A 144,179-nucleotide genomic window follows, 5' to 3' on the forward strand; every position below is an offset into this window, starting at 1 on the left:
TTGCCGCTAGCGCACTGCCTGTAACCATGGTAACGGTGGAAAAGGGACAATATGAGGCTGCAAGACACACACGCAGAGAGAGAGACACACACACAGGTATTGTAGGTAGTGGCACTAGTATCCTCTTGGGGATAAAGCCATAGGGATTGAGAGGGTTGGGGACCTGAGATTGATTGAGTGAGGGGAAAAAAATAGGATATGTTAAAGGAATAATATGTGGTAGAAAACAGATGAAAAGGAGAGAAAGCAAGTAGTTCTCACAATCGATCCTAGAGGTGTGTCATTCCAACACTCACACAATGGTGTCAGGTTATCCAGGGGTGAAAGTCGATTTAAAAAAAAAATCCCGTTACGGTACCTTTTTTTAAATGGGCCTAATTGTAAAGACATGACATTTAACTGTAAAAATGTATGACCTTTTAGTGTGGCATGAACACAACCAGTCCTGATGTTTTCAAACAAATCACTTCAAAAAGTAGGCTACCTGCACCCGTTCATCCACTCTAAAGTAACTCCAGCGTCTGAAACAGTGCACTGTGCACCTGCCATTTGATGAATGGAAAGAGACGTCTATTAAAACACCAACAAGTATTATGTCATAGGGTGATTGTCATTAGGCACATTCGTAGCCTCACTTGATTGACGGGTCCACTGCTGTCTGTCTTGGCCGCAGCCAATCATCTCTGCTTTGGCAAAAATGTTGTACATCGATCCACACCGCAGTTTGGAACGTAGCCTATACCATCGGTTTTCAAGTCCATTTGCAAATGTTTTCATGCTGCTGACAGGCAGTAATGATAAATGATGGTGTAATAGCCTAAATCTTTGCCATCTTTGTTTTAATTATTGTGAGATGCTCATGTTCTACCTGCGTACCTCCACTATTTCTTTCTGACTGTACTCCGCAGCCAACCGTACCCGCATTCTTTCATCCCCGAGTTAGGTCATTTACCTTACCAATTCAACATAACTATGCAAGGCTTGAAATGAAAACTGGTGCTCCAAAATAATCACCGTCCTACATCTGCATTATAAAATATATGACTTTTTCTTAGCTACTAACTAATCTTCCATAAATCTTAAACTAATCCCTGCCCCCCACGCACACACACACACACACAGTCTCCCTTGGTATCTCCATGGAGTCGGCTTAAGGACGCCAGCTGTTTAATGAAACCATGAGCACCGTGCAATCAAGCCACGCATTGTGGGTAGGAGGCACCCCGAGTGTGGGGCATTAACGTCAGGAGGTGCAGCGCGACAAAGAGCCATCTTCAATCTCATTTTGTCAGGATTGGAAGGATTTATTTGAGCCCCGAAGGATGTGCCAGTGCAATTTCAAAATAAATCAAGACAATGCACTACAGATGACAAATCAAGATAATACACTCCAAAACAAGGACATGGAAAAAGGGAGAGAAGGCATGCGGTAGGTAGTGCTGGATTGAGTCCGAGTGGAGTTGGGCCCAGTTGGATTAGTTTAGACAGAAAATGGAGGGTGATTTAAAGTGATGGGGGAAGATGGATGTGCTGCTCTCCTTCTCCTCCCCTGCGTCTTCCTTCTCTTCTTTGGTTTCTTGTTCTTTCTCAACCGTGGTTTATCAGCAGGGTCTGTGGACAAGGCACAGCAAGTGACCGTCAGTCATTCAGTCTATAGACATGGGCAAAGACACAAATGCAAAAATCACAAAGACGTTATCATACTCACAATCTCACAATGTACTTACACGCTCATTCAAACTGTAAGAAATTGTAGTCCTCCCCTCCTCCCTTACACACTCCCTCAAAACAGGAGGATTCTACATTGGTGTTCCGCCAAGACTCCAAAAGAAAACAAAAGCTCTCTAGCTCACCACACAGACTGTGAGTAATGACTACGTCCACACACACACACTACAACCCATAGCCATAAAATACAGGTGGATAAATGCTGATCGCTGTTCACGGTGAGTAAAGTAACACTCCCTATACTTTGAACGCATTTTTATGCGAAAGGTAGGTAAACGTTTGCGCAAAATAATAAAAACGGCATTTACCCTCCACTCCACCATTGCATATGAGCTACTGTATACTCACCCTATCCACAATAAACCCCTAAGACCCTACCCCCATGTACTTCTGAAAGAAATATTGTAAGCAATATGGTGAAAATGACGATTCCACCTTGCCCATCAAAGGTGGGAGTTATAGCCTTATTGCTAGTACCTATCCAATTCTTTTTTAGACTTATCTGATAATAGGTACAGTCACAGGCTGATAGGCAATAGCGCACGCAGTCACACACACACACACTTCACTGACTCACTGGCTTTTCTCTCGGAAAAACTAAAATAATAGAAAGGAAAATCAATATCTGTCTTCTCTCGTCTGCACTAACAACAGATTCTCTCAGAATCAGTCAGTCACCAGCAAGCCATCCAGCCAGTCATCTACAATGGGCTCCAAAATATCTGCCACCCCTGACTGGCAATGCATATACAATACTTAAAAAAATATAAAACAATATAATTGTAGAGAAACTCAAAATACCAACATGTGAGAAATACTGTATTTTATTGTTTCAATGGAACCAACCAAAATCATACAATTATTTAATACCAAATAAATTTCACCAAAATCAAGGTTTCATAATTATTTGTGCAACCGCATCTTGCAAGGATAACAGCATGGTCTTTTCCTGTAATGTTTGACAAGGTTAAGGAACACATTTGGAGGGATTTTGGACCATTCCTCTATGCAGATCCTTTCAAGATCCTTCACATTCTTGGGTTTGCACTTATCAACTGCCCTCTTCAACTCAGCCCACAGGTTTTCGATTGGATTGAGGTCCGGCGACTGAGATAGCCATGGCAGAACATTGATTTTGATGTCACAGAACCATTTCTGTGTGGATTTTGAGGTATGTTTTGGGTCATTGTCTTGTTGGAAAGTACACCTACGGCCAAGTCCCAGCCTTCTGGCAGAGGCAACCAGACTGTCAGCCAAAATTGCCTGATACTTGGTGGAATTCATTATGCCATCAATCTCAACCAGTGCCTCTGGAGTTAAAACAGCCCCAAAACATAATTGACCCGCCACCATATTTCACTGTGGGTATGAGGTGCCTCTCCTTGTATGCATCTCTGTTTCGACGCCAAACATGCCGATGTTGTATCTAACCAAAACATTCAATTTTGGTCTAATCTGACCAGAGCACCTTCTTCCAGTCATATTTTAAATTACGTTTGGCAAACTCTGTGTCTTGGGGTCATTAAGAGCTTTCTTCTGGCAACCCTTCCAAAGAGCCTGTGGTTGTAGCAGTGGCGTCTGATGGTGCTTTAAACCTGGTGACCCCAAGACGACACCAAGGCCTGCAATTCTTTCACAGTGATTCTGTTGCTTCTCTCACCATCCTCCCTATCCTGGGGGGCAAAATGCATTTGCGTCCTCTACCCGTGAGGTTAACAACTGTTCCATAACTTTTAATTTGTTTACAATCGCCCTGACAGTGCTCAGTGGTATATTCAAATAGTTTGTGGATCTTCTTGTAGCCATTACCAGATTTATGAAGGTCTACGACCATCTGTCCCTTTTGAACTGCCAGTTCTTTTCTTCATGGTGTTGGATGACAAAGGGATATTGCATGCGTGTTACCTAATTTTTATACCCTAGTGAAACAGGAAGTGATGTAATGGCTCAATATAGTTCCTTAAATAACTGGAATTTAATTCCTTGTATAATTTTGGTAGATGTTATCTGCATTTAAGGGTGTCATCTAAGGGTGCCATTCATTGTGATACCTTGATTTGGAGGACATTGATTTGGAATTACATCAATAAATTATTTTGGTGGGTTCCATTGAAACATTAACAAAGTACAGTATTTCTCACATGTTGGTATTTTGAGTTTCTTTTTATAATTATATTGTTTATATATTTTTAAAGTATTGTTTGTGCATTGCCAGTCAGAGGTGTCAGTAATTTGAGCCCACTGTATTGATTCAGTCAGTCAATTAGCCAATCTGCCAGATAGTCAGTCAGTCAGTCAGTCAGTCAGTCAGTCAGTCAGTCAGTCAGTCAGTCAGTCAGTCACATAGTCATTCAGGAAATAGTCAGTAATTTAGTGAATCAGATAGTAAGTCCATTATACACTTGTAATCAGTTAGTTAACCATATAGCAAGTCCATTATACACTTGTAATCAGTTAGTTAACCATATAGCAAGTCCATTATACACTTGTAATCAGTTAGTTAACCATATAGCAAGTCCATTATACACTTGTAATCAGTTAGTTAACCATATAGCAAGTCCATTATACACTTGTATTCAGTTCGTGAATCAGATACTGACTGAATATGTAACTTGTGTAGTAAGTCATCAATTAAATCCAAATGGTAGAAGTTACCAGTCCTGAATAACATTTTAAGATAAAAACATTCGCAGTGCTTTGAACCACAACAGTTGGTTACAGTACTGTGGGAAGAGAGAGAGAGACGATCAGGCCGTTCACACAAGTAAAGGTGACCTTGGCTGCAGTCAAAATGACTGGAGACAGTGATGATGATGACAGATGAAAAGGAGACACCAGACATGCCAATGGCTGAAGCATGTGTGTGTAAAAGACAATTTACTCTTGATCTGAAAACGTGGTCGGAGGCACCGTATGGAGGGTGTGACGCAATTGCGGTGCCTCTAGAGGCATGAGGGGCCAAAGAGCTCCTTACCGCATCGCCGTGCGCCTCCCAAATTTGGTAACAATGCGGAGGGCTTGGCATAGCTCCGCATTGACATGATTGGTTGACGGTAGGTGGGGGTGCGAGGTCCAGTATAAATACAGATTCACTTCCTTGACAACAGCTCTGCTCAGTGAAGCGCAAGAAGTATAAATCGCCTGACTTCTGCAGTGGCCGTATCGCAGTAAATGCTCTACAGCCACTGCAGACGTAACATTAACCATGCATAGGGTTGTTGTGGTGACTGTTTTTCCGCCACACCGGTGGTCACGAGTCAAGAAGGCAGTCAAATTCCATGTGACCATTTAGTCACGGTAATTAGGCTTCTCCAAACTCTGATGCTGCTGATGGTCATTAGTAGCCTACCAAACTTGCTAACTGCCTGGTACTCTGCACTCTATTGTCCCTCTAATCACTCTGACATCAACGCAAATGTCATCGAAAATCTAATCAAACACTCCATGAGAGCCCATGAGCTCAAGTTGCACAACATTTCTATAGGCTGTGCAATTGCGCGAGAAAACAGAGTGATGGCCTCTATTAAAAAAGAGGATTCCATCACTTTCTATACGCTAGGCCTACTATATTTATTGTAAACTTTCATAATATTTTTTTTATTTCACCTTTATTTAACCAGGTAGGCCAGTTGAGAACAAGTTCTCATTTACAACTGCGATCTGGCCAAGATAAAGCACAGCAGTGCAACAAAAACAACGCAGAGTTATACATGGGAATAAACAAACGTACAGTCAATAACACAATAGAAAATCTGTATACAGTGTGTGCAAATGAAGTAAGGAGGTAAGGCAATAAATAGGCCATAGTGGCAAAGTAATGACATCGCCGAAGTCAAGGATTGGCAGGATAGTCAGTTTTACGAGGGTATGTTTGTCAGCATGAGTGAAGTAGGCTATGTTGTGAAATAGGAAGCCAATTCTAGAATTAATTTTGGATTGGAGATGCTTAATGTGAGTCTGGAAGGAGAGTTTACAGTCTAACAGACACCTAGGTATTTGTAGTTGTCCACATAACCGTCCAGAGTAGTGAAGCTAGGCGGGCAGCGATCGGTTGAAGAGCATGCATTTAGTTTTACTAGCGTTTAAGAGCAGTTGGAGGCCACAGAAGGAGTGTTGTATGGCATTGAAGCTTGTTTGTAGGTTTGTAACAGTGTCCAAAGAAGGGCCAGATGTATACAGAATGGTATCGTCTGCGTAGAGGTGGATCAAAGAATCAACCGCAGCAAGAGCGACATAATTTATATATACAGAGAAAAGAGTCGGCCCGAGAATTTAACCCTGTGGCACCCCCATTGAGACTGCCAGAGGTCCGGACAACAGGCCCTCCGATTTGACACACTGAACTCTATCTGAGAAGTAGTTAGTGAACCAGGCGAGGCAGTCATTAGAGAAACCAAGGCTGTTGAGTCTGCCGATAAGAATTCGGTGATTGACAGAGTCAAAAGCCTTGGCCAGGTCAATGAAGATGGCTGCACAGTACTGTTTTTTATCGATGGTGGTTATGATATCGTTTAGGACCTTGAGCGTGGCTGAGGTGTGCCCGTGACCAGCGCGGAAACCGGATTGCATAGCGGAGAAGGTACGGTGGGATTCGAGATGGTCGGTGATCTGTTTGTTCACTCGGCTTTCGAAGACTTTAGAAAGGCAGGGCAGGATGGATATAGGTCTGTAACAGTTTGGGTCTAGTGTCTCCCCCTTTGAAGAGGGGGGATGACCGCGGCCGCTTCCCAATCTTTAGGAATCTCAGACTATACGTAATGAACATACTAGTAATATTTTAAGCAAATATTCAAATAAAATCCAACTTTATTTGTCACCTTCGCCGAATACAACATGTGTAGACCTTACCGTTAAATGCTTAATTACAAGCCCTTAACCAACAGTGCAGTTCAAGAAAGAGTTAAGAAAATATTTACCAAATAAACTAATGTAAAAATTATAAAAAGTTACACATTACGGTACCGAGTCAATGTGCGTGGGTACAGGTTAGTCGAGGTAATTTGTACATGTAGGTAGGGGTAAAGTGACTATGCATAGATAATAAACAGTGAGTAGCTAGGGGTCAATGTAATAGTCCGGTGGCCATTTGATTAATTGTTCAGCAGTCTTATGGCTTGGGGGTACAAGCTGTTGAGGAGCCAATTGGACCTAAACTTGGCGCTGCGGTACTGCTTGCCGTGCGGTAGCAGAGAAAACAGTCTATGACTTGGGTGACTGGAGTCTCTGACAATTTTATGGGCTTTCCTCTGACACCGCCTATTATATAGGTCCTGGATGGCAGGAAGCTTGGCCCCAGTGATGTGATGTTGCTTATCTTTACAACAGGAGTATAGCCTACCTGGTTGGCATGAAAATGAACCACAGGAAGAGCATCCTCCATTTGATGTTTAAGTGCAGAGATGACATGTATTTTTTCCCAAGCCCGTTTTGAGACAGGTGCATGAGAATGGTCCATAATTATAAAGCGCTTATAATGTTAATAAATAGCCTAACAGTTTTTAAACATTTTAATCTAAACGTTCTGTTGCATCAGCCTCATTGTGTAAAAATGTTTTTGTTATTGATGCTAGTGGTTGTATTAATTTGTGATCTATCGCATCCCACAACTATCCCAGACTATGTTTGGAATATTTATTTCTCGCACAGAATAGGTCAACTTTTGTACTATGGGGATAGTAGATTGACATAGGCTAGTGCTTTTGCTGTTCGTTAGGCCCAATCATCTTGGCTGACGAAATGTAAATGTGGACAGTTCTTCCAACATCTTCAATATGCACCTCGAAATTGAATAAGGACGAGCGCAGTTGCATCCCCGATGTAGCCTGTGAGAAAGACCCGATCACGTGATGGAGAGCTGTGTGAGTGAGATGAGGTGCACTCTCTTTAAGAGTGTGCTCCTAATCTCAGCTCGTTACCTGTATAAAAGACACCTGGGAGCCAGAAATCTTTCTGATTGAGAGGGGGTCAAAAACGTATTTCCCTCATTAAAATGCAAATCAATTTATAACATTTTTAACAAGCGTTTTTCTGGATTTTTGTTGTTTTTATTCTCTCACTGTTCAAATAAACCTACCATTAAAATTATAGACTGATAATTTCTTTGTCAGTGGGCAAACTTACAAAATCAGCAGGGGATCAAATACTTTTTCCCCTCACTGTATATGCTTAATTTAGAGTTATTAATATAACTTTAGTTGTTCTACAAACGTTGGGCTGTATGTTTTGATTTTCAATACATTGTAAGGCTGCATGATGCGACTAATTATGATTTGAAAAAAGTAAGACACCTGTCCACAGAAGCAATCAATCAATCAGATTCCAAACTCTCCACCATGACCAAGACCAAAGAGCTCTCCAAGGATGTCAGGGAGAAGATTGTAGACCTACACAAGGCTGGAATGGGCTACAAGACCATCGCCAAGCAGCTTGGTGAGAAGGTGACAACAGTTGGTGTGATTATTCGCAAATGGAAGAAACACAAAAGAACTGTCAATATCCCTCGGCCTGGGGCTCCATGCAAGATCTCACCTCGTGGAGTTGCAATGATCATGAGAACGGTGAGGAATCAGCCCAGAACTACACGGGAGGATCTTGTCAATGATCTCAAGGCAGCTGGGACCATAGTGATTAAGAAAACAATTGGTATCACACTACGCCGTGATGGACTGAAATCCTGCAGCGCCCGCAAGGTCCCCCTGCTCAAGAAAGTACATATACATGCCCGTCTGAAGTTTGCCAATGAACATCTGAATGATTCAGAGGACAACTGGGTGAAAGTGTTGTGGTCAGATGAGACCAAAATGGAGCTCTTTGGCATCAACTCGCCGTGTTTGGAGGAGGAGGAATGCTGCCTATGACCCCAAGAACACCATCCCCACCGTCAAACATGGAGGTGGAAACATTATGCTTTGGGGGTGTTTTTCTGCTAAGGGGACAGGACAACTTCACCGCATCAAAGGGACGATGGACGGGGCCATGTACCGTAAAATCTTGGGTGAGAACCACCTTCCCTCAGCCAGGGCATTGAAAATGGGTCGTGGATGGGTATTCCAGCATGACAATGACCCAAAACACACGGCCAAGGCAACAAAGGAGTGGCTCAAGAAGAAGCACATTAAGGTCCTGGAGTGGCCTAGCCAGTCTCCAGACCTTAATCCCATAGAAAATCTGTGGAGGGAGCTGAAGGTTCGAGTTGCCAAACGTCAGCCTTGAAACCTTAATGACTTGGAGAAGATCTGCAAAGAGGAGTGGGACAAAACCCCTCCTGAGATGTGTGCAAACCTGGTGGCCAACTACAAGAAACGTCAGACCTCTGTGATTGCCAACAAGGGTTTTGCCACCAAGTACTAAGTCATGTTTTGCAGAGGGGTCAAATACTTATTTCCCTCATTAAAATGCAAATCAATTTATAACATTTTTGACATGTGTTTTTCTGAATTTGTTTGTTGTTATTCTGTCTCTCACTGTTCAAATAAACCTACCATTAAAATTATAGACTGATCATTTCTTTGTCAGTGGGCAAACGTACAAAATCAGCAGGGGATCAAATACTTTTTTCCCTCACTGTAGGAGTACCTATTTCTTTGTTAACCGCTCCTCACAGAATAGCCGCATGTGGGCACTCTCTCAAATCGTTTGAAGCAAATATCCTTTCTATTTTATTCAGCTTTGTTCAATTGTATTCTTATTATAAAATAATACCACAGAATTCTAAGCAAATCTTGTCTGCTAAATGAGCTAGTGTAGCCTACACCCATACGGCATAGCCAGATCAGGACAACTCAGAGTATGCTATTCTGTTCTTCTGAAATATACTACATTTTCTTCATATCATGTTTCTTTAGACTCGTCTCAAATAAATAATGGATTTATTGTGAAGGTGTATGCTATATTACATGGATTTATTAGACTTTCTAAAATGTAGATGTTCCAAAAGGTCTGCATCGGTGGCTTGTAGGCTGTGTGTAGAATCCAGAAGATGCTAAATGTATTAATGTTCATTTACGGTCAATTACCGTGAGACCGAAAGTTATTTGCTTGACAATCAACCAACTGACGAAATTTCGTGACCACCACAGGCCTAACCATGCAGAGCCTTTTAGCGTTTGTGTGTCTGTGTGTGAGTGCATGCATGCGCTTCATCACCATCCTACAGTCACACAGATCATCACCACCCATCTAAATGAATGGACCTGATCACATGACATGCAATTACCCGACTGAGAATCATACATTAAGGAGATGGCTGTTCATAGGTTTCAGTATGGATTGCATACTGTCGTGGTGTGACTGATAGAGTGCGTGTGTGTATTGGCTTGAGTGTTCTACTGTGCTCCTTGTCCTGAACGGGGAAGAATTTATCATATGAGTGGCGGCAGACAGACAGGCTCTCTTTTCCCCTCCTCTCCGTCTTTTCCCATCCGCTCTCTCTCTTTCCCCTCCTCTCTCTCTCTTTCCTCTCTCTCTCTCTCTCTTTCCCCTCCCCTCTCTCTCTCTCTCTTTCCCCTCCCCTCTCTCTCTTTCCCCTCCCCTCTCTCTCTTTCCCCTCCCCTCTCTCTCTTTCCCCTCCCCTCTCTCTCTTTCCCCTCCTCTCTCTCTCTTTCCCCTCCTCTCTCTCTCTTTCCCCTCCCCTCTCTCTCTTTCCCCTCCCCCTCTCTCTCTTTCCCCTCCCCTCTCTCTCTTTCCCCTCCCCTCTCTCTCTTTCCCCTCCCCTCTCTCTCTTTCCCCTCCCCTCTCTCTCTTTCCCCTCCCCTCTCTCTCTTTCCCCTCCCCTCTCTCTCTTTCCCCTCCCCTCTCTCTCTTTCCCCTCCCCGCTCTCTCTTTCCCCTCCCCGCTCTCTCTTTCCCCTCCTCGCTCTCTCTTTCCCCTCCTCTCTCTCTTTCCCCTCCTCTCTCTCTCTTTCCCCTCCTCTCTCTCTCTTTCCCCTCCTCTCTCTCTCTTTCCCCTCCTCTCTCTCTCTTTCCCCTCCTCTCTCTCTCTTTCCCCTCCTCTCTCTCTCTCTTTCCCCTCCTCTCTCTCTCTTTCCCCTCCTCTCTCTCTCTCTTTCCCCTCCTCTCTCTCTCTTTCCCTCCTCTCTCTCTTTCCCCTCCTCTCTCTCTTTCCCCTCCCCTCCCTCTCTCTTTCCCCTCCTCTCCCTCTCTCTTTCCCCTCCTCTCTCTCTCTCTTTCCCCTCCTCTCTCTCTCTTTCCCCTCCTCTCTCTCTCTTTCCCCTCTCTCTCTCTCTCTTTCCCCCTCTCTCTCTCTCTCTTTCCCCTCTCTCTCTCTCTCTCTTTCCCCTCTCTCTCTCTCTCTCTTTCCCCTCTCTCTCTCTCTTTCCCCTCCTCTCTCTCTCTTTCCCCTCCTCTCTCTCTCTTTCCCCTCCTCTCTCTCTCTTTCCCCTCCTCTCTCTCTCTTTCCCCTCCTCTCTCTCTCTTTCCCCTCCTCTCTCTCTCTTTCCCCTCCTCTCTCTCTCTTTCCCCTCCTCTCTCTCTCTTTCCCCTCCTCTCTCTCTCTTTCCCCTCCTCTCTCTCTCTTTCCCCTCTCTCTCTCTTTCCCCTCCTCTCTCTCTCTTTCCCCTCCTCTCTCTCTCTTTCCCCTCCTCTCTCTCTCTTTCCCCTCCTCTCTCTCTCTTTTCCCTCCTCCGTCTTTTCCCTCTGTCATTGTGCTGTATAAATACCATCTGAAACCCATGAGAGACAAACAGTAACAGCAAACCTAGTCCACTTACATATAAAGGGGATTGATGAAAGGGGGCACTGTCTGCAATCTGTTGGCCATTTGTATCCTGTAGTGTTCATACACACATGCACATGCATGGATGCACTCATGCCCAGAGTGTGCAAAGCTGTCATCAAGGCAAAGGGTGGCTACTTCGAAGAATCTAAAATATATTTTGATTTGTTTAACACTTTCTTGTCGACTACATGATTCCATATGTGTTATTTCATAGTTTTGATGCCTTCACTGTTATTCTACAATGTAGAAAATAGTAAAAAATAAATAAATTAGTAGGTGTGTCCAAACCTTTGACTGGTACTGTACACTCACCCTTGAATAACCTCAAAGTGAACACCACCATAAAGCTATTTCGGAAATCCACAGAATCTTAAGGTCTCTTCTCGCCACTCTCTTTTTATTTAACATCTATTAAAAAATCCAGCTCTCTCTCCTCCCCCCGTCACTTACTTTAATCTTTCTATTTCATTTTATCAGCCGAGGGCAGAGGTTTCTAAATGGGTGAGTTGGGAGCCACTGGTGAGTTGTGTACAAATATTATTGGGTCACGGCTAAAGTCTGGCCCTATTCAATCAGACCGGCTATTCAGGTTACCTGAATGAGGCAAAAATGGTGGGTCGCAACGCAAACACACAGAGACGCGTGTGTGCACACCTGCAAGAGTGTTCATATCCCCATAACTGTGACGTCTACACCATCCCCACCCCTGAATAGTGGCAATTATTCTACATGCTAGTTCCAACGTCCCACTTACCCACCTAATCACAATAGATACTGAGTGGCAATGGGAAACCCACTTACCCACCCCTAATGACAGTAGATACTGAGTGGCACTGGGAAACCCACTTACCCACCTAATGACAGTAGACACTGAGTGGCACTGGGAAACCCACCTAATGACAGTAGATACTGAGTGGCACTGGGAAACCCACCTAATGACAGTAGATACTGAGTGGAACTGGGAAACCCACTTAATGACAGTAGATACTGAGTGGCACTGGGAAACCCACTTAATGACAGTAGATACTGAGTGGCACTGGGAAACCCACTTACCCACCCCTAATGACAGTAGATACTGAGTGGCACTGGGAAACCCACTTATCCACCTAATGACAGTAGATACTGAGTGGCACTGGGAAACCCACTTACCCACCTCTAATGACAGTAGATACTGAGTGGCACTGGGAAACCCACTTATCCACCTAATGACAGTAGATACTGAGTGGCACTGGGAAACCCAATTACCCACCTCTAATGACAGTAGATACTGAGTGGCACTGGGAAACCCACTTACCCACCTAATGACAGTAGATACTGAGTGGAACTGGGAAACCCACCTAATGACAGTAGATACTGAGTGGCACTGGGAAACCCACTTAATGACAGTAGATACTGAGTGGAACTGGGAAACCCACTTAATGACAGTAGATACTGAGTGGAACTGGGAAACCCACTTACCCACCTAATGACAGTAGATACTGAGTGGCACTGGGAAACCCACTTACCCACCCCTAATGACAGTAGATACTGAGTGGCACTGGGAAACCCACTTACCCACCCCTAATGACAGTAGATACTGAGTGGCACTGGGAAACCCACTTACCCACCCCTAATGACAGTTGATACTGAGTGGCACTGGGAAACCCACTTACCCACCCCTAATGACAGTAGATACTGAGTGGCACTGGGAAACCCACTTACCCACCCCTAATGAGAGTAGATACTGAGTGGCACTGGGAAACCCACTTACCCGCCTAATGACAGTAGATACCGAGTGGAACTGGGAAACCCACGTACCCACATAATGACAGTAGATACTGAGTGAAACTGGGAAACCCACTTAATGACAGTAGATACTGAGTGGCACTGGGAAACCCACGAACCCACCCCTAATGACATTAGATACTGAGTGGCACTGGGAAACCCACTTAATGACAGTAGATACTGAGTGGCACTGGGAAACCCACTTACCCACCCCTAATGAGAGTAGATACTGAGTGGCACTGGGAAACCCACTTACCCACCCCTAATGACAGTAGATACTGAGTGGCACTGGGAAACCCACTTACCCACCCCTAATGACAGTAGATACTGAGTGGCACTGGGAAACCCACTTACCTACCCCTAATGACAGTAGACACTGAGTGGCACTGGGAAACCCACTTACCCACCCCTAATGACAGTAGATACTGAGTGGCACTGGGAAACCCACTTACCCACCCCTAATGACAGTAGATACTGAGTGGCACTGGGAAACCCACTTACCCACCCCTAATGACAGTAGATACTGAGTGGCACTGGGAAACCCACTTACCCACCTAATGACAGTAGACACTGAGTGGCACTGGGAAACCCACCTAATGATAGTAGATACTGAGTGGAACTGGGAAACCCACTTAATGACAGTAGATACTGAGTGGCACTGGGAAACCCACTTACCCACCCCTAATGACAGTAGATACTGAGTGGCACTGGGAAACCCACTTACCCACCCCTAATGACAGTAGATACTGAGTGGCACTGGGAAACCCACTTACCTACCCCTAATGACAGTAGATACTGAGTGGCACTGGGAAACCCACTTACCTACCCCTAATGACAGTAGATACTGAGTGGCACTGGGAAACCCACTTATCCACCCAATGACAGTAGATACTGAGTGGAACTGGGAAACCCACCTAATGACAGTAGATACTGAGTGGAACTGGGAAACCCACCTAATGACAGTAGATACTGAGTGGAACTGGGAAACCCACTTACCCACCTAATGACAGTAGATACTGAGTGGAACTGGGAAACCCACTTACCCACCTAATGACAGTAGATACTGAGTGGCACTGGGAAACCCACTTACCCACCTAATGACAGTAGATACTGAGTGGAACTGGGAAACCCACGTACCCACCTAATGACAGTAGATACTGAGTGAAACTGGGAAACCCACTTAATGACAGTAGATACTGAGTGGCACTGGGAAACCCACTTACCCACCCCTAATGACAGTAGATACTGAGTGGCACTGGGAAACCCACTTACCCACCCCTAATGACAGTAGATACTGAGTGGCACTGGGAAACCCACTTACCCACCCCTAATGACAGTAGATACTGAGTGGCACTGGGAAACCCACTTACCCACCCCTAATGACAGTAGATACTGAGTGGCACTGGGAAACCCACTTACCCACCCCTAATGACAGTAGATACTGAGTGGCACTGGGAAACCCACTTACCTACCCCTAATGACAGTAGATACTGAGTGGCACTGGGAAACCCACTTACCCACCCCTAATGACAGTAGATACTGAGTGGCACTGGGAAACCCACTTACCCACCTAATAACAGTAGATACTGAGTGGCACTGGGAAACCCACTTAATGACAGTAGATACTGAGTGGAACTGGGAAACCCACTTATCCACCTAATGACAGTAGATACTGAGTGGCACTGGGAAACCCACTTACCCACCCCTAATGACAGTAGATACTGAGTGGCACTGGGAAACCTACTTACCCACCCCTAATGACAGTAGACACTGAGTGGCACTGGGAAACCCACTTACCCACCCCTAATGACAGTAGATACTGGGTGGCACTGGGAAACCTACTTACCCACCCCTAATGACAGTAGATACTGAGTGGCACTGGGAAACCCACTTACCCACCTAATGACAGTAGATACTGAGTGGCACTGAGAAACCCACTTACCCACCTAATGACAGTAGATACTGAGTGGCACTGGGAAACCCACTTAATGACAGTAGATACTGAGTGGAACTGGGAAACCCACTTATCCACCTAATGACAGTAGATACTGAGTGGCACTGGGAAACCCACTTACCCACCTAATGACAGTAGATACTGAGTGGCACTGGGAAACCCACTTACCCAGCTCCATACTACAGAGACACTCACATTCGGTAAACGGTGTTGAAACACTGTATTCAGGAGAGAGGTGAAGGGGTAAGTGTGTGAAATAGACTGAGACGGTGCCACCTGCAGCTGATGGGGTTTCAAAGGCCTCACCGTTAGCATTAGCATGCTTCATAAGTGTTGTTTATGCTAGCCTTTGACTATGGAGGAGTTCCACACGCCTCTTGCTAAAGTGACGATTTTAAAAAGGACATTCTTGAATACGAGTTTTACTTTGCTGAGGTTGAGGCACGCGCACAAGTATACACAAACGCACGCACATTAACACACACCTGCCACACCCATCCGTGGGGAAGGTAAAAACCAATACAGAGAAGAAAAACTGCACCTCTCCCACTGACACATGAAATAAGAACATAAAAGACGCCGTCTCCCCCAGCTTTCAGAAAAGCGACGAGGAGACAAAAAAAACATGGCCGCTCTAGGGTTCATGTGAGGAAGAAACGATAAGCCACCGCCTTGGTCCACTGACATTTCCCTGTGACCCACACCATGAGAAGGTCTCATATGCATGACAATAACCGACCGATGGGAAGGTGACAGGAGGTAAGACGGGAAACACTTGAAATGGTGGGCACATGAAGGGTTGTCACGGGATTGCCCTCTCTATCTTTTGTGGATGGAACAGAGAGAGGAGGGGACGGAGGAGGAAAGGGGGACAAGGCCCTCATCATCACAGGTCTGTCAATGACATAAAAGAGCACAGTGACAGGAAATGGGATGAACAGAGAGATGGAGATAATGATAAGCAAAGAGAAAGGCATAAATACACAATTTGAGATAGTTAGACATCGGACAGGCAAGCAGAAGCAGACAGATAGTCCAGACCTTCAGAACGAACTCAAAAAGGTCCACAGAACGGAGGAAACATCAATCAGACAAAGAGATGAAAAAGAAGCGTTTATTTTGTAGTAAGCCTCCTTTCAACATGCCTGAGTAGTGAAGAAAGAGGCCACTTTAAAATATCCTCACAAACACTCCAAAGAAAAATTATCAAAAGAGCTCCAAAGTTATATGGCAAAGTTTTCAATGCTGAGAGAGCTTGGGTGTCGAGCGACACATTTTTGCCCACCACAAAAGCAGAAGATTGCTGTGTCCAACGTTGCCGTTTCTCTTTAGTTGGATGCATATAGCTGAAAAGAGTGCGATATTTTTACTTTTTCTAGCACTTCAGCAAAAAAAATATATACAAAAATTATACGTCTACTGTTTTGTCTACAACTGATGTTATATTATGAAATTGGACCGAAGGCAATGGTATTTGTAGCTCACGATCTGCATCACTCTGTGGGGATGAGTCACCACCAAAATGGCTGCCGCGCTTTGTAGACACCAACTGGGTGACGCAGCTTGGCAGCCATTTTGTGAGAGAATGCTCACCGCATATTGAGTTGGACAGGTGAGAAGTTTTTGGAACCCATTTCCAGTTATGGGATGGTTAGATGGCATGGTTTAAATGAGAGGGCTCAGATTAAGTATTTGGCTGGGACAATTCATTTAACATCCCAAGTCTTTCCAACATAATAATTGCTGCAGGTACATTAAGTGGCTGAAGAGAGCTTGGACATCAATACAAGTTCTGTTCGGTAACAGAGCACCATTTGCACCACAGTGTCCCCATCACAAAAACTGATGAATGGAAAATTGAATTGGGAGAGAACATTGACCCTTACCCACCTACACCAGCAAACTATTAAGCCTCAGTGTTCATTTGGATAGCCTTCTAGGAGGGGTTTGTATGCTTAAACTATCAACAGACCAGTGGCTTTGCTGAGTATTTAGCTTATCACCATCCACCTGGAGGTGGAATACCGTTGACAAAAAAATATGAGCGTCATTGCAAATAATGCCAGCGGACTGAACCCTGAGAAACACATTGTCCAACTTGCTTGAGGTAATTGTGCACTTGTTGGCCTGGTAACTGCCGAAGAAAGGCAGAGTGGAAGATTGTCACTATCTTAGCTGACAACTTTGTTGCATGTGCTGTCATCATTTGATAGGCAGTCTGTGCATAGTCAGTTCAGCATATATATCTTCTGTAGAGGACTACAAATACATGAAAATTAACTAGGCAAGTCAGTTAAGAACAAATTCTTATTTACAATGACGGCCTACTCTGGCCAAACCCGGACGACGCTGGGCCAATTGTGTGCCACCATATGGGACTCCCAATCACGGCCTGATGTGATACAGCCTGGATTCGAACCAGGTACTATAGTGACGCCTCTTGCACTGAGATGCAGTGCCTTAGACTGCTGTAACCATAACTACAGCAGTTCTCCACTTGAACCCCCATTCAAGCACTAACCATGCCAGGCAGCCCAGAATGTGCCAGCAGTGTTTATTTCGTCAACAAAAATAGTGACTAAAATATTACCTATTATAAATATTACACCTATTTTTCAGTGGCAATTGACAAGACTAACTGACTTAATAGACCCAGAAAAAAACTACAACTAAACAAAACATATTTTTAATTTCAGTTGGACTAAAACGAAATGAGACAAAATTATCTCTGTGCAACATATCTATGTAGGCTGAATTAGGAATTTACATGGACAGATAATTGTTATAGATTAATATATTATTATTATTACATAGGTTTGTCATATTTATGCTGTTGGGAAGATATGATATCATGCAGAAAAATGTGTTGGTCGGACAAGGCTATGTATGTTGTGGACATGGAAGTCAATGATTGTATCTGCTATAGGTTAATTAAGTGATAATGCCCGAGAAGCCAGTGTTTGGAGGATATATTATCACGGGTGTTGTTCGGCCCGAGACAAAGTCCAATATATCCTCCAAACACCGGCTTTGAGGGCATTACCAACATATTAAATTCATATTAAATAACATATTTTTTATTAAAAACATTATTTTGATGAATTTATTCATACTATTTCATCCTGACACAAGATATAGTCCCAACAAATCTAGGGTTGCTACCCAAGCCGGCAGGTCGTTCGTTCTATCGGTTCGGGTGCTAGAGACGCGACCCAATCATTCAGTCTTTTTGTTCTGTATCTATGGACACGACCCAGTCGTTCGTTCTAAATGTTCCATTGATATACTGGCTGGCAACGTTCTTATCCCTCGCTTGCTAGCTAGCCAACTACAGCTAACAGTCGCGTCAGACAGAATAACAGCAAAGTAGCAGCATTTGCATTTGTTTAAGCTGTCTTCTAGAGACATTTATTTGGATAACAATGAGCTAATGAGGCGCGATTTTGCCTGGCATAGAAAAGGGGCTCCTTCGTCAGGACACTATTGTTCAGAGGATCTAGCCAATAACACAGTAACACAATCACTTCAAACTGAAGCCTGGAAAGACTGCAAACTAGCTGCACTTCGTTTTGTTTTACATTTTTCAATTGACATTTCTTTGTATATATCCATAAAATGATGCCAGCTGATTCAACGCTGCCTGTCTGTCTTGTCCCGACACGTTCATTACCATGGGACAGCTGGAGACTGAATTTAAATATTGAAACAATGTTGCAAATGTCAGAGACAGACATCAAGGTTTATACAAATCTCCGCTGTTGAAAACTAAAATGTTATCTAAAAGAAATGTGAGAATGTCTAGATGCTTTTTATAGTGGAGATCAAGTGTATAAATTGCCTGGCTGAGCTGATGAGACAGTGGATTGTGCAGTCGGATGAAACAGAGTAAATAGGCATTTTAACATCATAGATTTAGCCGGTGGTAACTTGTGAAATAGACACCGGCTGGAATGTGGTTTTAACCAATCAGCATTCAAGATTAGACCAACCTGTTGTATAATGAGGCAATACAAATGTGATTTGACTAAAATGTGACTAAAATGAACAGGCATTTAGTTGACTAAAATGGCCCACTTTTTGACAATAACTAGACTAAATCATAATTCAAATGACAAAAAATTATATTTTAGTCAAAATGACTAAGACGAGACAAAAAAAAGAGTTCCAAAATGAATACTGTGTGTCAGGGGGGCCTTTCGACTGCCCCCAATAATCATTGTTTCCTCCACTCAATCACTTACTATCCTCTCCCAAAAATGGATGAGAACGCAAGGGAGCTACTGTACCACCGGCAATGAAGATGGCCCAACTCAAGCATGACGCCATGTTGAAAATGGGGACAACTGGGTCGAAAGCTGAATGGCAGCTTGGTTACCCCAGGGGCCTGAGAGCCAGCACCTTAGCTCAGCTAACACGTTAGCTTTAGCTAACGTACGCTGCTGAACCATTCAAATGACTGAGAACAGGAGACAGACTTGCGAACCTAGCCTAGCCTAGCCAAGGCCTAATGGGAATGTCTTGGTGGGTGGTGCAGCGAATCGAAGCTAATGGCACTCACTAATGTGACAAAGTGTGGCGGGATGGACAGCGGAAAAGGGTTTTTTTATCAGGAGGGAGGGATAGAGGGAGGGAAGTGGAGGAGAAGAGATTGATGAAAAGTGACAGAGGCAAGGAGGTCCAAGAAATGGTGGATCAGAGCTGGAGGACAAATTGGGAAGGTGAGAAAGAGAGGAAATGGAGAAAGAGAGAGAGGAGGGAGAGCGAGAGAGAGATGATATGCAATGCTACAGTACATTGCTCTGAACTATTCAAACCTTGTATAAAGCCACACACTTTGACAACACGTAATCTGGCTTCCAACTTGCCTTGTCCTTCAACAGGTCACTACAGTAGCAGCATTCTGCTGTGCAGTTCAGTTGAGAATATCAACATAGAAGATAATAGTGATTTCTATCTTCTCCCTAACCAAGGCATACATCCCCATAACATCTGGGCTTACTCCACTGTCCACGGTGACAACCGCATCCGTCTCCCATTACGATGTGGTGAGTCAGTGAGTGAGTGGTCGGGATGAGAATCGCTACTTTTTCCTCCCGCAAGGGTCGTGTGGGCGCCAAGCCAATTCCTATTGGCTAACAGCCAGATAGGACTGCAGCAGCCAAGCTTTCAGTGCCAATACTCCTCCGCTCCCTCATTCCCTCATTCCATGAGGTGAGACAGAGTCAGAGACAGAGATTTCATCTTTGATTAGGGTTGAGGCCTCTCCCCCGGTCTTAATTTCCCTCACTCTCTCTCTTTCACTTTCTTTCCTCTCTGGTTCAATGTTATGCCATACTGAATCGGAATTAAACTAGCGGCTTGTGTTAAACATGCTTCTACTCCTTCAAAACACTCAATAACACAAAAACATACACAGCCACACACACAGCCTTTTCAAAAATACAACTACTCTCATCTCAATATCCAGAACGGGTCTTTTGATACAAGCTAAAAATGACTGATTGCCTTTTTTTGTGTGCTTTCCTTTGCTTTATTGTCAGTTTAAACCGTCAAATGCAGTCATTGTTGTTTGGTTTCTTTTATCTTTTCCTGGAAGTAAATCAGTGTTTTTCAGTCCCAATAACAATGTGCAAATTGGTTGATTCATTATTTGGTTTTGATGGAAAGAAGTGGAGATATGAGCACTTTGAGGAGGAACGCGATGTTGTTGAAATGCTTTCTGAATAGAATTGGCTGAGAAAAGAATGCATTTCAAAAGCACAGAGTGCCAAAATGGATTTTACCATGCTAATAAAGTGTCATTTCACTATCAAATTGTTCCAAAACACAGCGCACAGTTGGAGACTTCGACACAGCACATAAAAAAATTGCTCAAATGATGCAAATGTATTTACAGTAAACGATAAAGCGGCTTATTCGTCTGTGAAGTTAATCGATTTGGTAAAATTTTGTTTTGATAATGCCTGTACCACATAGTTCATTGTACTGACATGCTCTGTATTGACGATGCATCTCCTAAGCTTTAACAACACTCCAGTATTCAAAGGTGTAACACAACATTGGAAAACGCAACTAAAGAAACACTTCTTGGATTTTTAGGAAAAGGCACACACTATGAATGCATGATTCTATAATTGTTTGAGGGAAACATACATGGATAGAAACTAGTTAACAGACACCCCTCCAGTGCATGCATACGCACAGCTGAATAGCACACCCCGCCACACACACAGAAACACCTCCCACATCCCCGACCCACACACTGTTGCGTACCTTCTTGGCGGCTTGGATGCAGTCCATGTACTCCTTGGCCACGGTGGAGCAGTGGAGAGTCTGCTGCTGGTTCTCTCTGTAGCAGTGTAACACCTGGGCCTGCAGCTCAGGACAGATAGACACCGCAGGTCTGGGCCTGCATGGGAAGACACAGGGACAGGGAGGAAGTGTAAGTGCCCTGTGTGGCTCAGTTGGTAAGAGTGTGGTACTAGCAATGGCAGGGTTTCGGGTTCGATTCCTGCTGCGGTCACATACACTGAGTCTACAAACCATTAGGAACATCTTCCTAATATTGAGTTGCACCCCCTGGTGCCCTCAGAAACAGCTTCAATTCGTCGGGGCATGGACTCTACAAGTTGACGCCAATGCTTCCCACAGTTGTGTCAAGTTGGCTGGATGTCCTTTGGGTGGTGGACCATTCTTGATACACACGGGAAACTGTTGCGTGTCAAAAACCCAGCAGCGCTGCAGTTCTTGACACATTCAAACCGGTGCGCCTGGCACCTACTACCATAACCCCGTTCAAAGGCACTTCAATCTTGTGTCTCACCCATTCACCCTCTGAATGGCACACATACACAGTCCATTCTTCAATTGTCTCAAGGCTTAAAAATCCTTCTTTAACCTGTCTCCTCCCCTTCATCTACACTGATTGAAGTGGATTTAACAAGTGACATCAATAAGGGATCGTAGCTTTCACCTGGATTCACCTGGTCGGTCGATGTCATGAAAAGAGCAGGTGTTCCTAATGTTTTGTACACTCAGTGTATACTAAAATGCAGGCTTTGGATGCTTTGGATAAAAGCGTCCGAGTGGTATTATCATGATGACACACACACACACACACACACACACACACACACACACACACACACACACACACAGGGGGAAAAGGTATACTGTCGCTACCTCGTTTTCCAACCAAGATGCACGAATAAAGCAAACAACTTGTGACAGTTACTGTCCTTTGCAACTCTTGGAGGACAATGGAAGACGAGAAGAAAGAAAAAGAGTTCTAGCACCATGATTCAATCCGATGCGTTTCAGTGTGTACCGTAGCCTTCATCAAACGACATTGACATTCAAACGATCGGCATTGTCCTGACACACAGAATACGGCGGTGCCAAAGGCAAAGCAGCACAACTACGGTGGGGGGGATGTGTTTTAGAGGGCAGTTGCCGCATGTGGAACTCTATATGACATTTTGCAAGGCTTTCGAGGCACAATGCGTACGAACTGAAGAAAATGCTAAAACAGGGGAAAGCCGCTTATAGCTGAACGCCAGCCTCTCGCTCACTCTCCACACACACATACACACACACACACACACACTTACCCACGCTTAAACACACAATTACACACACAAAGGTGTGGTAATCCTACATGAGGGTAATCCTTGAGTGCTCTGTTGCTCATGGTGGTTCACCCGCTGTTGTGACAGAGCCCGCACTAGTAGTACACCAAGGTGAGGACAGAGATACACACGGGCTCACTCACTCACGTGGAATATATAATCAACAATGTACAGTAAACATTACACTTACAAAAGAATAAAAGACATTTCAAATGTCATATTAATGTATATATGCAGTGTTGTAATGACGGGCAAATAGTTAAAGTACAAAAAGGGAAAATAAATATAGGTTGCATTTACAATGGTGTTTGTTCTTCACTGGCTGCTGTGATGGCACACTGTGGTATTTCACCCAATCGATACGGGAGTTTCTTTGCGGGTGTGTTGTAATCGAAAGGGAAATATGTCTCTCTAATATGGTCATACATTTGGCAGGAGTTTAGGAAGTGCAGCTCAGTTTCCACCTCATTTTGTGGGCAGTGTGCGCATCGCTTGTCTTCTCTTGAAAGACAGGTCTGCCTTCGGCGGCCTTTCTCTATAGCAAGTCTATACATAGTCAAAGATTTCCTTCATTTTGGGTCAGTCACAGTGGTCAGATATTCTGCCAGTGTGTACTCTGTGTTTAGGTCTAAATAGCATTCTAGTTCGTTCTGTTTTTTGGTCAATTCTTTCCAATGTGTCAGGAAATTATCTTTTTGTTTTCTCATGATTTGGTTGGGTCTAATTGTGTTGCTGTCCTGGGGCTCTGTTTGTGAACAGAGCCTCAGTATATTGTTTTCACTGAGGAAATGTAGGAGTCTGCTCTTAATGATAAGGCAGAGGATTTTCCAAAGGTTGCTGTTGACGCATTTTCCACGGTAGTTTTTGGGGTCAAATTTGTCTCCACTTTTGTGGATTGGGGTGATCAGTCCTTGGTTCCAAATATTGGGGAATATGCACGAGCTGAGGATGATGTTAAAGAGTTTAAGTATAGCCAATTGGAATTTGTGGTCTGTATATTTGATCATTTCATTTAGGATACCATCAACCCCACAGGCCTTTTTGGGTTGGAGGGTTTGTATTTTGTCCTGTAGTTCATTCAATGTAATTGGAGAATCCAGTGGGTTCTGGTAGTCTTTAATAGTTGATTCTAAGATTTGTATTTGATCATGTATGTTTTTGCTGTTTGTTCTTTGTTATAGAGCCAAAAAGAATAGAGAAGTGGTTCATACATACATCTCAGTTTTGGATAGATAACTCTTCGTGTTGTTGTTTGTTTAGACTTTTCCCAAAAGTGGTTAAATTCTATGGATTCTTCAATTACATTGAGCTGATTTCTGACGTGCTGTTCCTCCTTTTTCCGTAGTGTATTTCTGTATTGTTTTAATGATTCACCATAGTGAAGCCGTAGGCTCAGGTTTTCTGGGTCTCCATGTTTTTGGTTGGATAGTTCTCAATTTCTTAGGTTTTTGCATTCTCATCAAGCCATTTGTCATTGTTGTTAATTTTCTTAGGTTGTCTGCTTGAAATTTTTAGATTTGATAGGGAAGCTGAGAGGTCAAATATACTGTTTAGGTTTTCTACTTGCCAAGTTTACACCTTCACTATTACAGTGAAACATTTTGTCCAGGAAATTGTCTAGAATGGATTGAATTTGTTGCCTAATTGTTTTTTGTTAGAGTTCCACACTACTTTCCTTCCATCTATAACATGTCTTAATATTATTCCGCTCCATTTGGCTTTGATGCCTCATGACAGAGCAAAGCTCTGTTCAAGTAGAGTGTGATTCTGCTGTGATCTGATAGGGGTGTCAGTGGACTGACTGAACACTCAGACTCTGGGTTGAGGTCAGTGATAAAGTAGTCTACAGTACTACTGCCAAGAGATGAGCTATTTGTGTACCTACCATAGGACTCCCCTCAAAGCCTACCATTGACTATGTACATACCCAGCGTCCGACAGAGCTGCAGGAGTTGTGATCCGTTTTTTTGTTGGTTATGTTGTGTCTAGGGGGGAATATGGGGGATGGAATGCTGTCACGTCCAGGTAGGTGTTTGTCCCCCTGTGTGCTGAGGGTGTCAGGTTCTTGTCCAGTTCTGGCATTCAGGTCGCCACAGACTAGTACATGTCCCTGGGCCTGGAAATGGTTGATCTCCCCCTCTAGGATGGAGAAGCTGTCATCGTTAAAGTATGGGGATTCTAGTGGGGGGGATATAGGTAGCACACGTGAGGATATTTCTCTCTGTTGATCATTTGCTTATTCATTTCTAGCTAGGTGTAAAATGTTACTGTTTTGACTAATTTAATAGAGTGGGTTAGGTCTGCTCTATACCAAATTAGCATACCCCCTGAGTCTCTTCCCTGTTTCACACCTGGTAGTTCGGTGGATGGGACTACCAGCTCTCTGTAACCAAGACGTCAACCAATGGGTCCATCTTCTTTATACCATGTTTCTTGTAGGATGACAATGTCTGTACTTCCAATTTCTTTGATGAAGTCTGGGTTCCTGCTCTTTAGGGCAAAGGCAGATTACCTTGTATATTCCAGGATGAGATAGTAAAAGCCTTGTGTTCCATCGTGTCTAGTGTTGTGTTTGTGTGGTTAAAGGCCCGGACCATCACACTAGGTGTAAGCAGAGCATGTTGAGCATCTGATACACATACCTCTGAGGTCGCAGGATGCGGCTTGGGCTGGGGGTAATAGTGGGGGTTGGGCCTGTTGCTCTGCTCACGGCCTGGGCATATGTCCTGCTGTCATGTTAAGGTGGGCAGAAGGGGCATAGGTCTGATATGGGGTGTGGCCAGGGTTTGCTTGGGGTGGTCTTAGCTGGTTGGAGTGTGGCTGGTGATGCTGTGGTCTGGGTGTAGGTCCTCTTGGCATGGGTTCTCTCGGTGCAGGTCCATCAGGAGGGAGTCTTGCAGGTCTGAGAGGGTGTCTCACTGGTCTGGGCGGGGCGTCCGTTGCTCCTGCCTGAGGTGCTGGGGCTACGGTTGAGGGTGACGTCCTTTTCAGGGTCCTGGCAAAAGTTGGGATTGCTGCCTTGTAGAGGTGGACATGGTCGTAAAGGCTGTTCAAGTCCAGGGTGGAGTGGTGGGCCAGGTAGACGTTAGGTTTTGAGGCACAGTCCAGGGAAATGCTTGCATTCACCCGCTGTATGGTGGCAGGGTGGAAGTCTTTTTGTGGTCGCAGGCTGGAGATAACCTCTTGTGCGTTGGGGAAAGTGGGAGAAGCTTTTTCAAATCACTCCCTTGAGTGCTGTGGCCACCTTTTCCTGCTGGGCCCTCAGGTCATTTGTGCCTGTGTGAATTATGATGTGGCTGGGGGACCCTAGTTTGTCCTCTGACAACAGCTCCAGGGCATGTCTATTGTTTGGGCACCAGAGCTTAGCCACTTTGTGTTTGGGAAAGTGTCTCTCACCCTCTCTCTCGCTCTACATTTGAAAGTGGACATTTTCACACTTTCGAAGCCTTTTTAAACCTTGAACATACAAAAATGGTAATTTCCTGTTGTGCAGGACAATTCTCTGTGACAACAGTCATCAAATTAAGATAGCACACGTTTGCTGTATTTCACAGTCATATTTACCTGGTGTTGACTTAAAAATGACATAAATGAGGTAAATAATTTAATATCAGAAAGTAACCGTCAGTATCTTGGTAAATACCAGGCGAATGCCACCCGCAATAGATCTATATGAACATTTTCATTATTCCATATATGCTGCAGGCTTGTTCATAGCGTGTCTAATTTAATGAGTGGGCCAACCAACCGGTGTTCTATTTGACGAGGAGACGCATGACTTCATTTGACATGACTGCACATTCTGGGGAACTCTGACCGGTTGACATGCACACACTCACACACATCCCCACGAACGCTGCCCTCCCGCCACCCTAACACTGCAATTACAGAACTATGCATATTCCACATATGAATGAGCTTGGAAGTCCCTGACCACACTGACAGATAGACGGTGTGTGTGTGTGTGTGTGGTGGAGGATAGCAAGACAGGTTTGAATAAAATCACTGAGAATATTCTTGAACAGAGAAGTGAAAACATCCAGAAAGGGAGAAAGAGAGGGAGCGGGGGAAAAAAAAGAAAAAGAGACAAAAGAGAGACCGTGATGATGTATGGAACGATGACAAATAACCCTCAAAGCCCACACGAACAAAATGGTAACCCTGGCAACCATTCAGCGGACTCTTTTTTTTTTTTACTCTCCGCACCCCAGGACACACACGTGACACACGTCCATAGCGAAGACACCTGGTGTGAATATTAGCCATGACGCCTTTTGACATGCACCAACAGTCATTCGGTGTAACGAGCTGGGAGTAGTCCCATGACAAGGTGTTATCGAGGTCATGATTCAGACATCATTATTGATAGACTGCACCAGCTAATGGAGTTTAGATTAGAGAGCTGGTTTGTCTCCTCTGAAATAGCCCCTGGCATTATTGCTGGCTACACACATGTTGATTCATGACCATATGAATCATACAGTATATGCTCATATAATGCTCATATATCACTTGAGTTGTTTATGGCTAGCAGCTTCAACTGGGGCACAAGCAATGTGTTGGATTTGTGCAGGGCTGAATTGCTTTCACTCAGTGCAAACAGGCAATATATTACTGTTTATGGCAACATTGAAAGTGCTATTTGATTGTATTTGGCCATCTATAAAAAAAAAGTATATAGTCACATTACATACGGTGCATTCGGAAAAGTATTCAGACCCCTGGACTTTTTCCACATTTTGTTACATTACAGCCTTATTCTAAAATTGATTTAAAAAAAATGAAATTCTCATCAATCTACACAGAATACCACATAATGACGAAGCAAAAACAATTTTTTTGACATTTTTGCAAAACACTGAAATATCACATTTACATAACAATTCAGACCCTTTACTCAGTACTTTGTTGAAGCACCTTTGGCAGCAATTACAGCCTTGTGTCTTCTTGGGTAGGACGTTACAAGCTTGGCACACCTGTATTTGGGGAGTTTCTCCCATTCCTCTCTTCAGATCCTCTCAAGCTCTGCCAGGTTGGATGAGGAGCGTTGCTGCACAGCTATTTTGAGGTCTCTCCATTGATGTTCGATCGGGTTCAAGTCCGGGCTTTGGCTGGGCCACTCAAGGACCTTCAGAGACTTGTCCCGAAGCCACTCCTGCGTTGTCTTGGCTGTGTGATTAGGGTCGTTGTCCTGTTGGAAGGTAAACCTTTGTCCCAGTCTGTGGTCCTGAGCACTCTGGAGCAGGTTTTCATCAAGGATCTCTCTGTACTTTGCTCCAATCATCTTTGCCTCAATCCTGACTAGTCTCCCAGTCCCTGCCGCTGAAAAACATCCCCACAGGAGGATGCTGCCACCACCAAGCTTCACTGTAGGGATGCTGCCAGGTTTCCTCCAGACGTGACGCTTGGTATTCAGGCCAAAGAGTTCAATCTTGGTTTCATCAGACCAAAACATCTTGTTCCTCATGGTCTGAGAGTCTTTAGGTGCCTTTTGGCAAACTCCAAGCGGGCTGTCATGTATGTGTCCTTTACTGAAGAGCGGTTTCCGTCTGGCCACTACCATAAAGGCCTGATTGGTGGAGTGCTGCAGAGATGGTTGTCCTTCTGGAAGGTTCTCCCATCTCCACAGAGGAACTCCAGAGTTCTGTCAAACTGACCATCGGGTTCTTCTCCCCCGATTGCTCAGTTTTGCCAGGCAGCTCTAGGAAGGGTCTTCGTGGTTCCAAACTTCTTCAATTTAAGAATGATGGAGGCCACAGTGGTCTTAGGGACCTTCAATGCTGGAGAATGTTTTAGTACCCTTCCCCAGATCTGTGCCTCGACACAATCATTTCTCGGAGCTCTACGGACAATTCCTTCGACCTCATGGCACTGTGGAACCTTATATAGACAAGTGTGAGCCTTTCCAAATCATGTCCAATCAATTTAATTTACCACAGGTGAACTCCAATCAAGTTGTAGAAACATGTTGCCTACACAGACCCAAATCAAACCAATCACTCTATATCTCCGGTTTTGCACAGCTACAGGTGGCGGCCATTTGTTCCAGTCAACCCTCAGGATAAGGTCAAAATGTAGCCACAGGCTAACACCACAGAGATAAGAAACTCTTGGTTTTTCTTTAGGAATTCACTGCATTGGCTGCAAAGGACAGCTTAATAACAGGACGGTCGTGTTAATAAAGGAATCTGAAGCAGAAAATTGCCTTTTCTAATCTGCTGCAACTGCCTTGTTTGAGTGAAATTAAAGGTGAGGTCTTATTAGAAAAACATTAGCCGTGCTACTTTGTTAGCCAGGTTTTTGAGGGAAAAACACATTCCAATTGCTCTTGCCCGTCATGGTTTGCATCTGTAAGCATATCGCGGAGAGAGAATTACGCTCTAATCATTAAAGCTTCCCATTATTTTCAGCCTCTTTTTCTCCGAATCGGGGGTTTATGAAGAAAGCATGACTTGCGAGCCGTTGCCGAGACTATGTGGGGAACAAAGTAATATAAAGAAAGAGAAGAAAGTAATAAGAAGGGAGGGGATGATAATGGTGTAGCATTTGTTATTCTCTGCGCATGAGAGGAGAGAGCAAAGTTATTAATGTGTGCTGTCATGGATTTAAGGTCTTCAAAAACAGCACAGTGAGTTTTCTGAAGAGTGAAAGTAGAGCCGAATTCGCAGTGGCCTAGACTACAGCTTGGAGCCGAGGGGTTGTGGCTAAGTTGAGATCTACACAGCTGTGCGTGAGCGCATTGCTTTCTAGATCTCTCCGACGCACTCGCTTGCCGTGTCTCTCTTTGTTTGAATTGCTCTTCCTTTTTCTTTTCTGGCCTTTTAGTTTTTCACTGAACTCCGTTCGGACATTTGGTTACAATTAGGCTGGGAAATGTTAGCGAAGTCGAGGTGAGTGCTCACGATCATCAGTTTAGCAATTTAAAGCAATGCAAATCTTATCTACACAAACAATTATGCCTATATAGCCATACCTGATGTTTTCCTGAACTTTCCAAAACTTCTCTGATGCATTTCAGTCACTTAGCCTACTGATGCCAATACACACATTTTTACACCTCTCCCATAGGCTATTCAAGTAATTAGACATCGTTTCTTAACAGAACATAGAAACTGTGCTACAATGGTTAAAAAGGTCATAAAGCCTACATAGTTTCTACAACAATATATCTACATTATTCTCTTGTAATTGTAGGCTACTTGCTGATAGATTATCTAACCTCATATGGGGTTACTGACCACAACCCACTGAATTAATAATAAGTAGTGTTGATTATTTGGCCTTGGGGAGAGCACAGTGCATGGAAGAAAATAGTCTCGGGACGGGGTACTGGAAGTGATGTAGATCAAGTGAAATACATTTGCAAAATGAAATAATTACTCCTGTCTGTACAGAAATACATGAAATCATTTAAAACGACTACATCAGAGAGCATTATTGAGCCCCACAGAGGATCAATAGCTTCTTTTAATAAATTGCGGTGGATTGCGTTTTAGCACATCACAAGCGCATATAGGCCCACAGCCGGGCAGCCCGCACGTCAAGTATCAAACAGCTGATTGTTGAGTTGTTGCTGAACAATGTGGCTCTGGTGAAGCTCCTGCTCTATGCTGTCAACTATGGCTGATGTTAAACCACGTTCCCACAGTCTTAGTTTCTATCACACAGTGCGCCATTTTGAAAACCATATCACACCAGCACACTATCAAATGACTTATGACCGCAATTTTACTTTAACTTAATCAACCAAAGAAATGTTTGAAAACTCAAATGTAGTGACATGTCGTTTGAAATACAAAACAGCAACAAAAAATATACAAAAATAGACTAAATCAACTACGAGCAATTTGACAAACCACGGCAGGGACATGCCAAGTGAAATGAGTCGGCTCAAAACGAGGCTCCATTTTGGAATGGCAACTAATTCAACATTTACTAATTGCACACACATGAAATTACAGGCCAATCCTCTAGAGAGGATTCTATTCCAGGAACTGAAATGGCTCATCGGAGATAAATATATTGGAAATAAATATATTTACAAAAATTTTATATTTAACACAGCAGGAAAATATAAATGAAGAAAAAGATGACCATCCTCCTAGGCTATTACCTCACATAGAAATGTGTCGCTGAGGAGAGTCGTCATTTTGCGGGAAGACTAAGTTTGGGAGGAGTAGGTGAATGTGGGTGGCAAGATGGGTGAGGGGCTGAGACATAGGTTTTGGAAATGGAACTTATAAAAAGAAAGATTAAGACTTAAAAAAGCCTGAAGAAATCACAGAGGAGAGAAGCAAGCCGAAGGAATTATGCAGCTTTCGGCAGATTTGCGAGAATCAGCACTCCTAGCCAGAAACGAAAAGAAAAGCATTCTGGTTATTCCGATTCCCTCTCTCTCTTTTCAAGGAAAATAATGACTGGTGCTGCATAGACTGGTAGTATCTACATACTGACAGTGCCAGCGTGGTGGCAATCACTGGCAGAATAAAAATGTCCTGTTTTTTTAACAGGTGGCGGTTTCTAAAAAGCACTGTCCAAAGCACAACTGTTCCTTCAAATCCCCATCACTCTCCCTTTTCTAAGTAAATATTTCAGCCATTCTTCACTTTACATTGGGAAATAAAATATAGTGACCGTCTACCAATAAATTGTCCACCAATGGTCTTGAACAAAGATCATTAGTAGCCTTTAAAAAAAAGAAAAAAAATGGATGGCAAAATTTCACATACCTGAGGTGAAATAAGAATGACATGCGTATATGTTGCTATGGTAATACATTATGAACAGCAGGAATTAGCCCACTTAGCATTCTCTAAACGTCGCTAGTATCGCTCCGTGGCTGCAATAGCATGGCATATTCATTTGTTGAGCCCATTCTCCTTGTGGTGTGACTGATTGACAGTAATAAACAAACCGACTACACAGTGAAAGTATCGGATGGTTAGCTAATGGATGTTTTGCTGACACCCATTCAGTCAGTTCTCAAAATAAGCTACTTACTTGATATGGGCCTCGGCCTTGTCGGCTGCCTCGTTGTACTGCTCAGACGTCTGCTGGTAGTAGTCGAGATTCTGGGACAAAACACAAAAAATAGAGATGACAGAGTAGTTGAGTTACACCAATTATCCGGTAACATCTGTACAAGTACCTTTCTTGGGTTACGACTGCTCTATTGATTTGCGAGCTCTGATAAGCCCGCTAAGCTAAACACATCTTAAAATGTCAAACTCATTAAAATGGGGGAACTTTCGACCGAACAGTGTCACTAACAAATCTGATCATTGATGTTCTGGTGGATCTCCGTAAAGTTTGAATTAATGTGTGCAGAGGTGGCATTTAAACAGCAATTACATCATAAAGAGAGACTTGTACTTAGAGGGCATGTGCTAGGCTCTCTATTCTGCTCTAATCACTGACCGCAATGTCGGGTTTACTGCAGTCCTGTAAAAACGCGGCGCGACGTGAAGAACTCGCTTCGATTGACAGTCGAACTGGGCTTTGTCATAACTCTTCGAGTCCAAACCCTTTCGCCATCGAGGTGAACGTTCAGTGTAGTTGTTTAACGTACTGCGTACGCCAGTGACGGTACAATAAAATAAGTGCACCACTCAAACCTCATCCATCCCCCCCCACACACACGACACACGCTCACCACACGTACCCCATAGACTTCCACTTCATTGTTCCATGCAGTAATCACTATTTAAACCCAATAACCATGGTCCCGACTCCCTAGTCATTTCCCTTAATTATCCCCGATATTCCCAGTGGGTAGAGAGATAGGGAAGAGGATAATTGAAGTCAGTAAGCAGGAAAAGAGATGGGATCAAACGTGAACCTCCTCTACAATCCCACCCACCTATTCCCACAGTCATTTCCACATTATTCCACACACTCTAATAATGGATTGGATTTATATGGAGCTTTTATGGGGGGGGGGGGGGAACTCATCTTATCCTCTTCTTATCCACTACCAATGGATGGGTTACTCTGATCCCTATTCCTTATAGTCAGGATAACGTGTCGTCTAGAAAGTAATCCCTCCTAATACCAGCCGCTAAGATCTAAAAAATGTCTCTCTCTCTCCCCCCTCCATCTCACTCTCCTTCCCGTTTGACAGAGTTGAACCTCAAGATCTCTAAGATGAGATTCTCTCTAAACACATTTGCACAAGTTAACAAAGTCCTTCTATACCGTTGTAGAGACAAAGACAATGGTAGGTGGTTGTCAGCTGAAATAGAGCACACCGTCATCTGTCCAGCAGGAGTTCATCCCTAAATCCGAAGTCTATAATCCATTTGACTTCACTCCAGTGTCCTCCTGCTTTGCTACCTTGGTTAAGTGTGAAGAATATCACATCTCCCAGGGTGGATGAATGACGCGATGGTACTGTCCCAAATGGCACCCTATCCCCTACGTAGTGCGCTACTTTTGACCAGGGCACATTGGGTTTGTCCGTAGTGCACTATGGAAGAGGGTTCCAGTTGGGTAGCAACCCAAGTATTACTGCCAGCGATCAGGTTGAGGAGCTGCACTGTATAGGATTAACCATGGAGGATTTGGCCACTGTCGTCTCTAAATCTCCCCATTGACGGTGCATCTGGACTGGGCTGAAATGTCACTTCTCCAGGGGGGGGCCTCCGGGAGCTCCAGGAACTAAGACGAGGGGAGAGTTAGCGACGTGCTAACACTCAGATTCAACGGACATGAACGAGGGAGCGTTAGCCTCCATACAGACACTAGCGACTTAGAGCTAGTTAGTGCCAAGAGCTCAACGGGAATGCTCGGTGGATGACATTAAAGGGAAAGTAGCCAGGCTTGTGAACTTAACGACATGAAAGGAGACCCACTGGGGCTGGTGCTTTGTCCCAAGAGGTGCAGAAGACAGAGGCTATATGAGGTGGAGAGAAAAGGGCGACCAGTGTGTGTGTGTGTGTGTGCATGTGTGTGTTGGCATAGATGGGAAGGTGAACGGGTTTACCGACTGCCAACTTCTAATCCCACATCTGGCTCATAGACCAGCCTCCACACACACACACACACACACACACACACACACACACACACACAGACACAGACAGACAGAACTCCACCAGCTTCGATCCACAGGGCTGGATGAATGGAGAGTTAAAGGATAAAGTGATGGAGACATTGGAGGAAAGTATGATGAGGTGTTCCAGAAACCGACACCTCTCTCTGGTCAGATGATGTTCACACCACAGTCCCTACTGACGGAGGGAGAAGAGCTGGAGGAAGGAGAGGCGAGGAGAGGTGTAATGGGAACTGAGAGAATGGGAGTGTGTGTGTGTGTGTGGTTATACACAACAGTAATGTGGCTCAGTTGGTAGAATATGGATGATGGCGAAGATACTACACTGTCTAAAGCACGATCCAAGCTCTTGGCAGCCATTTTCAACAAAAGGAAGGAAGGAGAAAGATTACTCTTAATGGTAGGAATGAGCAACGGAGAAAGCGAGGAATGGAGAAAAAGCGGGGGGCCTTGTTTAGGGATTATCGCACAGCATGTGTACAGTGTATACCTGTGTGACTGTAAGCATGTTTATGTGCATGTTTGTATGCGTTCGTGTGTGTGTGTTGGCGCATGCGTGCACACGCATGTGCATGGCGATGAGCTGATGTCAGGATTGGGGGGGTTTCACGCTTTAAGTTTGAACGGCGGAGGGATTATTTTCAGTGGTGGAATTCGAAAGGATTAAAAAAAAGTTGCATTTTAAAAGATTACTTGTTTACAGATATATATTTTCACACAGCGACAACTTCTCAAAGATACATGGAAACTGAGGACCGATTAGTAAGCATAGGTGCAGAGAGAGAGGAGAGAGAAACAGAGAGAGTGAGTGTGTCCCACTAACGGGGATTCAACACACACACACACACACACACACACACACACACACACACACCTCTTATCAAACGATCAGAAGGCCCCGAGTTAAGCTAGAGTCAAATATTGATTCAGGAAGATCAGACAGCAATTAGCTGTAGGATTTCTCCACTAATCTGTGTGTGTGGCTCGGCCTTGTCACTGGAGAGAGACTGACTTGATCAAGACATCAAGCCTGTGCAGGTGTATGCGTGAGTGTGCGTCTGTGGCAAGTGCTGTCTGATTGTTGTTGTTTGAATGCATGTGGAAATCAATGGAAAGCTATGAGGGAGAGAATGGCTGTTGGGTTCCTCTAAGGTTAACGCATCGCCTGTCATTCCCACGTGGACAAAAGGTTTGGTTAGCTACAGCTCTTTGAGATGTGCTAGAAGCCTTGCTGGAACAAGCTATACGCTATGCAGTGTCTTTGACTGAGCTGATTGAGAGACTCGCGTTGGAAATGCTACTGACTGTGAGAAAACGGTGCCTTGTTTCTGAGTCAAGTGACTCGCTTATGAAAGCAGCAAGCATTCAGAACCAGGAACTATATATTCTTCTCATCTTACTGGTAAGCAATTTCCACCAGGCAGGTACAATATAATAGAATGCAAGTAGGGAGATAAAGAAAGAGGGGCATATGACGGAGGGAGGGAAGAAAGAATGAAAACAAAGGAAATAAAAGAGGAGGAGAAAATGAAGCAGCGGGAGTTGCTGGGGAAAGACGTGTGAACACTGGCGCAAAATAATGAACAGTATTCTCTCCCTTTCTCCTCCTCATCCACAGGCATGTCAGTGCATGGCGTCATGAGCCTCCCGAGTGGCGCAGCGGTCGAAGGCACAGCGTCACAGTGCTGAGGCACCACTACAGCCTGGGGTTCAATCCCAAGCTGTGTCAAAGCCGTCCGTGACCGGGAGCCCCGTAGGGCGGCGCACAACTGACCCAGCTCCGTCCGGGTTAGGGAAGGCCCGGGGGCTTTCCTTGGTCTCATTACAGCAACTCCTTGTGGCGGGCCGGGCGCCAGCAAGCTGACTTCCGGTCGTCAGTCGAACGGCGTTTCCTCAGACACATTGGTGCAGCTGGCTTCTGGTGAACAGTGTGTTGAGAACCTCGCGGCTCGGCGGGTCGCGTTTCGGAAGGACGCACGTCTCGACTTTCGCCTCTCCCGAGCCCGTTGGGGAGTTGCAGCGATGAGACGAGATCGTAACTAGCAATTGGGGAGAACGATGGGGTAAAATTACAACAGCAATAAATAAATACAAATAAAAGCATGGCAGCTCGTGCAGTGTGGTGCGCAGGTCATTTACATTCTACTCAGACGCTGAAGGAGGGCGAGTGATGGCCACGATAAGACCCGCAGCTTATGGTCCTTCAGCCAAGGCAAAGAAGACGGCTGGGGGGTGGTGGCGGAATGAGAACGGCTAGAAAGATGGTTAATATTGCAGGCGTGCGTGTGTATGATTGTGTGTACGTGCGTGTGTATGATTGTGTTTGTACGCCAAGCGGTTACAAGGATATGAAGGTGTGTGCATGCGAGTGTTTGTACCGTGAATATACTGCATGTATATGTGCCCTTAGACATGCATTTCATCTTCCATCTTAATCCAAGTGTTGTCAGGGATAATAAAGAGATGGCCTCTTGGCCAGAGGGACCCGCAGAGGGTGGCTGGGAGGGTGTGGGTTCTATGTTGAGGCTCACCTCTGGACAATTCGGACTGGTCTTTGGGCTCAAAGTGACAGTCACACATAGTCACACTCGTAGTCAGACTGATAGTAGTCGAATTTGACTCCTTTTCAAAGTCACATTGGCACACCTCTCTGGACTCTTGTGACTGGTCATCTGACCTCAGTCAAAGTCAGACATAGCCGTAGCCAGCCGAGTCGGACTTTTCCTCATCAGACAGTCGGAGTAGCCAAAGTCATAGTGACGTGACATTTTGGCGATCGAAAGATATCCAAGGTGTCTCAAAACGATGCATCTTCACAGCAGGTGGGATTGCTCATGAGGAGAATCTTGGCTCGGTCTCTAGAATGCGATTGATGGTTTACGTAGACAACCATGCTGATTTCCTTGTTATTAACTACATCCATGCAGGTGACGTCATAATGGTGTTTGTGAGACCAGGGAGATGGTGTTCGTGAGACCAGGGAGATGGTGTTCGTGAGACCAGGGAGATGGTGTTCGTGAGACCAGGGAGATGGTGTTCGTGAGACCAGGGAGATGGTGTTCGTGAGACCAAGGAAAGATGGTGTTCGTGAGACCAAGGAAAGATGGTGTTCGTGAGACCAAGGAAAGATGGAGATCCAAACAACTTCAAATTCATACAACAAAACAGTACAGGCAAAAGCACATGATATACACAAGCGTGTGCGTCCTAAAAATCGGTTGTAAAACAGCTCTACATGTAAAACTCTTAATTTGCAGTTTCCTATGTGAAAACTCACATGGAATTCCAGATGGGAGCGGCCATTTGCATTGTTGTTATTTTACAGAAAAAATGTACAGTACCAGTCAAAACGTTGGACCCACCTACTCATTCGAAGGTTTTTCTTTATTTTTACTATGTTCTACAGTGCCAAGACTGAGCAAAGCTGTCATCAAGGCAAAGGGTGGCTACTTTGAAGAATCTCAAATCTCAAATATATTTTTGATTTGTTTAATACTTTTTTGGTTACTACATGATTCCATATGTGTCATTTCATAGTTTTGATATCTTCACTATTATTCTACAATGTAGGAAACAGTAAAAATAAAGAAAAACCCTTGAATGAGTGTCTAAACTTTTGACTGGTACTGTGTATATATATACAGTACCAGTCAAAAGTTTAGACACTCATTCAAGGGTTTTTCTTTATTTTTACTGTTTCCTACATTGTAGGATAATAGTGAAGATATCAAAACTATGAAATGACACATATGGAATCATGTAGTAACCAAAAAAGTATTAATATATATATATATATATATATATATATATATATATATATATATATATATATATATACATACACACAATAACAGTCAAAAGTTTAGACACTAATATATATATATATATATATATATATATATATATATATATATATATATATATATATACAAAATTTAAAAAAGATAAACATAAAATATTCCATGTGAAAGTGATATTTTCAGATGAAAATGTTTCACATATAAAACTGCAAATCTGATTTTTACTTTATTGTTTTTGACACTTGAACTTGCAAGTCCACAAAAAAAAGTTTGGAGTAAATGTTTAATTCAATGTTTGTAAACAAAGTCAACGGAAACAAACACTGTATAGCCTAAAAACATGGTTAAAACTATCATTGTGATATCATGGATGGTCAGCCCCATCCCTCAGCTTTTTACTGAAACCATGGCAGGTTTCTATTAAAGATTGCTGCTTTAAACACTTTCAATCGAGTAATATTGTTATTATATGGTGTAATCCTCTAGTTAGTGAGTTACTTTTGTCTCATTAATATCAAGCAAAACTTCTGAAGTCGAGAACAAAATTCTTATTATTGGAATTCAAAACTAATGATATTGAAAGCAATACATAAACCATAGCGGTGTTCAAAAACCATGTGTTCTTTCATATATAGATTTTATTTTTAAGGGTGCGTGTGTTTGTTTAGCAAGTAGTTCAGCCTTGGGCAAATGTTTTATCAGGTCAGGTCAGTTATTGGTGCTGAAGAGTGAAGGGCTATTCAATATTAACATAGTGCGTGTATGTTTTGTTCAGGGATTTTGTACAGTTTCACCAGTGCGGTTTTGATATTAAACTACCACCTCGTTTCACTCTAAGCCATGTAAGAGCAGGCAACGTTTAAGAAGACACTTCAAAAGTAGCTTTTACGTTACGGGTACATTAGTGCCGTGGGGAGAAAAAAACGGGAGCAGGAACAGAGGTCCTTATTTCTTAAAAGCACAAAAACACTTATGTTGCGTTTTGTGAAACCTGTTTTATAAAGGGCTGCAGAGAAACCAAAGTCGGGTCAATTTGATTAGCCGCTAAGTCCTCTTTCAGAGACCACGCTTGTTGAGAACGTTTTTGAAGTGCTACTCTACCGTATTTCTGAACATGTAGAAAAACATTCAGTTCATTTACAACTGACTTCTGTGCACTCCGTGAGCAATTATTGGACATCAGTGTGCCAAAGAAATGCCAGGCATGAAATAAAACCAGCAGGTTCTCAGGCCCCCAAAGGACAGGAGATGCTCATCCCTGTCCTATACGGCTGGCCTGGTTCATTAAGTGCCAAAATCAATATGTTTGCAATATGTTAGATGGACCTATAAAAATCCACAATTTTGTCATGTTAGACATCATTTGTGCTTTAAAAAAATTAAATAATGTATTGTTCTCGTTTGTTGTGTTGTTTCTACTGTAAATGTGTTGCGATTTTAAAGAGAGTTTGATTGTATTTGTTTTCATTAGCACACATTTCTAAAACTTCCCTCCACTCCTATATACTTCGTAGTGTCGTCCTTACCTTCTTCTCTAAGATATGTAGCTGTTCCTTGTAGAAGGCCGCCAGGTGTTGCAGTTCAGCCTCTTTCTTTTCCAGCTGCTTGGCCTGAAAAGGACAGAGAGACGGGAGGGTTAAACACGGTGGACGGACTTCAGTAGAAGGTGGCTCCTCTAAAACAGCTGAGGAGTTTCTGGCAGATTCGACAGAATTTGCAAAGACCTTGGTTTTATTTCGAACAGAACTTGAAGCGGTCACTGAAAAGTGCTTAAGACATCTCAAGCGTCACTGTTATCAATGGCACTAATGGAATGTATCGCAACGGGAAGACGTAGGAGGTTGTATTATTATTCTACAGGTGGTTGGGGGGGTAGGGCTAGGAATGGGTTTAGGTCTAGGATAAGGTTAGTGAATAGTTCGTTTAATAGTTTGTTGAACACAATATAAACCATCTATGGGGAACTATCCAAATAAAGTGTTAGCCTATACTACTACTACTTTTGAGAGTAGGTCTGATCTCCTCTGCACTTACAAGACCACACTGGAGTGGCTGTGTGTGTGTGTGACTGCGACTGCCTGTCTGCGTTGACCCTGCTTCCTGATACATCGCGACATCAAGGCAGCGGCGGCAGCAGCAGAGGAAAGCAGGCAGCGGGTTATGAGGTGTGGGCCCTCAAGCTTTAGAGCCCACTGTGGCAAAGCTGTAGCTGAAACTGAGGCGGAGACCACAGCCTGGCAATGGCTTGGCAGCATGCAAAATAACAAGAAGAAATGTCAAAGCTCGTAGCACTTCACTTAAACATACACCATCTCCCCCCCCCCCCCCCCCGGCATACACTCTACAGCTGGCATAACATGTTCTAAAGACTGACATAAGGTCAGTCCCAGGAAGTCATAGCTACCAGCGTTACATTTACACAATATCCTTTCCTGATGCACAGTGTCGGACATAGGCTAATAAGCAGTCCACTATCCAACTGCGTGCCTTTTTTTTTAATTGTTATTCCAAATAGTAGCTACATCAGTTGACACTGCTATCAATTGCCGTTTGGCGAGTTCAGCTGTTGAATTTCATTGCTGAACTCGACTCGGCGTCAAGAGAGCTTTAAGTGAAGTGGTACCGTTTAGTCAAGACAAACAGGCAAGCCCACGAGGCGATGGAAAGACGGAGCAGAGCTGCGGAGAGAGAGAAGAAATGGTCAATGAACATGAGTCAAAGGCCTTTACGAAGCATTATAAGGCTTTATAAGCACAGCATAGGCAGAATGGCGGCTATATGAAGACGTCATTATAGCTTTCTACGAGCCATCTGTTTAATGCATCTGCCTTGTCTCTTATAAGTAGCCATGAGTGTTATTAATCCTTATCGCAAGTCTTATATAGCCTTATAAAGGTGATGAAAGGCAGTATACACTCATTGAGTATCCCATTACGAACATAGAAAGTGTCCTTTACAAGCCGTCAGTCTCTAAATCATGGCTTGCCTAAGTACACAAAGGCTGGGCATACATACAATACGAACAGGACTTAGTCCAGGATCCATATTCCAGACTAGGAGTAAGGACAAAACAACAACATAGCACGGCATGCCCTTCTTCTGCCAAATCATGCTGAGAAGAAGGGAATTATTCTCATTCAAAATGACAATAGAAGTGGAGGGCGGATTGGACTGGGCTGGATTTCCAGAGTCGACACAAGACCATAGAGTTCAGATTGAGGCACTCCTGGTGGTGGGCAAGAAACACAAGAGGAAGTTGCTCATTCAACTGTCCAAGGGGATACAGGTTGTGCGTGTGCAGTCTGCACATTTTCATGTAATGACATAAAATGTTGACTGATGTTGGTTGCTGTATGTGCAATATGGTGCGATGACATTTACCTTTCGGAGATCGATGAAGTACTCTTGTTTTATGGCGTCTTATCTTTACAAGTGCAGAACAGCCGCGCACAAACACGCACACACACATCCCACCCCCTTACATACACACCTACATTACATCCAATGTAATCACCCCCCCCCTCCACCAACACACAACCTCCACCCCTCCTCTCTTTCTCGCTCTTCTACTCCAGCTGCTGTCTGTTGTGAGTGAGGCTGGCGGTGGTGGTGGTGGTGGTGGAGGGGGGGAGAGAATCACCTCAGCCCAGCAGCAGCAGATGATGTGCAATTTTCTAGCTGAATACCTCCCAAAGTGTTGTTGGTGACGAGGCGGCGGCGGGTGGGACGGGGCGAGGGAGGAGGCATGCTCAGAGCCTTGCTTTAATGCACAATGAAAACATGACATTTGAATGGAGGGAAAGAGGAAAGTAAGATTAACAGCGAGCAGCCGCTCCTGCTTACCCAAGCATCCACTTCTGCTGTCTGGGAGAGAGAGAGCGCGGAAGAGAGAGGGAGGGCAGGGGGATGAGAGAAAGAGAGCGGGGGGGGCGAAGGGGAGTTGAGAGAGAGAAAACAGGAAGAGAGGAGTAGGGTGAGACGGCGGATACAGTGAAAGAGAGCAGGTAGCGAGATCGGAGAGAGAAAGAGAAACGGAAAGAAGGGGGGGGGGGGGGAGAAAAGCAGAACACACAAGGTTAGTGCAGTGATTAATCGAGTCAGGCTGCTATAGCAGACAACGCTGGGAGCTGCACTCGGCTAGCTGGCGTTCGCCTGCCATGAAACCAAACAGGGTTAAAACACGAGCGCCGTGCCATAGCTCATGATTAAGGAGACAGTACAGAGATGAGAGGAGGACAGAGGGATAAGAAGGGGGGGGGGTTAAAAAATAGAAAGAACATTGTGTAATCTCACAAAGACCATTCTTCACCGGACAGAGCCCACGTGAGGCTAATTATTAAGTCTCGATGTACAGAATGAGCGCCGAGCGAGACACACGGATGATGAACTGAGATTAAAGAGGTGAGGTTCGCACAGAAGAGGAACTGGAAAGGTCAGGGGAGGGGAGGAAGTGAAAGTGTTTACATTCGTGATGTAGTAGAGGAAGGGGTTGTAAGGTTAGGAGATACAGTAGTCTGGCTTAGTTACAATATCTGTTGGGGTACAACAACCACACCACTCCCCACCAGCTCTTTAAGAACATGCATCGGAAACATCTAGCTAGGGCTATTTTGTATCTGACCTTCAGTCTGTACCTTGGCGAGTTGTATCAGGTGTTTTGCGGCTGGGCTGGAACAAAACGCCTTCACTTCTAGTAGCTCTCCGGAAACATTATTGGCATGGAGACCCTTGCTCTAAAATGTAACATGCTGGTTACACCATATACATACTTCTACGGCCTTTTTGACCACTTTAAATACAAGTTGAACATTGTCATCCACGTTTATTACGACCGACCGCTCCTGCTCCGTAACCGCACCCGATAGTGACGCAGAACATTTCTCTCTCGGACCAGCGCTGACAAAGCTGATCCAACTTATCAACTAATGTCCGGGCTCTTCATTCGTTGGGTCAGGTCAGACCAGTGCCCGACTGGAACAATAAAAAGCACCGTCCTGGGAGTCCTATAGAAGAAGCAATTGGTAAACACTGAATAGCACTCCACCACTGGACCCAGGGTCATAGATGTAAATGAAGTAGAATAGCAGGATGGCCTTATACTGGACCCAGGGTCACAGAAGTAAATGAAGTAGAATAGCAGGATGGCCTTATACTGGACCCAGGATCAAGGAAGTAAATAAAGTAGAATAGCAGGATGGCCTTATACTGGACCCAGGATCAAGGAAGTAAATGAAGTAGAATAGCAGGATGGCCTTATACTGGACCCAGGGTCATAGAAGTAAATGAAGTAGAATGGCAGAGTAGGCTAATATAATATGGCCACGGCCCATAAAAAGTCCCATTGAGCTAAATGAGGTGAGCTCACAGAGGCGTGCGGTGTGAAGCGGTTACAGCCCATACCATCTGTTACTATTTGAACCTCCCCTCTCTTTAGAACACTCAGAGTCTTGGTCCCAACTGGCACCATATTCCCTATATAGTGCACAGAGCTCTGGTCAAAAGTAGTGCATTATATGGGGAATAGTGCGCCATTTGGGATGCGGCCAGAGTGTTAGTGGGTTAAGGGGTTAGCTGAGACACACGCACATAGACCAACTTAAGGGTTTGAATTTACACTCCATCAAGCTCCACAAATGGTCTGTAAATTGTCTGATGGCCATTCAGCAAATCAATTATTTTGTCCATTGGTTACCCGAGCCCAGGGTTCCCCGAGGGACAAGCAGTCAACTCAAACCTTACATCTTACCCGTGCAAGTTCTACCACTTCTTCTCAACATATGCTCGAAGACAAATGCTCCCAAGCATAATCATTGTTGAGTTACATACACAAATGAGTGTGTGTGTCTCTGTGTGTGTGTGTGTGTGTGTGTGTGTGTGTGTGTGTGTGTGTGTGTGTGTGTGTTTGTGCGGGTGCATTGTTTCCTAAAATCATTTTGACCAAACACACACAGACCTCATTATAGTTCAACTCAGGCTAACCGTCTGGGCACAACACAGCCACACCCGTGTCCATCAGATAGGCTAGATGTGGTGTTTTTCCATTGGGCTAGAGTGGCTGTTCACAGCCTGCTGCCACCCCTGGTAGATAACACAACCCCACCCCCTGCCAAACCGAGAGAGTTTCAACCGTAATCTAAGCGTGGCACAAACCGTTGCCAACCTGGTGCATCTGGTGACCTAAGAGGCAGTACCATAGCAAACAGATATGCTAGTTAGCTCGAATTCAATATCCCAAATCTAATGGGAACTGAGAGAATGGGAGTGTGTTGGTGTGTGTGTGTGTGTGTGACTGAGCGGACGAGACCTTTGGGTCTCACAAACACACACCGACTCGCATGGAGAGAAGCGCTTCCTAGGAAATCAATTATGCAAATGAGGAATTATGCAAATAGAACATTTGAATAAAATCTGTGTGTTTGGGGAGGAGGGTTTTGGCGTCGTTTGGTAGTCTGTGTTGGTGTCCAAACTGGAGAGAGAGAAGGAGAGATATACAGATACAGAGAGAGGAGATATATACACAGAGAGAGAAAGTGAGAGAGAGGAGATACACAGAGAGAGAAAGTGAGAGAGAGGAGATATATACAGATAGAGAGAGAAAGAGAGAGGGGAAGAGATGAACAGAGAAAGTGACAGCGGTAGGGATAAAAGGAGAAAAGAGAGCAAGGGGAAGGAAAGAGATACAATACAATCCCAGTAATACCGGGTAAACTGGTTGTGCCAGTTTGTGTGCATGTTTTGCGCTGTTATTTTCAGAAGTTAATCAAATGTAAATGTTGAAGAATAGGTCAAATTCAGGTTATGGGAATGTCTAAGGGCTGAAAGTAAAATGTGTATAAAAGAGGTTTCTGGGTTTAAATTGTTTCTGAGTGGTTACCCCCATCTGAAAGTAACAGGTACGAGCTCCAGGTACACACAGATACAGTAAGCCAAAAATAAATCTTACTTACAGAAACACATGCGGTAAACCCTTTTCTCAGTCTTCTCCTTTTCAGCCTCAAACACACTCATACACCTTCTCTAAATGGACCAGGTACTGTCCTGATCTGTGCTCCCACGCACGCACGCGCGCACAGAGTGGAATTACAGGCGTAAATTAGTTAGTCTATCTGTATGCTCATTAAATGTGTGTACTCCTCACATAGCTCAGGGATGCTAAATGAATTAGCACTTTATCAGCCTGCTTATTCTAAGTACAGACTGGTGGAATAATATGGCGCGCGAGAGGGAGGGAGGTGTATAAACTCCAGCACACAGCCATGCAATCTCCATAGACAAACATTGGCAGTAGAATGGCCTTACTGAAGAGCTCAGTAACTTTCAACGTCGCACCGTCATAGGATGCCACCTTTCCAACAAGTCAGTTCATAAAATGTCTGCCCTGCTAGAGCTGCCTCGGTCAACTGTAAGTGCTGTTATTGTGAAGTGGAAATGTCCAGGAGCAACAACGGCTCAGCCGCGAAGTGGTAGCCCACACAAGCTCACAGAACGGGACTGCCGAGTGCTGAAGCCCGTGGCATGTAAAAATCTACTGTCCTCGGTGGCAACCTCACTACAGAGTTCCAAACTGCCCCTGGAAGCAACATCAGCACAATAACTGTTCGTCGGGAGCTTCATGAAATGGGTTTCCGTGGCTGAGCAGCCGCACACAAGCCTAAGATCACCATGTGCAGTGCCAATCATCGGCTGGATGATGTAAAGCTTGCCGCCATTGGACTCTGGAGCAGTGGAAATGCTTTCTCTGGAGTGATGAATCACGCTTCACCATCTGGCACAAATCGGGGTTTGGCTGATGCCAGGAAAACGCTACCTGCCCGAATGCATATTGCCAACTGTAAAGTTTGATGGAGAAGGAATAATGATCTGGGGCTGTTTTCATTGGTTCGGGCTAGGCCCCTTAGTTCCAGTGAAGAGAGATCTTAACACTACAGCATACAATGACATTCTAGACCATTCTGTGCTTCCAACTTTGTGGCAAAGGTTTGGGAAAGGCCCTTTCCTGTTTCAGCATGACAATGCCCCCGTGCACAAAGCGAGATTCATACAGAAATGGTTTGTCGATATCGGTGTGGAAGAACTTGACTGGCCTGCACAGAGCCCTGACCTCAACTCCATCAAACACCTTTGGGATTGGAACGCAGACTGCAAGCCAGACATAATCACCCAACATCAGTGCCCGACCTCACTAATGCTCATGGCTGAATGGAAGCAAATCCCCGCAGCAATGTTGCAACATCTAGTGGAAAGCCTTCCCAGAAGAGTGGAGGCTGTTATAGCAGCAAAGGGGGGGACCAACTCCATATTAATACCCATGATTTTGGAATGAGACGAGCAGGTGTCCACATACTTTTGGTTATGTTGTGTATATCAGAATCCAGTTTTGACCCAATTGGGACCTAATACTGCTGTATTAAGAGTTGGCCAACCCTTCTCCTGGTGTGCAGGATTTTGTTCCATCCCTGCTCTGAATCAGCAATCAAGCTCCTGATGAGTAGAATCAAGTGCATTTACAACAGGGCTGGAACAAAAGCAGGCACCGTCATGAACAGGAGCAAATACACTGAACCCCATTTTGATTTGGACAATTCAAAAACCTTGTCGTCATCACACACTCTGTCCCCATGAACACTATAACCATTATCTCAGAACCTAAATCCACTGGAAAACACAGGGGTTGACAATCAAACGAGACCATTCAAAACGCTCCTCTTCCCACTGCCTCATTACATCTGGCAATCATTTTGATCTGAGCTCACATTATTCCGATCCACACCTACTCACTTGCCCTTTGCGCCGCCAGGATTACAGCCAGACGTCCCGCTTGCGAGCCACGGCGGGGATAAAAATCTCCTCAGCCCGTGCGGTCGACTCGTCAGCAATTGCCTGAGGCTGGCATCGGTAGGGAAGGTTGGGGGGGGTGTGGAGGGGGAGAGCTGAGAGAATGGCGCTTAACGGCTTTAACATGCACAAAAGATGTCAAGTCTGGTGATTACATAGACTGATAAGGGCCGGGTGGATCTGGAGCCTAACGTTGCTTTTCTCTTCTCTTCTCCTCGCAGTGTAGGTTCCCCTTGGAGAGGAGAGCTTACAGGGGGGGTTTGACGGTGTGTGTGTGAGTGTGTGGGTCAGGAACTCAAATCATGGGACTGCACCCAATAGGTTAATCACCCAATTCCAAATCAAACCCTAGCCCCAGACCTGTAAAGGATTTCACAGGTAATAGGTCAACACACCGAGCTCTCTCTCCTCCACTCTCTCTTTTTTTTTTTTTTTTCACATCTCTCTCTCTCTTTCAGTCTCTCCCATTCCCACTGACGAGCTGCCTTTCTATCCCGCTCAAGCACGGAGCCGTTGCTTGCTAGCGGTATTCCAAAGACGCAGCTAACGGCCGACGACCATAGCCGCGGGAAGTAGGGGTGCTGAGGGTGATGCAGCACCCCCTGAATTTAAAAATTTAAATTAAAAATTAAATACATATACAGTACCAGTCAAAACTTGACACACCTACTCATTTAAAAAAAAATTTTTTTTACTAAACTCAGCAATAAAAAGAAACGTCCTCACTGTCAACTGCGTTTATTTTCAGCAAACTTAACATGTGTAAATATTTGTATGAACATAAGATTCAACAACTGAGACATAAACTGAACAAGTTCCACAGACATGTGACTAACAGAAATTGAATAATGTGTCCCTGAACAAAGGAGGGGTCAAAATCAAAAGTAATGTCAGTAGCTGGTGTGGCCATCAGCTGCATTAAGTACTGTGGTGCATCTCCTCCTCATGGACTGCACCAGATTTGCCAGTTCTTGCTGTGAGATGTTACCCCACTCTTCCACCAAGGCACCTGCAAGTTCCCGGATATTTCTGGGGGGAATGGCCCTAGCCCTCACCTCCGATCCAACAGGTCCCAGATGTGCTCAATGGGATTGAGATCTGGGCCCTTCGCTGGCCATGGCAGAACACTGACATTTTTGTCTTGCAGGAAATCACGCACAGAACGAGCAGTATGGCTGGTGGCATTGTCATGCTGGAGGGTCATGTCAGGATGAGCCTGCAGGAAGGGTACCACATGAGGGAAGAGGATGTCTTCCCTGTAACGCACACAGTGTTGAGATTGCCTGCAATGACGACAAGCTCAGTCCGATGATGCTGTGACACACCGCCCCAGACCATGACGGACCCTCCACCTCCAAATCGATCCCGCTCCAGAGTACAGGCCTTGGTGTAACGCTCATTCGTTTGACGATAAACACGAATCCGACTATCACCCCTGGTGAGACAAATCCGCGACTTGTCAGTGAAGAGCACTTTTTGCCATTCCCGTCTGGTCCAGCGACGGTGGGTTTGTGCTCATAGGTGACGTTGTTGCCGGTGATGTCTGGTGAGGACCTGCCTTACAACAGGCCTACAAGCCCTCAGTCCAGCCTCTCTTAGCCTATTGCGGACAGTCTGAGCACCGATGGAGGGATTGTGCGTTCCTGGTGTAACTCGGGCAGTTGTTGTTGCCATCCTGTACCTGTCTCACAGGTGTGATGTTCGGATGTACCGATCTTGTGCAGGTGTTGTTACACGTGGTCTGCTACTGCGAGGTCAATCCGCTGGCCGTCCTGTCTCGCTGTCTTAGGCGTCTCATAGTTCGGACATTGCAATTTATTGCTCTGACCACATCTGCAGTCCTCATGCCTCCTTGCAGCATGCCTAAGGCACGTTCACACAGATGAGCAGGGACCCTGGGCATCTTTCCTTTGGTGTTTTTCAGAGTCAGTAGAAAGGCCTCTTTAGTGTCCTAAGTTTTCATAACTGTGACCTTAATTGCCTACTGTCTGTAAGCTGTTAGTGTCTTAACGACCGTTCCACAGGTGCATGTTCATTAATTGTTTATGGTTCATTGAACAAGCATGGGAAACAGTGTTTAAACCCTTTACAAGGAAGATCTGTGAAATTTGGATTTTTATGAATTATTTTTGAAAGAGGGTCCTGAAAAAGGGACGTTTCTTTTTTTGCTGAGTTTATTTTCTACATTGTAGAATAATAGTGAAGACATCAAAACTATGAAATAACACGTATGGAATCATGTAGTTAAACTTTTTTTTAACAAATGAAAATATATTTTTATTTTAAATTCTTCAAAGTAGCCACCCTATGCCTTGATGACATCTTTGCACACGCTTGGCATTCTCTCAACCAGCTTCATGAGGTAGTCACCTGGAATGCATTTCAATTAACAGGTGTGCCTCGTCAAAAGTTAATTTGTGGAATTTCCTTCCTTCTTAATGCGTGTGAGCCAATCAGTTGTGTTGTGACAAGAAACGACAAGGTCAGTCAATCCAGAAAATGTCAAGAACGTTGAAAGTTTCTTCAAGTGCAGTTGCAAAAACCATCAAGCGCTATGATGAAACTGGCTCTCATGAGGACCTCCACAGGAAAGGAAGACCCAGAATTACTGGGATAAGTTCATTAGAGTTAACAGCCTCAGAAATTGCTGCCCAAATAAATGCCTCAGAGTTCATGTAACAGACACATCTCTACATCAACTGTTCAGAGGAGACTGCGTGAATCCGGCTTCATGGTCGAATTGCTGCACTACTACTAAAGGACTACTAAAGGACACTAATAATAATAATAATAATAATAATAATAATAAGAGATTTGCTTGGGCCAAGAAACACAAGGAATGGACATTAGACCGGTGGAAATCTGGTCTGATGAGGCCAAATTTGAGATTTTTGGTTTCAACCACCGTGTGAGAACTCCTTCAAGACTGTTGGAAAAGCATTCCAGGTGAAGCTGGTTGAGAGAATGCCACGAGTTTGAAAAGCTGTCATCAAGGCAAAGGGTGGCTACTTTGAAGAATCTCAAATATAAAATACATTTTGATTTGTTTAACACTTTTTTGGTTACTACATGATTCCATATGTGTTATTTCATCGTTTTTATGTTTCACTATTATTGTACAATGTAGAAAATAGTGGCTGTAATGGGGATGGGAAGGTGTAGACTGGAGTGAGGACGTAGTCATAACCGGTCCGTTCCCCAGCCTGCAGCAGCAGGGTGTCTGTGTTAACATGCAGAGCGTGAGCTGCTGATAGATGCCAGCTAGGATGTGTGTCCGTGTGTGTTTTTCCCAGCCTTGACTTTAATGAATGTTGGGCCTTTCATCATCGTTCTTTTGGACAGTGTCAAAAGCACTGCAGTGGCTCATCTTTCCCAGTCCTTTTCGCGTGCGCACACACACACACACACACACACACACACACACACACTCACACAGGAGAGAGGTGGGGGGAATAAAAAATTAAGTCTGGTTAGAGTACAGCACATGTTGCTGTGCTGGGCACGGATCAATTCTGGTTCATATCCTAGATATGGGAAATAAGCTCTACTACTGCCATCTAGTGGTGAAGATAGGAACGTTTCTGCTTTTTATGAGTCTGAACATCGGAAGACTTGCTTAAAAAAGGTAGACGTTGCCACGAGCAGCACCGCAGATATTGAGATTAGCAAGATGCAAGACTTCGCTCTCACACAGATGCTGGCCTTCTAGGCAGAGTTGCAAAGAAAAAGCCATATCTCTGTCCAGTGTCTGTGTTCTTTTGCCCATTTTAATATTTTATTTTTATTGGCCAGTCTGAGATATGGCTTTGTCATTGCAACTCTGCCTAGAAGGCCAGCATCCCGGAGTCACCTCTTCATTGTTGACGTTGAGACTGGAGTTTTGCGGGTACTATTTAATGAAGCTGCCAGTTGAGGACTTGTGAGACGTCTGTTTCTCAAACTAGACACTCTAATGTACTTGTCCTCTTGCTCAGTTGTGCACCGGGGCCTCCCACTCCTCTTTCTATTCTGGTTAGAGACAGTTTGCGCTGTTCTGTGAAGGGAGTAGTACACAGCGTTGCACGAGATCTTCAGTTTCTTGGCAATTTCTCGCATGGAATAGCCTTCGTTTCTCAGAACAAGAATAGACTGACGAGTTTCAGATGAAAGTTATTTGCTTCTAGTCATTTTGAGCCTGTAATCGAACCCACAAATGCTGATGCTCCAGATACTCAACTAGTCTAAAGAAGGCCAGTTTTATTGCTTCTTTAATCAGCACAATAGTTTTCAGCTGTGCTAACATAATTGTAAAAGGGTTTTCTAATGATCAATTAGCCTTTTAAAATTATAAACCTGGATTAGCTAACACAACATGCCATTGGAACACAGGAGTGACGGTTGCTGATAATGGGTCTCTGTACGCCTATGTAGATATTCCATTTTTTTTATCTGCCGTTTCAAGCTACAATAGTTATTTACAGCATTAACAAAGTCTACACTGTATTTCTGATAAATGTTATTTTAATGGACACAAAAAAGTTGCTTTTCTTTCAAAAACAAGGACATTTCTAAGTGACCCAAAACCTTTGAACGGTAGTGAATACTTTCATTAGGATTCTGGATGGTTGTGTACAGGAATGATGTGACTTGCACCTCCAAACACACACACACACACACACACACACACACACACACACAGAGAGAGAGATAAACAGACAGAGACAAACATACAGACACCTATAACACAGTTATAGAAAACCTGTCACCACCAACTAGCTTTTCAAACACTTCATGACTCCAAACTCAATCAACATGTCTTTGAAGCAGATGGTTATTCCTGTATGTGTGAGCTCGGAATGTATTCCCCCATTCTGGGGGGTGTGTGTGTGTGTAGTGTCTGCTAAAGAAGAAGAGTATATTTGCAGAGAGGGGTGATGGGAACGAAAGCAGGTGCTAATGAAAGAAAAGAGCGGTGGAGGAAACAACGTTTTATGCTAATGTGCTTTGTCGTCTATTCTAAAAGTGCACTCCAGAGGTTAGTCTAGTTAAAATGACGGGAGACCTGCTATGCCTCCTCTTCCCTCAGTCTCTTCCTTTCTCTCCCTCTCAGAAGTGCACTCCAGAAGTTAGTCTAGTTACAACGAAAGGAGACCTGCATTCGAACATAGGAGGATGTTGCTAGTGTAGAATCATACACTAAGGCGATCAGATGAGACTGAAACTTTGAGATACAAAACACGGAATACAACTTTATTGTCCATATGTTCGAACGGACAATGGAAATATGTCCTCTGCTCGGTTCTCAACCTCCCCCAGAAAGAACACATCCGACATACAGTTGAGGTGGGCACAGGGTCAAACTGCGCCCCTGGATGGAAAGCAACTTGTGGCAAGAGAGCAATGAGCAGAGGCATACAGTAAAAACGAATATGGAATATAGATCGCTTTCTCACACACACACTCTCGCCCTCACACACACAAACGCACTCTCTCTCACCCACCCTCTCTCTCTCTCTCACCCACACACACAAACGCACACTCTCACCCACCCTCTCTCTCTCTCTCTCTCTCTCACCCACACACACTCCCTCTCACCCACCCTCTCTCTCTCTCTCACCCACACACACACACACTCCCTCCCTCTCACCCACCCTCTCTCTCTCTCTCACCCACCCACACACACACACACCCGCTCTCTCTCTCTCACCCACACACACACACACACACTCCCTCTCACCCACCCTCTCTCTCTCACCCTCACACACACACTCCAACTCCACACACAATCCAAACCAACAACTTGTAAACACAGCGCAGTTGCGATAGGTGAGGAAAAGGTCAGAGAAGGATCGGATGTAACACTGTTCCGAAATACTCCACGGAGCAAGAGGCACGCTGTCAAAATCACTCCCCATTACCCATTTAGTCCTATGTGTGTGTGTGTGTGTGTGTGTGTGTGTGTGTGTGTGTGTGTGTGTGTGTGTGTGTGTGTGTGTGTGTGTGTGTTGGGTCTGTGTCTGAGAGGAAGCAGGCATGTGAGAATACAGAGAGACAACGAGAAAGGAGAGAGGGACAGCAAAACAGGAGGAGGAACAGCAGTTATGTCAACACTACTATCTCCAGGGCATGATCTCTCTCACCACTGATCAAACTCTGAACACAGCAGTGGCTAAAACAACACCTGGCGTGTCAAACTAAGCATGCACATACAGACTCACACACACACCGAAATACCGCAGTTGTGATCTGTCTGACAGCGGGTTCACACCTGTCAAAAGAGCCCAATGGTCAAAAGAAACTTGCTAAAAGTGATTTTCTATTCTATCACGTCGGTGGTTGAAAACAATGCAATGGTTGGTGTTTATCCTCTCCAAACGCACATGGACAAACGGTACCAATTTGTCATTAAAACAAGAAAATTACAAAAACAAGGCAATCACGGAGACTCAGGTGACTCATTATAATAGAACATCATTAAGCTTGGTGGCCAAAGCAATGAAAACCCAACCAGATAAATACATTTCAATATTCATTAAAGCCAACTCTGTTTAAAAAAAAAAGCAACTGGGAGAGTGGGGAGTAAAACAGACGACCAGAGTGAGTCAGTGCACTCGAACTGTAGTGTGCGCTGCAATTAGCTGCTTCTTAAGACTTGACTGAGCAATCAAACCCGCATGCGTTTGTGCACGTGCTTGCACGAAGGCACGCACAAATATCAATTTCCTTCACCTTCATACAATAGTGTTTTATCAGTAATGTGCTTAGTTGGGGTGGAAAATGAATGTCAACTAAGTAGGACTAGTTTACCAGATGAGCTAAATGTGAGCCTTCCAGACGAGCTAAATGCCTTCAACGCTCACTTTGAGACAAGCAACACTGAACCATGCATGAGAGCACCAGCTGTTCCAGACAACTGTAGGATCACGCTCTCCATAGCCGATGTGAGTAAGACCTTTAAACAGGTCTTTTCAACCTCTCCCTGAACCAGTCTGTAAAACCTACTAAGTTCCTCGGTTTCCACATCACTAATGATCTATCATTGTCCACACACACCAACGTGAAGAGTGCAAGACAATGCCCCTTCTCCTTCAGGAGGCTGAAAGGATTTGGCACGGGTCATCAGATACTCAAAAAGTTATACAGTTGCACCACTGACAGCATCTTGACTGGCTGCATCACCGCTTGGTATGGCAACTGCTTGGCATCCGACCACAAGGCGCTACAGAGGTTGGTGCAGGACAGCTTCTACCCCCACCCCATAAGACTTCTAAATAGTTACTTTGCAAAAAGTCTGGGTAGATATTTTGTTCAAACTTTTTTGCTACTGTTTATTATCTATCCTGTTGCCTAGTCACTTTATTCCTAGTTATATGTACCCATCTACCTCAATTACCTCGTACCCCCGGCACATCGACTCGGTACTGGAACTCTGTGTATATAGCAAAGTTATCGTTACTCCTTGTGTATTTATTATTACATGTAATTAATTTGATTATTTCTCAATTTTCTTTCTCTCTACATTGTTTGGAAGGGCCGTAAGTAAGCACTTCACTGTAAGTCGAGACCTGTTGTTTACAAAGCATTTGAAGAATAACATTTAATTGGAGTCTATTGTGGTCAAGGTACAGTAGCTCACAAAGGCCACGCCGTTTCATTTTCTAACCAGCAGAGGGCACTGTACACTAACAGAAAATGTTTATCTCAAAGAGGGCTATTGCTCATCAAATACCAGCCTAAAACTGGCTCTTTTTGACCTCGATTTGCTAATACTCATTATGATGTATTTGTGCCATTTCCCTTGATATGAAAGGTGACATACTCAGGTATTAGACACCATTATAGCATTTCTAGTACAGCAAAGGGCACTAACTCCGATATTACTATGGTCCTCACACATATTATTATTAGGACATACTGATGACATTCATTTCTATGATAACTGAGTGCTAACTATGTGGAAGTGAGTTAGGGAAGAGCTTTAGTTCAATACCAAATAGACCCCGAAGTCCTACACCAGGGGTGTCAAACTCATTTCATGGAGGGCCAAGTGACCGCAGGTTTTTTTTCTTCATTTTCTTTCAATTAAGACAACCAGGTGAGGGGAGTTCCTGACTAATTTGTGAACTTACTTCATCAATCAAGTACAAGGGAGGAACGAAAACCCGCAGAAACTCGGCACTCCATGGAATGAGTTTGACACGTGCTCTACTGTAGAGGTCTTCACGGGTTCAAAAAGTTGGACCTGTTCCGAAACGGACCTGGGGCTTTCCCACCCAGACCCGATATACATAAATACTTTTTCTAAATATAGAGACCCATTCTCAACGGACCCGAGGACAACTACACCCGTTCCATATAGACCTGTTCAGATCTAGACCCGGTCTGATTCGATACGATTGAGGGAAGCAGCAGAAAAGTCATTTTATAAGCTACTTTATTAACAGGAGCTGATAAAGCACAAGAGGGAGAGAGATGCCGCTCTAGCAGGCTGGAGGGAACGAGAGACAGCAACCAACCAAGCGCCCGCTCTCGTAGACTAATAGCTGCCATAGCTAGGCTATTTATCATCAAACATGATTACGTAGGACCTGTCTTGACTGCATCAAACCAGGAGAAGCTAGATAAGTTAGCTAACATTAGCTAGCTAGGCTAACTGAGGCTGCAGTGCTTTCTTAACCTAGTTACAAATAACAACAACTCCACTCAGAATATTAAGTAGCAGCCTGGCTACTTGTTGGCTCTTGGTCGTTGTAGCCTATCCCTCTCCTTTAACTTTTAATTCCGTCATTTTAATTCCATCATCCATTGATCAGATAGCTCCTAACTTTTGCCACACACGGAGCGAGGCTATATGGCTGTAGCCTATTGCCGCTTTGATGAGTCATGATTGGCCAACAACAAGATACACGCGCCACTCTCGTAAAAAGCAAGAGCAGCAGCATAAATTATAAATTATACACTCTCTCTCTCTCCTGCAGCAGTCGCATTCAGGCCCTTCCGGACAATTCAGTTAAAATTACACATACTCGAGACCCGTGACATTATTTGGAATTGTGTATCCGGACTCGCTCGGGTCCCGGATCGAGTCTCGGGTATTCGGGTACAGGTGGATCCGTGAAGACCTCTACCATTCACTATACGCACTTGGAGATCTAAGAGAAATGGATTTGTATAATATTATGAAATGTCCACCTTGCCTATCAAAGGGCAAGGTGGAGCTATTACCATTTTGCTTATACCAATCAAATCCTCTTACACCTCGACAAGTGCATTGACTTCCATTTGGGATTGGGCCCTAGAGGGCAGCAGAGAGGAGCCCACTGACTCACCAGTTGTTTGGCCTTCATCAGCTCCTCGTGGGTCTTGCCCTTCTCTCGGAGCACGGCAGGGTTCAGGCCGTCGTGGGCCTCTCCTTTCCTCCCTGCTGTGGCTGCTGCTGCTTCTCTTTCCCTCTGGGCCAGTCGAAACAGTTGCTCCTGCACTTGGGCCTGCTCCCTCTCAAACCTACACACGGGACATACGATGAACATGAGAGACACACTGAACCTGTAATGTAGGGGTGGCCAACCCTCTGCGTGGGGAGATACTGTGTATGCAGGCTTTCGCTCCAGCCCAGCTCTAATACACCTGGCAACTAATCGGCGGCTCATCGGGATCTTGATTAGCTGAATCAGGCAGGATAGAGTAGGGCTGGAGCAAAAACCTGCATACCTAAATCAGCCACCCCTGGTTGGCCACCCTTGCTATAGGAAAACACATGGACTGCAGTTTCATCTAGGCCTTGGCAACAGGCCCATGGCGTCACAAAGGTGGCTAATGAGAAGTCGAAACTATACTGAGACGCTAGTTAGCCTAGCATATAGCATGACACAGACATGAGCCGTTAGCATTCCAACCACATAGTGAGCCATGCTGTTGACATGGCCTACTGCCCCCCTGCTGGCGGTAAATAAGATCAACATGCGGTGTCGATAGCTCCCTTAGTCTACGAATTACATGTCTGGCTAGTGTCTAGTCCCATACACGATATCGCTTGAAAGGTCGTACGATCAACCTAAGGATATCACAGAGTAAATTCGATTAGTCATCCCCCGGGGTGCCACAGGAATGGTCCTCCAGGAATCGATTGAGTGACACTGCACTAAGGTGTCAAATCCTAACTTTAGATAAGACTACACATGCAACAGTCGTATTGATTTATGCAAAGGTTTGAGTAACATACATTGTTGTAATCAGGTGTGTTACTAGACTGGAAGAAAATCCTCCACACCCAAGGAATGGAGATGGTTCTCAGGTGTAAAGTGTATACTAGTGGCAGTTGAACTCACTTTCTCCGCAGCTCCTCCTGTGCCTCAGCAGCAGTGGGGCCAGGTCTTGGACCTGCAATACATTTAATAATTGTCTTTATAAAACGGTGCATCATATCCATTTCCCAAATCCATGATAATCACTTTCGTAAGACAGTCAGCTAACATCACAATACAATTAACTATTACTGTCGTCCATGATAAAATCTCCAAAACTGTTACAAGCATTTATTTCCCTGGGACCAAATGGCCTACATTATCTCCAAAGTCTACAGTTGAGTTGAGCATTTAGGTTGTTGCGCTCTTCCATACCTGGTGCAGGTTTGTGGCTGCCAGGCTGGGATGGCGGTGGATTGACGCTGTCTGTCCCCTGCGAATCTCGCATCCGCTGGAGAAGGTCCCCTGAGAGCTGTGAATTGCGTAATAATAGGTTACGTTGTGCAAAACCGGTCAGACGGACATTCAAAGCAATGGGTGCTTACAGAAAGACCTTAGTGTCAAATAATATACACTACTAGCCAAATTATTTTTCAAAGTTGAACACTTTCCAGTGTATGTATTGGATTGTAAATACACCTGAATAGTATATTAGGCCAATAACTATTGTAACAGTACTACTGTTAGACTGCACTTACAACAGTCGACTAACCCTTACCCTAACTAATGTATAGCAATGAGTAGACAAAACCTCATGTAATACAACTGTATTACAGAGATAATTATTCAGTAATAAGAGCACCATAAGTGTGACCCAATTCATTGAAACAAGTTGATTTGGGCACACGTATTATAGAATGTAAGAAGATGGTGTCAAAGTGGGGTTGACAATAACTTGCTGCCCTAGACCAAATCAAATTTGTTTTTCATAACTTTATGTAGGGCAACTTTTTAAAAAAAATGCCAATGACTTCCTTTATAAATTACAGTTGTAACATCGACATATCGCGACAGTCTCTCGTTACAATGCATCCAAACGTATCGGCCTACATTGACGGTCCATCTTTTTGCTCAAAGCTACACCTGCATTATTATAAGCCATAGCCTAAAATATTTGCGATATAAATTGTGTGTGTCAAAAATATGTGGTCCGTTGATATTGTAGCAGCCTAGAACGAGTCCATTACGGTTAAATATTATCTGTAGCCTACATATAGCCGCTACAGTGTACCGTCAAGTTCAGACAACGACGCATAGCGGTCTGGGGGGGAACCGTGACCGAATTCATTTGAGGACACCGGAATACATTACATTAGAATGCTGGTCTGTTACTTGCATTTGCTTAAAAATACACAACCATTTCCGTTCTATACTGCCTGCTATATTTACTAGAGCTACGGTAATGCAACCAAAAGTCACGGATCCACTAAATATAGCCTATTAGATCTATGTTGCATTTCATTTCTCTGTCGCCATGTCAAATTATTTGTACTTGGCAATGACAAGTCGCCGTTTTCTAATCAGTCGCTTAACGTTACTTACCTTAACTCCATGAATTACTGTGACCTTCTCTTCTTCATCCAGGCCGAATGACACTTTTCTCCTCGTACTTTCACTGCCTCCCATGGTCAATGGTCGGCTTGTATTAACTAACCTGTATTTTTAAAAACACGCTGCCCTACACTAGGATATTTTACAAGTCTACGACAATGTGAAAGCAACAGTAGCCGCCACAGCGCGTCGCGGTCAAAATACTCCCCAAGAAAAGGTCACTTTCCAGGATGGCCAGTAATCTCAACGCGTATAGGTGGATAACATAATCGGACTCCAATTACATTTTATCTTGTATCATAGGCGACCATAAGGGAGCTGGGAACTGTAGTTCTGTAGTCATCCCCTGTCAACCCAAAAATCAAGTTATCCAAACGTCGTGTAGGACTATGTTTGTACAATAAATATTATGGTTAGGCAAAACATGTAATGCCATACATTCCACGTCTTGGCCAATACAAATCACATGAAGCCCTGCATCCCCCAAAAATTGGGACTAGACGAAACGTTTCAATTTGCAGTACCACAAGAAACCACCAAGAGGAGACATGCATGTATAGGAATGAAAAGGAAGCAGGTTTAATCGTCTCATGTAATCCTCAACACAACATATGGGTTGAATATTCTACAATGATACATTATTAAATACAATTACAAGTTATTCACAGCTTGCTGGCACTGAGTACCCTTACTCTTTTTCAAAGTCCTTTCAATTAAATATTGTATTCAATCTCACGTAGCCTGCCAACACTTGCATTTGAAACCCACACCCCACTAACACCTTATAAATATTATACTCCATTTTTCATCAATTATGCTGACCCTCAAATGCAACCTTACAACATTTCTCTAGAAATAGATGCCTGTGTGAGAGCAAGTTACAGGGTTTCCTTTGTTGATGCAGGTCAAGTGTTGGGACGCGCAAGGCAGAAGACTGATAAAATACTACTATGGCAATATAAAACACTTGCTTTGTGGTGGCTTACATTTATGAAAAAAATAAACGTGTCCTTATATGACATACTGATGCTATATGTCACACGACGAACTCCACTCACAAGACAATGTCTTACCACGCCAAATGTACACCATTCCAAGGGGCAATTCTGGTTCAGGGTGGGAGAATGAATAAAAGTGACAAAATCAAAAGGAAGCATAAACAATGGAATTGGTTTCACAGAAAACCATGTGTTGTGGGCTACTAAGTTCACAGCAGACAAAGTAGGATTACAGCAAGGGAGTAGTGTTTCATGCAAATTGGTCCAGTTCGCATTGAGCATTATGAGAAAACAGATTTACTGTGTTTAAAGTTGCTCTTTCTTTGTGATGAAAATCAGGGCTTGATTATAAAAGAGCACACGAGCAACGCAAGGTGGCCAAATTCAATAATTTCATATCTTGAAAATGACATTTCAATATTAGTTATTTGGGTCATAAAAATAAATTACCTTTGTTTTTCTCCGTTTCTTTTCAGTTGAATCCAATGCATCTAGGGATGAATATTTCTTGAAAAAAAACAAAAAGGTCCGCAAAATACATAGCCTAACCACAAGTGCTATTCCTGCCTTCTCTCTCCCTCATTTGACGGTTGGTTTGTAAATGTTGCTTTAGTCATTAGAAACATTTCTTATACCAGGATTGATCCGTTGATGGAACTACCTATCCACATAAAACCGAGCGTCACTAAAATAAATAAAACAGACAGTAAATAATAACATAAAATAGATAGAGATGACGAGTGCGACAGCCTCCATTTTGATTCTCCCTGTGCCCCAGCAGCAAATCACATGGATACCAGATGCACTACTAATGGTCTTTGACACGGCATACCAAGCTCCTGCAGACTCAAGCCCGAGTTCCTCAATTAATACAATGAGGGTACATGACATTACACATCAAACATCAAAGACTGGGGGGAAAAAAGCACTGATTTCAAACATAAAACATTACGAATGATGCAATTTAGAGAAGGGTCCTAGCGTGATAAAGACAGGTCTGGTCTATAGGGAGCAAGGCACTGTGAATTGGTGATTCAATACGACCTGGTTACCAAGTAGTCACAAATCTAACACAAAGCCACAGTTAGTGGACTTTACCTCACTGAGCTGTAACCCTTCGATGGGAATGTAACGGACATTACCTTTACACTTAACAAAGAACATTTGCTTCTTAGCTTTGTTGTCCACGCACTCAATTACTGGGGGGATAATACTTGACTGAAGTTGTGGAAAAATCCCAGGCAGGTATTGGGAAGAATGTAATGTTTGAGCCAGAATGGAGCAGGTAGCAAGAGCCAAAATGAAGGATATGGAGGACAAACAGGAGCTGAAATGGGGGAGCAGTTTCCTCAATGAGGGCCCTCCTCACAGTTTCTCCAGAGGGAGAGAGAGCCATAGCAAACTCCAACTCCCACCTCACTACTCTCCACTTAACCAGTCCTACTAGCACTCTCCTACTAGCTTAGCATACATCCCCTAACCTCCCTGTTCCTCAGGCGTTGATGGACCTCCAGCGGTCGCTGTCGATGCTGTTGATGCTGCCCGCCCCGAAAGGACCAGAGGCCACGTCGTCCAGGTAGGCAGCCATGCCGGTGGCAGTCAGGCCGTCTATCTGAGTGCTGGAGTAGAAGGAGCCTTGCTCCAGCTGCTCCTTGCGGCCCAGACCAGAGGTCGAGGTGGGGGGCAGGTGGACGTCTGCCTGGTCGTCCGGCTCGTCCACCTGGCACTTGTAGGAGAAGAGGATCTTGGGCTCCGAGCTAGAGGGAGGGAGGAGGAAGGGAGTTGGGAAAAAGAGGGACAAGGAGAGAAAAAGGAGGGACAGGAAGAAAAGGAGGACGAAAAGACATGTTGCATTTTACTTCTGCCTGATGATACCCAAACATGAATCATGCATTGGGGAACCCTGCCTGTGTCTTCTGTCCTCATTTCCTCAATTAACCTGAAAGAGCATTGGAGGACAGGATCCAAGGTCCCTCTTGGACCTCTTCCTCCAATGAGCCTTGAGAGGAATTAAGGGGAAAAAAGGACAGGAAGCAAGGATTTGACATTTAGTAATATTTTCAGACAGCCATAGTTTTCAGCCATTGACCTACGTACCCAAAGAAGCCTTTGAGGAAGGTGACGTAGATGAGCGGGGCGAACACGGAGAAGTAGAGGAAGGTGGTGACGTCCACGCAGCTGTTACAAATCACACAGATACACATAAACCACAGACTAACAGGGAGCTCACTGACCCAGATAAACATCATCAGGCATCAGCAGTGACTGAAAGAGCTCTATAGCCTAGCACCAGAATGACACTAGGCTTCAATTAGGCTACACAGAAAACACCAGAACATGGACACTAAAACACAAGCTGCTCTACTTTGAGGGAAAAGTACATCTTTTAAAATGGTGCAATGCAGCCATTCTTATCTGAATATCAAATCATTTCTGCATAACAATAGCTCATTCATCCCTCTTCCTCTCCCCTGTAACTATTCCCCATGTCGTTGATGTAAATGAGAATGTGTTCAGTCAACTTACCTGGTTAAATAAATAAATAAATAAATAAATAAATAGTACCTTACTGTGATTGTTTTCAATTAAAATGGTCAAAAAGGACACAAAAATAGCTTCTTAGCAAAGATCAATTTCTCAAGCAAGAATTTTGCTAGGACTGTCTGGGAGTGGGAAACTGAAAACAAACTCTTATTGGCAGAAAGGTTTAGAACTCTTATTGTCTATTAACCAATTTACCGCCTGGTGATGTCAGGCGTTTTTTTTTTCAAACAGCTCTTACACTAAAAGGGAATTATCATAATTTCTACAGTATTATTCCAACCTGTGGAAATATATACACAACACAGGAAATCACATTTTTGACTGCACTGGGTCTTTAAGATACAGTATGTCAGAAGGAATAAAAAAAATACATATATTAGATTGGGGGGGGGGAAATTACTTGTCCCTCAGCTAGAAAATGGACTTGGACCCTCAGCTATAAGGTCTATGTAACACTGTCATTATAAAAAAAAGTCAACCTTGAAAATACAGATAAAACCTAGATAAATCCATTGCTTTGCAGTTAGGCCACAGTTGATAAATTAAACACAGATGTCAAATGAAAAGTACGCGCTGCCATCAATGCGCAAGTGTGATTGAAAAGACAATATTTTTTAACCCTTTTTCTTCATTAGGATAAATCATAGATCAGAGTGTGATGATTTACTTGAATCTCTGAACAGTTACTTGAATGTCCATCACTTGTTTTTCCACAGTACAGACACTCACCAGAGCCCCTCTATGATGCCGGCACACAGCAGGGCGCTGCCCAGGCCCTGGACCAGGTTGAGCAGGGACAGGACGGCAGCGTACACATAGAAACTCTTCTTAGCTGTGGAGGTAGGAGGCCCAAGAAGGGGTGTGAGTCAACTTTGCTGCTAACACAAGGCCACTCTCCAGCTAATCATAAAACATCAGGGAGAATAAAAAAAAAAAAAAAACAGCACTGTGGAACTCAACGGTTGGTATAATTAGTAAATGACCCTGAAAAAAAGCCCTCTGCCATCTGTTGATAGTTTTCTGGGTGAACAAATGTCCCAATAACTCACATGGCAGGGATATCCTCTCCCTCACCGGGGTTTTGGGAAGGATGACAATCAGAGAGTACACCTGAAAGCGCAAGGACCAGTGTTAAAAGGGGTACTTCGGGAGGCCCTTCATCTACTTCCCCAGAGTCAGATGAACTGGTGGATACCATTTTGATGTCGCTGTGTCCAGTATGAAGGAAGTTAGAGGTAGGGTTGCGAGTCAATGCTAACTAGCATAAGCACAATGACCGGAAGTCTGTGGGTATGTGCTAGCATGCAGAAACCCATTGGTGAAATTAGTGCCTTCTTGCATTACAAAATAACAAGACAGCAAAATTAGAGGACCAAACATGTGGCACAAAGACATCCAATTCTAACAATTCTCAAAACAGAAGTGATCAAAACCCCCTCTCTATTCATGTTATAAGTACAATTCCAGACAGTAGAACTATATACAACTACATTATTCTACAAATAACTTTGACAGCTCTGCATTTGCACTGTAACCATTGGCAGCTCACCAGGAAGAAGAAACAGGAGCTGGCCAACCAGAAGTGGCGCCCCCCGTGGCCATAGATGTTGAAGTCCTCGGCGGAAAGGTGCTTGTCAGGGTACAGGATCTCCAGGGTGCCCTGAGGAAGAACCATCAAAATGGTCAACACAGGGGTTCCATTTACCAGTCATTCATTTTTATTTGTCATTTGTAAACACTTCTTATTATGGAGGTTTTGAGTTATGATCTCGTGTAAGTTTGAGAGTTGTGGGGCTGCCATGCGAGTGGTCTCCAGTCTTACCTGCGTGATGGAGTAACCCAGTGCCAGTACAGCAGTGATCGCCAGCACACGCTTTATACTGGACTTGCTCTCCAGGTGGCCTGTCAACAGAAGAAACACATCAGTGGGAATTCTTCAATACCCCAGGGCAAAAGTGGCCCAAAACTTCTAAAACGTAAGCAAGAGGTTAGGTCGACTACGATACTACCATAAAACTGAAAAAGAAAACATTTGAATATGCAGTACAGTAATAATGACGCTCTGTCAGCTTTATACTGTTTGAGTCTACAGCAAGCTTAGCCTAATTCCTCCCCCTCTAAGAATACCATAACTATAAACAACTTGTATATGCACTACCGCGTATACAGACAGTGCATGACTATATATGACTGTGTGTGCGCAACTGTAGTCATATCATTGGTGACTAAGTCATTCAAAGTGTTAGTCTTACAACAGAAGTGAGACGAGCCCAGAGGGAGATGTCGTAGTTTTAGGTTTGCAGTATTACACATCGTTTACATTTTCATTGCGCTGCACATTTGTTTAGCTAATATTCTGTTTATAGTATATTGTCCTTACACACATTAGTCATGTACTTCTGCATATTGTCCTAATAAACATACTATACTTTGTATTCAGCGTGTACTTTGTAGCTTTTGTTTTAATTTCATGTGTATAGTTAGCAAAAACATACTGGCATCCAGGCTATCATGTCAACTCCTTGTCATTCATTGTGATTCCAAACAAGGAGTTAACAATGATAGTACCCACAGATCTGGAACCAGGCTACTGTAAAGAACTTTGAGTTGAAATGTATGACATTTTATTTTCATGTTAAAATCACCAGTCGGCAACCCATCCCTTACTGGATTAATTGACACAAACAAACATTCCAGTGATTCACAGGGATAACTCACAGTAATAATTATTCCGATGTTCTGTGCAAAGCGCACCGCATAAAGAATTCAAAACTAAATCAACGCACAATCGCAGATAAGATTATCCAAGCAATAATAACAATAAACCTAGAGCAGTAAAAAAAAAAAAATCATTTTATTATTAGTAGTATAATAACACAGAAAAAGGAAACGTTGAAAGAGAGAGTTTAATGAATTAAATGTATTGTGGTGGTCATTAGAAGACATACCAAAAGCCAGTCCCAGAATAATCACACTGAGCTCAATGGCCAGCAGAAAGAAGCGGGTAATCTCCCACAGCACCTAAAGAGAGAGACATAAAAAAAAAAGGAGTCAACCTCAATATAGTCTCAAGAAGCCTCCCTCTCCTAATCACCTTTCCTTCATCTCTGCATTCATCTGTGGGTCTGTTGTAGCAGAAACAATCTGATACACAATTAACAAATCAACTTACATGAAAGACAAAAATTAACTAATTAATAGGCTGGGAGCACTGCTTTCAGATCAGCTTTCTCTACCCAAATTCGGATATTCTGAGGATCACATCCTGTCTGTTGAAATCAGTGCACACGAAGGGGAAAAGAGACAGACTAGGCCATTTAGAGGGTTGAGACACACTCTTGAAATATCTTCATGTTATCACTAATCAAGTCACAGCATTTCTTAATACTTCATGCTCCCTACTGCTAATGACCAATAGGTCAAATATTTGTTTTGTGTAGATAATCCACTAAGAAAACCAATGGTCCAAAACTCACGGCCCTATCAGAAGCCGTTCAAAAGTTATTGGAGTTTTTGCCAGAGAAAAGAAGTGGTCAAAAATAAGGAAAATTGCAAAGCATTGTGTCAGCGAGAACGAACGCTACCCGAGGATTACTTTCCCGTTGAACTAGTCCTCTTTCCTCGAATCCGCAAGACATAAAACAATATAGAGATAAGATAGATTGAGACAATGTAGTACTTTCATATCTTAGTATACTTTTTCATATTAATGCAAAACTAATACGCTTTTTAAATTTATTTTCAGTCTTACCTCAGATCGTCAAGCTGATTTCGATTTTTGCAACCCTACCAGCAAAAACAACTTTGAAGACGACCACCACATGTCAAATCTTCAAGAAAGCTGCACCGCTCTGTCAGAGCTCGGTATTAGGTTAAGAAATCCGCCATAGTATTAATTCAATGTTAGAAAAATACCCCATTGAACAATTCAGATCATGAATAAATCACATTTGACTCGGTCAAATGTATTTTATAACATGAGTGAAATTTCATCACCCTATGGAAAGTCATCGGAATCTCCCCAAACGTCACCCCATTACCTATGGTATTCAACGCCGAGGTCGCGACGGGAACGGCAGTGGGGTGGCCAAATATGTCAAATGTTTTAATGTAAAATGTATTCATTGGTTACTTTTAATTTTGATAAGAGATGAAAATGCAATAAATTGAAGGTTATTTGTGGATGTAAAAATCTAAAATGTACCAATTTTAAGGTTGTGTCATTAGATTTGACGTTGAGTCATAAGAAATCTTAGGTGAAAAATAGAGTTCCCATAAATTCTGGTGGGGGGGGTGAATGGGGTCCCCAATGAAAACGTTTCAATACCACTGCCCTATACACAGTGTACAAAATATTAAGAACACCTTCCTAATATTGAGTTGCACCCCCCGCACTTTGCCTTCAGAAGATCGTCAATTCATTGGGGTATGGACTCTAAAAGTTGTCAAAAGCATTCCACAGGGATGCTGGCCCATGTTGACGCCAATGCTTCCCACAGTTGTGTCAAGTCGGCTGGAAGTCTGTCCTTTGGGTGGTAGACCATTCTTGACACACGTCGTGACTGTTGAGCGTGAAAAACCCAGCAGCATTACAGTTCTTGACACAAACCAGTGAGCCTGGCACCTACTACCATAGCCCATTCAACGGTACTTACATTTTTTTGTCTTGCCCATTCACCCTCTGAATGGTACATACACAAGCCATGTCTCAATTGTCTCAAGGCTTAAAAATCCTTATCTAACCTGTCTCCTCCCCTTAATCTACATTGATTGAAGCGGATTTAACAAGTGACATCAATAAGGGATCGTAGCTTTCACCTGGTCAGTATATGTCATGGAAAGAGCAGGTCTTGTTAATGTTTTCTCCTTTTGACCAGAGCCATATGGATCCTGGTCAAAAATAGTGCACCATATAGAGAATAGGGTGCCGTTTAGGACGCAGCCAGAGTGAATCTCGATGGTTTCCAGGGTGTATTAAGAAGCCATTTATAGCAGTGTGTGGCTCAAAATTCAATCGATACAGCACAGCTCAATGACTGACACCATCTCACCACTACAGCCATTTTGAGGGTAACACTTTCTGAGAACCACCTGTATGTAAATTAATTACTTTATTTACATGCTTCCATAAGGAGTCTTGAGCTCTTACGAATGCTAAAAACGAGTCTTATGATGTACCAGAAAAGGGAAAAAAATAGTTTTACAAGATGACTCTCTTAGAAAAGAAAGAAGCACTCAGATGTTTGTCCTGATAACTGCAGAAATCAGACTGCTCCGCTTTCTTTTTTGAGATAAACTTGTGAAGTCTCCTGGGTTTATATGTTTTTCTGGATTCCCAAGTCGCTCAGAGCACACATTTTCCCTTTTTACGGACGCTAACTTCCATCTGTGTATGGCATGACAAAACCAAAGCCTTTATGCATCTACAAGGGCTGTGGCAAGAAGCCTTGAGTTATGAATTATTACAGCAAGTCTCTAACACGCTACAAGTATAGGTGGTTCAGTGTCACCAATTTCACCCTGCCATAGTAGTCTTACCTTGTCAATGATGGTGGCAGCACTGGATGCACTGACGGTCATGGACACTATGGCACGGGTGATTCCCACCGCTGCCACCACAAACACCTGGAAGGACATAGGTCAGACATCAATTAAAAGAGCCGCCAAGCAGGATCTCACTGGATTGTTATTATGGAAATGTATGCATTCAATTTCTAACAAGCCAACTTTTTACGTGTACATCTCGCTGTCCTATTTCCAGAGCTTGAATATAAGAGGTTGCCTACCAGTATGTAGAAGGTGATGAAGATGGGGCTGGAGGTGAGCCGGATCTTGGCCCTGGCTGAGGGCAGTTTCCACATCAGGAACATGAAGAAAGCCACATTGGGAATGAGGAGCAGGAGGTCCCAAAACCGAACTCTAAGGAGGGAGAGTTAAAAAAATATGTTATTTTACCAGGTAAGTTGACTCAGAACACATTCTCATTTACAGCAATGACCTGGGGAATAGTTACAGGGGAAATGAGGGGGATGAAAGAGCCAATTGGAAGCTGGGGATGATGGTATGAGGGCCACAGTGGTAATTCAGCCAGGACACTGGGGTTAACACCCCTACTCTTACAATAAGTGCCACGGGATCTTTAATGGCCAGAGTCAGGACACCCACTTAACATCCCATCAGAAAGACAGCACCCTACACAGGGCAATGTCCCCAATCACTACCCTGGGGCATTGGGATATTTGTTTTAGACCAGAGGAAAGAGTGCCTCCTACTGGCACTCCAACACCACGTCCAGCAGCATCTGGTCTCCCATCCTGGGACTGACCAGGATTATCCCTGCTTAGCGTCAGAGGTACACTAGCAGTGGGATGCAGGGAGGTATGCTGCTGGCCTGCACGGTTGTATGCGAGAGACATTGACAAAAGATCATGAAGACGTGAAACTCAACCCTCATTTTAGACCAATCCAAACCCCTGTTACCTGCTGTATAGCCTATATGGCCATTAGTTCCAAAGAGTAAGTGTTATTCTTCTTAGACTACACCAGTCTTCATAACATTAAACACAGAACTGAATAGTACCAGCAATGTGAATGACAAAGTGTTTCAAAATGTAGAATTGAGATAATGCAATACGTTCAAAAGATGCACAGCAAACGCAGTCCTATCTGGCTTACCTTGACTCGCCAATGTCCTCGAATAGGACCTGGAGACATCTGTGAGGCTTGGTGATGTTGGCCTCAAACTCTGGTTGCCAGGTAGGAATTGCTGATGTGTTCTCCACATAAGTTGGCAATATGCTGCCATTGTATTGTGCAAACCTCACCACTGCAGTCACGGTGTCAAGCATAATGCACTCAAGGCCTAGGGGAAAACGTTATAACTTCAGTAATGTGGTGTTACCAAGTAAACAATACATAATAGTAATTCCAGCTCAAATACACAGCGGTTTGCTTATTTCCTAACATTGGTAACTATGAGCTACCGTTAGCTACATATGAGAAAATACAGGGGTACTTGCTCTAGTCTGTGCACTTGATATTTTCAAGACAAACGAGATCAAACCATGATGACATCGGTGATATTCAGGTCGGAAAGTTTGAACTCTAGAAGATAGATAGTTTCCGACTTGCAATTCCGAGATGGATGACATTTCAATGTGTTTTTTTTTTGTGATGTTTTATTTTCTCGAGTTCCCAGTTGTTTTTAAACGCGGCATCTGTCTGTTCAAACATTTTCCACGTCCGGTAAGGTTAACGTTACGTAACCGTGACAGTGTCACGTAGCTTGTGTACAACAAAATCAGGCCAGCTAGCTAACGTTAGCTTCCAGCTAGCTGCAATAACGTTCTAGAATATATAGAAAGTCGATGCTATCTAGTGCCATGGCTGAGTGGCTCACATGTTGAATATCAAAACAAACATCGCCGTGTCAGGGCAAGGCTGGCGGGGAGATGTAGTTAACAAGCAAAGCATTGCAACGATTCGACAGCTTGACAACAAACATAACTAACGTTAGATAGCTACGGGTTCGCTAGCTAGCTCTAGCTAACAATGATCTTAACGTTACCGTTTCAGTCGTCTCGAATTCAAGGGCAAGTTGTATATTCTGCAGCACTTTTCACGGACAATACTTTTGGTGCAAGAAACATAACTAGCTAACCTATCATACTGTTGTCTACTGTTTTAATTAATAATTTATCCAAGCTAGCTAGTCACCTGACAAACCGGATTTTAATTTCGATATCAATCTTTGCGCAGGCGCATCTGAGGGAGGTATGACGACATCCGTCTGCAACAGTTTTGGGATGGGGGTAAACACTGGGCTCATTCGACACTGCAGCCGACAGAGAAAGAGACTGCCGACTGACTGATCTACAAATCACCTTGCATTATAAATAACGACATAAATTACTTATAGGTCAGTCAGTCATGATACATCACGGTTTTGATGATCTCGAACACGGCCCCTCATTTCACTGCATTTAGATACTGATGTGAGTTTTTCCAAGCAGGTTAGGAGACTGAGATTAAGGTTAGGAAAATGCTTCTGACCTGCTACGAAAAATACGTTATATCGAAGTGCCTTAAAAAAAAGTGTGTCCTGTTAGGGATGGTGGTATAGAAACGTCAAAATCAAATGGCTTTAGTATTACAAAAAAAATCCTCTGCAAATAAATATAACAATTAATAGTAGTTATCACTAATGTTCAAAATCAAATCAAATGTATTGGTCACATACGTGTTTAGCAGATGTTATTGCGGGCGTAGCGAAATGCTTGTGTTTCTAGTTCTGACAGTGCAGTAATATCTAACAATAATATCTAACAGTTCCACAACATATACCACAAAAACACGTAAATCTAAGTAAGGAATGGATTAAGAATATATACATATATGTCAGAGCGGCATTGGACTAAAATACAGTGGCATAGCATCGAAAATACAGTATATACATAAGATGGGTGATGCAATATTTACACATAATTAAAGTGACTAACATACCGTAGAATAGTATAGAGTACAGTTAATACATGTGAGATGAGTAATGGAAGATACAAGACATTATTAAAGTGGCTAGTGATCCATTTCTAAAAGTGGCCAGTGATTCATAATCTATGTCTATAGGCAGCTGCCTCTGATGTGCTAGTGATGGCTGTTTAGCAGTCTGATGGCCTTGAGATAGAAGCTGTTTTTCAGTCTCTCGGTCCCAGGTTTGATGCACCTGTACTGACCTCGCCTTCTGGATGATAGCAGGGTGAACAGGCAGTGGCTCGAGTGGTTGATGTCCTTGATGATCTTTTTGGCCTTCCTATGGCATCGGGTGCTGTAGGTGTCCAGTAGGGCAGGAAGTTTGCCCCCGGTAATGCTGTGGGCAGACCGCACCACTCTCGGGAGAGCTTTGCGTTTGTGGGCGGTGCAGTTGCCGTACCAGGCGGTGATACAACCCGACAGGATGCTCTCAATTGTGCATCTGTAAAAGTGAGGGTTTTAGGTGACAAGCCAAATTTCTTTAGCCTTCTGAGGTTGAAGAGGCGCTGTTGCTGTTGTGCCTTCTTCACCACACTGTCTGTGGGGGTGGACCATTTCAGTTTGTCAGTGATGTGTACGCCGAGGAACTTGAAGCTTTGCACCTTCTCCACTGCGGTCCCATCGATGTAACCAGTAATATGTAATACTTTACAATTCTTATTACAGCTAAATGCAGATAAACAATTTAGGTTGGCAGTAATGTATGTTGTATATATGAAGACAACCCCTAAGTATTACTGCATTCAATACATTGTAGCACTCCATGCCAGGGGTCCCATCGGTATCTGTTTGACACAGGAGAATGACTGCCCCTTCTTATTGAAGCCATGAATGTTCACGGCCAACCACATACAGCAGGCATTGGACGCTTTCCTCTGCCCAGACGTTGCTGCCGCATGCCAGATTGTACAACGCCCGAAAAGGTATGCAATGATAGTTATTTGAAGTATCAGCTTCAATAACCACGTCATATGTTATAGCAATCTGTCAGTCCTTGAGTAGATGATGTAGCACCCAAACATTGGTTGATGCATGCGACATCTGAGCAGGGAGCAGGGGATCTTGACCGGCGTTTGCTGAAAACAGGATTCCCCATTAAAGTGAATGGAAAAATGTTTAGAAGACAATCATGATACCAATAATTGCTTCTAATACACCAGATGTATGTCCTTGAACCGATTATTTTAAAATCGCACACAGAAGAAGCTATAAGGTTACTTTAGTTGCTAACGGCAGCCTGCAGTACCCCCAGCCTTCAACTTGAGTTACTCAATGAGAGGGGGCAACACTTGATCTAGCCTGCAAAGTCACTTCCTGGAGTTGCTCAAACTGCACATGTTATCAGAGAGGAAGTGGCAATGCGAGAGGACCATGTGAGAGGGTTTATTCCCCCCAAAATTTGTCCAAACCCAATCAAGACATATTTTTTTCATATTAATTTGGAAAATATTCAAGAATTTTTCTTTAACTTTGGAAATGTGGAGTTGGTTGTGTAGATCGGTGGGAAAAATGTCAAATGTATTCTCTTTGGAGATTTAATTTTAAGGCAGCAAAATGTGAAGACTGTGTAGACTTTCACTAGCAACTGTATACAATCATTGGTTTGACATATCAATTTATTGTCCCAAACCGTTTCTTTATTGACAAAAACATACATTCATTGAAGAACAAGGGCATATTTGTTGGAGATTTGCAAATCATGTAGGGAAATCAATTAGTTTTATCATTTCAATAAGGCCTACGCTACCAAAGGGTCACGTGTCATTCGATGTAAACCAGAACTCTTTCTCTTTACTGTCATTCACAGACCAAAACATCTCTGTCTCCACAAACACTTAAAACACAATTACATGTAAATAACAAAAAAGTTTGATATGAATACAGGATGAATAAAAACAAGAGTCAATGTAATCTTGTATGTGGTTCTCTTTTGTTCCAGTGACAGTTCAAGAGCATACTGTTATGTGTGCCTTCGGTTGGCCTGACATCATCCTATAGGCCAGATGCACTGGCTCCGTGAGTTTCGCCTTGAAGGTATACACGTGAGTCTTCCCACTGCATTGGCTGATGTTATAGAAGCTCAGCCTCTGAGTCTTAAAGCTCAACGTGATCTCCAGTCTGTGTACTGCCAGGGTTCTCTTCAGGGGGATGTCATGGCTCTGCTCGAAGGCCCTCAGCAGGTTGTTGAACCACATCAGGCACCAGGAGCCCTGGCTGCTCTCCAGGGCGCTTGTTAGCCCGCTGCGTGCTACCGCCTCGTTGTAGCACACCCCAATTATCCACGGAGAAGATCCGTCCAGCTCCACCTCCCAGCGATGCTCGCCTCCCCAAAAGCTCTGAGTGCTCAGGACCTGGAGGAAGCTACTGAACCTCGTTGGCAGGGCCGGGTAGGGCTGCTTTTTGGTGCTGAAGGTCACCGTCTTCAGGTCCTCCGACAGGACCAGGCTGGGGTGGGCCGTGTCTATGTCAAAGGTCACCTCTGAGGGGTTGAGGACACAGCGCAGAGAGCGCTGGGCCGCCCCGACTCCCGCCCTTAACTCCGCACTCCTCCGTTCCAGCTCAGCGCAAGCTCGGTCCGGGTTCACTTTTGACTTGTTGTCCAACTCCTCTAGAGGTTTCTGGACCATCAGCTCCATGATGTGCGGTTGTTCCGCCTCAACCCCGTCACTGAACACCCCACTGTCTTGCTCGGTCAGGAGCGATTTGGCTCGGAGTTGGGCCTCCCTCAACTTCTCCCTGAGCTCAGAGGCTTGGCGCACACGTCCGCCCATGCTCTCCTCACTGGGACGCAGTTCCGTCTCGATCAACTCCGTCATCCCACTTACATAGTTGAGAGTCAGCTCCGTCATCTGCTCCAGCAGCTTGGCCGCCCTTCTTCTCAACAGGGCATTGGTGGTCCTGACCTCAGCCTCCCTCGCCTCCTCCTCCCTCAGTCGGTCCTCAGCCAACTGAAGCCTCAGCGTCAGCTCCGTTACCTGAGATGCTAATAGTAGTTTAGACTTGTCCATCATCGCCGTCTCCGTCTCGGTCCTTACATCCACCAGCAGTTTTTCCTTCTGAGAAGTAGAGGACACTGCAGACGCATCTCCCAAGCTTGTCTCAGAGGCCTCCTTCCCTGTATGATGTGGCTCCTGTTGCTCTATGTCTAATAGACACTCAGACGTCTCATCGTTGCTCTGGTCAGGCGACACTACCCCTTGGTGGCAATCACCACCATCTTCATCTGTGACGGAGCTGACCTTCCCTGCAGTGCTGCTGCACATCTTGAAGTTATTCCCAAGGGGCTGGGTGACCTGGAACTCGACCTGGCACTCAGGGCAGAAGTGGCTGGCCGTGTCAGTGTCCATGTACTTCCCAAGGCAGGCCAAGCAGTAGACGTGGCCGCAGGGCAGGGTCATGGGGTCAGAGATGAGTTGCAGGCAGATAGGGCAGCTCAGGTCCGGCAGCAAGGGTCCTTCAGTCTCACACAGTGACATGTTGGCAGGCTCTAGAATGCACAATAAAAAAGCAACAAAAAAAGAGTTGTAACAACAACAGAAAAGACTAGAACAAAACATGGAAGGAGAGTAACCTCATGGAAGGAGAGTAACCTCATGGAAGGTGAGTAACCTCAAAAGAAATTCAAGTAACTTTGCAAGCAATTAGTAGTGTATACAGTTGAAGTCGGAAGTTTACATTCACCTTAGCCAAATACATTTAAACTCAGATTTTCACAATTCCTGACATTTAATCCTAGTAAAAATTCCCTGTCTTAGGTCAGTTAGGATCACCACTTTATTTTAAGAATGTGAAATGTCAGAATAATAATAGTAGAGATAATTATTTTCAGCTTTTGTTTCTTTCGTCACATTCCCAGTGGGTCAGAAGTTTACTTACACTCAATTAGTATTTGGTAACATTGCCTTTAAATTGTTTAACTTGGGTCAAACATTTCACGTAGCCTTCCACAAGCTTCCCACAATAAGTTGGGTGAATTTTGGCCTATTCCTCCTGACAGAGCTGGTGTAACTGAGTCAGGTTAGTAGGCCTCCTTGCTCGCACACGCTTTTTCAGTTCTGCCCACAAATTTTCTATAGGATTGAGGTCAGGGCTTTGTGATGGCCACTCCAATACCTTGACTTTGTTGTCCTAGAGCCATTTTGACACAACTTTGGAAGTATGCTTTGGGTCATTGTCCACTTGGAAGACCCATTTGCGACCAAGCTTTAACTTCCTGACTGATGTCTTGAGATGTTGCTTCAATATATCCACGTAATTTTCCTCCTTCATGATGCCATCTAATTTGTGAAGTGCACTAGTCCCTCCTGCAGCAAAGCACCCCCACAACACGATGCTGCCACCCCCGTGCTTCACGGTTGGGATGGTGTTCTTCGGCTTGCAAGCCTCCCTCTTTTTCCTCCAAACATAACGATGGTCATTATGGCCAAACAGTACTATTTTTGTTTCATCAGACCAGAGGACATTTCTCCAAAAAGTACGATCTTTGTCCCTATGTGCAGTTGCAAACCGTAGTCTGGCTTTTTTATGGCGGTTTTGGAGCAGTGGCTTCTTCCTTGCTGAGCGGCCTTTCAGGTTATGTCGATATAGGACTCGTTTTACGGTGGATATAGATACTTTTGTACCTGTTTCCTCCAGCATCTTCACAAGGTCCTTTGCTGTTGTTCTGGAATTGATTTGCACTTTCCGCACCAAAGGACTTTCATCTCTAGGAGACAGAACGCATCTCATTCATGAGCGGTATGACAGCTGCGTGGTCCCATGGTGTTTACACTTGCGTACTATTGTTTGTACAGATGAACGTGGTACCTTCAGGCGTTTGGAAATTTCTCCCTTGGATGAACCAGACTTGTTGTGGTAGTATATAATTTATTTTCTGAGGTCTTGGCTGATTTCTTTTGATTTTCCCATGATGTCAAGCAAAGAGGCACTGCATTTGAAGGTAGGCCTTGAAATACATCCACAGGTACACCTCCAATTGACTCAAATTATGTCAATTAGGCTATCAGAAGCTTCTAAAGCCGTGACGTAATTTCTGCCATTTTCCAAGCTGTTTAAAGGCACAGTCAACATAGTGTATGTACACTTCTGACCCACTGGAATTGTGATACAGTGAAACAATCTCTGTAAACAATTGTCAGAAAAATTATTTGTGTCATGCACAAAGTAGATGTCCTAACCGACTTGCCAAAGCTATAGTTTGTTAACAAGAAATTTGTGGAGTGGTTGAAAAACGAGTTTTAATGACTCCAACCTAAGTGTATGTAAATTTCCGACTTCAACTGTAGGTATTGCTTATTTTTAATTACGTTTTACACTGAGTGTACAAAACATGCTCTTTCCATGACACAGACTGACCAAGTGAATCCAGGGATGCAACTTAATATTATGAAGGTGTTCTTAATGTTTTGTACACTGAGTATATATTTCAATACAACTGAAGGAGACCTCAATGTGTGAGTGTATCCCATGTCGGTGTATGTGTTCGGAGGGGCAAAACCTGATTTATGTGTGTGGTTACATTCCTCGGGATTAAAAAAATAAACCTACCCGGTACATCTTTAATAATTTCAGGTTAATCTAACAGAGAGAGCTGTGTTGAGGAGTATTCCTGTCTGTAATAAAGCCCTTTGTGGGGGAAAAAACTAATTCTGATTGGCTGGGCCTGGCTCCCCAATGGGTGGGTCTATGCTTCCCTGCCCAGTCATGTGAAATCCATAGATTAGGGCCTAATTTCTTTCTTTCAATTGGCTGATTTCCTTCTAAGAACTGTGATTCAGTAAAATCTTTGAAATTGTTGCATGTTGCGTTTATGTTTTTGCTCAGTATATATATATTAGTACATCCTCTTGTTGAATAGGCCTAATTATATTGAGTACGTGTGTCCACTCTATTCATTTGACTTGAACTAGTCTGGAAATGCAACAAATCTTACCCTAAGCATGTCCTCTAGTTCTTCTGAGAGTGAGGTTTTGTCTATATTTGTTCATAATTGCTAAAGAAAGTCAGAAATGTTTTTGCTTTGGAAATCTAAAAACAATATTCCAATTGTTGATTGAGTGACTAAGCTAAACTTTGGCAACATGTCAGATGATCTCGCCACAAAATGTATTGTCCCTTATCAGGCTCAAGGTCCAATATGAGTTTTGCATATGCGGGGCGTTGCAATAGGATAACACGATTAGCCTGGGTACCAGACTGTTTAGCCATCATTCCACTCCTTGTCATGCTTAGAGTTTGGCGTGACAATTCCACCAGGAGTTGGCAAGAGAGCAGAAACAGCCTGGCACCCAAGCTAAGTTTAAACTCCCTGTGATCTCGCTCGCTCTCTCTCGCTCTCTTTCTCTCCTGCTGTCCTGACATCTGAATGCTCATAAGCACATAAACGCTTCATAATTCATAAAGGTTAACTGATTGATATTATCTCATAGAACAAAATGTATCAGATCTTCGTACTCCTTACTTATCCAAAAACCCTCCAGAAACCCCATTAATTTACCCTTTAGGAATGACCAGAGGACCAAAGAGGAATGACCAACAGAGGTAACCTATTTCTGGCGTTTAGACAGGCAGCCCAATTCTGATATTTTTTTCACTAATTGGTCTTTTTACCTATTAGATCAGCTCTGAAAAAGATCTGATGTGATTGGTCAAAAGACCAATTAGTGGAAAAAAGATCAGAATTGGGCTGCCTGTCTAAACCCAGCCAATGCAGCATCAATTAACCATAAAACAGTTTAACTTACCTACAATCCTGTTGTTTGGTAGTGATGACTGAATTTATAATGCAATATTTGTTTTCTCACACGCAAAACGTAGGAATTTTTGGATTGGCAGGTCTGTCATGTTCAGAGCACATATTTTGAATGACAGCGCAAAAATCCCATGTAGATAGTTAGGCCTGAAGGTTAAATAGTCAAACGCAAACTGTATAAAATTATAGTTGTCTTAAATTAGCCGTAGCCTACTTCCACCAAGTGCCAGCCTGTCCATGACGATAAGAAATATTTGCCTACTTCCTGATATGTTGGACGTTACCTGGGCGTTCACATTTAGTCATAAAATAGAGAACAGTCATATTCTCTAATACTAAGTAGGCTAAATATAGAGCTCCATCACCATGGGTGAAATGCAACTGGGTCGTTCCACGAATATAGTACATTTTTGGTATATATATACATACATATATATACATACATACACACACTAATTTTATCATTCTGTCAAGGTCACATAAAAAACATTTAAAAAAAAGAAAATTCTCCAATGAATGAACAATGGACAATACAGTATAGTGAGGTGTCACACGGACTGGGGCTGCTTCCTTGTGGGGCTACAGCACATTGAATCCCTACATGGGCAAAATATGGCAATATAAATTGGACGCTATTCCCCTACAACTTTTTTTACTACTGCTAAGGAGAGATGGCCAGTCCCATATGGGCTTCTACACTAGTTTTTTTCTTCTTCTTCTTTTTGATTGCTGTCCCCCTTCGTTTAAGGCAGGCTATTGAATTTATCTCCCAGGGAGGACTTGGCCTACAGGCCATGATGAATGATTGTGAAGAGGGGGCTAGGAAGGGGGGTGTACAGGAAGGGTTTTCTGGGTGGGGAATGACCCATGGGTGAGTTCCCCTGTGGGTCCTGCTTTTTGTTACACATCAATGGGCTTATCACCACTAAAGAGAACAATTATATCATTAATATAACATTCCTTTCTGAAAAAAAATGTTAATGCTAGCTACTCTCTCTTGGAATTGGAAAGGCCTAAATTGTCCTATCAAACGTTCCAGCTGTCTCGATATCCTAGCAAGAAACTATATTGCTCCAATAAACACACCTGCTCCACAAGGATGCACATAGAATGCAGAACCATTTGTACAAACTGGCTGCTTTTTTTTTCCATCAGCCCAAACAAAACTAAAGGTGTATCATAATAATACATAAGAAACACAAAATCACCATCTTGGATAAAGGCAAAGACCAACAAGGCACAATCACTTTCCTTAAATGTATCCATAATGGAAAGAAAATTACCTTTATTAATGTGTAAGCCACTGCTCCAAATTCATATAAGCCCACAGTTTTTTGATTCTCTGAACAGCATATTGTTAGAATTACCTGAATTCCATCTGGTTTTTGGGACAGACATGAATGACATCACAATCCACACGCAACCAAGACTCTCTAACATGTACTCTGATTACAACCTCATTTAAACCTGGTGAGCACATAATCCAAAAGCAAATGTGTACACTTTCTATTCAAATAGGCGTAAAACATTCTCACAAATGTAAAGTGTTGGTTTCATGAGCTGAAATAAAAGATCCTAGAAATGTTCCTGGCACAAGTTATTGCTCTCAAATTTTGTGCACAAATATGTTTGCATCCCTGTTAGTGAGCATTTTTCCTTTGCCGAGATAATCCATTCACCTGACAGATGTGGCATATCAAGAAGCTGAATAAACAGTGTGATCATTACACAGGTGCACCTTGTGCTGGGGACAATAAAGGCCACTCTAAAATGTGCAGTTTTGTCACAACACAATGCCACAGATGTCTCAAGTTTTGAGGGAGCATGCAATTGGCATGCTGACTGCAGGAATGTCCACCAGAGCTGTTGCCAGATAATTGATTGTTCATTTCTCTACCATAAGCCGCATCCAACATGGTTTTAAAGAATTTGGCAGTGCGTCCAACCGGCCTCACAACCACAGACTACGTGTAACCATGCCGGCTGTCGAGGAGATACAAGCCACCCGGACAGCTGATGAAACTGTGGGTTTGCACAACCGAAGAATTTCTGTGCAAACTGCCTGAAACTGTCTCAGGGAAGCTCATCTGTGTGCTCGTCGTCCTCACTGGGGTCTTTCCAGACTCAGCGATATGACGTAGATGTAGAAAGGAAACAGATGAGTGGGTCAATTTCCGCAACTACTAAGAGCTTTTACACGACGCTCAACTGCTCAGCTGTTTTGGTCTTTTATCTACCAACTCATGCACGTATACTGTGTGTGAATGTGAGTGTAGTCTTGCATCTCGCTTGTCCAAATATCTGTGGTGCCGTTCGTGAAACATCACGTCGCTGAGTATACACTACCATTCAAAAGTTTGCGGTCACTTAAATGTCCTTGTTTTTGAAAGAAAAGCACATTTTTTGTCCATTAAAAGTATCAAATTGATCAGAAATACAGTGTAGACAATGTTAATGTTGTAAATAACTTTTGTAGCTGGAAAGGCTGATTTTGAACGGAATATCTACATAGGCGTACTGAGGCCCATTATCAGCAACCATCACTCCTGTGTTCCAATGGCACGTTGTGTTAGCTAATTACAGGCAAGCATATTGATAAAGGTTACCTTGTCAGAGAGAGATTTGCACGGTTATCAAAACATCACACCAGGGTAATCCTACACGAAACACAGACCTTATATGAAGTAGTTAAAAAATCCCAGACAATGGTGAAAAAACGATTGGAACCACTCGGGTTTTACTGCTAGGTTTTATGGAATGATGACTTATACGGCTGTACGAAGGTGTTCCTAATGTTTTGTACACAGTGTATGACATTTTATTTTTAATTTAATTTAATATCTTACGGAGTTCTTGTCTATTTACTGCTCTGTACTTTGTCATGCATTTGTACGCTTTATCTGGGCCCCTGGAAGAGTAGCTGCTGCATATGCAGTAGCTAATGGGGATCCTAATAAACTAAACAACTCGAGAATGTGCTTAGAACTACAGATTCTTCTTTTCGACTAATCAGTTACACACTTGCAAATGTTTACAACTACAAAACGATTCTGTACACTCAAATCATTGTCAATGACGTAACTTCATAAACTACACTCAAATATACATTTCTTAGATTCTTCCCAGACCTCAAAAGAAAAGAAAAAAATCTGAAACCTGTGAATTTCCGACTGTTGACAGCTTCATTTATCTGTTTCAATATTAGGTCTACTATTAGCCTACTTGCATAGTAGAATTTGGATTAGCCTGACTGTGAAAGACCAAGATTCATCATTTTAGGTCATTGAGAGTACATGGCACGGTTTGTCATAGAATTTTTCACACAGGGCGCGTTTCCTTCACTTGGCGGGAAGCTTAGGATTTCATTTTAGCAAAATTCGAGTGTACCCACTCCAGGCACCACTGGTGCAGTAGGTTACTTTTTAAAAACGGCAAAGCACATGTTCCAACTCAGACAAAATAAGACAAAAAGAAACATGGCGTGTTTTACAGTATTTACTTTATATTAAGATAATTTGATAAAAACATACAGCAAAAACAGGGCTTTTCGGGTCCAATGCAATTTCTCTAGTCTCCACACAGAGCCCATGGTATTACTTTGGATGACAAACAATATATTTAGAAATATCAATACATATAAAAGCTTATGAATCATATAAGCAAGAAGGCACCGTGTCAACCCAGACCATGGCCATTTCAATTCCCCAAAGGGTTCTATTTACTCAACTCTGGAATGTGTCCAATTCTGAACCACCCGATTCACATATGGCCTAGTATAAAACCATATCGAAACCATATATAGATATCTATATGGCTCAGCTCGAATACATGTAGTGTAGTACCTTAAAGGGAGTGGTGTGATCCGAGCCTACTGTTAAAGAGGGGCTATAGCTTTAACCCTGACTTTAGAATGAACCCCTACCTACTGTGCCATTGCCCCTGTCCCGAAACAACCCCCAACCCCTACTCCCTCGTCTCTTGTGTAGAGCTGAAACACTTTTTCCAGGGTGCAAGATGCCTGATCCACCACCCTGACCACTGCAGGGGGCAGGGGCTAGGCATTGTTTCTGGTTGGGTCCGGTTTCTGGTTGGGGCCTTGTGTGTATCCAACTGCTACCAAATCCTTGATGCAAGAGCTCCAAAATACATAGTGAAGTCAACTATAAACTAGATCAAAAAGCTAGCTTCCAGTCAAAAGCAGCAGTTCAAGTCATTTTGGTCTCAAGATGGGCTTACTCATCACGCTAGGCTACAACTCAACACATTTTCTCCATTACTGACTGTATTTGAGCTACAATATACTCTTTAGGGTCAACATGCACACACACTTCTATAGCTTTTGAGTTTACGCTAATCTCATTTTAGCACTGTAAAAAGAAAAATGGTTTGTCCTTTACTCATCTAATGTAAAACTCTTAAGTACGGTTACTTGGTCATGATGACATTCAATGTTCCACCATCACATGGGAAGAGTGTACTGCAGTCTATCATAATGGACTACTTTTAAAGTCAAGAAAATAAAAGAAAAAAAAAGGGAGGAATTGGGGTGAATTGTCCCTTGCAAGCAGACTACTGAGTCGTCAACGTCACTGCAATGGACTACAGCAAGTACAGGCAGAGAGAAAGTTGGACAATTCCAGATCAGTCCCGCTAGAACACAAAGCATAAATACTCACGTTGTTCGGCATGGTTTTTTGGGGGGGGCTTCATTTTCAAACAAGCTAAAGGCTTACTTACAATGCCTTTTCTACACTAAAAAGCTGTTTTGCGCTCAATTGTACAATGAGCTAATAAATATGTTTTTCAAAACAATATACAGGATGGAATTGTATGCATACACCAAATGAAGTAGAAAGTTCAGGCAATATAGCGATAAAACAAACCTAAAACTGAAAAGGGTGTTTTTTTGTCCAGTTGCGTCTATGTAGATGTTTATAATTTATATAGTACACTAGTATGCAGGTTTGCTAATTGAGATTTAAAATGGCAAAGCTCTTTTTGGAACTCTTGAGCAGCACAAATGTACCTTGCTCCAGTATCGTTTGGATAATGGCAATATGGCACGGCCAGTGCAGTGACTTGTTGCAATCAATATTCCACAATATGAAATATACAGCGTTGCGTAAAATGAACAGTCATCGATGCATATTTGGTCTCAAATTTGGCTCTGTGCATGTCTGTGTGTGTGTCTCCCAGTCATTTTTTGAAATCCATACACTTTAGTTTTGTTCTCTATTGCATTAGATGAATGACACAGGAGAATATAGAGTATATTAAATGAGAACCTTTCACATCTAGAATATTCCAGGCAATGAACACTTAGTAAAGCTATTTATGAATTCAGAAAGGGATCAACAGAGAGAGAGAGCGAGCGAGAAGGGAGCAAAGGGGAGGAAAGAAAGTGTGTGTGCATGCACGCGAGTGTCTAGTCCAGAGGTGTGTGTCTAGTCCAGAGAGGACATGTCCAGTGGTGGTAGGGGCTCTCTCCAGTAGGAGAAGTGGCTGTACTCAGGGCAGTGGAAGGAGGATGACGTCCCATCCTTGGAGATCTCAGGGAAGAAGTGCTCCACCAGCTCACCAAGGTGTGTGTACCTGTGACACACACACACACAGAAAGAGAGTATAATGTGCTGGAGCTATCGCAGCTCTATGAATTCAGTTTTACTTATCAAGAGTCAACTGATAGTTCCAATTCGCTGAATATAAAGTGACATGACACAGCATGCTCTAAACCAGAGCATGCAGTTATCATGAGCAATCTTTTTTAAAGAATGGAATTGTATTGGGGACTGGGAAAACTGTACTGCATGTGTTGAGTGTGCACTTATCCAAAGTGCATTTATGACGAGTCGACTGACCACTGTCACTCTTCTCGGTTGGGTAGTACACTTACGATGACTTGTTCCCTTTGGTCTTCTCTTGAATGAGCTCTCCTTTGGGGTTCACAGTGAAGATCCTGGTGTCAGGGACACCCACCTTCTTATAGGCATAGGCATCCTGAAATAACAACACTCAAATCAAACTTTATTTCAAATACATTAGAAACACCTCAATCCATCCCGCAGGGAATGGATTTAGAAACACAGGCCAAACACATAGAAAATGAGTCAGCGGTATGTGTCCCCCGAACTGCCACACAGTAAGCAGCAAATATCAACCAGGGCTTGACATTAACTTTTAAAAACATTATTATTTTTTTTAAATTTAGACATAGTTTTTACTTGTCCGAAAGCTCAAGTCACTTTTCCAAAAATAGAAACTGGTCTGTAACACCATGGGCCAAAAAAGTGACTGACAGTTGTGCTGTATGTTGAAAGGAACCACTTCAAAAAAAAGAAAAATCATCATCATCATCATTATTATTGCCATACAGAGAATCAGACAAAAATTGCACTCAAGCCTGTCTCAAAATACAACACTGACACTTCAAGACAAACCTTTCACAAATGTCTCTCAATCAATTCAGGTTTCAGGGGAGATCTATTGATAGCATGGGAGCCATTTGTCAATTAGGCTATTCTAAGAACATTGTCAAAATTACATGGCCAATATTGAATTGAGGGGAATCCATGTTTTCCAACGGTGTCAGATGTTTTTCTCAACTTCCGATATTGAGCACTTGAGAGATTGTTTCGCAACCGAAGTAGGCTATGTTGCATTGGTTTTATGAACGCACCCGTTCAACTGCGCGTCTGCCATTTGCGGTTATTCACAAGTGCTTTTTTTAGGGCATAGGACATAACAATGACATTAATACATGCAAATTTCTAAACAGCCAACTACCCAAATAAATTTGCCAGACTACACGATATGTTTTGAATTGGCCATCTAGTTAGTCTGTTGTCTATCATTATTTCATAGGCTAACTACCGCTGCAATGTCCCCAGCTCTCTCCTCGAGCAACAGCCCCCTTGCACTGGCACACACGCGATACAATAATTATACTCCAATGCGCTCTGCAGAGAATGGGAGAAGGGTGTTCAACTGATCGGAGTAATTGTTTGATATTGTAATTTTTTAAAAACTTGTTGGACAAGCAGAATATAGATTTAAGTTGTCCGAATTTTGTATTTAAAAAAAAGTTTTTTTTTTTTTACTTGTCCCGGACAAGCGGTAATGTCGAGCCCTGTCAACATACTAGGCTCACCAATACTGAGAATGCGTGATCTAACGTGCACGTTGTTTCCCGCCATTGGTTCATTTTGGTACAGCCCATCCCCTTATTTGACTATCAGCTGATTACCAGCTGTGGTCAAAGACACGTGGGTCTGGAAAGATGATTCTCTTCCTTAATAGTGAATTCGTACTAGATGAAAAGCCGAAATGAGTATGACATTCTGGCATTTAAAGCACAAAATATTTTTGCAAATTTGAAATACTATAAAACTCCCTAATTTCTCATAGGACGCAAGTCGGGGAATGTGACAAGGCCTGTGTTGGTACTGTACGTGTGTGGCTTACGTTGGTCCTGTTACCGAAGGCTGCGTAGAAGGGCTGCCTCTGGGGGTTGAACAGATCTCGGATGTCAGTAAGGCAGGCGACCTTAAACACCTCGGGCTTTTTCTCCACCACCTCTCTGTGCAGGGCAGAGAAGAAACTGCTGGGGGCCAGCAGCACGGGGCCCTTGGGGAGGACGGTGCCTTTGTCGTTCACCCATTGCAGGTAGCCCTTGGTGATGTCGGCCATGCCGATGGCCCGCGCCGAACAGTACAGGAACTTGTAGCCGTTCCTAGGAGGGAGAGAGAAAGAGAGTGAGAGAAAGAGCAAGGGGAGAGAGAGTGCGGGAGAGAAATATAGAATAATCTTGTCAGTTATCAACAGCTTCTAATGAGAAGCTCAGCATGGCATATTCAGACCAGGAAGTGTCACAATGTCACCATTTTTGGGCACATACAAGTGTTTCGGCACCAATGCATGCACAGTAAAAGTTAGATGGAGGGGATCATTAAGCTGCTTCATGTTCATTATGTATCAAACAGAAGACATGTCAAATAAGAAATGCTCATTTTCGTCTCCAAACGTTTTGCTGCGGTGTGCCCTACTGAACATGACCCTGGTGTGAGCGTAGGCACTTACTGGTGGATTTTGTGGTACAGTCGGGCGATGCCCTGGTGCGTCCAGTCTTTCCCCAGCTGAGGTAGGATATGCCCAAGAGCATCAGACCTATGACGAGTAAGGAGAGTTAGTAAATCACTGCACACACACATATACACTGCGGTTCGAAATTATTGACACCTTGATAAAGATGAGCAAAAATGACTGTATAAAATAAATGTTGTATACTTAAAAAAAGGAGAACATTTTAGTATTTTATACTAATCCAATTGCTCATGATTACAGATCATCCTGAATGAATCGTGAATAATTTACAGTTGATATTTTTGTCATTTAGAAGACGCTCTTATCCAAAAGGAATAAGGGTTAAGTGCCTTGCTCAAGGGAACACAGATATTTCACCTAGTCGGCTTGGGGATTCGAACCAACAACCTTTCGATTACTGGCCCAACGCTCTTAACCGCTAGGCCGATGCCAGTACGACCTTTAAACAGGTTAACGGCCGCAGGGCCAGACAGATTACCAGGACTAGTACTCCGTGCACGACCAGCTGGCAAGTGTCTTCACATATTTTCAACCTCTCTGACCCAGTCTGTAATACCTACAAGTTTCAAGCAGACCACCATAGTCGCTGTGCCCAAGAACGCCAAGGTAACCTGTCTAAATGACTACCGACCAATAGCACTCACATCTGTAGCCATGAAATGCTTTGAAAGGTTGGTCATGGCTCACATCAACACCATCATCCCAGAAACCCTAGACCCACTCCAATTTGCAAACCGTCCAAACAGATCAATAGATGATGCACTCTCTAATGCACTCCACACTGCCCTTCCCCACCTGGCCAAAAGGAACACCTATGTGAGAATGCTGTTCATAGACTACAGCTCAGCGTTCATCACCATAGTGCCCTCAAAGCTCATCACCAAGCTAAGGACCCAACACCTCCCTCTGCAACTGGATCCTGGACTTCCTGACGGGCCGCCCCCAGGTGGTGAGGGAAGGGAAAACTTACGCTACACTGACCCTCAATGCGGTGGCACCACAGGGGTGTGTGCTTAGTCCCCTCGTGTACTCCCTGTTCACCCACGACTGCGTGGGACTCCAACACCATCATCAAGTTTACCAATGACACGACGGTGGTGGGCCTGATCACTAACGACGATGAGACAGCCTATAGGGAGGAGGTGGTCAGAGACCTGGCAGTGTGGTGCCAGGACAACAACCACTCTCTCAATGTAGGCAAGACAAAGAAGCTTAATGTGGACTACAGGAAATGGAGGGCCAAGCACGCCCCTATTCACACTGATGTGGCTGTAGTGGAGCAGGTCAAGAGCTTCAAGTTCCTTGGTGTCCACAACGCTAAAGGACCTATCATGGTCCAAACACACCAGCACAGTCGTGAATAGGGCACGACAACGCCTCTTCCCCCTCAGGAGGCTGAAAAGATCTGGCATGGGCCCTCAGATCCTCAAAAAGGTCTATAGCTACACCATTGAGAGCATCTTGAGTGGCTGCATCACCGCTTGGAATGGCAACTGCTCAGCATCCGAGGTCCTTTAGCATCCTATACACATACATACAAGTGGACACCCCTTCAAATTAGTGGATTTGGCTATTTCAGCCACACCCGTTGCTGACAGGTGTATAAAATCGAGCACACGGCCATGCAATCTCCATAGACAAACATTGGAGGTAGAATGGCCTAACTGAAGAGCTCAGTGGCTTTCAACATGCCACCATCATAGGATGCCACCTCTCCAACAAGTCAGTTTGTCAAATTTCTGCCTTGCTAGAGCTGCCTGTAAGTCAATTGTAAGTGCTGTTATTGTGAAGCGAAAACGACGGCTCAGCCACGAAGTGGTACGCCACACAAGCTCACAGAACGGGACCGCCGAGTGCTGAAGCGCGTAGCACGTAAAACTTGCCTGTCCTCAGTTGTAACACTCACTACAAAGTTTCAAACTGACTCTGGAAACAACATCAGCACAATAATTGTTATTTGGGAGCTTCATGAAATGGGTTTCTGTGGCCGAGCAGCGGCACACAAGCCTAAGATCACCATGTGCAATGCCAAGCGTCGTCTGGAGTGGTGTAAAGCTCGCCGCCATTGGACTCTGGAGCAGTGGAAACGTGTTCTTTGGAGTGAAAAATCACGGTTCCCATATGGCAGTTTGACAGAACGAATCTGGAGAACGCTACCTGTCCCAATGCATATTGCCAACTGTAAAGTTTGGTGGAGGAGGAATAATGGTCCGGGCTTGGCGTTTTAGTTCCAATAAAGGGAAATCTTCACACTACAGCATATAATTCAATTTTAGACGATTCTGTGCTTCCAACTTTGTGGCAACAGTTTGGGGAAGGCCCTTTTCTGTTTCAGCATGACAATGCCCCCGTGCACAAAGCGAGGTCCATACAGAAATGGTCTGTCAAGATCGGTGTGGAGGAACCTGACTGGCCTGCACAGAGCCCTGACCTTAACCCCATCTAACACCTTTGGGATGAATTGGAACACCGACTGCGAGCCAGGCATAATTGCCCAACATCAGTACCCTCACTAATGCTTGTGGCTGAATGGAAGCAAGTCCCCACAGCAATGTTCTAACATCTAGTGGAAAGCCTTCCCAGAAGAGTGGAGGCTGTTATAGCAGCAAAAAGTGGGACCAACTCCATATTAATGCCCATGGTTTTGGAATGAGATGTTCCAGGAGCAGGTGTCCACATGCTTTTGGTCACGTAGTGTACTTACTCCAACACACAAACTCATCATCACATACGCTGCTGCTGCTACAGTCTATTTAGCCATCCTGTTGCCCCTATGTACACTACCGTTCAAAAGTTTGGGGTCACTTAGAAATGTCCTTGTTTTTGAAAGAAAAGCAAAAAATTTTTGTCCATTAAAATAACATCAAATTGATCAGAAAAACAGCGTAGACATTGTTAATGTTGTAAATGACTAATTGTAGCTGGAAATTTCTAAGTGACCCCAAACTTTTCAATGTTAGTGTACATACCTACCTCAAGTTCGTCATACCCCTGCACATCGACTTGGTACCCCATGTATATATAGAAAAGCTATCATTGCGTATTCATTCCTTGTGTTACAGTTTCTCTTCCTATTATTATTATTATTAGTTATTCTTCATTGTTGGGAAGGTAAGCATTTCACTGTTAGTCTAGACCTGTTGTTTACAAAGCATGTGACAAATACCATTTCATTTCATTTGATGAGTGAGAAAGTTAGAAGGTCAAAGATCCTACCCCCAAGACATGCTAACTCTCACCATTACCAATAACAGGGGAGGATAGCATGTCTTGGGGGTATGATCTCACTCATCATTATTCACAATTTATTGAGGACTATCCATAATCATGGCAGCATCCACAATGTAGAAGTGTTTAGAAACATATTCTATTCTTATTTACAATAACAGTGTCTCCAAAATGACACAACACATTATTTACCATTAATTTATATTGGGTACAAAATACTGCAAAACAGAGCCAAAAGAAACTGGAAATGCATCCAACAAGTTTGTAGTCAAGCTTGATGTGTTCATTGCGTGCTAGGAATATAAGCTCAAATATTAAACTTTTGACTTAATACACATACCTGTATATTAAAGTGAATTTGTCCAAATACTTCGGTTCCCTAAAATGGGGGGCTATGTACAGAAAGTCCTGTAATTTCTAAATGGTTTACCTGATATGGATGAAAACACACTCAAATTAAAGCTGACAGACAGCACTTTGTATCATTTCAAATGTGCTGGAGTACAGAGCCAAAACAACTAAGTAGTTTTTTGGGTATCTGTACTTTTACTCCATTACATTCCGAAAGAAAATATGTCCTTTCTTACTCCCATACATGTTCACTGACACCCAAAAGTACTCGTTACATTTCGAATGCTCAGGTAGGACAGTCCAGTTCACACACCTATCGATATAAAGTGTTGTTATCCCTACCGCCTCTGATCTGGCGAATCACTAAACACAAATATTGCGTTTGTAAATTATGTCAGTGCTGGAGCGTGCCCCTGGCTGTCCGCCGTAACTAAAACATTTAATTGTGCCGTCTGGTTTGCTTAATATAAGGAATTTCATGTATAGCATTTACTTTTTAAGCATGAAAATGTAATAATTTTCCCACCACTGTACTTAAATGCATTTAAAACCAGATACTTCTAAACTTTTACTCAAGTAGTATTTTACTGGCTGACTTTCCCTCTTACTTGAGTTATTTTATATATATATATATATATATAGTATAACTACTTTATTTATTTATCAGAATCTTTAGGAGTGTCAATATTTTTGACCGCTACCTTTCTGAGAACAGTTTGTTTTACTTGTGAAACAAAATCTCTTTCTCTGAGCAATTGATTAGAATAAATTTCCCAATTTTTTTTGAGCATATGTAACCGATGTGAAACGGCTAGCTAGTTAGCAGTGGTGCGCGCTAATAGCGTTTCAATCGGTGACGTCACTCGCTCTGAGACCTTGAAGTAGTTGTTCCCCTTGCTCTGCAAATGCCGCGGCTTTTGTGGCGCGATGGGTAACGATGCTTCGTGGGTGTCAGTTGTTGATGTGTGCAGAGGGTCCCTGGTTCAAGCCCAGGTTGGGGCGAGGAGAGGGACGGAAGCTATACTGTTACACATACAATATAGCTCACTATTAATTATTTATTTTATATAGTCATTACTGTTCATCTTTATCAAGGGTGTTAATAATTTCAGACCCCAAAGTATGTGTGTACAAATGCACATCATACTGTGCTCCGATCATGATAAACCACCCCTGAAGGCATTCGGAGGTACTTGGTGAAAGCTTTCTGCTCACTTGGTGATGGTGCCGTCGATGTCGGAGATGACGACGCGGTCGTCCCAGTTCCACAGGTAGATGGCGGCCTCGCAGCGACAGGTGCCCTGGTACTGAGTGGTCACGCTGAACACAACCTTGTTGGCCCCCTCCCGCAGGTTCAACCGCTCCTGGCCACAACACAATCACAAGGTTAAGATGGCTTACTGAGGGGGCAGGGAAATGACCACATGGTCGGGATCATGAGGTAGTGGTCGTGTGTGTGTGGCAGTGATGACGTACTATCTGATCGGAGGTGAGGCGTAGGGACTTGCGGTACATCTGGCTGAAACACTGGGCGGTGGTCATGGTCTCGGAGGTCTCTGATGATAGGCTGCCGTCTCGGCCCAGGCCCGCCTCCTCGTCGCTTGTCAGGTCATCGAGAGTTGCCCTGGACAGTCACACATACAGTCACACGCGCACACACTATTTCAGCACGCGGTCTTATTTCTCACTATATGGTAGGTAGCTAATGGAATAGACGAGCAATTCTGCTAAAAGAAACCCCAAAAGGTCAAATTCAAACTTTTCATGGAACTCTTTTAGGCAAAACGTGCAATTGAGTTACGCATATGCGGAACAATGTGCGTCTGTGATCACTCACAGTATCGTTGTTGAGTGACCCGAAACAGAGGTTGAGGCTTCTTCAGTCTCTGCTTGTGCCTTCTCTTGATCCTGCTTGGAATTCTCTCCAGTCTGTAGTAAAAGAAAGATGGAGAAAAATATTGTTATAAATTAAAAGCTAAGCAGCTGTTTACCCATTATCCTTCAATAAGACGACGATTTATGACATTCCAATCCAACTAAAAATGTCAAAATGAAGGTGTGCTGGTACTAGACTGGGACAAATACTCTATGTGCGACGGCTTGGGGTCCCCAGAAGTCCTGGGTCGTGTTCATTAGGCCACACCATAGCATAACATTTCGCAACAGAAAACAATTTCAGATAGTACCTCCAAGTTTTCTTCAGTTTCGTGTCTACTGAACACGACCCTAGCCTGGATTGAAAAACAGTGATAGGCTACCTGGTTTGGGTTTGTGTCCATGTCCTTCCTCCTCCAGGAGAACCACCAGCGGCCAGACTTTTTGGGCATCTTATCCTTCACCAGCTGGTCAATGGCACTCTACAGACAAACAGACAGCACTTGGTTAAAGGTCATATATTGCACCTGCCACCACTTTCCCTGCTTTCCAATTATCGCTCCTTTATCCTTGGGTGCGTTCAGTACAACAGAACGGTGTGCAAAATTTTGTTCAATGGAAACGGTACTGTATTGAAGGACCAGTTGAAGAACGTTGTAATTATGGTGGCCCAGAGGACATTTGTGTATGGTGTTCCGCAGGAGTTTACTACATTTTACATTTGAATCATTTAGCAGACGCTCTTATCCAGAGCGACTTACAGTAGTGAGTGCGTACATTTTCGTACTGGTCCCCCGTGGGAATCGAACCCACAACCCTGGCGTTGCAAGAGCCATGCACTACCAACTGAGTCACATGGGACTATTTCAAATGGTCACACCCATATCGATCGTGCCACAACATAGGGCTATCTCTCGCCACACCCACCAAACGGGAGCAAACGTACCTCGAAAGCTGTTGAAGAACGCTGCACACCGTTTTGAGGAAACATGTCATTCAGTACAAACCGTCACGCAAAAAGTTTAATCAAACTGAACGCACCCCTGAAGTGTGCCCTTGTATACTACTCCCCATACTAGAGGTCGACCGATTCTGATTTTTCAACGCCGATACCGATTATTGGAGGACCAAAAAAAGCCGATAATGATTGAGATGATAGATAGATATAATAAATCACAACAACTCTCAATGAACACTTATTTTAACTTAATATAATACATCAGTAAAATCAATTTAGCCTCAAATGAAACATGTTCAATTTGGTTTAAATAATGCAAAAACAAAGTGTTGGAGAAGAAAGTAAAAGTGCAATATGTGCCATGTAAAAAAGCTAACGTTTAAGTTCCTTGCTCAGAACATGAGAACATATGAAAGCTGGTGGTTCCTTTTAACATGAGTCTTCAATATTCCCAGTTAAGACGTTTTAGGTTGTAGTTATTATAGGACTCTCTCTCTCTATACCATTTGTATTTCATATACCTTTGACTATTGGATGTTCTTATAGGCACTATAGTATTTCCAGCCTAATCTTGGGAGTTGAAAGGCTTGAAGTCAAAAACAGCGCTGTGCTTCAAGCATTGCGAAAAGCTGCTGGCAAACAGTGGAAAGTGCGGTTTGAATGAATGCTTACGAGCCTGCTGCTGCCTACCACTGCTCAGTCAGACTGCTCTATCAAATATCAAATCATAGACTTAATTACAATATAATAAACACAGAACTACGAGCCTCAGGTCATTAATATGGTAAAATCCGTAAACTATCATTTCGAAAACAAAACGTTTATACTTTCAGTGAAATACGGAACCGTTACGAGTCAGGCGACCCAAACTGCTGCATATACTCTGATTCTGCTTACACTGAACGCAAAAAAAGTGACACAATTTCAGGCACTGCATTGATTATATGCAACACAGGACAAGCTAGTTAAACTAGTAATATCGTCAACCACGTGTAGTTAACTAGTGATTATGTAAGATTGATAATTTTTTATAAGATAAGCTACCGATTGTTATGAAAACTTGAAATCGGCCCTTCCGATTAATCGGTCGACCTCTACCTCATACATTCAAAAGTATTACAATGGAGTAGGTATAAACTGGTGAGAGATCGGTGATATACCTTTGGTAGATTCTTTTGAAAGACTTGCATTGACAGGACCATAGGGGCAGCTACTGCCCAGTTATAATACCTAAAAGAGCACCAAAAAAACTAATTAGTCAACTGACAGAGACCTATACAAATCATACAGTATAATGGCAGAACCACAAGATCAGATGTATTGTATATCATTACCATATATGGAACTTACTTTGAATTGATGCAGATAACCAGATTTGGATCTTCGATGAGTCCAGGGTTGCTCACCAAATCTTGGTAGTTCACAACTTGCTCCATAAACTTATCTGGAACAAAGGGAAATGGCAATAGAGAATGTCTCATCAATACAAATGGGTAAAAATAACATAGGTTACCACGTTATTCATGGCCTGTACATTTCGTCACAATATTGTTTTGAACGTTTGTTTTAGGACTGACGGCCAACTGAACATTCTATTCAATACATCTTTCAATAGGTGCTGATAAAGATCTGGTCTAAAGTGTATTACTGTCGCTTAAAAACCTGACGCCATATATTAAAAAGGTAAATTATTACTAGCAAAACCTTGTGGCATCACTTTGATGTCACCAGATAGAATTTAGTTGCAGTATAACGTTTGGTTAGATGGAGACCGGACTTTAGCTAGCTAAAGTTAGCATTTGTAGCTTTTTTTTGACAAGCTTTGATGGATAATGACAACATTGCCAACTGTCTAAAGTAAACTTGACGACATGATGGTAAAGCTGTTTCCTACAAAATATTTGCCTACTTTAGCAATGTCATTGTATTTCCAAACCATTAGTGTAATTTAGGTGAAACAGTCATAGCTCCCATTTAAAGTCATTAGCCCTCATTCTACTTTTGGATATCAAATGTGGCTGGAGGGTCTGTAGAACCTTGATAACAATGGCAACGACGCGACTGAGCGACAGAGGTGCAACCCATGAGTACAACGGCATTGTTGAATAATAGTTTTTTTGTCTTGAAGGGCATTCAAGAGTGTGCATTATTTCCCATTACAAAACGGATTGTTTAAATCCTGGATGCTGATTGGTTGATATGCAGGAGTCGTGGGCCAACAACTTCCACAAAATACCATGACGTGTTAATGTCATAATTCCACTGTCCCGCAGCCCAGGCAGGAAAACTCAGAAACTTTATCACCCTTGGGGAAAAAGCGTCTACACATACATTTTCCCATGCTACTATTTGGTTTGAAACAGACCTACCTGCCTGGCTCTAACTAGCTACATGCCAATGATTTGCTTAACATAGCAACGTCGAACCATGGACAGCTCTTCCACTCGTTTGCCATCAACGGAAACGTCACTATTAACATCAACTAGCTTGGTTAGCTCGGACTCGCCAACCGTAATATTTGATGCCGATGTAGGCCTATTCGATATTTATTAAATCATTTATTGAAGTACTTGTAGCTCATCATCATTGAACCTCTGCTAGCTACACGCCAATGATCTGTTTAGCACAGCAACGTCGAATGAATAGAATGAACAACTGGGTCAAAACACCAGAAAATAATTAACGGTCGGGCCACTTGGGTAGCAACTTCAGAAAGTAAAAATGAATTTACTTGTTAAAAGAACGTTTTTAATGAAAATATCGTATAATTATGTTGGCAACCATCTTATAAAAGCAATAAGGACCTCAAACCCGGGGATTATGGTGTGATACCTCCTGACTAAGGGCTGTTTTTAGGCCCCGGGTTCTCAGGCCTTATTGCTTAAATAATGCACGGCAATATTCAATCTCTATGAAGTTCATTCTTTTGAAAGCAAAAGTCAAAATGAATATATTATTGGCATTGTTGAATTACATTTTCATAGTAGCAAGCTAGCAGTACTGACATTTTGGTTAGATAAGCTAGCAAGTCTGTCTGTCTGTTTGGTTACAAAGGCAACTATTGTAGCTATCTAGTAAACTTGCTAGCGACTTCAGTGGATGTTGAACACATTTCTACCGGCAAATTAAATACATTTCTAGCAGCAAATGTGCTAAATTATAGCTGTGCTATAAGTGGGATAATCAATTCAGGGCCCTATGCCCTCTATGGAAAATGCAATTCTGCTAGTGCGTTGTGGCAAACACTTTCACATCATGCATTATTTTCCACAGGACACATAGCCCCTCATTGATTATCCCATACTTAGTCCTTTTTAGATTAAATAAATACTGTCTTCATTGTTTACTCACTAGCCTGAGAAAGACCATCATTAGGAGCAGCAAAGAGTGAAGGAAATGTGTCCTTCCATGAGACATGCACAGCTGTACAGAAATATACATATTGTACTTCCAATATCTCCCTCTCTCTCACACTCTTTGTCACACACACACACCTTTGTTGATTTGGCTGGTGTGGCCAGTGCGGCCGCAGAGGGACATGCTGACATCCATGTGGTCGGAGGTGGAGTCTGACAGGTACTCTGTGCCGCTGTCCATGGCCCCGCTGCCCACCGACTGGGGAGACTGGTTACCAGACCCAGACCCTTGCTCAGCACCCGGCCGCGAGCTCCCTTCTGTCTCACTAAATGGAGAGTAGAGGGAAAATAGTCTACCTTTATGCCTTTGAGTTTACTTTGTGAATTGCCTGAGTTAAAAATGGAAGTGACCCCAAAACCTGCTTCCAAATAATAATTAATAATCTAACGCTACCATTTCATAATTATAATGGGTGAAAATACTAGTTCCAAGCTGTTGCATTTATCATGGGCCGTTTCCTTAAAGCTTCTCAGAGTAGGAGAGCTGATCAAGGATCGGGGTCCCCCTTGTTCATGTATTTATTATGGATCCCCATTCTATCTGGGGTCCAGCAAAATTAAGGCAGTTTATACAATGTTAAAAACATTACAATACATTCACAGATTTCACAACACACTGTGTGCCCTCAGGCCCCTACCACATATCTACAGTACAAAAAAATGTGTATGTATAGTGCGTATGTTATTGTGCGTGCCAATGTTTCTTGCTTCACAGTCCCCGCTGTTCCATAAGGTGTTTTTTTAAAATCTAATTTTACTGATTGCGTCAGTTACTTGATGTGGAATAGAGTTCCATGTAGTCATGGTACTATGTAGTACTGTGTGCCTCCCATAGTCTGTTCTGGACTTGGGGAGCGTGAAGAGACCTCTTGTGGCATGTCTTGTGGTGTACGCATGGGTGTCCGAGCTGTGTGCCAGTAGTTTAGACAGACAGCTCGTTGCATTCAACATGTCAATACCTCTCATAAATAAAAGTAGTGATGAAGTCAATCTCTCCTCCACTTTCAGCCTGGCGAGATTGACATGCATATTATTAATATTAGCTCAATTTGTACATCCAAGGGCCAGCCGTGCTGCCCTGCTCTGAACCAATTACAATTTTCTTAAGTCCTTTTTTGTGGCACCTGACCACACGACTGAACAGTAGTCAAGGTGCGACAAAATTGGGGCCTGTAGGATCCGCCTTGTTGATAGTGTTGTTAAGAAGGCAGAGAATCGCTTTATTATAGACAGACTTCACCCCATCTTAGCTACTACTGCATCAATATTTTTTGACCACAACAGTTTACAATCTAGGGTTACTCCAAACAGTTTAGTCATCTCAACTTACTCAATTTCAACGTAATTTATTACAAGAATTAGTTGAGGTTTAGGGTTTAGTGAGTGTTTTGTTTCAAATTCAATGCTTTAAGTTTTAGAAATATTTAGGGCCAACTTATTGCTTGCCACCCACTCTGAAAGTAACTGCAGCTCTTTGTTGAGTGTTGCAGTCATTTCAGTCGCTGTAGTAGCTGACGTGTATAGTGTTGAGTCATCCGCATACATAGACACCCTGGCTTTACTCAAAGTCAGTGGCATGTCGTTAGTAAAAATTTAAAAAAGCAAAGGGCCTAAACAGCTACCCTGGGGAACTCCTGATTATCCACAACACATACGTTTTTTCCATGTGATCTTGTTCATTATGATCGAAAAGTTCAAATGGACCACAGATCAGCACTCCTACTCTGAGACACTTTATGAAAACAGTCCCAGGAATTGACTGTAAATAGAATGAGTGACTGAGATCCGATTGGTATTTAACAGTGGGATCAATAAGACTGATGGGTTCTGATTTCTTGACTTAAGAAATCATGAAATATACTTATTCATTTCACTAAGGGAGAAAGGGTAATGTATAACGTTTACATTATGTCAGGATATGTTATTGTTAGCCATCAGGGACCCTATGGGAGAAGAGAAGAGAAACAGTCTGGTACCAATCACAATGACCGCCTGAGTTGGGGAGGAGTGAGGAATTTGGGCCGAGGTCAGGTTAGATGAAGTGAGGAAGAATATATATCACTTATCTTCTGGATAGCAACAGAGGTGTATTGGCTGTTCAGATGTGTAAGGCGGGGCTCAGCGTAGGAGAAAGGGTTAAATATCAGTGCTTGTATGAATATGTTCTTAGTCTGTTCAACCCTTTGGGGTGAATAAACTTGGTTGGAGCTTTTATAGAGTCCGTCAATTTCTTACTCCGATATTTAGCACTTTGAAAAACACTGATATCTTATGCAGAGTCCCTAGCAGTGTGACCTGCCTTGTGAGGACAAAGTCAAGCCTAAGATAACATTTCTCATGATCAGTTTAGGGAATGCATCCTTCTACATTATCCACAGAGTTCATCGATGTGTGTCATCCTTGACACTGAGTAAGTGTGGATTGCGGAAAGCATGCCAACCAGGAACTTGGGTCATATCGAGACAGAGTGGGGGAAAGGTGACATATTTTGGGCTGCATATTATGAAATCTATTGCCTGTTGACCTCCATTATTACTATTTAACCACGGGAGACACCAAAACATAATGTAAAAAAAAAAGAAAGTGGGATGAAAAACTCTGGATTAAGAGCAATGTCCGTTCTAACTTTAAGTAGCTCTATAGTGGAATCTGTGCTCTCACCTATCATGTATGAACACTGATTACATTGAGGAAGGGTGTAAAGGAAAAATAAATCAGAGCAGGGAGCCCTTTACCCTTTAGGCGGGAAGTAGAGAGCTGCCACCTCTGGGTCAAGGTTAGACAGGTCGTCCAGGTAGATGTCGGAGGGTCCTAGGTGCTGACTGCGTTTACCTGTTCACACAGCACAGCAGCACAGAGAACCACCACACAATTCAAAGTCAGGTCAAAAACAACACAAATGCTCTTGAATCTATTAACATAATGCTTATACCCGTGTTCATTTGGAATTGAGTATGGGTAGATCTGTTTCTCCCAAAGTTCTCACCTTTCTTCTTGTCTCTGTGCTCTGCTTTGCCCGTTGTGACTGCTGAGCCAGAATGCTCCTCCCCCAGAGCCTCAGTGGCTCCCATGTCTGTCACTCCAATACTCTCCGCAGCCTGATTGGTCAGGGAGCCCTCTGTGGCTCTGTCCGTCATAACAGATTTGATCTCCATCTCTTCCCCTCCCTCGGTGCAGGGCTTGATCCCGCTGTTGCCCTCACTCATCATAACTCCTTCTGCAAACCCCTGTCCATTGGTTTCTGGTAAGGCACTGTGCTGGTCTGGGTGTTCTATCCTATCGAGAGACTCTGTGATAATGTTGGGACCTGCTACACTGGCTAAACTAGCTGCATTGGCTAAGCTAGCAGCGTCAGGTAAGCTAGCAGTGTTTGCTAAAGTAGCTATGCTGTTGCTAGCTAGCCTGTCTGTGCTGGTTGTGCCGGCTTTGCTACCTTTTTTGGATGGGATGTGTGTGTCTTTGCAGTCGTTTTCAATTAGGCCAAATGTGTTAGCTACACATTCAACATCGCCTATGCTTCCTTCGCTAGCTAGGCTATCAGCATTCCCTACATTAGCAATGCTAACTGTGTTAGCCAGGGAGGTTCTTGCCTCTTTCAGCTCCAGGTTGGATGCAGACTCCTTGGCTCCCTCCTCCCCTGCCTGCAGGGTCTCTACTTGTGGCTGCTTTTCTGTATGCCCTGGAGCCTGGGAAGAGTCTATGCTAGCCATCACTAATGATGCTAAAGTCAGTGGCTCTGCGGTGGGGTGATATGGGCTGGAGGTTCTCTTCGAGGTTCTCTCCAGGTCTATGGGGGAACTCTCTGTGGGTGGGACCGCTGGTCCGGTCCTGGGTTTGGGCCTGACCACCACCGTCACGCTACTGCTCGCTCGGCCACAGCTGAAACCGGGCTCCTGGCCCATGTCGAAAGAGTCCTGCCACTGGATGGTACGAAAGTGGGAGCTGTCCGAGCAGTGGATGCCAGGGGAGACGCGCTGCATCTCCACCGTCCCCCTCTCCGCCAAACACATCTAGAGGGAGCAGGGAAAACAAAGCAGTGTGGTTATGAATTTCTTCAGTACAAACTTTCTACATTAACTTACGACACCTGTACGTCCTGTTACGACACCTGCACGTCCTGTTACGACACCGGTGTGCTCGGTTATATATCATACCTTGGGAAAGCCACCCCAGTTCCACTGCATCTGAGGCCCTGAGGACTCCTGAGGCTTCACCAGCAGCTCGGAGTCACTCTTGGGGGAGGAAGGACGACTATAGAACACACTAGAGACACAGAGAGGAGACACAGAGAGGCTTCATTAATAGGAGAGATTGAAACAGAAGACAGAGAAACTGTTCTTCAGAGAGAGAGAAACCAAAAGAGTGAGAGAAAGAGAGCGAAGCTCTAAAAAAGGCCATGCATACATAAGCTAAATAAACATAACTGATACCGGCAAGCGCAGTTTGCAGGTTATTTTTTTTTCTATTAAGTTATCATATAATTCCCACGCACCTGCAACAAGTAACCTCAGATGTGTGCTTTTCCTAATTTAAGAGAGTGGGAGAAAGACAGTAGGGGAAAAAAAGTGACAAGAACAGAGAGTTCAACAACTTGAGAGAGAATGAGGGGGACAGACGCAGAGAGAGGGTGAAAGAGAAAGAAAATTTGGTTTCTTGGACACAGATTAGCCTAAATTAGAGATTCCTGCATTTCTGACGTCTCAAACGCTACCTCCGGAGGTCGCACACGGCACTTGCCCGATAGTTGCTCCCCCTCTAAGCAGTGCAGTGTAAAAATAAATGTCTCGTTAAGCCGAACATTTATATAGTAAAAATACTAACAGCAGAGCAATGTTCTTGAAACAGCTGAAATGTATTGACATTTTCATTATATTTGAGACTTGTTTATTGAGTTACATTCTGAAATTGTTGCCGCATCTTTAACACTAGAACTGCTGGGCCTCGAGGGACCCCCCTTCAAGCTAACGAGCAGTCATTCTGACTGCAACATTCTCAATGTAATTAATTAATACATGCTATCGCTAAAATTATAATTTGGTTGTACTCATGGTGTTAGGTAACAGAATAAAAAAAATTAAATTTAAAATTAAATTGCATTTTCATTAGTTTGTCACTGTAGGCTATATTTAAAAACAAAAAAAATCAAACTGTTCAATTGAATCTTTGTTCAACTGTTCTTTGTCATCAAAACTGAGGCAACGCATGATCTCTTGAAGCCATCCCGTGACATGGTTTCGCCAAAGAAAGATATCCCATACATGTCTGACCAGAAGCTCTCCATATATTAGGTACACTCTTTCCACCGAATGCTCCACGGACATACAGGATTGAAATGAACTCATCAACAGACAGATCCCAGGCAGTGTCTCCTTGCTCCCTGTGTGCCTCAGCCTCAGTCCAGTCCCTGTGCTGTAGCATGTCCATGTCACATAAACAACGAAAGCTGGTGAGTGTGAGATGTAGGGCCTGCTCTCTCAGTGATTACATTTTGTGCTGATAATAATTGACCCGTAGCATTGTCACCGGCTTGTTCTATCAAACAGTGCCGTTCCTTCCTCTCTCCCGTCTACCTTCTCATTTGGTGGTGGCGCGGGCACCTACTCAGTGCGTACCGTTCTGGGCTTTTTGCGCATAGGCCTCGGAGGTGTAGGTATTGGTTGAGACTCAGAATCAGAAAAATAATAATCAGAGATGTCATGACTCATTTCTTCCCCACCATCAGAGTCATTTTCATCAGATCTTGTAGCAGCACTAACACAGCATGTGCATCCATTCATCTGGGTCTTCTTGCCATTGTAAGTTATGCATGTTCTCATTCTCTACTCCCAAGTAGGCAAGAGTAGTCTGATGAGACTGCTTGGATTTGGTGAACTGATATAGGGTACATACCATTTTGAGATGATAATTAGAATATTACAATACGATGGCCCGCACTGTTCCTCAGTCACAAATCGGTGATTACATAATTATGCATCGCTTGTTCCCATTGCTCATCAACTCACCCATTCTCCCCATCATACTTTACATCATCTGTTGTTGCATGTGTGAAATTCGTTTCGGTATAGTTTAGATTCAGTTGGGAGGGAACTATCAACTGGGCACTGCACCTTTCAATGTCAGGAGAATGAGCAGAGCAGGCTATACTGTCGGAGAAGGAGGGGCAACGGGGGGGGGGGGACCGTTAAAATAATGACATTCCCTCCTGAAACTGGTTATAACTGCAGGTCTGTTTGTGATATTACGATTCTAAACGGCAGCGTGTTATTTAGACTTATTTAGGAAATGTCAAGGAGGGAGGGGGGCATGACTTTAAAAATGGCAGAGTAATAAAATAAATTAATGAGCAGTCAAAAACTTTTTTTTTGTTTAGTTTATTTGGTAAATATTTTCTTAACTCTTCTTGAGCTGCACTGTTGGCTAAGGGCTTGTGAGTAAGCATTTCATGGTAAGGTCTACACTTGTATTCGGCGCATGTGACAAATAAAGTTTGATATGACTGCTTTAGCAGTTCTAGTGTTAAAAAAAGGGTGTTGTTTTCCCCCCTTGGCTGCTTTGAGCCACCGTCCAAGCAAGAAGCTTGCAGCAAGAAGCTGATCAACTCACCAGGGGAATAATCAACATTTCAGTCGCAATTTTGCATTTTCCTCATACAATATAATGAAGCCTGGTTTGATCTCAAGTAACTTTAAAAATGCTGAAACTGTACTTTAAATACTTGCATGAGTGGTAAACGTTCATGTTTGATATGCTAACGTTACTAGCTAGCCTTGTGTTGTAAGTTATTGTCCTGCTGAATGGTGAATTAATCTCCAAGTGTGTGGTGTAAAGCAGACTGAAGCAGGTTTTCCTCTAGGATTTTGCCTGTGCTTAGCTCCGTCTCTTGTTATCCTAAAAGTGTCTGTCTTTGCCGATGCCAAGCATACCCATACCATGCAGCCTCCACCATGCTTGAAAATAAGGAGGCAGTTAACTCAGTGATGTGTTGGATATGCTCCAAACATCATGCTTTGAAATTAGGACAAAAAAAAAAAACTATTTCTTTGCTGTGTTTTTTTTGCAGTATTACTTTAGTGCCCTGTTGTATACAGGATAGATGTTTTGGAATATTTGTATTCTTCTTTTCATTTCGGTCATTATTGTGGAGTAACTACAAGGTGGTTGATCCATCCCCAGTTCTCCCTTCACAGCACTTGAACTCTGAAGCGGTTTTAAAAAGCACCGTCAGCCTCATTGTGACATCCTTGAGCAGTTACCTTCCTGTCCAGCAGCTCAGTTCAAAAGCACGACTATCTTTGTTGTTTTTTGGGTTGAATAATACACTTTGATAAGCTCCCTGGTCTTTTTAGTTGAATCTGTGCTTGAAATTCAATACTCGACTGAGGGACCTTAGATGTACAGTACCAGTCAAAAGTTGACACCTACTCATTCAAGGGTTTTTCCTTTATTGTTACTAGATTGTAGAATAATAGCGAAGACATCAAGACTATGAAATAACACATGGAATCATGTAGTAACCAAAAAAAGTTAAATCAAAATATATCTGAGATTCTTCAAATAGCCACCCTTTGCCTTGATGACAGCTTTGTACACTCTTGGCATTGTCTCAACCAGCTTCATGGTGAATGCTTTTCCAACTGTTTTGAAGGAGTTCCCACATATGCTGAGCAATTGTTGGCTTCTTTTCCTTCACTCTGCGGTCCAACTCATCCCAAACCATCTTAATTAGGTTGAGGTCGGGTGATTGTAGAGACCAGGTCATCTGATGGAGCACTCCATCACACTCCTTCTTGGTCAGATAGCCCTTACACAGCCTGGAGGTGTGTTTTGAGTCATAGTCCTGTTGATAAACAAACGATAGTCCCACTAAACGCAAACCAGATGGGATGGCTTATCGCTGCAGAATGCTGTGGTAGCCACGCTGGTTAAGTGTGCCTTGAATTCTAAATAACTCACTAACTGTAGTTTCTCTTTGCTTATTTGAGCTGTTCTTGCCATAATATGGACTTGGTCTTATACCAAATAGGGCTATTTTCTGTATACCAACACTACCTTCTCACAACACACCTGATTGGCTCAAACGCATTAAGGAAAGAAATTCCACAAATTAACTTTGAACAAGGCACACCTGTTAATTGAAATGCATTCCAAGTGACTACCTCAAGAAGCTGGTTGAGAGAATGCCAAGCGTGTGCAAAGATGTCATCAAGGCAAAGGGTGGCTACTTTGTAGAATTTCAAATATACACTGCTCAAAAAATAAAGGGAACACTTAAACAACACAATGTAATTCCAAGTCAATCACACTTCTGTGAAATCAAACTGTCCACTTAGGAAGCAACACTGATTGACAATACATTTCACATGCTGTTGTGCAAATGGAGGTGGGGACCCCAGATCACTTCTCAGTTCCTATGCTTCCTGGCTGATGTTTTGGTCACTTTTGAATGCTGGCGGTGCTTTCACTCTAGTGGTAGCATGAGACGGAGTCTACAACCCACACAAGTGGCTCAGGTAGTGCAGCTCATCCAGGATGGCACATCAATGCGAGCTGTGGCAAGAAGGTTTGCTGTGTCTGTCAGCGTAGTGTCCAGAGCATGGAGGCACTACCAGGAGACAGGCCAGTACATCAGGAGACGTGGAGGAGGCTGTAGGAGGGCAACAACCCAGCAGCAGGACCGCTACCTCCGCCTTTGTGCAAGGAGGAGCAGGAGAAGCACTGCCAAAGCCCTGCAAAATGACCTCCAGCAGGCCACAAATGTGCATGTGTCTGCTCAAACGGTCAGAAACAGACACCATGAGGGTGGTATGAGGGCCCGACGTCCACAGGTGGGGGTTGTGCTTACAGCCCAACACCGTGCAGGACGTTTGGCATTTGCCAGAGAACACCAAGATTGGTAAATTCGCCACTGGCGCCCTGTGCTCTTCACAGATGAAAGCAGGTTCACACTGAGCACGTGACAGACGTGACAGTCTGGAGACGCCGTGGAGAACGTTCTGCTGCCTGCAACATCCTCCAGCATGACCGGTTTGGCGGTGGGTCAGTCATGGTGTGTGGTGGCATTTCTTTGGGGGGCCGCACAGCCCTCCATGTGCTCGCCAGAGGTAGCCTGACTGCCATTAGGTACCGAGATGAGATCCTCAGACCCCTTGTGAGACCATATGCTGGTGCGGTTGGCCCTGGGTTCCTCCTAATGCAAGACAATGCTAGACCTCATGTGGCTGGAGTGTGTCAGCAGTTCCTGCAAGAGGAAGGCATTGATGCTATGGACTGGCCCGCCCGTTCCCCAGACCTGAATCCAATTGAGCACATCTGGGACATCATGTCTCGCTCCATCCACCAACGCCACGTTGCACCACAGACTGTCCAGGAGTTGGCGGATGCTTTAGTCCAGGTCTGGGAGGAGATCCCTCAGGAGACCATCCGCCACCTCATCAGGAGCATGTCCAGGCATTGTAGGGAGGTCATACAGGCACGTGGAGGCCACACACACACTACTGAGCCTCATTTTGACTTGTTTTAAGGACATTACATCAAAGTTGGATCAGCCTGTAGTGTGGTTTTCCACTTTAATTTTGAGTGTGACTCCAAATCCAGACCTCCATGGGTTGATAAATTAGATTTCCATTGATTATTTTTGTGTGATTTTGTTGTCAGCACATTCAACTATGTAAAGAAAAAAGTATTTAATAAGATTATTTATTTCATTCAGATCTAGGATGTGTTGTTTAAGTGTTCCCTTTATTTTTTTGAGCAGTATATTTTGATTTGTTTAACACTTTTTTTGGTTACTACATGATTCCATATGTGTTATTTCATAGTTTGACGTCTTCACTATTATTCTACAACGTAGGAAATAGTGCAAATTAAGAAAAACTCTGGAATGAGTAGGTGTCCAAAGTTGACTGTACTGTATGTATGGGGGACATAGGAAGGGGTAGTGATAAAGAAATCATATCAACCCCTATTATTTTTGTATAACGACCCCTATTATTAATGTTAATATTGTATAACAACAAAGTGAAACATTTCTTCACAAAACATATTGTTCTCACATAGTGTTATTTAACACTGTACAGGAAGTTCTGGTTTTGGGTGGATTATTCTTTTAATCTGTGTCCAGGAAACAGCCCCTTAGAGCAGTGGTTCCCAAGCAGTGGCTTCCAACCTTTTTTAAAACCGTAGCACACCTCGATGGAATAACAAATATTATTAGGCATCACACCTAAAATGTCCCTATTCATTTATTTAGTGGTAATGACCTCCATCTCATCTGATCCATTCGGCAAATAATACATTTTTTTTGACAAATGTTTTTTTTTACCAATTATATCGGGTTTATTTCAACTGTTATCATAGTTCCTTACTTATGATGATTCATTTGTGTGGACTCTTAAAAAAAAAAAAAAAAGCGTCCGGCGAAACTGCGCTAGAATGAATACAATGCAGACCCCGCCCTCAGAAGCCCCGCCTTCCTATAGCTATAACACCGGGGCTTGCATGAGTTTCCTCAATTTAGTACCATTCTTCAAAACGAGCCAAAATGTGTTCTACCTTGGTAAAAATAGGTTTTCAGTTTGGAACGGTTTGACAGCCTGAGTGCACCGGACTGGAAACAACGATATAGATGTAACCATGTGCGCCATTCAATGGATTATCTGAGAGGGGACCGGTGCTCCCAAGTCAAAATTACAGGTGCAATCCACAGGTCACGTTTCTAAGTGAGAGGTCAAAATAATAAATGACACCGGAGGAAAACCAATACATAAGGCTTAGCTGGTAAGTTGTCTGACCTGCTCTCTGAGGGGGACCACTCTCCCTCGGAGTGAGGGTGTACGTCCCTGGTCTGCACGGCCCCCAACTCTTCATACGGTTGCTCAGACAGCGAGAAGTACAACGACTTACTGTTAGGGAGACAAAAGAGCCAGCCACAGGATATATCAGAACATAAAATCTGATCATTCAAAGCCATATACCGAATGCTATATCTAACAATAGGACCTAGGTTAAATGCATTTGTCTTTTTCGCCTAAAACTTGGAGGTGTGTTTGATTTAGATCGGCCGGCACAATGAATCCAATAGAATAGTCATTCTTAACCAATAGAATGAATGTTTTCAACAGGAGTTGACATTGACCTGGCGAGCATGGGTGTGGTGGGCTCTTCTTTGGAAGGGCTCTCCTGTTCCGCCTGCTCCCGCTCTCTCTCCCTCTCGTCGGACGAGGAGCTGCCATCATCTCTTAGGTGGGAGTCGGAGCGTATGCGTTTGCGCCGCCGCTTTTTCCTGCGTGTGCTACCGGAAGTGGGGGGGCCTTCGAAGGTCTCCTCGGCCCCCTCCGGGAACTCGATGAGGATGGGCGACGTGCAGAGGTGGGCTGGCACTCTGGACTGGGGATGAAGGGGAGAAAATTAAGGCACAACTAAAATACAAATGAGTTGTGTTAATGTACTAGGCTACACATACAGTGGGTATCATAAGTATTCACTCCCTTGGATTCTTTCACATTTTGTTGCATGACAAAGTGGGATTGAAATACACTACATGACCAAATGTATGTGGACACCTGCTCGTCAAACGTCTCATTACAAAATCATGGGCATTATCTTGTAGTTGGTTCCCCTTTGCTGCTATAACAGTTTCCACTCTTCTGGGAAGGCTTTGCTGCAGGGACTTGCTTCCATTCAGCCACAAGAGCACTCGTTCGGACACTGATGTTGGGCGATTTGGCCTGGCTCGCAGTCGGCGTTCCAATTCATCCCAAAGGTGTTCGATTGGGTTGAGGTCAGGGCTCTGTGCAGGCCAGTCAAGTTCTTCCACACCGATCTTGACAAATCATTTCTGTATGGACCTCATTTTTTGCACGGGGTCATTGTCATGCTGAAACAGGAAAGGGCCTTCCTCAAACTGTTGCCACAAAGTTGGAAGCACAGAATCATCTACAATATCATTGTATTCACGCTTTCTCCACACATGGTGGAGACTTATTTCCCTCACCAACTTTAAACATCAGCTACCTGAGCTGCTAACCGATCGCTGCAGCTGTACATAGTCCATCTGTAAATTGCCCACCCAATCTACCTACCTCATCCCCATACTGTTTTTATTTACTTTTCTGCTCTTTTGCACACCAGTATTTCTACTTGCACATCATCATATGCTCATTTATCACTCCAGTGTTAATTTGCTAAATTGTAATTATTCACTCCTATGGCCTATTTATTGCCTACCTCCTCATGCCTTTTGCACACACTGTATATAGACTCTTTTTTTCTACTGTGTCATTGACTTGTTTATTGTGTTATTGGCTTGTTTATTGTTTACTCCATGTGTAACTCTGTGTTGTTGTCTATGTCACACTGCTTTGCTTTATCTTGGCCAGGTCGCAGTTGTAAATGAGAACTTCTTCTCAACTAGCCTACCTGGTTAAATAAAGGTGAAATAAAAAATATATATATAAAAAAAAAAAGACTATTTGACCAAGAAGGAGAATGATGGAGAGCTGCATCAGATGACCGAGCCTCCACAATCACCCGACCTCAACCCAATTGGGATGGTTTGGGATGAGTGGGACCACAGAGTGAAGGAAAAGCAGCCAACAAGTGCTCAGCATGTGGCATTCCAGGTGAAGCTGGTTGAGAGAATGCCAAGAGTGCACAAAGCTGTCATCAAGGCAAAGGGAAGCTACTTTGAAGAATCTAAAATATATTTTGATTTGTTTAACACTTTTTTGGTTACTATATGATTCCATATGTGTTATTTCATAGTGTTGATGTCTTCACTATTATTCTACAATGTAGGAAACAGTAAAAATAAAGAAAAACCCTTGAATGAGTAGGTGTGTTCAAACTCTTGACTGGTGCTACATACCATAGCGTCGGTATAACGAAATATACCATACACCGGGGTATCACCTAAGCCTAGTTGGGATGCCCATCTGGGAATTTAACACCAGTCCCCTGCATGACAGGCGGGGAACAACTCCGACAACAAATAGACCTTCTCTCCCCATCTCAGGCAACCCTGATGCCGTCGTACACTGTTTTTTTTCTTTTAATAGAGAGGGCCTTCTCCAGTAACGCCAATCTTCCTAAGAAGTCACCGACAGAGTTCAGACTCTTGTACGCTGACACCGGTCACACGAACTGGTCCGCAGTCAAGGCAGCCTGAGCGTTTCCAACCCCAGGCAAGCAAGACAGCACTTGAGTATCTTGAATTTCCATTGTGAAACCACATGCCCTAGGGCATGGTCAGAGGTTTAAATCTGTCTGGTTAGCCTTTTTATACTCTTACCACTGGCCATCTTACTCAAGCAAGGAAGCACTGGCTACACAAGCAGAGCAGAAGTGGTAGACTTTTGGCAAAAACAAATCCTACCCAAGCAAGGAAGCGTTAGCTACACAAGCAAAGCAGAAAGTAGTTAGCTTTTACAAAAACACAAAAACTAATACCAAGACCCAAAACATCTAGGGGACGAGTACTCGCTCCCCACTAACAGACACCTAAGTCGGAGCCAAATCTAGTCCTTCTGAACTGAAGGACAGGAAGGAAACTGCTCAGGGATGTCACCTTGAGCCCATTGGTGACTTTAGTTCAATGGCTGTGATGGGACATGACTGTGACTCCACAAGAAAATTATATAATAATAAAATACAGAATACAAATATTCCAAAACATGCATCCTGTATTTAACAAGGCACTAATGTAATAATACAAAAAAATCATTTAAAAAATATATAATTTTGAGCCTAAATACAAAGCCTTATGTTTAGGGCAAATCCAACTCAACACGTCACTGAGTAACTGCCTCCTTTTCAAGCATGGTGGTATCTGCATCATGGTATGGGTATGCTTGACATTAGCAAAGACCGGGGAGTTTTTCTGGATAAAATAAATGGGATGGACCTAAGCACAAGCAAAATTCTAGTGGAAAACCTTCCTCAGTCTGCTTTACACCAGATACTGGGAGAGGAATTCACCTTTCAGCAGGACAATAGCCTCCAACACAAGGCCAAATCTACACTGGAGTTACTTACCAAGAAGACATTGAATGTCCTTGAGTGGCCTACTTCCAGTTTTGACTTTAAAAAAATCTTGAAAATCTATGGCAAGACTTGAAAACTGCTCTAACGATGATCGTAACAATTAACCTAATAAGACACACAGCTGTAATCGCTGCCAAAGGTATTTCTAACATGTACTGACTATGGGGGTGAATACTTATCTAATCAAGGTATACTAGTGTTTTATTTTTCATTCATCCTTAACTAATGTTAGATCATTATTCTTCCACTTTGACACTAAAGTATTTGGTGTAGACCATTGACCAAAAATGACAAGTAAATACATTATAATCCCACTTTGTGACAATAAAATGTGAAGAGATCCAGGGGGGGGTGAATGCTTATGGTAGGCATTGTACATTGTCAATAAGCCAAAGAATAAACAAAACAGGCTACATCACCTTTCCTATTAGCTTAACACGTCTACAAAAAGAGGTTAACCTCCACTAATGAACAGACCTATAGGATCAAATATGTTTTCTTAATTGGACAAACCTCAAAATCCTCATTTTCCTCCACAAAGAAAGCTTCTCCATTGTCTCCCAGCTTCATTTGCAGGTAAACTGGCTCCCCATTGATCTCAATGTCCACCTGCAACACAGTCACAGTCAATGTGTGTGTTTAAGAGAGAGCGTGAAAAAGGGTGTGTTTATGTTAGAGGGTAAGAAAGAGGGTGTGTGTATGTTGATCTGAATGTGTATTTATCCGCTTATATACAGTGCCTTCAGAAAGTATTCATACCCCTTGACGAACTTCACATTTAGTTGTGTTACAGCCTGAATTCAACATTTATTCAAATGTATTTGTTTTCTCACCCATCTACACATAACGTCCCATAATGACAAAGTGAAAACATGTCTTTAGAAATTGTAGCAAATTGATTGAAAATGAAATACCTCATTTACATAAGTATTCACACCCCCGAGTCAACACGTAAAAAAAAAAGAACAAAAAATTAAATTAAAAAATAAATCACTTTTGGCAGCGATTACAGCTGTGAGTCTTTCTGATTAAGTCTAGAGAGCTTTGGACACCTGGATTGTACAATATTTGCACATTATTATAATTATTTTAATTCTTCAAGCTCTGAGAAGTTGATTGTTGAAAATGGCTGTATAGCAATGATCAAGTCTTGCCATAGATTTTTAAGCTGATTTGAGTCAAAACTGTAACTAGGCCTCTCGGGAACATTCAATGTCGTCTTGGTAAGCAAATCCAGTGTATATTTGACCTTGTGTTTTAGGTTCTTGTTCTGCTGAAAGGTGAATTTGCCTCCCAGTGTCTGTTGGAAAGCAGACTGAACCAGATTTTCCTCTAGGATTTTGCCCATGCTTAGCTCGATTCTGTTTCTTTTTATTTAAAAAAAAACTCCCTAGTCCTTGCCGATGACAAGCATACCCATAACATGATGTAGTCATGGATTTGCCCCAAACATAATGCTTTGTATTCAATCCAAAGTCCTTTCTTTGCCACAGTTTTTGAAGTTTTACTTTAGTGACTTATTACAAACAGGATGCATGTTTTGGAATATTGGTATTCTTCTGTACAGGCTTCCATTTTTTCACTCTGTCATTTAGGTTATTATTGTGGAGTAACTACAATGTTGTTGATCCATCCTCAGTTCTCTCCTATCACAGCCATTAAACTCTAACTAAGTCACCATTGGCCTCATGGTGAGACTCCTGAGGGGTTTCCTTCCTCTCTGGCAACTGAGTTAGAAAGGACACCTGTATCTTTGTACTGACTGGGTGTATTGATACACCATCCAAAGTGTAATTAATAACTTCACCATGCACCACTGTTCCATAAGGTGTATTGGTACCTGCTTTTTAAATCTGATTCTACTGCTTGCATTAGTTACCGATATGGAATAGAGTTCCATGTAGTCATGGCTCTATGAAGTACTGTGTGCCTCCCATTGTCTGTTCTGGACTTGGAGACTGTGAAGAGACCTCTGGTGGCATGTCTTGTGGGGTATGCATGTGTGTCCGAGCTGTGTGCTAGTATTTTAAAAACAGAAGGCTCGGTACCTTCAGCTTGTCAACACCTCTTACAAAAACAAGTAATGAGGAAGTCAATCTCTCTTCCACTCTGAGCCATGAGAGACTGACATGCATGTCATTAATGTTAGCTCTCCGTAAACTTTTAAGGGCCAGCCGTGCTGCCCTGTTCTCAGCCAACAGCAATTTTCCCAAGTCCCTCTTTGTGGCACCTGCTCAAGTGAAGGACCTTACAGATAGTGTGTGTGTATTGTATGTCATTCAAAAAAAGTATGTTAAACACTATTATTGCACACAGAGTCCATGTAACTTATGTGACTTGTTAAGCACATTTTTTACTCCTGAACTGATTTAGGCTTGCCATAAAAAAGGGATTGAATACTTATTGACTCAAGACATTTCAGCTCTTCATTTATTGTAAAAATGTCTAAAAACATGCTTCCACTTTGACATTATGGGGTATTGTGTGGAGGCCACTGACAAAAAACATCTCAATTTAATCCATTTTAAATTCAGGCTGGAACACAACAAAATGTGGAAAAAGTCAAGGGGTGTGAACACTTTCTGAAGGCACTGTACATGCACCCATCAGGTGTAGGCTACACCACACACACGCTTCAGTCTTCTCCATACTCACCACTTTTTCTTTGGAGCGCAGCACCCCCAGCTTGCCGAAGCGCACGTGGAACGGGGAGCACTGGAGGCTGCCGTCGGGCTGGCGCACCACGATGACATCGATGCCCCCCGTGAGCGTGGCTGGGTTCAGGCCCCGGTACAGCTCCTTCACCGTCACAAACACCGACTCTGCCAGCTGCCCCACGTAGTTCATGGTCTGGGACTGGAGGTGGAGGGAGAGAGAGATAGAGCAAGAGAGAGAGAGGAAGGTGGGGGGGGGAGCGGGAGAGGAAGTGGGTCAAGGGGCAATTCTTATCCAACGTTTACGCAATTCTCTACCAATCAATGTTCTTGAATTGAGAATACATAAGGCCTAGTCTAGGCTCCGACTGCAAATTGTGTAACACGTTTTGAGACCTCCTGAAAGGCAAACAGTATCAATGCAATTTGTTGTCGTTTAATAACAAGGTAGGCTATACTCGTCTCTCTTCCTCCCTATAAGCTACTTCCATATTGCTTTCACCTGTTGTTTCTTCCCATGTGCTTTTACATGGTTAAATCAAAACACAACTACCATACAATCAACTTTTTACAATACCTAGAATAATATAGCCTAGTAGGCTATCCAAGTTTGTTGGCAGAATACAACATACCATTTACCTTACCAGGATCATGTCCACTCTAAAATCTTGTCACGCTAAACCGAGATGCCAAGCAGCTAGCCTAAGTGTTTTAAACAAGCTTTCTTGACCCTTGGAATATGCGAGAGCGTTGATTAATTATTATAGGTTAAAAGATCCACTGCTCTGAGGAAGATCAAGGTCCATCATTACACACCCAACAAAACAATATGGTGATGTCATTTCCTTTAACTACTCATGATGATGCATTGACCCACCTTATATGGAGTTCCTATTTATGGGGTTTCAAAACTCTTTCTATGCTGTTTTGTCACTAAGACGGGTCTGGGGTTATAACAGTGTAATACTAGGCCTACAGAAAACAAATCAATATTGAGAGTTGTTTTGGTACTCCTGGTAGGCTACTTGCCTGAAATTCCCTGTAAAACAGCTTACCTGGGCCTAATTAGAAAAGATGGGATTACATCAATTATTTCTGTCAACATGTAATCAGACAGCGCCTTCAGAAAGTATTCATACCCCTTGTTTCTAAAAACATGTTTTCACTTTGTCATTATGGGGTATTGTGTGTAGATGGGTGAGACAAAAACATACACATTTAATACTGAATTCAGGCTGTAACACAACAAAATGTGGAAAAAGTCAAGGGCTGTGAATACATTCTGAAGGCACTGTAGCTTAGGCTACATTTTGAGTTGTGTCCAAGACTGTCCTTTAGTCAAATCCCTACTGGCAAACTGATTAGTAACATTGTAGAGAAAGTCACAAGGTCAAAAAAGCATTTTCAGCATACACGCCATGACAAACCACAACATGAGAATTAAATGAAGAGGCTATGATTCACAATGAAACAAATCCCATAGCCTAGGCCCAAGGCTAATAAAATGTTAGTTTCTGCATTTTGTAGTAACCGCTATTGGAAGTGATCACATATTTAACAAGACTGAATTATGATCAAGCTACTACTTTTGAATGAAAGCCACTCCGTGATTTGCATATAAGCTTTGAAGACTCGCCACAAAAACTTGGCACTATAACAAAACAAACAAAACAAAACGGGAGAACTGAGCATTAATTGAGGCAACTGGGCTGTTCTACTTTTATTCTGACGGTCCAGTGTTGACAATAGGACTTGGAAAGGTGAAGGAGTAGCCTATCAGAATGTAGAAGACCGTTAAAACAGGCTAAGGCTAATCATGGAGTCAGTGTACTGTCACAACAAAAATGTTGAATGTGGATTAAAGTGACTTAAGAGGAAAGACAAGACCAAAACGAATAAATCTTGAGAAACATAGCCTCCCCAAAAGGATATGGCTAGCAGTTTCAGGCCTTACCAACAGAGAGAAGTGAAGTTGTACTTTCCCCACAAGGCCTTGTTCCCTGGACCCCCCTTCCGCCATCAGTCACCCAAACTTCCTTCATCCCCCAGAAATCTTTACGCTCCCCAGAATCGGTCCACTGGCCTTCCAGTTAGCCCTACGCTAGGCTACATTTTGGACACTTAGGCTAGAAGACTCCAAAGCCACCTTAGTAGAACCGCAGACACTTTGAAAAGAAAAAGTCATTTTCAGCCCCTACAAAGTTCCATCCCGATGAGGGTTTTCTAATTGGCTTATATGCCTAGCCTAGCGCTAATAGTCTCTAGGCCCATGTGTTCTGAACTGGAATGCAATATAGCAGTCTATGTGAGAGACCCAGTATATTCACTCACATCACCGCTCCCTCGATCACTAAAACACACATTAAGGCACGTATACACAATTCACACTTCCCCTCTCACTGCACATGACAGCCAGGCCAGCAGTTTCTGAAAAGCTTGGCTGATCTATTCACGAACACTCCGCTCTGCCCAACACACAGTGACCAGTCACCCGGCGCACTCTGGGTTTGACTGCTACTCTCTGGCCATTCTAAAAATAGACTCTAGCAACCATGACGTGCAACATCAACACTAGAATAAAACGCTACCATTTATCAACAACATTTTCTCTCGGGGACTTGAAAGCGGTACTTTTGGGAACTTGGAAGGGATATCCTCACATGAACAGAAAACAAGAGGGTGAGTTGGTGCACAACGCACAAGGGGGTGAGGGAGGAAGTATGGTGTGGGTAGAGGTCCACACAGTGCAATTGACCAAATAGCCTAACCATGCTGGTTCTAGAAGAGACAAGTAGAGCAGGGCCGCTGGAAAGCTCCTGGGCTACAGCGATGATGGTGTGATTGTTTTCTTCTCTTTGCTCTGTCAGGCAATTCAAGTTGCGGTTGATATTATTTATTTTTACCGATACATTACTTTGTAATAGAATCTGCGAGGTCAGCAGTAATGGAGGCTGGACATAAAGCCCACAACGGACAATGACGGACAGTTTGTGTGGAGACAAAAATGGAGGGAGTGCAAACTGAGTATAGTGGTGAGGGAAAACTCCCTGGCATTCGATATATTTCCGGAAAGCCAAGAGTAGGCCTATTATTTCATTGAGATGTCTAAACATGATTAAGCGAGATGAACTGTAGCGACACTGCAACGAAGTTACTCAGATGTCTATGAAAAAAATGGCCAGTATTAGAATGACTTGTGACTTTGGTGCTGATCCTTTTAAGCATTGGACAAAGCTTGCTATTACTACTTTCCCTGACGTGTCAGACTACAACTTTCATTTTGATAGGCAGGCATTGTAGCCAAGGAGAACCATTCCCTCGAAGTGGTAGAGATCATTCAAAGGCAAACAGACTAATCCAATCTGTTAGAAGCAAATGATACATCGTTGGTTAGAAGCCACCTAATTCATCACTACTTGTTTTTGTAAGAAGTGTTGACAAGCTGAATTGTACCGAGCTGTCTGTTTAAACCACTAGCACACAGCTCGGACACCCATAAATACCCCACAAGACATGCCACCAGAGGTCTCTTCACAGTCCCCAAGTCCGGAACAGACTATGGGAGGCGCACAGTACTACACAGAGCCATGACTACATGGAACTCTATTCCACATCAGTTAACTGATGCAAGCAGTAGAATCAGATAATAAAAATAAAAAAAGATAAAAATGCACCTTATGGAACAGCTGGGCCTGTGAAGACACACATACAAGCTCACCTACTCCACACACACACCTACGTTGTAATATTGTTGTATGGTGGTATTATACATTTTGTATTGTAAATATGTAGTGGTGTAATAAAGTTATACGATGTACTGTTGTATCTTTTGTTGTATATGTAAATGCCTTAATGTGTTTGGACCCCAGGAAGAGTAGCTGATGCCTCAGCAGCAGCTAATGGGTGTCCCTAATAAATACATTGTGTACCTCTGATGTATTTTGTATTTCACCTTTATTTAACCAGGTAGGCCAGTTGAGAACAAGTTCTCATTTACAACTGCGACCTGGCCAAGATAAAGCAAAGCAGTGCGACAAAAACACCACAGAGTTACACATGGGATAAGCAGACGTACAGTCAATAACACAATAGAAAAATCTGTATACAGTGTGTGCAAATGAAGTAAGGAGGCAAGGCAATAAATAAGCCATAGTGGCAAAGTAATAACAATTTAGCAATTAACACTGGAGTGATAGATGTGCAGATGATGATGTGCAAATAGAGATGCTGGTTTGCAAAAGAGCAGAAAAACAAAAACAAATATGGGGATGAGGTAAGTAGGTGGTTGGTTGGATGGGCTATTTACAGACGGGCTGTGTACAGCTGCAGCGATCGGTAAGCTGCTCTGACAGCTGATGCTTAAAGTTCGTGAGCGAGGTATAAGTCTCCAGCTTCAGTGATTTTTGCAATTCGTTCCAGTCATTGGCAGCAGAGAACTGGAAGGGAAGGCGGCCAATTGATGCGTTGGCTTTGGGGATGATCAGTGAAATATACCTGCTGGAGCGTGTGCTACGGGTGGTGTCAGAATGGTGACGTCTGCGTAGAGGTGGATCAAAGAATCACCCGCAGCAAGAGTGACATCATTGATATATACAGAGAAAAGAGTCAGCCCGAGAATTGAATCCTGTGGCACCCCAATAGAGGCTGCCAGAGGAACAGACAACAGGCCCTCCAATTTGACACACTGAACTCTGAGAAGTAGTTGGTGAACCAGGCGAGGCAGTCATTAGAGAAACCAAGGCTGTTTAGTCTGCTGATAAGAATAAAGTGATTGACAGAGTCAAAATCCTTGGCCAGGTCGATGAAGACTGCTGCACAGTACTGTCTTTTATCGATGGTAGTTATGATATCGTTTAGGACCTTGAGCGTGGCTGTGGTGCACCCGTGACCAGCTCAGAAACCGGATTGCATAGCGGAGAAGGTACGGTGGGATTCGAAATGGTCGGTGATCTGTTTGTTCACTTGGCTTTCCAAGACTTTAGAAAGGCAGGATGGATATAGGACTGTAACAGTTTGGGTCTAGAGTGTCTCCCCCTTTGAAGAGGGGGATGACCGCGGCCGCTTCCCAATCTTTAGGAATCTCAGACGATACGAAAGAGGTTGAACAGACTAGTAATAGCCGTTGCAACAATGGCAGCGGATAATTTTAGGAAGAGAGGATCCAGATTGTCTAGCCCAGCTGATTTGTAGGAATCCAGATTTTGCAGCTCTATTAGAACAATCAGCTGTCTGGATTTTGGTGAAGGAGAACCAGGGGCGGGGGCTTGGGCCAGTTGCTGCGGGGGGTGCAGAGCTGTTGGCCGGGGTTGGGGTAGCCAGGTGGAAAGCATGGCCAGCCGTAGAGAAATGCTTATTGAAATTGTGTATTTTTTTTTAAAGGGGCATGCATATTTAAGGTGGTGAGGAAAGCACTTTTAAAGAACAACCAGGCATTCTATACTGACTGGTGGAGGGGGTTCAATATCCTTCCAGGATACCCGGGCCAGGTCGATTAGAAAGGCCTGCTCACCTTTGTGCTACATCATTGGTTACAAGCCACCTACTCACAGTGTGTACCTCTGACGTATGTGCTACTAGCATGCATCTGACGTGGACCAAGAAAACAAAGACCATCATGCATGACATGACCTGTAAAAAAACGTAGAGGTGGCATTTGCCAGGATAAAAGTACGAAAATGTATACACTCACTACGGTAAGTCGCTCTGGATAAGAGAGTCTGCTAAATGACTAAAATGTACATTTGATGCCAAAATCCTCGCTCCTTGCAACAATGACTTTGCGATAGTTTATTACATTTAGAGATTGGCCAAAATTCAAACAAACCATTGTTTGGATCAAACAAACGACTAAAATGGGCATATTCAGTATTTTGATTAGATTAATTCGTGTTCAGGGGTTTTTAATAGAAGTTACCTTGAAAGCACTACGCAATTTACATGGGACACTGCTCCAATAAGACGCTACTTCGACTGTTGAACCATTTCAAGCCAGACTTGAACACTGACGCCAGTCAATCGGTTTGTCACATTGTTTCATCGAAACAAAACGCGCAGTTCCAAGTTATGATGACCAACACTCTGTATGTTCAAAACAGCTTACGTTCCGTACTTATCTATAGTTTTCAAACCAAGTGCGTAGCTAAAAGCAGTTGGTGGTGGGTTAGCAGCTAGCCAGCCATCATAGTTGTCAGGGAATTAATATTCTGGACATCAACAACACGATCAACCAAACTCCCCGTCCCTTGCGACGTGGCTGGCTGACATAGCTACTATTAGGTTCGCTTCACAAAAATAAACGTATTAACAATATAAAAGTAAGATTATTTCGCACATCATCTTTCTAGCCATTTAGATGTAATGTTTAACGATACAGTAACGATTATGTTTATTTGATCTTACCTACAAACGGAGTTTCCACAAAATGATGCTTCCTACTTCAGGCGCGTGCGCACACTATTTTCAATGGAAGAACATGCAAGTCAGCGTTTGAGTGATACACTGAAAGTAGCCGGAAGTCGACAAATAAAATCGAGGGAGAGGAGGTACGTATGCACCAGGAGTCGGAAGTTGGCCAAATTGCCAACAGCCTGCCAAATTTGATGGTGGCGGGAAAGATGGCGGAAGCGGAAGCTCAAGCGGATTGTTAATCTAATTGCGGTAGAATCAAGGACAATTAGTGTATTGTCCAAAATTCTTCTTGAAGAATCAATTTGAGCTATCCAAACTGGTGGAGAAAGTGATGGGTAACGTGAAGGCTGTGAGGTGGGCTTGATTTGATTTGTTGTACTTCTGCGGATCAGAAGGAACTTGTGTTGTTTTTTGTTGTTGTTGTTTTGTTTTTTTAACAACAAATCAATACAGGAAGTACATGTGGGAACACGAGTATATATGAATAATATACAATGGACAATTGGGCTAGGGGGTACAATATCACATTACACAAGGACTTTAAGGGACATACATACACTTATAATTCTTACAGCTTTTTTGTTAGTAGAGTATTTGTCTTAAAATACAGTTCAATTTCTTTTTGTAAGGTAAGAAAATGTTTGTTTTTTTGTTTGTAAATTTACATTTGTGAATATGAAATTTGGCCAAAAGAATAATGAAATTAATTACATAAAAATGTTTCAGCTTATTTCTATCGTAGGTAAAGAATCCAAGCAGTACATCTCTCCACAATAGTGTAAGATTTTCATAAATGTGTTCAATTATAAATCTACTGAGGTCTTGCCACAGTTTTCTTACATGAATACAATGCCAAAAAAGATGCAACACTGTTTCTGGGTGGTCATTACAAAAGGAGCAATTTGAGTTGATGTTTTCCTTAAACTTCTTCATATAGTGGTTGGCAGGATAATATTTAGGAATAATTTGAAAGAAAACTTACTTAATTTTGTTAACAAGTAGGTATGTGTGTGGCAACATCCAAACTTTTTTCCAACAGATATTATCAATAAATCCATTCCAATAAGGCATGACATAAGGTATAGATACATCCTGCTGAAACAAGGTTCGTATCGCTCTGTTGTTGAATGGACCAAAAGAGAAACAAATCTTTCCTACTGATGAGTCAACAGGGTCAATGGAAGGTAGGCTCTGAGGGTCAGGTCTTGACATGTTCCTGAATAATAAAGCAACACCTGAGGGAATGGCATCTAAAACAATTGCAAATTCTTTGTGTTACAGGGACCTTGTAAAGTGATAAGAATTCTTTATAACTGAGTAAAAGACCCTCTGCATTTACCAGTTGGCTCACAAATAGGATATTATTTCAGAACCAATATTCTAAAAACCAAATAAGTATTTTTATACAATATATCCTGATTATTCCATATATAATATCTGTGTGGAGAAAAATTATGCTTATAAATTAAGGACCATGACAAGAGAACCTGCTGATGAGAAGCAGAAAGTTTCACTGGAACTTTGTCAATATTATAATTGCAAACCTATGGAAATACCTTGTACAGGACTATTATTTAAAGAATTTGTAAGAAGTTGGGTGATTAATAAAAACAGGTACGGAGAGATAGGACAACCTTTCCTAATAAGGAACTTGTGTTGCTTCTCACCCGATTTGCTAAGTTTGACGTGTCGTGTGTGTGTGTCTCTTCGGAACAGGCAGTGGTGGAAAAAGTACCCAATCGTCATACTTGAGTTAAAGTAAAGATACCTTAATAGAGAACGATAAAAGTAAAAGTCACCCTGTAAAATTCTACTTGAGTAAAAGTATTTTGTTTAAAATATACTTTCGTATCAAAAGTAAATGTAATTACTAAAATATACTTAAGTATCAATAAGTATTCCTTATATTAAGCTAACCAGACAGCACCCTTTTCTTGTTTTTTTATTTACGAATAGCCAGAGGCACACCAACATAATTTACAAACGAAGCATGTGTGTTTAGTGAGTAAGCCAGATCAGAAGCAATATGGATGACCAGGGATGTTCTGTTGATAAGTGTGTGAATGGGACCACTTTCCTGTCCTGCTTAGCATTCAAAATGTAACGAGTACTTTTGGGTGTCAAGGAAAATGTATGGAGTAAAAAGTACATTATTGTCTTTAGGAATGTAGTAAATTAAAAGTTGTCAAAAATATAAATTGTAAAGTACAGATACCCCCCAAAAAACCTGAGTATAAATACTTTAAAGTACTACTTAAGTACTTTACATCACTGGGAACAGGGCACCCCTAAAGGGGGTAATATGGCGTCTAGTGGGAAGTCGATGGTGAAGAGATGAAAAATATTCCTGGAGTGATTGATGCACATTGGATGAATTGTGTGGTGAATTATGAAAAAGTGAAGAGTTCATCTGTTCTTTTGTTTTTTTGATATGGAGTCTCTCCCTATTCAAGTGCAGTTGGGGTATATAAACTACAGAGTCAGAGCATGCAGCATGATCACTGTAAAGCTTTTGGTCATGTTTCAAGTGTTGGCGGAAGGGAGAAACCAGCATGTCCAAGTTGTGGACAAGTTTATATCATGTGTTCTAAAAGTTATGAAAATGTGACATGTTGCAATTGTGGTGGGAACCAGGAAGCCACGTCTTTTGAATGCCTGACAAGGGTGAAAGAAAATGAGGTGGCCAAAGTTAGGCAGCAGCTGTTAAAAGAGTTGAGGGTATGAATGGTGTTCTTGAAGAGTTCATGGTGGTGGATAGATGGTGGTGGATAGGCCTTCACTGCAGGCTGCAAGGGTTACAGATCACTGTGAGATACAGTTACCCGCTACCTCTTATAGCCACAGCGATTGAGTCAATGCACGGGGGTGCTTCTTTTCCAAACTAGATCTCAGGAGCGCTTACAACCTGGTGCGTATCCGGGAGGGAGACGAGTGGAAGACGGCGTTCAGTACTACCTCAGGGCATTATGAGTACCTCGTCATGCCTTGCGGGTTGATGAATGCTCCATCAGTCTTCCAAGCCTTTGTAGACGAGATTTTCAGGGACCTGCACGGGCAGGGTGTAGTGGTGTATATTGATGACATTCTGATATACTCCGCTACACGCGCCGAGCATGTGTCCCTGGTGCGCAGGGTGCTTGGTCGACTGTTGGAGCATGACCTGTACGTCAAGGCTGAGAAATGCCTGTTTTTCCAACAGTCCGTCTCCTTCCTAGAGTACCGCATTTCCACCTCGAGTGGAGATGGAGAGTGACCGCATTTCAGCCGTGCGTAATTGGCCGACTCCCACCACGGTAAAGGAGGTGCTCCGGTTTCTAGGGTTTGCCAATTACTACTGGAGGTTTATCTGGGGTTTAGGTCAGGTAGCGGCTCCCATTACCTCACTGCTGAAGGGGGGACCGGTACGTTTGCAGTGGTCGGCTGAGGCGGACAGGGCTTTTGGTCACCTGAGAGCTCTGTTTACCTTGGCCCCCGTGCTGGCCCATCCGGATCCTTCTTTGGCATTCATAGTGGAGGTGGACGTGTCCGAGGCTGGGATAGGAGCCATGCTCTCTCAGCGCTCGGGTATGCCACCGAAGCTCCGCCCCTGTGCCTTCTTCTCGAGGAAGCTCAGCCCGGCGGAGCGAAACTATGACGTGGGGGACCGGGAGCTGTTGGCTGTCGTCAAGGCTTTGAAGGCGTGGAGACATTGGCTTGAGGGGGCTAAACACCCTTTTCTCATCTGGACTGACCACCGCAATCTGGAGTACATCCGGGCGGGAGACTGAACCCTCGCCAGGCAAGGTGGGCCATGTTTGTCACTAGTTTTTGTTTTCACCCTTTCTTACAGACCAGGTTCCCAGAACGTGAAGGCAGATGCACTGTCCCGGCTGTATGACACGGAGCGGCCCATGGATCCCACCCCCATACTCCCGGCCTCCTGCCTGGTGGCGCCGGTAGTGTGGGAGCTGGACGCGGACATTGAGCAGGCGTTACATGCAGAGCCCGTTACCCCTCAGTGTCCCGCTGGGCGTCTGTACGTTCCGTCTGCTGTCCGTGACCGGCTGATCTATTGGGCCCACACGTCACCTTCCTCTGGTCATCCAGGCATCGGTCGGAAGGTGCGCTGTCTGAGTGGGAAGTACTGGTGGCCCACTTTGGCTAAGGACGTGAGGGTTTATGTTTCCTCCTGCTCGGTGTGTGCCCAGTGTAAGGCTCCTAGGCACCTGCCCAGAGGTAAGCTACACCCCTTACCCGTTCCACAACGGTCTTGGTCGCACCTGTCAGTGGATTTCCTTACCGATCTTCCTCCCTCACAGGGTAACACCACGATCCTGGTCGTTGTGGACCGTTTTTCTAAGTCCTGCCGTCTCCTCCCTCTGCCCGGTCTCCCTACGGCCCTACAGACTGCGGAGGCCTTGTTTACACACGTCTTCCGGCACTACAGGGTGCCTGAGGATATAGTGTCTGATCGGGGTCCCCAGTTCACTTCGAGGGTCTGGAGGGCGTTCATGGAACGTCTGGGGGTCTCGATCAGCCTTACCTCGGGTTTTCACTCCGAGAGTAACGGGCAGGTGGAGAGAGTGAACCAGGATGTGGGTAGGTTTCTGAGATCTTATTGCCAGGACCGGCCGGGGGAGTGGGCGGCGTTCGTGCCCTGGGCAGAGATGGTCCAGAACTCGCTCCGCCACTCCTCCCCCTTCCAGTGCGTACTGGGGTACCAGCCGGTTCTGGCGCCTTGGCATCAGAGTCAGATCGAGGCCCCTGCGGTGGACGACTGGTTCAAGCGCGCGGAGGAGAAATGGGACGCCGCTCATGTTCACCTTTTGCGGGCCATGCTGCGCCAGACAGCCAGCACAGACCGTCACTGGGTCTGGCTCTCGACCCGAAACCTGCCCCTCCGCCTGCCCTGCCGGAAGCTGGGGCCGCGGTTTGTGGGGCCATTTAAAGTCCTGAGGAGACTGAACGAGGTTAGTTACAGGTTGCAGCTTCCCCCCGATTACCGTATTAACCCCTCGTTCCATGTGTCTCTCCTCAGGCCGGTGGTGGCTGGCCCGCTCCAGGAGTCTGAGGTGCGGGAGGTTCCTCCGCCCCCTCGAGGGGGCCCCGGCGTATTCCGTTCGCTCCATACTGGATTCGAGGCGTTGGGCGAGGGGCATTCAGTACCTTGTGGAGTGGGAGGAGTACGGTCCGGAGGAGAGATGCTGGGTTCCGGTGGAGGACGTGTTGGACCCTTCAATGCTGCGGGAGTTCCACCGTCTCCGTCTGGATCGCCCTGCACCTCGCCCTCCGGGTCGTTCCCGAGGCCGGTGTCGGTGCGCTGCTGGAGCTGCGCGTCAAGGGGGGGGGGTACTGTCACAACTTCCACCAAAGTTGGTTCCTCTCCTTGTTCGGGCGGCGTTCGGCGGTCGACGTTGCCGGTCTTCTAGCCATCGCTGATCCACCGTTCATTTTCCATTTTATTTTGTCTTGTTTTCCCACACACCTGATTTACATTCCCTCGTTACTTGTCGTGTATATAACCCTCTGTTCCCCCCATGTCTGTGTGCGAAATTGTTTAATGTCAGGCTGTCACGCTTCCGGCTGGTGTGCGCCAGGTTTTGTTTTGTACCCGTGCTTTGTGGCAGCCGGTACTTTGTACTTGGTTGTGTGTACTTTGTGCTGCCTCTTGTTCTTTGGGCATTTGTTTTTGTGACGCGGTTGCGTTCTGTTCAAATATTGCCCCAGTAAAGTGCTTTGTCCACTCATCTCTGCTCTCCTGCGCCTGACTTCCATGCACCAGCTACACCTACCGTTTGACAGCCGTCCTCCCCTCTGCAGTTTCCACTGGTTAATATACTGGCAAGTTCGATGGCAAGTTTGATGTGTTATTAGCCAACTAACATTAGGTATCTAGCTAACATACCGGTCCATACAAGCAACTGCTGTAATGATATGCGGTTCATAAGGCTAGTGTAGATAACAAATTGTCAGCCAACATAACATGTAACGTAATTTAAAAGTCATTACTTTATTACATTGCTAAATATTTTCTTAACATTTGCCATAATTTGTGAAAGCAAGGGATTTGAATCTGCTCTCATCGGACTTCAGCAGTACATTTTCCTCCATTTTCTTTTAATCTGAAAATATTGTGAAGCCACGCCCATTTTCTGAAGAATTGCATTATAGGCCCTAAAACCAACTGACATTAAATGTGAAGAATGATACATTTGCAACTGTTGGCCATCAAGTATGCTATTACTTTCTATGCCATTGTAGGCTACTGTAACCTACCATTTGATACAATAAATATGTTGAAATAAGTAATTGCAAATCAATATGTGCCACTTATGTACAGTAGCCTACCTGGAGCTGGCAAACGGATTTAATAAATAGCCTATAACTTCAGTTTATTGTTGTTGTAGCCTTGTTATTATATAATTATTAATGTCCATGTTTGTTTAGTTAATTCAATTGGAAGTTATCAGTTGGGATCATGATCACAGCTCTATCGCAAATGTATCATTCTCCACATTTTAATGTCAGTTTCATTGTGGACTTTTCCATGAAAGTAGTTGTTGGCCTATCAAGGGCTATAGGCTACATGCTCAGCAAACCAGCAAAAAGTTGAATTGCAATTATAAACCAAGATTTTAGTCAGTAGCCTATGCCTATTGAAATAACAATTAAACTCGAAAATAGGCCATTTATAATTGTTTGTAGTCAACATCTTGCACATTAATAATGGTACAATTTCCTGAAAATAGCCTAACATTCATTTTTTGAAGTTCATCCAAGTGTTTTTTGCAGAGGTTTCAAGATCTTCTGTCCAACTTTCATTACTCAAACTCTCCGGTCGGATTTATCTATAGTTATGCACATGCACAAACAGAATTTATTGCCAATTATAAACTCGGTGGTTTGAGCCCTGAATGCTGATTGGTTGAAAGCTGTGGTATATCAGACCGTGTACCACAGGTATTACAAATAATTACTTTTTACTGTTTTAATTACGTTGGTTACCAGTTTATCATAGCAACAAGGCACCCTTAGCCATGGTATATTTGCAATATACCACACCTCATCTGGCCTTATTAATATTCGCAGTCAAAGCAAGTTAAATCGATATTGATGGAAAATGAGCTGGTGCGTTTCATAAGGGAAAATGACATTTTCTTTAGCGACATATTCTTAAGCTCGCAATAATTATTATTTTGATGGAAAACCTAATTTTGCTTAGCCTACATCATTACAAATTCCGTCGATATTCCTTCTTAATTCGCTCATAACGTTATGGAAAAATGGCAAATAGCTAGGTTACCGTCCAAGTTTTTTACAGATTTTGATGTGAGTATTCTAAAATCTAAATAAAACAATATGCACATTTTCCAGAGATGTTTCCATCAAAGGGAAATGTAACATTTTATGTAAATCTAAGGTTGTAAAAGTAGGCCAGATTTTTTTTTACAATACTTTGCACTTGAATTTGACGTTTATTTGACGATCGATGCAAAAGTTATTGTGGGAAAGAGTTTAAAATGCAATTTTATATGATTCGATTATTTCTATCAAATCAACACTTTACTTTATCTGCCTGGTCCCCAACAAAAACATTTGCTTTTGAAAGATCCTTCAGAATAATCAGAGAGGATTGGAAATTGTTGTCAAGGTTTTACGGCAAAAGTCTGTTTAAATAGGCTAATGGTGATTGTCTGTTGAATGTCTACTATAAAACCTACTTTACCTTGGTGCAGCACCGAACATATCATCGGTGACTCGCCAAGTTTACTTTGATATATGATGGTTATTATATCAATATTTGCACATAAAGGCATTTCCACTGCCATTTCTCGCATAATTAATTTTATCAACACAAAAAGATCCCACCATGTCAAATGAAAAAATTGTCTGTTAGCATTTATAAAATTGTACCGGAATTTGAAGTTTCCTTTGTTTCCATCGTGACTTTTTTTCATGGGTATGGTAATTCATCTGCATGAAATGGTTGGATGGAAAAGTGGTTAGAAGCCGACGTGGCGTTCGTCTTTGCTTTGCCGATGAAGTGCATGCTATCGAAATTCGCCCAGATAGCAAAAAATGTCCCCCGCTTGCTATTTATTAACCGATGTTGCTACGCCAAAGGCTATAAATTCCTACCGCCTGCGGGCGAGTGGAGTTTGCCGCTCAAGATGTGATTTGCGTCTCTGCCGTTAAGCCTCCAATCAGAGGACAGCTATATGCCCTAGGCAAGCTCAAATCTCAAATTCTGCCACCGTCCAGCTAACCTACCACCATCCAGCTAACCACAGCCAGCCAGAGACTGCAAGCTGTTTGTGTTGTGATCTATAAACCTTAGCCTAAATTATTTAGTGATTTCAATTTGATTTGATTTATTTGCCAATTTAAAAACAAAACAACCACACACGAGGAAACAATTGATTCAAATAATTGAGGATGACACAAAAGTGATACACAGTTTATAGCCATTAACACATGACCTATGGCCTCTGGAACATACAGTACAGACATTCATAATTGTTTTAGGGGGAACAGTCAATTTTGCATCACGTTTGTATGTGGCTATATGTAATTATATTTAACGATTATTTTTACTTGTTGTTTAAGACCTTGTGCAATTAAAATGTAACTCGGTGTTCTTACATTGTGTATAGGTGTCTTTCATAAGAACTCCAACCCAGGATGCCACAGACAAGGGGGTCCAGATTCAGATCACCCGTTACCTGAAAGGGGCCTCCGATCGTGAAGACGGGACAAGGTGGCGCAGAGGGGAGAGGGATCCGCTGCATTGAGGGTCAGCATTAAGTCTCGGACCACCTATCTAAAAGCCAGCCTCTATCCCCAAGCCACAAAACGAATCTAACAGTTGAACCCTGGGCTGACTACTGCACCCTACCACACACGTACCATTTATTTATATTCTGTACACACTTAAATCACTTTAGTCAACCGGACCAATGCAATAGTTATGTTTTTATTGTATTTTATTTCACCTTTATTTAACCAGTTATGCCAGTTGAGAACAAGTTCTCATTTACAACTGCGACCTGGCCAAGATAAAGCAAAGCAGTGCGACAAAAACAACATCACAGAGTTACACATGGGAATAAACAAACATACAGTCAATAACGCAAAAGAAAAATATACAGTGTGTGCAAATGTAGTAAGAGTAGGGAGGTAAGGCAATATATAGGCCATAGTGGCAAAATAATTACAATTTAGCATTAACACTGGAGTGATTGATGTGCAAGTAGAGATACTGGGGTGCAAAAGAGCAAAAAATAAATAACAATATGGGGATGAGGTAGTTGGGTGGGCAATTTACAGATGGGCTGTGCACAGGTGCAATGATCGGTAAGCTGCTCTGACAGCTGATGCTTAAAGTTAGAGAGGGAGATATGTCTCCAACTTCAGTGATTTTTGCAATTCGTTCCAGTCATTGGCAGCAGAGGACTGGAAGGAAAGGCGGCCAAATGAGGTGTTGGCTTTGAGGATGACCATTGAAATATGCCTGCTGGAACGCGTGCTACGGGTGGGTGTTGCTATGGTGACCAGTGAGCTGAGATAAGGCGGAGCTTTATCTAGCAAAGACTTATAGATGACCTGGAGCCAGTGGGTTTGGCGATGAATATGTAGCGAGGACCAGTCAACGCATACAGGTCGCAGTGGTGGGTAGTATATGGGGCTTTGGTGACAAAACGGATGGCACTGTGATAGACTGCATCCAATTTGCCGAGTAGAGTGTTGGAGGCTATTTTGTAAATGACATCGCCGAAGTCAAGGATTGGTAGGATAGTCAGTTTTACGAGGGTATGTTTGGCAGCATGAGTGAAGGAGGCTTTGTTGCGAAATAGGAAGCCAATTCTAGATTTAACTTTAGATTGGAGATGCTTCATGTGAGTCTGGAAGGAGAGTTTACAGTCTAGCCAGACACCTAGGTATTTATAGTTGTCCATATATTCTAAGTCGGAACCGTCCAGAGTAGTGATGCTAGTCGGGTGGGCAGGTGCGGGCAGAGATCGGTTGAAGAGCATGCATTTCGTTTTACTAGCATTTAAGAGCAGTTGGAGGCCACGGAAGGAATGTTGAATGGTGTTGAAGCTCGTTTGGAGGTTTGTTAACACGGTGTCCAAAGAAGGGCCAGATGTATACAGAATGGTGTCATCTGCGTAGAGGTGGATCGAAGAATCACCCGCAGCAAGAGCGACATCATTGATATACACAGAGAAAAGAGTCGGCCTTTAGAATTGAACCCTGTGGCACCCCCATAGAAACTGCCAGAGGTCCGGACAACAGGCCCTCCGATTTGACACACTGAACTCTATCTGAGAAGTAGTTGGTGAACCAGGCGAGGCAGTCATTAGAGAAACCAAGGCTGTTGAGTCTGCCGATAAGAATACGGTGATTGACAGAGTTGAAAGCCTTGGCCAGGTCGATGAAGACTGCTGCACAGTACTGTCTTTTATCGATGGTGGTTATGATATCGTTTGGGACCTTGAGCGTGGCTGAGGTGCACCCATGAGCAGCTCGGAAACCAGATTGCATAGTGGAGAAGGTACGGTGGGATTCGAAATGGTCAGTGATCTGTTTGTTCACTTGGCTTTCGAAGACTTTAGAAAGGCAGGGCAGGATGGATATAGGTCTAGAGTGTAAATATACAAAATGTTAAATAAGACTCAATTAAATTAGGTACAAAAGATAGGTACAAAATGTCACCTAACATATATTTTCATTATAATTCTATGCTGCTAATACAAACCGTATCCATACTATATGCCTGTAGACTATTTTAGTTGTATCTTATTTTCTTTGATCTGCATGTTTCTTTTGTACCTCATTTAATTGAGTCTTATTTAACGTTTTTTTTTGTATATTTACAATGTTGATTAATATGTCACTTTTGTTGCCCTTTTCACTGTGTGAGAAGCCTGTAAATAAATAATAACATTTGATTTGACAAAATGTATTTTTTGTCACTTGTTGATCCAGGACTACCCCTCATTATCTGATATATTTTAGACACACAATCATTTAGAGTACTTGTAAATACACACCGTTTTTCAAATGGACATGGCATCCAATGTATCTTAAATATATAAAAATAAGTGGCGAATGGGAGTAGGCACTTCTCTGGCTTGATGCTGAAAAAGCATTTGCCTCGGACTGGCAGCTGTAGTGTCGCAGGTCGGGAGAAGGGCGGGTTGGCTGCGTAAGGAAAGCGGCACGTGAACGGCAGGAGCACCACCTCCGCTTGACAAAGCAGCGGGTGCCCCGTGAATGAGGCAATGGGCAAAAAATCTGCCGCATGACCACTGGAGGGACACCGGGCTCCCGATTGTTCGTTGCTAGCTGGGGATCCACTTCTACATGAAGCGGAACATGATGCCCATGGTCCAAGGAATGAATATCCTGATGAAATTAGATACCAGCCCAAGCTCTTTCTAACATTCACAAGACTTTTGTATTTTTGTGATGGTTTTCTCAAAATATAACCAGGTGCATAGGAGGAGTGTTGACTGGCATTGAAGCTCATTTGGAGGTTTGTTAACACAGCGTCCAAAGAAGGGCCAGAAGTATACAGAATGTATTTCGGAATTTGTGCTACAGGATGCAAATTTATGTTTGAAAAAACTAGCCTTTGCTTTCCTAACTGACTGTGTATATTGGTTCTTAACTTCCCTGAAAAGTTGCATATCGCGGAGGCTATTCGATGCTAATGCAGTACGCCACAGGATATTTTTGTGCTGGTCAAGGGCAGTCAAGTTTGGAGTTAACCAAGGGCTATATATACAGTCAAACTTAGATGCATAAGTACTGGTCTGAAGTGAGTTCTAAAAGGCTGTTCCTTACATAAAGTCTTATATACTGCTATCTAAACCTACATCAACATGATTCATTGGATCGGTTCCTACATGTGACTGTCTCCGTCTCCTATCCTGACTTAAAGTACGTATTGTGGGCATTCTGCCAGGTGTGTGCCTTTCCAAATCATGTCCAATCAATTGAATTTACCACAGGTGGACTCGAATAAAGTTGTATAAACATCTCAAGGATGATCAATGGAAACAGGATGCACCTGAGCTCAATTTCGAGTCTCATAGCAAAGGGTCTGAATACTTATGTAAATAAGGTATTTCTGTTTTTAAATTTTTATTAATGTGCAAAAAAATCTAAAAACCTGTTTTCACGTCGTTATTACGGGGTATTGTGTGTAGATTGCTGAGGATTTTTATTTATTTAATCAATTTTTGAATAAGGCTGTAACGTATAACAAAATGTGGAAAAAGTCAAGGGGTGTGAATACTTTCCGAAGGCACTATATATTGTCGCAAGTAGGATATTTCACTTATTTTTGTCAGCAATTTGCACATGTAGGTCTATGTAATTTGATAAAGATATTTTACATTTTTAAATAGTCATCCACCCAAAACAGTAAACTATTTTGAAGCTATTTTGAAAGGCAAGAAGATTAATACATTACAATTATATATTTTACTTTATAAGGACTGAATGCTAAGTTAAGGCTACCAAGCTTGCTAGGACAGAACAGATACAACTTCAATTAGCACTGAAGTGTGAAGTGAGAGGTGTCAAAGCCTTTGAGGCCAAAAATGTCAGGAGAGTCTCACAGCCTACCCCACCTAAATCCAGAGGCCTTTGAAGCCACCTCGCGCTATTCAGAGACCATCCCCTAGCATTTTCTACAATGAATCTCCCTCCCTCTTCTCCCAAGTGGGTGTGACACCTACTACCATTGCCTGCTGCACTGCTGCTTGGATTCCATCTGGCGATCTGTTCACCGTCTGCCCTGGCCTGTCTCCCCCTGTCTGGTACAGGTACCCCGCCACACTCCCCCCTCTCTCCCTAGCTTTCGCTTGCCTCCAGCACATACTCACTGTTGGGGCGAGTGACTCTGAACAATGGCTAGCCCCAAGTCGTTATATTTTTTTATTGTGCTTTATGCTATTTGCCTCATGACTCCTGCGTGCTTTGTTGACTATACACTTGTTGCTTGTTTACCCAACCGTGGGACAGACTGTTTGTTCCCACACTCGGGACTCTGACTCTATTGGTTACACGGATTCTTGGCCCCCCATCCTAATCTAACCACCTCTGGATGTGTCACTGCAACCTTAAAGGTCCTCAATGATGTCACCATTGCCCTAGATTCTAAGCAATGTTGTGCTGCTATTTTTATTGACTTAGCCAAAGCTTTTGATATGGTAGACCATTCCGTTCTTGTGGGCCGGCTAAGGAGTATTGGTGTCTCTGAGGGGTCTTTGGCCTGGTTTGCTAACTACCTCTCTCCAAGAGTGCAGTGTATAAAGTCAGAACATCTGCTGTCTCAGCCACTGCCTGATACCAAGGCTCGATCCTAGGCCCCAAGCGCTACTCAATTTACATCAACAACATAGCTCAGGCAGTAGAAAGCTCACTCATCCACTTATATGCAGATGATACAGTCTAATACTCAGCTGGCCCCTACCCGGATTTTGTGTTAAACGGGCTACAACAAAGCTTTCTCAGTGTCCAACAAGCTTTCTTTGCCCTTAACCTTGTTCTGAACACCTCCAAAACAAAGGTCATGTGGTTTGGTAAGAAGAATGCCCCTCTCCCCACAGGTGTGATTACTACCTCTGAGGGTTAGAGCTTGAGGTAGTCACCTCATACAAGTACTTGGGAGGATGGCTAGATGGTACACTGTTCTTCTCTCAGCATGTATCAAAGCTGCAGGCTAAGGTTAATTCTAGATCTGGTTTCCTCTATCGTAATCGCTCCTCTTTCACCCCAACTGCCAAACTAACCCTGATTCAGATGACCATCCTACCCATGCTAGATTACGGAGATGTAATTTATAGATCGGCAGGTAAGGGTGCTCTCGAGCGGCTAGATGTTCTTTACCATTCAGCCATCAGATTTGCCGCCAATGTTCCTTATAGGACACATCACTGCACTATATACTCCTCTGTAGACTGGTCGTCTCTGTATACCTGTCGGAAGACCCACTGATTGATGCTTATTTATAAAACCCTCTTAAACCTCACTCCCTCCTATCTGAGATATCTACTGCAGCCCTCATCCTCCACATACAACACCCGTTCTGCCAGTCACATTCTGTTAGAGGTCCCCAAAGCACACACATCCCTGGGTCGGTCCTCTTTTCAGTTCGCTGCAGCTACCGACTGGAACGGGCTGCAATAAACACTCAAACTGGACAGTTTTATCTCAATTTCTTAATTCAAAGACTCAATCATGAACACTCTTACTGACAGTTGTGACTGCTTCATGTGATGTATTGTTGTCTCTACCTTCTTGCCCTTTGTGCTGTTGTCTGTGCCCAATAATGTTTGTACCATGTTTTGTGCTGCTACCATGCTGTGTTCTCATGTGTTGCTGCAATGCTATGTTGTCTTAGGTCTATCTTTATGTAGTGTTGTGGTGTCTCGCTTGTCGTGATGTGTGTTTTGTCCTATTTTTAAAACATTTTTTAGATTCTTTTAATCCCTCGTCCCCGCAGGAGGCCTTTTGGTAGGCTGTCATAGTAAATAAGAATTTGTTCTTAACTGACTTGCCTAGTTAAATAAAGGTTCAATCAAATTAAATAACATAAAAAATTAAGAATCGATTTAAGTTTAGATTGAGTATTTGAATGCTGCCAGAGCCAGTTTACCTCTGAAAATAACACAAGGTCTTCGGACCTCGAGGAGTAACATTAGGCTCCTTAAGAGTACATCTTGGGCTAGGCCATAGCAAGGTATCTGCTTTAGTTTTCAAGATGATCTATCTCCGCCAAGGGTAGAGCTGTTTTTTTACATATTGTGTATATTTATTTCTTCTGAACACATTTCCTTTTGTTGGCAATGTCAATACTTGCCATTTTTTTATAAATACTTGTATGTTTCGCTAGCTAGACAGGAAAACGCCTCTAAGTACTAAATTGTAAACCAATCAAAACTCATGTACTATCCATGGCACTATCTCTGCTGATCATGTCTGTGAATCACTTTATTCATATCTAAGGTGGTAGATAGATAGCAATAGAGGGCGGGAGGAAGTGAGATGATGCGAAAGCGTAAGAATGGCGCTGTTAAGATCATAGATTTGTCTCCTGAGTATAGACCTTAGTTCAAGCTGTACATACCTACATCTCCTGTTTACAAACCAAGTAATATGACTTGTACTGTAGGTCTTCATGCTCTCTTGAGAACCTTGACAATCTCGAAATGGAGTCAGACGGCAGTGAAAAGCGCTCTTAGGTTGAGCCAGTCCAGGATGAAGTGGGCCTACTTGCGGCGACAGGTGTAGTGGAGACTTCCAATGTTTGCCCTGAGCCGGTAGGAGTGAGATGTTTGGAAAGAATGGATTCCTGCTTTTTGGCTGACCCATACATTGTGTCAGGCTGGGTAAAGGACAAACTGGCAATGGTTACATCTGTGAACATTTCGAGAAGTGGAATTGCTTCGATTTTTTTTTTTGTGTATCCGCCTCTCAGAGGAAGCAGGCGCTTCGAGTCACGTGGCTCGGGGCTCAACCTCATGAGAGCCAGTTTCATCATAGCACTTGATGGTTTTTGCGATTACACTTGAAGAAACGTTCAAAGTTCTTGATATTTTCCAGATTGACTGACCTTCATGTCTTAAAGTAATGATGGACTGTCATTTCTCTTTGCTTATTTGAGCTGTTGTTCTATATACCACCCCTACATTGTCACAACACACCTGATTGGCTCAAACGCATTAAGAAGAAAATAAATTCCACAAATTAACTTTTAACAAGCCACACCTGTTATTTCAAATGCATTCCAGGTGACTACCTCATGAAGCTGGTTGAGAGAATGCCAAGAGTGTTCGAAGCTGTTATCAAGGCAAAGGGTGGCTACTTTGAAGAATCTCAAATATAAATATACTTATATTTAACACTTTATGGTTACTACATGATTCCATTGGTGTCATTTCATAGTGTTGATGTCTTAACTATTATTCTACAATGTAGAAAATAGTAAAAATAAAGAAAAACCATGGAATGAGTTGGTGTGTCCAAACTTTTGACTGGTACTGAATTTGTTTTTTGCAATTCGTATAATATGTTACGAATCCAATTTGTACTATATGTAAAAAATGTGTTGTGCTTAAGATCCTGGAGTGCATCTTTAAGTACCGGTACTTTAGTTTACACCACTGCTGATAGCATCCCAACCCACCATATTTCAGCCTGCACAAACCCTGTGATATGTTAGCCAACTGAAAACCGATCTCCTCATTGACACAACTCTGCTTAGATCGCCATTGTTTCGTTTACTAGTTTAGCGAGCTGGCTAATGCTGTCGCTACTGGCAAGTACTGAACTAGCTAGCAATATTTAGCTATTAATGTTAATTATAAACTGTGTGGTTCGAGCCCTGAATGCTGATTGGTTGACAGCCGCGGTATATCAGACCGTATACCACGGGTATGACAAAACTTTTATTTTTACTGCTCTTATTATATTGGTAACCAGTTTATAATAACAATAAGGCACCTCTGGGGTTTGTGGTATATTGTCAATACCACGGCTTAGTGCTGTGTCCAGGCACTCCATGTTGTGTTGTGGCCATATACCACACCCCCTTGGGCCTTATTGCTTAATTAAGTATACATACCTTCTTAATCATATAATTTAAAGCCGTTCTCCAATTTTCTTTTCAGTACTGACGTTTTGGCTATGGCAATTCTATTGACATCGATTACGGTTAACTTAGGCAACTCCTGAAGGCACAGAGAGAAAACCTCCACGCACTGAACGATGACTTCCGGATGCGCCTGAAATAGTGGGTACTGTTTAATAAAAACGGACGTAACGTTCTACAACGAGCCTATAAAGGGATGGAGTCTGATACCCAGGCCAAAGACAAGCTTTTGTTTCAAATTCGTAAAAGCTTATGAGCGTAATGGCATCAATGGGTTCACAAACGGTTCACATAAATGGTTTAACAATTTAAACTATTTTCTTAAACAGTGTATTTGACAATGGGTAAATTGCTTTAACCATCAATTAAAAACATTTGTACACACATTAATAAACAGTTCTGGTTAAAATTGAGAGATAATCATTTTTGCTGGTCAAATTGTAAGCTTGGTTGAATAATGGTTTATAAATGCACTTAAAATGGTCATGAGACAAACTCTTATTCCATCATGTAACCTTGCACTGCTGAAGAACATTCTCACTTTTGGATGTGATGCATTGGTGCCATTATTTATTTATCCCAGGAATTAAGGCATGTCAAGGAATTAAGGCTTAATGTCTGCCAATCTGCGCAACATGCTCGAAATAATGATGACCTCGAATGTGTTCCTTTGTAAAAACAATGGGGTCGAGAAGAAGGTCAGTGTGCAAAATCCAGACAGGATAGATTGCCACAAAATTAAAAAAAGTGGTAGTGTACTGTCCTCTCAGACAACAACGTCAAGACAGGAGAGAGAATTCTGCTGTACGATTTAGCATAGGAAGTTAGCTATCTAGCTAGCATTTGCCAGCTACCTAGCCAAGTGTTGGCTGGCTAGCTAGCTAGCTGGCTAACTGTAGCTAGCTAGATAGCTAACAAACGTAGCCTCGGCCGGCCCGTCGGGCTCCCGCACCTCGGCCGGCCCGTCGGGCTCCCGCGCCTCGGCCGGCCCGTCGGGCTCGCCCAGGTGGGATGCCGAGTGGCTCCCCAAGAGATGTCCAACTAACGTGTGCTACCTAGCTAGTGTTGGCTCCCAACCTTTGTCAAAGCTAGCTAGGTAGCACACGTTAGCTGCCATTTTTGTTAATATTTACCATAGCAGATTGTACAGAATAGACTTTCCATGCCATCTTTTCCGTGTTTATTGTATTAGCTAGCACACTAGCTAGCTAGTTTTCTAACTTTGACTAGCTAGCTAAGTTACCTAACCTAAAGCTGGTAAATAGCTACGCTATGGTTGCTACTCACTAGCTAACTACTGTAGCGAGCTAGCTGGCCTCACCTTTGTGTGAAGCTATCCACAATAACGGTTCTTCTTCTTCTTCTTTATGATTTGGTTGGCGGATCGCCGCGGCTCGTCGGGCTCCCGCGCCTCGGCCGGCTCGTCGGGCTCCCGCGCCTCGGCCGGCTCGTCGGGCTCCCGCGCCTCGGCCGGCTCGTCGGGCTCCCGCGCCTCGGCCGGCCCGTCGGGCTCTCGCGCCTCGGCCGGCCCGTCGGGCTCGCCCAGGTGGGATGCCGAGTGGCTCCCCAAGAGATGTCCAACTAACGTGTGCTACCTAGCTAGTGTTGGCTCCCAACCTTTGTCAAAGCTAGCTAGGTAGCACACGTTAGCTGCCATTTTTGTTAATATTTACCATAGCAGATTGTACAGAATAGACTTTCCATGCCATCTTTTCCGTGTTTATTGTATTAGCTAGCACACTAGCTAGCTAGTTTTCTAACTTTGACTAGCTAGCTAAGTTACCTAACCTAAAGCTGGTAAATAGCTACGCTATGGTTGCTACTCACTAGCTAACTACTGTAGCGAGCTAGCTGGCCTCACCTTTGTGTGAAGCTATCCACAATAACGGTTCTTCTTCTTCTTCTTTATGATTTGGTTGGCGGATCGCCGCGGCTCGTCGGGCTCCCGCGCCTCGGCCGGCTCGTCGGGCTCCCGCGCCTCGGCCGGCTCGTCGGGCTCCCGCGCCTCGGCCGGCTCGTCGGGCTCCCGCGCCTCGGCCGGCTCGTCGGGCTCCCGCGCCTCGGCCGGCTCGTCGGGCTCTCGCGCCTTGGCCGGCCCGCCGGGCTCACCCAGGTGGGACGCCGGTTGGCACCCCTGGGCGGGAGGTCATTCACGTCTGAACCCGCTCCCCCCTTCTGGTGTTCGAGGTCGCCAGGCTGCTTATCATTACGCACACCTGTCACCATAGTTCCGCGCATCAGAGCTTCATCGGACTCACCAGGACTCCATCACGTTATTAATTACCTCCCCTATATCTGTCACTTCCTCAGTTTCTTTCCTGAGTCAGCATTAATGTCGTTATGTGTCTCTTGTCCAGACGCTGTTCGTGTTTTGTTTCCTGTCTGTTTATTCATTAAATATTCACTCCCTGTACTTGCTTCTCGTCTCCTAGCGTCTGTCCTTACAAGTATAAGGTAACATAGTGTCTAATGCTAATTTGTCATACATTCTTCTTCTCCTCTACCACAGATTTCCACAAGGTCTCAGACTCCAGGATGGGAAAATGCTTACAAGAAAGAAACATATTAAGATAGAGACAGTTGTTGATTTCCATTATTACTTGTAACGTACATTTAAAAAAAGAAAAATTGAATCACCACTAGAGTAGTTATTTCTGTTATCTTTGTTTAATGTAATTAATCTAATTATTAATCTAAAAATAAAAATCCTTATTATTTTGTAAGAAATGTAAGTACTTTTTGCATGTTAAAGTTGACTAAAGTAGAAGCTAATGTTTGTAGGTATTTTCACTTGGTAATTAGTAGTAGGCCTAAATCCTGTGTAACACCTAGTAACTAGATTGTAATATCTGCATAAATACATGTACTCTGTGGTGTACTAGTGTGTTTATTTCTCACTTGGATGGCGCTTTCAGAAGCTGACGATTAGATTGTCAAGATGGGAAACATACTAGTACAAGTAAGTACCCCTCAATATGCACTTCATTTTAACTAGCTAAATCCTGTGTAACAACTAGTAGTAATTACATTGTACTTAGGCAAACATTACATGTACTATGCTTTGAAATAGTGTCTTATTCCTCATCTGGAATGACACTCATATTAGATCCGTTTTCATAAACTCAACCAAGTTAACCCAGATGGTACGCTTTATTTTGTGGGGTCAAACTACATCAGGAGGGCTTGCTCGGAACATTTGAAAATGGATTTAAAATAACTGATTTTAGCATTAAAATACTCCAGTACCATTGTTGGACCGCGGGTGTGAAAGATTCAGCAGACTGCTGGCATTACACATCTGGCTAAAAGACTACTGTAGCTCTGCTGGAGTCACTTTTATAGATAGCTTTGACACCTTCTGGAAACAGAAGATACTCTACAGGAATGACGGAGTCCATCCAAATCATATTGGCTCCTGGACTCTGTCCACGCATTTCAAGGCTGCGTTGAAACAATGACTGGTCCATTATCCAAGACCAACTTGGTTAATCACTACCATTGTGACAATGAGTCGTGATAATGCTGCATCAAATGTACATGATCCTAGGGGCATTGGCAAACACAATGTAAGTAATTTAATTTATGTACCCCTAATTACACTGAATACTTCTGTTTATCCTACAACTATTGCATGCAGTAATCATGAGCCTATGAACCAGAGTTACACTGTTAGCACTGAGGCAGTGTGCCCTAGTAGGAAAACCACTTTCAGCTCCAATGTAAATAACATGAGTAAGTCTACCTCTGATAAGCTTCCCAGTAAAGTACTAAAAACAATCAAGCAACCCAGAAAAGTGCTAAAAATAGCCCATATTAACATATGTAGCCTAAGAAACAAGGTCCATGAAATCTATAACTTGCTTGAAACAGATTACATTCCTATTCTGACTATAGCTGAAACTCACTTAGAAAATACCTTTGATGATATAGTGGTAGCAATACATGGTTATAACATCTACTGAAAAGACAGAAATGCCAACAGGGATGGTGTTGCGGTCTATATTCAGAACCACATTCCAGTAAAGCTTAGAGATTATCTAATGCTAAATACTGTTGAAGTAATATGGCTACAGGTTCATCTGACTCACCTAAAGCGCATTCTTGTGGGAAGCTGCTATAGACCATCCAAATGCTATAAGTCAGAATCTGGATAATATGTGTGAAATGCATGTATTATCAACAGAGAAGTATGTTTTCTGGGTGATTTAAATATTGACTAGCTATCATCAAGCTGCCCACTCAAGGAAAAACTTCAAACTGTAACCAGTGTCTGCAACCTGGTTCAGGTTGTCAGTCAACCTACCAGGGTAGTTACAAACAGCACAGGAATGAAATCATCAACATGTATTGATCACATCTTTACTAATGCTGCAGAAATGTGCTTTAAAGCAGTATCCAAATCGATAAGATGTAGTGATCACAATATAGCCATATTTAGGAAAACCAAAGTTCCAAAGGCTGGGCCTAATATAGTGTATAAGAGGTCATACAATAAGTTTTGTAGTGATTCATATGTTGAGGATGTAAAGAATATTTGCTGGTCTGTGGTGTGTAATGAGGAGCAACCAGAAGCTGCACTTGACACATTTATGAAATTGCTTATTTCAGTTACTAATAAGCACTCACCCATTAAGAAAATTACTGTAAAAACTGTTAAATTTCCTTGGATTGATGAGGAATTCAAAAATTGTATGGTTGAGAGGGATGAGGTGAAAGGTATGGCAAATAAGTCTGGCAGCCCAACTGGCAAACGTACTGCAAATTAAGAAATTGTGACTAAACTAAATAAAAATAAACTATATTGTGAAACAAAGATCAATTATATAAAGAATGATAGTAAAAAGCTTTGGGGCACCTTAAAAGTGAAATTTTTGCGAAAAAAAACCCAACTCGGCGCCATCATTCATTAAATCAGATGGCTCATTCATCACAAAGCCCACTACTTGAATTAAGTTTGGCAAGATAAGCAAACTTAGGGATGACATGCCAGCAACAAACGCTGACACTACACTTCCAAGTATATTGGACCAAATTATGAAAGACAAGAATTGTACTTTTTTTTTTGTCCATCGACAATGAAAAGCCAGCGAGGTCTGACAATCTGGATGGAAAATTACTGAGGATAATAGCAGACGATATTGCCACTCCTATTCGCCACATCTTCAATTTAAGCCCACTAGAAAGTGTGTGCCCTCAGGCCTGGAGGGACGCTAAATTCATTCCACTACCCAAGAATAGTAAAGCCCCCTTTACTGGCTCAAATAGCCAACCAATCAACCTGTTACCAACCCTTAGTAAACTTCAAACAATTGTTTGACCAGATACAATGTTATTTCATAGTAAACAAATTGACAACAGACTTTCAGCAGGCTTATAGGGAAGGACACTCAACAAGCACAGCACTTACACATATGACTGAGAGAATTTGATGATAAAATGACTGTGGGGGCTGTCTTGTTAGACTTCAGTGCAGCTTTTGACATTATCAATCATAGTCTGCTGCTGGAAAAACTTGTGTGTTATGGCTTTGCACCCCCTATAATGTGGATAAAGAGTTACTTGTCTAACAGAACACAGATGTTCTTTAATGGAAGCCTATCAAACATAATCCAGAATCAGGAATTCCCCAGGGTAGCTGTTTAGGCCCCTTGCTTTTTTCCATTTTTACTAATGACATGCCACTGACTTTGAGTAAAGCCAGAGTGTCTATGTGTGCGGATGACTCAACACTATACACGTCAGCTACTACAGCGACTGAAATGACTGCAACACTTAACAAAGAGCTGCAGTTAGTTTCAAAGTGGGTGGCAAGGAATAAGTTAGCCCTACATATTTCTAACACTAAAAGCATTGTATTTGGGACAAAACATTCACTAAACCCTAAACCTCAACTAAATCTTGTAATAAATCATGTGGAAATTGAGCATGTTGAGATGACTAAACTGCTTGGAGTAACCCTAGATTGTAAACAGGTTTGGTCAAAACATATTGATACAGTAGTAGCTAAGATGGGGAGAAGTCTGTCCATAATAAAGCAATGCTCTGCATTCTTAACATTATCAACAAGGCAGGTCCTACAGGCCCTAGTTTTGTCGCATCTTGACTACTGTTCAGTTGTGTGGTCAGGTGCCACTAAAAAGGAAAATTGCAATTGGCTCAGAACAGGGCAGCACGGCTGGCCCTTGGATGTACACAGAGAGCTACTATTAATAATATGCATGTCAATCTCTCCTGGCTGAAAGTGGAGGAGAGATTGACTTCATCACTACTTGTATTTATGAGAGGTATTGACATGTTGAATGCACCAAGCTGTCTGTCTAAACTACTGGCACACAGCTCGGACACCCATGCATACCCCACAAGACATGCCACAAGAGGTCTCTTCACAGTCCCCAAGTCCAGAACAGACTATGGGAGGCGCACAGTACTACGTAGAGACATGACAACATGGAACTCTATTCCACATCAAGCAACTGATGCAAGCAGTTCAATTAGTTTTAAAAAACAGAAGAAGAAAAAAGACCCTTATGGAACAGCGGAGACTGTGAAGCAACACAAACATAGGCACAGAAACATGCATACACACACACACGATAACATACACACTACACACACACAGATTTAGTACTGTAGATATGTGGTAGTGGTGGAGTAGGGGTCTGAGGGCACACAGTGTGTTGTGAAATCTGTGAATGTATTGTAATGTTTTTTAAATTGTATAAACTGCCTTAACTTTGCTGGAGCCCAGCTAATGGGGATCCATAATAAATGCAAATTTCTGGACTACAACAGTGTAAGATTGTGCCCTCAACGGCACTTGATATACAGTACCAGTCAAAGTTTGGACACACCGATCAAGGCATAAGGCGAGACCCAGATACAGACACAGGAGGCAGATGGTTGGAGTCTTATAATATTTAATAATCCAAAGGAGTAGGCAAGAGAATGGTCGTGGACAGGCAAAAAGGTCAAAAACAGATCAGAGTCCAGGAGGTACAGAGTGGCAGACAGGCTCGTGGTCAAGGCAGGCACAATGGTCAGGCGGGTACAGAGTCCAGAAACAGGCAAGGGTCAAAACCGGGAGGACTAGAAAAAGGAGAATAGCAAAAGGAGTACGAGAAAAACACCCTGGTTGACTTGACTAAACATACAAGACAAACTGGCACAGAGAGACAAGAAACACAGGGATAAATACACTGGGGAAAATAAACGACACCTGGAGGGGGTGGAGACAATCAAAGGAACAGGTGAAACAGATCAGGGCGTGACACACACCTACTCATTCAAGGGTTTTTCTTTATTTGTACTATTTTCTAGATTGTAGAATAATAGTGAAGACTATGAAAAAAACTATGAAATAACACACATAGAATCATGTAGTAACCAAAAAAGTATTAAACAAATCAAAATATATTTTAGATTTTAGATTCTTCAAAGTAGCCATCCTTTGCCTTGATGACAGCTTTGCACACTCTTGGCATTCTCTCAACAAGCTTCACCTGGAATGCTTTTCCAACAGTCTTGAAGGAGTTCCCACATATGCTTAGCACTTGTTGGCTGCTTATCCTTCACTCTGCAGTCCAACTCATCCCAAACCATCTCAATTGGGTTGAGGTCGGGTGCTTTTGGAAGCCAGGTCATCTGATGCAGCACTCCATCACTCTCCTTCTTGGTCAAATCGCCCTTACACAGCCTGGATGTGTGTTGGGTCATTGTCTTGTTGATAAACAAATGATAGTCCCACTAAGCGCAAAGCAGATGGAATAGTGTATCGCTGCAGAATGCTGTGGGTAACTATGTTGATTAATTGTGCCTTGAATTCTCAATAAATCACTGACAGTGTCACCAGCAAAGCACCCCCACACCATCACATCTCCTCCTCCATGCTTCACAGTGGGAGCTAGACATGCAGAGATCGTCCGTTCACCTACCCTGTGTCTCACAAAGACATGGTGGTTGGAACCAAAAATCTCAAATGTGGACTCATCAGACCAAAGGACAGATTTTCACCGGTCTAATGTCCATGGTTCGTGTTTCTTGGCCCAAGCAAGACTCTTCTCCTTATTGGTGTCCTTTGGTAGTGGTTTCTTTGCAACAATTAGACCATAGCGGCCTGATTCACACAGTCTCCTCTGAACAGTTGATGTTGAGATGTATCTGTTACTTGAACTCTGTGAAGCATTTATTTGGGCTGCAATTTCTGAGGCTGGTAACTCTAATGAACTTATCCTCTGCAGCAGAGGTAACTCTGGGTGTTCTTTTCCTTTGGCGGTCCTCATAAGAGCCAGTTTCATCATAGCGCTTGATGGTTTTTGCGACTGCACTTGAAGAATTTTTCAAAGTTCTTGAAATTTTCCGGATGGACTGACCTTCATGTCTTAAAGTAATGACGGACTGTTGTTTACATGATTCCATATGTGTTATTTCATAGTTTTGATGTCTTCACTATTATTCTACAATGTATAAAATAGTATAAATAAAGAAAAGCCCTTGAATGAGTAGGTGTGTCCAAACCTTTGACTGGTACTGTATACTGATCAAAAATATAAACGCAACATGTGAAGTGTTGGACCGATGTTTCATGAGCTGAAATAAAAGATCCCTGAAATGTTCCATATACACAAAAATATTATTTCTCTCAAATTTTGTGCACAAATTTGTTTACATCCCTGTTAGTGAGCATTTCTCCTTTGCCAAGATTATCCACCCACCTGACAGGTGTGGCATATCAAGAAGCTGAATAAACAGCATGATCATTACACAGGTGCACCTTGTGCTGGGGGCAATAAAAGGCCACTCTAAAATGTGCAGTTTTGTCACACAACACAATGCCACAGATGTCTCAAGTTTTGAAGGAGCGTGCAATTGGCATGCTGACTGCAGGAATGTCCACCAGAGCTGTTGTCAGATAATGTAATGTTTATTTTTCTACCATAGCATCCTCCAATGTCATTTTAGAGAACTTGGCAGTACGTCCAACCAGCCTCACAACTGCAGACCACGTGTAACCATGCCAGCCCAGCAGTTTAATGAAGTAGCCTACAAGTTGCTGCAGTTCCTTCTCACCAACTACACCATGCAGCCATCACCTGTTTTTGGTTTACCCATGCACACATGACCAAATACATGACTGAAACAGGAACCAACTTTGCCATTATTCTAAAAGCTACAGGGGAGACAAATGAAAGTGATCTTTAACAAATGAATTGTACACCTGTTATGTTTGAAGTTTGTGAGTGTGTGATTTATAGATTTAATTTATTTAGACATTTAGAAAGAAAAACTTTTATGAACAGTAGCAGGTATGTTGACACTGCCATGTTGATCTGAGCCAATGACATCGATCACGTGACACCGTTCGTGACACTGGAAAAGGTACCCAATTGTCATTCTTGAGTAAAAGTAAAGATACTTTAATAGAAAATGACTCAAGTA

The 144,179-nt window shown here is 43.2% G+C and overlaps 4 protein-coding genes and 1 long non-coding RNA gene across 8 annotated transcripts; 1 reads left to right on the forward strand and 4 right to left on the reverse strand.

Annotated features, from left to right (window-relative positions):
- Positions 1-1,283: 1,283 nt before the first annotated feature.
- On the reverse strand, positions 1,284-58,493 carry chchd6b (coiled-coil-helix-coiled-coil-helix domain containing 6b). Of its 2 annotated transcripts, XM_029776229.1 has the most exons (9): positions 58,239-58,493; positions 57,072-57,168; positions 56,781-56,832; positions 55,782-55,956; positions 41,482-41,502; positions 39,165-39,248; positions 31,789-31,859; positions 21,434-21,569; positions 1,284-1,611 (listed from the first exon to the last, which is right to left on the reverse strand). In XM_029776229.1, the coding sequence occupies exons 1-9, from the start codon at positions 58,320-58,322 to the stop codon at positions 1,588-1,590; spliced, it is 744 nt and encodes a 247-aa protein (XP_029632089.1). In that variant the 5' UTR covers positions 58,323-58,493; the 3' UTR covers positions 1,284-1,587. The 2 variants fall into 2 exon arrangements, with proteins under 2 accessions (XP_029632089.1, XP_029632090.1); XM_029776230.1 differs by lacking the exon at positions 41,482-41,502 and having other exon boundaries at positions 58,239-58,488.
- A 307-nt stretch (positions 58,494-58,800) lies between these two features.
- tpra1 (transmembrane protein, adipocyte asscociated 1) lies at positions 58,801-69,533 on the reverse strand. The gene is made up of 11 exons (XM_029776226.1): positions 69,357-69,533; positions 68,465-68,651; positions 67,576-67,708; positions 67,328-67,414; positions 64,738-64,810; positions 63,612-63,691; positions 63,339-63,449; positions 62,839-62,899; positions 62,519-62,621; positions 61,343-61,423; positions 58,801-61,002 (listed from the first exon to the last, which is right to left on the reverse strand). The coding sequence occupies exons 2-11, from the start codon at positions 68,635-68,637 to the stop codon at positions 60,738-60,740; spliced, it is 1,167 nt and encodes a 388-aa protein (XP_029632086.1). The 5' UTR covers positions 68,638-68,651; positions 69,357-69,533; the 3' UTR covers positions 58,801-60,737.
- A 2,383-nt stretch (positions 69,534-71,916) lies between these two features.
- On the reverse strand, positions 71,917-77,385 carry LOC115208293 (E3 ubiquitin-protein ligase TRIM39-like). Its single transcript, XM_029776231.1, has 2 exons — positions 77,062-77,385; positions 71,917-73,805 (listed from the first exon to the last, which is right to left on the reverse strand). Exon 2 carries the CDS (start codon positions 73,792-73,794, stop codon positions 72,265-72,267), a length of 1,530 nt encoding a protein of 509 aa, XP_029632091.1. The 5' UTR covers positions 73,795-73,805; positions 77,062-77,385; the 3' UTR covers positions 71,917-72,264.
- A 3,165-nt stretch (positions 77,386-80,550) lies between these two features.
- On the reverse strand, positions 80,551-118,195 carry LOC115208294 (phosphatidate phosphatase LPIN2). Of its 3 annotated transcripts, none has more exons than XM_029776234.1 (19): positions 118,091-118,195; positions 111,693-111,893; positions 109,551-109,646; positions 106,132-106,382; positions 105,788-105,898; positions 99,152-99,260; positions 97,984-99,007; positions 97,733-97,829; positions 95,076-95,263; positions 92,932-93,025; positions 92,742-92,811; positions 91,007-91,105; positions 90,586-90,677; positions 90,225-90,372; positions 89,964-90,112; positions 85,146-85,232; positions 84,531-84,798; positions 82,963-83,066; positions 80,551-82,661 (listed from the first exon to the last, which is right to left on the reverse strand). In XM_029776234.1, the coding sequence occupies exons 2-19, from the start codon at positions 111,882-111,884 to the stop codon at positions 82,514-82,516; spliced, it is 3,327 nt and encodes a 1,108-aa protein (XP_029632094.1). In that variant the 5' UTR covers positions 111,885-111,893; positions 118,091-118,195; the 3' UTR covers positions 80,551-82,513. The 3 variants fall into 3 exon arrangements, with proteins under 3 accessions (XP_029632094.1, XP_029632092.1, XP_029632093.1); XM_029776232.1 differs by lacking the exon at positions 118,091-118,195 and adding an exon at positions 113,646-113,726; XM_029776233.1 differs by lacking the exon at positions 118,091-118,195 and adding an exon at positions 112,324-112,441.
- On the forward strand, positions 117,216-137,634 carry LOC115208295 (uncharacterized). The gene is made up of 3 exons (XR_003881137.1): positions 117,216-117,384; positions 126,733-126,872; positions 137,254-137,634. It is a non-coding gene; the product is annotated as an uncharacterized LOC115208295 (long non-coding RNA).
- Positions 137,635-144,179: the final 6,545 nt, after the last annotated feature.

The sequence above is a fragment of the Salmo trutta genome, chromosome 14, assembly GCF_901001165.1.
Source record: "Salmo trutta chromosome 14, fSalTru1.1, whole genome shotgun sequence".
NCBI classification, from domain to species: domain Eukaryota; kingdom Metazoa; phylum Chordata; class Actinopteri; order Salmoniformes; family Salmonidae; genus Salmo; species Salmo trutta.

Coding starts and splice junctions, on each gene's coding strand:
- LOC115208294 (XM_029776232.1), bottom strand. CDS start 113,711: ATGGCGGAAGGGGGGTCCAGGGAACAAGGCCTTGTGGGGAAAGTACAA. Junction 91,106..92,741: donor TTCAAAAGAATCTACCAAAG/GTATATCACCGA, acceptor GTTTGTCTGTAG/AGTGCCATTGACCAGCTGGT. Junction 90,113..90,224: donor GCCTCACCTCCGATCAGATA/GTACGTCATCAC, acceptor TGTTGTGGCCAG/GAGCGGTTGAACCTGCGGGA.
- tpra1 (XM_029776226.1), bottom strand. CDS start 68,637: ATGCTTGACACCGTGACTGCAGTGGTGAGGTTTGCACAATACAATGGC. Junction 63,450..63,611: donor TGGGTTACTCCATCACGCAG/GTAAGACTGGAG, acceptor GTTCTTCCTCAG/GGCACCCTGGAGATCCTGTA. Junction 61,003..61,342: donor TTCCTCAAAGGCTTCTTTGG/GTACGTAGGTCA, acceptor CCCTCCCTCTAG/CTCGGAGCCCAAGATCCTCT.
- LOC115208293 (XM_029776231.1), bottom strand. CDS start 73,794: ATGTCACTGTGTGAGACTGAAGGACCCTTGCTGCCGGACCTGAGCTGC.
- chchd6b (XM_029776229.1), bottom strand. CDS start 58,322: ATGGGAGGCAGTGAAAGTACGAGGAGAAAAGTGTCATTCGGCCTGGAT. Junction 41,503..55,781: donor TGATGAAGGCCAAACAACTG/GTGAGTCAGTGG, acceptor TCTCTCTCCCAG/ACAGCAGAAGTGGATGCTTG. Junction 1,612..21,433: donor GCATCCAAGCCGCCAAGAAG/GTACGCAACAGT, acceptor CCTTGTCCACAG/ACCCTGCTGATAAACCACGG.